The sequence below is a fragment of the Indicator indicator genome, chromosome 13 (assembly GCF_027791375.1).
Source record: "Indicator indicator isolate 239-I01 chromosome 13, UM_Iind_1.1, whole genome shotgun sequence".
NCBI classification, from domain to species: domain Eukaryota; kingdom Metazoa; phylum Chordata; class Aves; order Piciformes; family Indicatoridae; genus Indicator; species Indicator indicator.
In genome coordinates this window covers 1,578,443-1,722,621 of record NC_072022.1, presented here as the reverse complement: position 1 = coordinate 1,722,621, position 144,179 = coordinate 1,578,443, and the positions used below count along the sequence as shown (strand labels likewise).

Here is a 144,179-nt window from a genome sequence, read left to right as displayed (position 1 = left end):
TTTTCCTCTAATAAGTCTACATATTTGTAATCATACCCAGAATTATTCTTTTTATAGTTTTTTTTTTGTTTGGTCTCAATACAAAGTGCTTTTTCTCCAGAGAACCTGCAGTACAAAAGTTCATGGTATCACAGAATAATTTATATTGGAAAGAAGTTCTGAAAGTCATCTGGTCTAGCTTCCTAAGATGAAATATAACAAGGGAAAAATAGGAAGCAGGACTGAAATAATCAATATCAATACAAAACGTGTGCCATTCCCATCCAAGTAGGTCCAGTCACTGCCTAAGCTGGTGGATGCAGTCATCTGTGCATTGACAAGTAGCAGTGAATTTTGACAAGTCCTTTGTGTGACAGCTCGATCAGTAGCTGCACTGATAAATCAATGGCATTGTTGGAGAAGGGGAGGGGGATGCAGACCTGTTTCTACTTTCCACTTTTAAAAAGAACTATTCACCAGGTGATAAAATTAACATTTTGTTGAAAGGTTTCCATGCTTTGTATTAAAAGCAAGATACTACCTGTATGTCCTGGAATGAGATCCCCAGTTCTGTCAAGTAATGACATTTACTGGGAAAAAATAACCATGGTCATGGCTTTGTGTTATTGCAACTACATTTCATATAAATGCAGTACCCTAGACAAAAAATCTCTGTGCAGCCTTACTACAGCCTGTGTATTCATCTTCAAATTTCTGCTGATTCACCTCACAGACAGTCATAGATGGGAGTGTGTTAGTAGCCACCAGTAGGAGACTGGCACTGGACTGGAGGTGGGGGGAGCACATTTCAAAACCAATAATTGTAAAGTAAAGCTTCTTTGTTTGAAAGAATCTTGAATTTGTACAGCTGCCTGTAAGTGGGTGTGAATCCATCCTGGTTGTTTGTCAGCCCAAACTTAATTTCATGAGGATCTCCTTTCTGAAGGATCAAAACCTCTTTTTCCTGATGATGGGAAGACCAAGACTTGGTAACTGAAATGCTGTGAAGCAGCTGGCATGCTCAGTTTGTTTCAGAAGTCTTTTACAACAGAATGAATACTACAAAATGATTACCTGTATGTCTTCAGGACTTTCCATTTAGTCCCAAGCCTACTACTGTGAGCAAAATGTGCATCTTGGGGTTTCTAAGCCATTAGAAAACCTGCATTTCACATCTTCATTTTCTTATTTAATTATTTAGTGCCTTTTAAAATACAAAAAAGCATTTTGATTTTTCTATGGAAGTACAATATTGTGCCATTAAATCCAGATCTGATGTCTTTTTAGTGTGGGTATATCTCATTTTGGGGGGATATTTCAGTTTTCCGTAGAGGTAATATTTTCAGTTTAGCAAACACTCTTTGCTGAAAGGTTCCAGTTAAATTCCAAACAAAATTGCTGTGTCATAGTGAAATCCTCTGTGGTTTATCCTGGCATAACAGCAGCTGTTAACTGGCAAACACTCTCCTCTGTACAGGAGGTCATTTTTCGGTAATGTGCACATGACACAATTTTCAAGTTAATGCAGTTTTCTCCTTGCAGCAATTAAAGGGATGATATTTTGTAGCACTCCTGCAAAGAAATACAACATTGGGAGATTGCTTTTAAATTATTTTTTATTTTTTTAATTCAAATATGTATTTAGACGTTAAACACAACCATAGCTTTATAACATACCTTTGGAAACTGTACCCAGGCACAAGCTTCTAGCTTATCCCTGTCAAACACAAGAGGTTCTATTTTGTGAGTGAAATAAACACAAAGAAATGCCCTAATTCTCACAGGTGTTCAAAGAGGAATTGAAAAGTTTGTGCAGTTTCAGAGCCTTATGTGTATCAGATGCTACACTGTATGTTGTAAAAACGCTATCCTTTAATGTAGAGATAACCATCAGTATCACACAATATGAAAGCTTATTAATCATTCATGAATCTAGTATTGACTGTTTCTGGATGTATCTTATATTACCAAGAAGACACAGGCAGTATAATTCTGAAGGCAGTAATTTATGGTAAGAATTCCTATTTTTGTCTGCTGCAGGTATTAGGAATGCCTTGAGTTCTCCTTGAGTTCTCCTTGCTTCAGAGACAGCTGAATGTCTCTTAAGCAGCATTTTCAGTTCTGTCCTCTCCCCCCACCTTCCCCAGATGATGATGATGATTATTATAATTATTATTGCTTTGTTGTTTTTGGGGGGGAGGGGGGTGCTTTTTTTTTTTTTTTTTAGTGACAAGCAGTAGAGTGGTTGTACATCATCATGTTTCAGTGCAAGGTTAGGTGGATTGGTAGGCAAGTTGCTTATTTGTCTCTCAGGTGGGAAAAGTCCACAGGTCATCTTCCTGGGCCACCAAATGAGAAGGAGCCTCCTGCTCTTGGGCGGGCTGAAGGGCAATATTAGCCCAGACTAAGAAGTGAGGGAAATAATTGCTTGATGAGAGTGGCCGTGCTGCAAGGTGGAGCAAGAGGGAGTTCCAAGTTGTTCTGTCCAAGGTGTTTGGGTGGGAGACCACTTCCTTGGAATGGTTACTAAAAGCTGGGACTGTCAAGTTCAGTTTAACACAGAGTTTCTATTTTAGCTTGCTCTGTTTTACTGTTCAGCTCTACAACAGGATGTGAGTGAGGAATGCTGTCTGTCTGTATGCCAGTTCCCAGTCTGTTCAGGATTTAGCTGTTTGGGGAATATACAGTAGATGATGTTATTTAAATAGAAAGTTTTCCTCTTTTGGTGCCTTGCATTACTTTCATTGTTTTGGAACTGATGGACAATGTTGCTTCCCCGTCTGGAGCTTTCTCTTCAACTTATATTTCTAAAAATGAATTTCACAAACGTGTCAATTTATTATATAAACAATAAAACTGTGCCCTCAGATTATAACTCATACTACTAAAACATGTGGTTTCCTGAGATATGCTTTGTCTGCCTGGCCCTTTTGTTTCACTTGGTAGACAGAAGGTGGTGAGAACAGTCCTTAGGAGAAATCTTTAGATTGGGATTGTCAGATCAGCCTAAGGGAATTCAGGTGTCCAAATGGCTGCCCCAGCCAGAGGCTTTAGAACAGTATTTTATTCCTGCCTATCAGCTCATCAGCAGTGATGGGGCCAGATTAAGTCTTTCCATTCAATCAGGGTTTGTGGGCTAACGTTTAAGTGTTTGACACTGAGCCACTGGGTTTTTTTTTATCTGCAGCACCTGCTGTTACACCCCAGGGGCTTCCCTTTCAACCCAAGTGCTGGTCAAGCCCACCTTGGCTTCACTGTAAGGTCAGGTATGCCCAGCATAGTATGTGATTGTGCGTCTGTAAAATAATAGCATTTGCCAAAAATACTCTCTTTTATTGTAAGACTGATTTCTTTTTCACTATTGATACCTATTGTAATGAGGGATTATAGTACCTAAACAAAACCTGGTAATGGTTAAAATAAACTCATTTTCATCTTGTTTATATTGCTGGTGATTGCACTTATAAGGGCTTTTATTGACTTGCAGCATTGTGGATTCTCATGAAAAACATTCTCTGTTGCAGGCTGGCATCTTTTATTATGTTATAAAACTACAATGCTAGACAATATCTGATTTTTCACCCTACCATGTAAAGCTGTGTAAGGTGTAAAGCTAAACCCTGCTTTCCTTTCAAAAAGTGGATAGGTAGTTTTATATTAGCAAGATGAGTGCTAAACGTTGCCACCCTCAGGGGAAGAGGAACCAAAATTCAGTGAGATAGTTTTGAGGTGAAATTCTTTTTAATTCTGGTCTCTTCCGTCTGATAGGTAATGTAAGACAGGAAGTCTGTAGTTGACCTAAAGAAAACGAGCTGCCTGATTTAAATTTAAATTGCATTGTTCGACAATGTTGTGTAATTAGATGGGAAAGCAGGAAAGTCCTTTTATTGGAGATGTCTTTGTAGACAGTAGCCATGAAAGCCACAGTGGTTGCTGCTAATTACCATATTTTGTTTAAACTTCCATCTAAATGAAAGGATCATTCAATTCAGAAGCTGCAGCCATACAAAAACCACAAGTGCAGTTGAATTGCTGCTGCCAAGCAGATGGGGCTTTGATCAGAATAAGTTATTTGCAGCTTTATTGTCTGGCTGCCAGGGTGGGGCTTGTATTGAACCACCTCCCTCAGAAGAATGGGAAGGGGAGAAACTGCTGATCTAAGTTCATGAGAGAATTTTCCCATTCTTAGCTTATTTTTGCAGATGAAAATCCAGGCTTGAAAAAAAGAGCAGTAGCTACTCTAACGTGTAAAATGGTTTAGGTAGGAATATGTTGCTATATTTACTTTGGTTTTAGAATGGTTTGGTTTTAGCATGAGGAAGAGAGGGAATAGAGACAGTTGAGCACAGCTGACTGCATATTTTTCCAAGGTCATTTATGTATAGAGCAGAAGAGTTAAAACTTGCAGCACTCTGCTTTTTCACTGATGTATTTCATACTGTATGGGACCGACAAAAACTTAGCAGCTTCACACCACTCAGATGTTTTCTGCAGACAGTGTTGGAAACTGGTCGATTTACAAACCCATCAAAAGAGTAGAATTAGGATGAGAAAGACTGCAGGAGAAGGGACAGCAGTGTAGTAAAACTTTGTTTGTTGTGGTTTGTATTTTGGTGGGGTTTGTGTGTTTTTGTTTTGTTTGTTTTGGTTTTTTTCCAGTTACATAGGAGGATCTTTGATTACAGCATCTTACTGGTACAAAACCTAATTTCCAATGCTGAGTGGAGAAGACAGGAAACATAACCTGGCATTGTGTGGATATGATTTGGGAAATCTGTATAGATGGGATATGCTAAAGTGTAAAAGTAGAAATAATCACTGTAGAACAGGACTAGCCTAAGTAAATCACAGCAAATTTGTTTTCTGTTTTTAAATTATTGATTGTCCCCATTCTTGTCTACCAGCAAATCCTAAAAGTGAGAATTAATAATTGCTTCTGTGATCTTGTTAGTCAGAAAGGATAGCTATGAACATGGTCTTATTTTGACCTGCACCATAACTCTCTAGATTCAGGCATTGAAGCTTTCTCAAGCATATAAAGTCTTTCACATGCAAAAACAGAGAGGAGAGGACTTGGGGGTGGGGAAAAAGCCAACCCCAAATCTGATAACTGAACTCCTTCAGTGCTGTACTACAAATGCTGTGGCAGAACAATATCATTTCCAGGCAGCTAAAATTGGGAATATGTGAAGGCCACTTCAGAACTGAGAGTTGGGTTTTTTATGGTTTTATTTTGATTTTTTTGCTTGTTGTTTGTTTGTTTTTTCCAGAGATGGTAATCCTGCCTGTGTGTACCTGCTGGTGCTCAGAGTGGTTGGGATTTGGCCTTCACCATGTGTATGAAGCTTGATAACGGTTTGCCAGTAAATAACAGCACATGGTCGTAAATTTGTCTGGATGTTGGGATCTGTGTGATTAGTAGAGCTAAGTGGATTTGAGATGAAGATGTAGACTTGCTGAGACTGACTTCCATTTTCAGTCAGCTGATACAAAATCAACCCAAAACCCACAGAAACCCCTCCAAACCAAATAATTTTGATATATTTTGCCTTTTTTTTTCCTTAGTCCTTTGTCCTTTTACAATTTCACTTTTTGTCACCTCTCTGAAAACAGATCTTCATGGTACTTTATGCTTAAGAGGAGTTCAAAAGAAAACATTGTAACAATGTAGTCCTTGTGTCAGACTATCTTAAAAGAAACGGTGACAGTCTAAAGTCAAAGGGTAGTTCTTAGCATTTAAAAATTTTAATCACATTTTCTAAGTATAAGCCTTGTTTTAGAAGAGAGCAGCACAGATGTCTCTGTTGTAAGCACACTGGGTGCTCCTCCTTAAAACAAAACAAACAAAAAAAAAAAAACAAACAAAAAGCAACAACAAAACCTGATTTAAGATGATGTGTTAAATCAAGCAGATTCCTAAGCTTCTTTCTGAATTTTCACCCCCACCTTGTCTCTGAAATAAAACCATAGTAGAGAAAAGGTTTTGGTAGCTCATGTGTAGTGAATGCAGAGTTAAAGGAGTATAAAAGGATTTCCTACTATCATTAGTGGTATAACACCAGTTATCATTAGTGGTATGAGACACCCAACAGATCTCCAGCTTTTCTGAAGAGGCAATATGCCCCTATATGTATGAGTAACGCTTGAAGTGTGTATTAATCCAGTTTTTTTGAAATATAGAGGAACGTGGAACCTTCCAGGGCATCGTTTTGGAAAAGTCTGTAGCCAACTGTAGGACAGGCTGTTTGTTTGTTTGTTTGTTTCCCTTTTCTCCTGCCTCCGTGAGAGGTAGTGCAAAACCTCTTTGTCATGTTTTTGGCAGGCATATAACTTTAAAAATAAAAAAAAAAGGTGAGGAGAGAGGGAGAAATCCTTTAAAATTCCCTTTCTATGATTTTTTTTTTCCTCCCAGTACAGAAGGCATCAGTGGTGGAACAGAGACAAGGCACTGGTAGTGGCAGAGACTTTGGGGGTTGGGTTATTTTTTCCTTTGTGATAGGAGAGCTTTGATTTCATCAGCTGTAAAACTTGGTCTAATAAGGTGTGTGTAAAAGGCTCATGTTTTAATCATATACACCTCAATTTCAGTGTGCTGACATCATAATGAAAGAGTCTTGCTCCTGAGAAATGTGTGGTGGAGGATGTGGGTGAGCAGAGTCAGTGTTTTGTGAACACTCATGCTCAGGGTTGGATTGTAAGACACATTAGAATTGCTCCAAGAGATAAACCTGCTGCTTCTCACTCTTACTGTCCCATACCAGTAAATAATTGGTGTAGACTGGGTTATATGCAGACAGTCATGGCTGCTGGCTCTTGAGGATTTCACTGCAATGTCAGAGGGCTTTTCTTGGATTAGTAAAAACTTTTTATCAGTGAAATGTTCAGATCAGGCCTCAAATTGAGTTTTCAGGTTACCTGTTGCTGCATAATTGAAATACTTCTTGCTATGGAAATAATCTTTGATACATTGTAAGGTGCAGTTCTTTTCAAAAGGGAAATATTTTTTTTATGTTGAACTTGTTGTGGTAAAAAATAATGTACTTCACCATATAGTTTATTGTTTAAAGACCTACGCAGATGGTCAGTCTTCCACTGCCAACCTAAGGACAGATGTTGCAAATTGTTCTCCTGACAGTACAATGAGTGTTGCAGCCTAATTTGAATTTTTAAGAATAATGGCAGAGCAATAAGAGGTAATAAAGATTGTAACCTGTGTAAAGCAAGAAGGACCAGGATACACTTGTGTTATTTACTTTGATGCAACTAAGGTATTTGTTCAGCATTGTTCTGGTAGTTCTAATGAGGTGAAGCAAGTGCAGATAGTGTGGAATTATAAATAGGAGTATTTGCCATATATGTACATTTATCACAAAGTTATGGTAGAGATCAATATATCTTTTTTATATCTTTATATTTGGATATTTTTACATTAAAAAAAAATCCAGTTCTGTAGCTTATTTTCATTTTGCACTCTTTTTCAAAACTTCAGGGTATTTAATGAACTGTTTTCATAATGACCTTCTGTTCTTATTAGTGGTTAATTTAAAAAAATACAAGGTCACAGATTTGTGGCTGTTGTAGTGATGGTTTGAAAGTAAGATATGCAGCCTTTTTTTTAACCAGGGAGGGGTAAAGAGCAAACTGAATTTCTGATCATGTGTAAATAATCTAAACCTGGCAGCAATTTGGAGAAGAACTTCCCAAATTAAGTATGGATTACAGCCATTTGGCACATTTTCTTCAGTTGTGCAATGTCATGTAATACAGTAGTCGGATGATTTTACCATATTTTGAGACACTATGCAAGCACTTGAAAGCTTTCATATCGTGACTTCAGTGTCTTCAGGAAATTGTTCTGGTTTTGAGTATTTGAGTTTGATCAGTGTATGTGAAAAGCATTAATGATTACTAAAGCAAACAGCTCTTGGGGTTGTAGATTTCTCTTCCTTAATGTCCACAAAGCTGGTGGGATGTTTTGGGACCTTTTCTGATACATTTGGGGAAATGAGTGTTCCATAGGTTGAGGGTGTAATGACAGTATATTCATGCTGGTGTACAGAGCTTCTACCCTTAGCCTTCTAATTGAGGCTCAGAGGACTCCTATAGAGCTAAAAAGTAAAACATATAACTGTAATTGCTCTCTAGAGGAGTACACACATATCCATATAGGAGACACCCTACACATGTCTTGGTATGGGGTTGTGAGGAGAGGAGACTCCTAACTACGTGAAGTTAAACACCTGAAGCATTGTGGGGATGGCTGCATGGGACTGGGACAAATCAAGTCACACTGCAGATTCGCCCTGCTGCTGAGCATGGGCTGTCGTTCATGGGTGAGCGCTCAGTAGAAGGTCAGGAGCTCTGACTGTCCTGATTTTGAACACAAGTGTCACAGGCTCTAGGCTTTCAACCACGCCATGGCAGTTTGGCTTCTTCAGGCTTTCAGAGCTTTTGATGATCTCATTTATAAACATACCTGTTAACACCTCTGAATCATGACAGTCTGAGAATCTGCTGAGGTAGAAAGGTTGCTCCATACAAGATTTTAATCTCAATGAGGTGCTTTAATGTAAGTTTTGTTTATTCAATGGCTGTTGGTTGCCCCACATCTACTGAGTTATGATTAACTTCTGTTTTCTGGGTACTAGAATTTTCATTACATAATGTTTAGAGAACAAAACTTACATAAGGACATGTGCCTCATATTCATGGTGAATCTACCACTCATTTCAAAATGAGCTTACTTCTGTATGTTAATGTGGTATTTGTATGGCTGTGTGATAGATGTGATAAAATGCATGTTAGTCTGTTTTTTTAGAAAATCTGAGATTAAGGTTTTCCTGCATATTACTAAAATGAGTCTATTTCAGAGTAGACCTCCTAGAACACAAAGTAGTTCTAATAAATGGATCCTTTTTGCTGTGCTATAAGTAAATCTACAGGGTGAGTTGCTTAGAGAACTATAGTTAACTCATATCTTGAGAATTACTTTCTTCTAGAGAAAGCCTAATTGGGCATTTAACTGATTTCAAGACAACTTCCTTATTTAGAGCAGAACTTTGCTTTTGCGGAGGAGGCCTGGAGGGATTGACTGCAAAGGAAATGGGGAGCACTTCCTCCAGGTTGTTTTGTTAAGTTGTTTTTTCCCTTACAAGACTCTCCTCTCCGTTGACTCAAGGTCAGCAGTAACTTTCCTGGCTCACTTGAACACACTTTTGGAAATGTCTTTGTTGTCTGTTGCCCTTGGAACTAATCCTTAAAAAGGGGGTTGTCCTTCAACGTGTGGAGGAGCAACACTCAGCCTTAGCTAAATTACTTTCCATTAGATTCAAAGTTTGCAGGGTGGGAGACTGCATATATTACTTGTGCTGTCTGAAGATTCCTTTCTCTCCAGTCCCCTCCCTTGGTGACCTCGTGGAGGGAGCTGGCTGGAGCTGGAGTTGCAGTGGTGCTGGCTGACACACTAGGATGGAAAAGAGGGAGATCCAAGCTTGAGCTGCACAACTCTTACAACTGCTTTTCAATACTGGCCAGTCCTAAATCCACTGGAGTTTTACACTAACTAATCTTCAAGACAATGTACCCAACTCTTAATTGATCTTGTCATTGTTTCAGTGTTGCTAACTAATACAATTAACAGGTATTAATCCCTGTGCTTTTTAAGAGATGAACTATAAAGGATTTTTTGTGTGAGCTCATTTTTTGCTACCATATTTCCTGAGCTATACCTTTATGGCAAGATAGCACTAAAGGCAGCTATCTGCAGTTCTACTGGTTTGAAAAGTCCACCATTTACTTTGAAATGGCTTAAGGGGCTCTAAAAATAATTTGAGATACAGTCAGCTTCTTAACATATACCAAATACATCCATCCATCCATATATATATATATATGATTTTATTTTAATGTTCACATTCTCAAGGTAGCACTACATATTACTACCTCAGTAGTCAGCAACATGATTTAATGTCAACAATCTTCCTTCCTCTAGATAATAATTTTCTAGAGCCTGCATTCTGCTGTGTTGTGAAGAAAATGAAGTTGATGACCTCTTTGGCTAAATGATACCTGAGGTTTTATTATGTGTATGGTTTGGCTATTTTTCTAATTCTTGTGGTTCATATTGGTTATGACGAGTTCTACATGTCACATTTTTTTAATTATTTCCCATTAACGTTTTAAGCTACAGGTCTCACGGTCTCAGTGTTCTGTAATTAGATCTTAATAAGAGATGGAATCTTAAAATTATTTAATTCCATTAAATCTTCATTTTAGTAATCTCATAAAGATATTATCTTTTACTATCTTACATAAACAAAATGTTTCTATTATTTTCTCGGTAAAAGTCTGTAGATTTGAATTGGGCTTTTTCTTACCTGGAATTTTTGAGGGTGTGATTTTATTTTGTTCTTAAGGTATCTGTTATTTACTTATTTATTTTTTAATGAAGAGAAATTTTTTTTTTTCATTTTTTTTCTGCAGTGAATATCTCTAACTATACACAGCTGAACTAGCATTTCAAAATGTTGGTTGAATTGTATTTAATTTTGTCAGTTATCTGGATCCAGTTTCAGGAAAAAACCTGAAAACATTCTCAGAAGCTCATTATTCAAAGTTGAATGTAACTATCTAGCAGTCTGGAGGGAGAAACCCATTCACATGGAACTGTGTCTCAATAGCAAGATTTCAGATGTTTCAAAAGCAAAGCAGCAATTATTTAAATAATAAAACGACCACCTGCTCCTTAAAAGCCAAAAGCAGAGAAAATCCACCCCCATCCCTGAAAAAAAACTTGAATCTTTGGAAGAAAGTGAGTCATTGCCTTACGAGTTTGCTGACGTGAGAGATGATTCCAAGCTCTCCAGATGAACAATATGCCCATCTTTATAGCATTCAGTTGAAATAAATGTTCTTTGGTGAGTGCCTCTTTTACTGAACGTGCTTTTTGTTGGTTTTAACTTCTCTGTAGCATCCTCATCCTTTCATCTTCTGAATTTTGAGTACATTTTCGACAAGTGTGATTAATTTTTTTTCTTTAAAGAAAACAGCTTTGTGTGTCTTGTAATGTGAGGCTTATCTTTTTAACCTAAGAAAATTGGAAAGGATCACGTCAAAGTTGATTTCTTTGTGTGGAGCTAAAGAACTTCAGTTAAAAGCATTTTGAATTGTGTAGTAACTGCAGCAGCAATTTGTATGAATGGGATAACAGAGCTATGTAATAAATAGTTGAATATGTAGAACTTCTAAAAGCTGCTGTCTTGTCCGTTAAATAACTTCTGTCTGTCTGTCTTTCTGTCTGTTTGTCTTTCTGTCTTTCTTTTTTTCTTTGCCTCTAATGAACCATATGGTAAAGTTGTGCTGCCATTAAGGGAAGTTTCATTTGAACTTGAATCCATTTATTTGCCAACACAAACACAGTTTGCCAACATACTATTATTCAGCTCCATCTCTGAATTGAGCTTTCTGCTTTGTAGTAATATTATTGCAGTCTAATGATAGAGCTGCTGACTTACAATTTAACTAGCATGCAATTAGAGAGCTTCTTGAGCAGCCTGTTCTCATCCCCAGCTCCACTGTTAGAGGTTTCCCTGGATAACTGCCCCAGAGATGGCTGATACTCTGTGGTTATGGTTCATTTCAGCATACCATGGCAAAATATTTGCTGTTAGAGGCTTGCGTTTTTGAATTATTTCTGGAAGGAAGGATTGAATATCCTGCTCTTACTCTGTTTGTATCAGGTTTTAACAGGGAACACTGAAGTTCTAGAACTAAGGGCAACAGTGAAAAATCTTCTTCCTCACCCTCAACTCCTTTTGTCTCCTCTGACCTTATGCTCAAGCTTTGCTGTGATTTCCTCTTGTATGGCTTAGGGACGGGGTATCCATATAAAATCATTCCCTGTCTAGGAACATGTGGGTGGTGAATACAGTTTCATGTTCCTCTGACCTGCCTCAGTAGGCTTTCTTGAAAGCAGGCACCCAATGAGATATTTGTAGTGAGGATGACAGGGCTGATTTGCCTTCTGTCTTCACATTTTCTAGTCCAGTGTAACAGAGGAGCTGCACTGGCTTGCTAAAGCCCACTGGAAATTAGTGTTTCATCAGAAGCAAGTCTCCAGTTGTGCTTGCTGTTGCTGGAGGAACCTGGATACTTCAGGGAGCTCATGTCCAGTCAGTATCAAAAATACTGAGGGTGCGTTGCTAGGACAATCCCTCAAACTGTCTCTGATATCTAACATTATGCTGCTGAATGTGATTAGTTCAAGTCATATTGAAACACAAACTGATCTTGTGATAAAGTACGCATGTACTAGACCTCTGAGCATCATCTGAAATCCGGAAGTCACAGAAATACCCTTACGTATTTTAGAGTTGGACTTACTGCTGTACAATCTGAGGGAACAAAATGCATATAGAAACACAGAATCATAGAATCGTTTGGGTGGGAAGGGACCTCCAGAGGTCACCTAGTCCAACTCCCACGCAGTGAGCAGGGACATACTCCACCAGATCAAGTTGCTCAGAACACTGTTGAGCCTGACCTTTGAATATCTTCAGCAACAGGACCTCAACTACCTCCTTGGACGACTGTTCTAGTGTTCCAGCACCCTCATGTTAAAGAGCTTGTTCCTAACATCCCTCTAATTTAAAACCATTGCCCCTTGTCCTGTCACTACAGGCCAATGTAAACAGTCCCTTTCCAGTCTTCTTGTAGGCCCCCTTCAAGTACTGAAATGCCACTGTTAGGTCTTCCCAGAGCCTTCTCTCCTCCAGGCTGTACAACCCCAGCTCCCTCAGCCTGCCCTCACAGGAGAGGTGTTACAGTCCTCTGATCGTTTTTGTGCCACTCCTCTAAACCCACTCCATCAGCGCCATGTCCTTCCTGTGTTGAAGGCACCAGAGCTGGATGCAGCACACCAGGTGAGGTCTTGCCAGAATAAAGTGGTAGAATCACCTCTTGTCTTCCGGCCACACTACTTTTGATGCAGCCTAGAATGTGACTGGCCTTCTGGGCTGCAAATGTACATTATTGGCTCATGTCCAGCTTCTCATCCATAGCTCCCAAGTCCTTTTCTGCAGGGCTGTTTTCTATCACCTCATCCCCCAACAATCCCACACTGATAATGAGGATTTTTCTGACCCAGGTGCAGGACCCTGCACTTGATCTTGTTCAACCTCATGAGGTTCACTTAGGCCCACATCTCCAGCTTCCAGAGGTTTAAATGCTAAACTTTCATTTCATAACCCACAATTGAAACAGTTATATTTAGTGCTTTCTTCATGTGAAAAATCTATGGCAAAAGCAGTTAGGCATCTGGTCTTCAGTAACATAAGGGATGTGTAATTTTGATCTGGCTCATGCTGATGGTGTTCTATCTACTGTGTGAAAACAAGGAGAGGTGACAAAATGACAATCTTTCCTTTTCTGAAAGAAGGGAACAAAGAGGAGAGGATTTTCTTATGTATTTCATACTAAACATTTTATTTCTTCTGTCTTTTCTCATCAAATGTTCAGTCTTGCTTTTTTTCTACACCTGAAATAAAGTCCATCTTTTAATTTGTAAAGAACACAGCTGTACAGTTGTTGCTAGAAGGCAAAAATGTGTGAGACATTTGACATAAAAGAGGAGAATGCTGTTTTATATGTCTCTCTATATATACTTAGGTATTGTCAATATTGTATGCTTTGAAAGGTCTGATGGTTTGTTTTGCGAGCCTAGGATATGGTGGGAAGCTAATGTGAAAAATGAACATGGGTTTGCCGGCTGAGAGGGCTGTGTCAGGCAGGGCAGAGCCAGGTGAGTCAGTTCTTTCTGTGGCACTGAACTGTAACTCACTCTCTTTAGATCAAAACTCAGCAAACAAATCTCTGGGAGTGTATTAGTAATTTTGGTGTTGAGTTTTTCTCTAAATGCTATGTCATAGGCTTTGAATAAAACAAGAGGGAGCTTGTAAGTAGTATCAGTATCAGTTATTGCCAAATACACTGCAGAAACTTGCTGGTTCAAAGGTGATTCTGATGATTTTGAGTATTCTGCTGAAGCACTTGTAGATAGGAAAGCTGTGCTGCAGACAATGTGTTGATCCAATTAACTGGGGAAAAAAGAAAATGAAAGCAGCAGAGTCTATCAGTTCCTTGTTTCACTTCCGGCACAGAAAATTTTTAATTTTTGACTCTCTCACTCTCCACTGTGTCCTTTCCTCTCAGTGAACTCAAGAAAATTCAATCTGTTAACTAGCTTGTAGGATGATGTTTGTACTGTGCTAGTTTTCGTCAAGCTAAAGGCAGGCTAAAATTTGGGAAGCAGACTCACTTTAGAGACGAAATACACAGCAGTACTAACTCCCAAGAAAAACAAGTTGATGTAATGGAAGTTCTGCATAGATCTGAACTATATCAATATAAGCAGGGCCATTTGATTTCTGACTTCTTGTATTACTCCAAAGGTGGAAAACCAAAGCACATCTCCAACTGCACACCCACTTCATTTTCATTTCTGAGGGCTGAAGCTCTGCTGTGATAAAGATGCAAAAGAAATCAAAGTTTAGGAGCTTTTACACCAAAATTGTAGATGACCAAGGGGAATCTATATTAGACCTGAATAGCTTTCCTTCTTTTCCTAAATAAACTAACTTAGTCTTGTTTGATTTATCTTTGACAACTTTAAACTTGCATCGTGTCTTCTCTGTGCTGATATGGCAGTTACACATTTCTATATTTGCTCACCTTGATCTCATTCAGAATTCACCCACCTCCTGAATATTAGCCCTGCTCACTTTATTCCTCATCCTTATTTTTCTGTGACCTGCTGTACTTGTTGGAGCAGCTGTTACTATGATCCTACCTTTCCCCCCATCTGGAAGGCAGATGGACTAATCCACAGAGTCACTATTTGTTCATGGATCAATTTTCAGATGCTCTGAAGTGAACAACTGACAACCTCCCAAAGATTCTGAACGTGTCCACACCTGTGCAATGTTCCACAAAACGAGAAAACTCTTTTAAGACTTCTATATATATTCCTTTGTATTTATAGGAATGGTAATATTTTTAAAGTTAGGAGATTGCTTTGTGTATCCCCTTATGCAAGTGCCTCTGCATTTTTATTCCATTCTATTTTTCAAGAGAAAAAATGCTGCAAAAGGAATAAAAAAAACAACCTTGTTATTCTCCTCACAGCAACTGTGATAGTTGAAGTATTTTACAAATTTAGCAAGGATTGATACTGACCTGTGATCTCTTAGATTTTTCAGTTTTCCTGCTGGCATTCTGCTCTTGATTTAAATATTTGGACTTTGTTGCCTGGAGGGTCACTATAGCCTTTCTGTTTAAATATGATGTAAAACTATTTATCTTCTGTTTTCAGAAATGTTGGAGAAGTACAAGATAGGCTGGAAGTACACTTAGTCTTTCAGAGTTTAGTTACCTGGGGGATGTGTGCCACAGTATATCTGACATGATGTCAGTTGCACATATACTACCATAAGGAAAAGCTCTGTCAGAGGACAACTTGTTACCTTATGAATCCTATTTTAAAAATAAGTTTTCAAGTTTGTTTGGTTGGGTTTTTTTTGTTTTGGTTTGGGTTTTTTTGTGAGTTAAATGAGGAGGTTGTTTTCTTTGTCTTCTGAGACCTTGAGTTTCTGTTTTAAAAGACAGTCAGTGAGATGTGTTCCCCTTGACAAACAGTTATGCCAGACCAGTATCTCTACTGCAGTCAGGGTTGTTTTCCCTCACAGATCGTATCTCTCCTGTGCATTGTCCCAGGTAAGGCAGGCAATAGTTGAGAGAGAATACGAACAGAGACTCTGTATATACTGTCAGTTGGGGGAAAGTGGCCCTGTCAACATGACAGTCCCATAAAGAAAGTGATACATTTTGCTTCCAATGCAGGATAGCACAAGAGTTGTAACACATTTTAATTGAGAAGTGGAAGGGCTTTCTTGTACTTGCTGGCCCATGCATATTGTGTGCTTTTCACCTTTGCTCACCATCTGTCCTTGCTGGATCCGATGTCTGCCATCTGAGGGCTGCCTCCCTGATGCTTAATTCTCTGATTAGATGCTTATGGCCCCCTCAAAAAAGCCCCCAGAAACCCAAAGACAATCAAGTGTCTTTGTATGCTACACGCTTCCATATCCCCATGGCGCTTTTGTGTGTACACCCTTACGAACAGCCTTTTGTGTGTCCAGACCCCAGATGGTTGCCTGCAGTCACAGCCTTTAGGAGAAGAATCATATTCAAATTGTCTAATAGATAATAAACTGTACTGACTTAGTTTTTTATGTGAATGGATGTTTTCAAGTTGAAGCAACAAAAGATCTCCTGGGGAAAATCGCTGAAGATATGTATCATTGTAAATCTTGGTGGGGCAGGGGAGGGCCAAGCTGAATACTTTGCAACTACTTATGGGGTTTGCTGAGGAAACAAACGCTGCAAACATTTAAGATTATAACCTAGAAAACATGGTAGAATTAGTAGAAATTATCTTAAATCCTGTCATCTGGATTAACACAGATGTTTTTTTCTATGTTCTGAATTCATACACACCATATTTGATATCCCCAATACCCTGCAGTTTAATTTTACTGAAACAAAATGCTTTCAAGAAAAATAATTTTGTCATGATGTAAGTTAGAACAGTGATCTGACTTTTCAGCTCAGTCTCTTCTTAGTGATGGCACTTTCTGAAGTTTATGGCATGTTCTCAAAAACAGTGGCTGCTTCAAGCAGTGATAATGCCGACATTCAGAGTTGTTACCAAGGGTTGGGATACGGACCAAGGTCACTGCTAAATCTTGTGTATCACGTTGGGGTGCAGTAAGCAAAAGGTGGCACCTGTGGAGAGGAGCAGACAGGACAGGTAACCCTAAATTGACCAACAAGGAATTCTATTCCATGACATCATGTTCAATATAAAGCTGAGGGATCACCGAGATCAATCCTTTTCTTCAGTGGCTGCTGTCTGAGGAGGACCCTGTTCTGCCTTTGATCTCAATACATCTGTTCCTGAATCCAGTTCTAGAATCCAGATCCAGAATCCAGTTCCTGTCTGCCCCTGAGTCAAGTCTGGGACTAACATTACAGCATCAGTGGTGACAGTGATATCATTGCCATCAGAGACTTGGGTTTGATATTGGTTTCTATTGGTTTCATTTTATTACATTTTTTTTTGTTAAAGCTGGTTTAGTTTCTTTCCCAACCCTCTCCTTTATTCCTTTTCTCTTCCCTTGGGCAAGGGAGAAGGGTTCATAGTGAGCATCTGTCACTCCTTTAGTGGCTGGCTCAGCTATAACTCTTGACGACTTTACAATTGCTAGAGTATTCCCAGATATTTGCAATGGCAATAACTGAAAACCTTTGACGGTCTCTCCCTTCCTGTCTGTCCTTTAAATCAGGGAAGAGAAAAATGTGACACATCCTGAGAGTTGCAGATGTTTTCAGATGTCTGAGCAAAAAAGAGTCCATACAGATATTATTCAAGTTTAAGTAGTGCTCCTGAGTAAATAGACTGGAAAAAAAAATTCCAAAACCCCCCAACCAAACAGTTGTGGGAGGTTTTGTTTGTTTTGTTTGTTTGTTTTAACACAGGGAAATATGTATTTTTATTTATTTTTTTTATATATATATATATTTTAGCTTTCTGAGTCGTATTGCTATAACATGTTTTTCTAACAACTGAGAGGGGTTTTAAAAGTCTTTTTAGAAGCTGTAATTAGCACTGGATTTTTTTTTTTTTAACATAGAAGGTAAGATTATGAAACAGTAGAACTCTTAGGTAACCTTAATACTCCTGAAAAAAATATGTAAACCCCTGTGAAACGAAGGTTAATGTCTGGAATATACTGGGTAACAGCACTAGTGTATTTTTACAGGGAGGATGTGAATAAATCCATTTTTCATACTGTTTTGGAACATGTAGGATTTTTCTTCCAGGGGCAAGGCAGAACACAGGCTAAATTCTGCCTTTTCAAAGGGAAAGATCTTTTTAGGAGCTACCTCTTCATTTGCCTGGTAGTTATCTTTCAAAATCTCATAGAAATTATCCATTAAGCAGTTTAGGAAAATAGTTTTCAAATGAAAACTATGTTTTTTTAAAAAAAGGAAAAAAAAGGCAGTGTTTATGACAGATACAGTATTATTTATACAGAAATACAAGTAATATTTCCCCCCAAAATACGAGTAAATATTTCCCCCAGAAATACATTGTAGGGAATTCTGGGTGACAGATCTATCCATGCTAGCTCCTTGTAACAGCATCTGAAAGAACAGCTAATGTGCTGTGGTTTTGCACACTCAAGTTGCCTGTGATCCAAGGTATGTGTCTTGTGGTGATTCAAAAGTAATTATTTTGGGATGTCACATTCATATTAAAATAAAAGCTCAGGAGAGGAAGATCATTACAGTCACTTCTTGCTAGCTATGAAGACAAAACTGCCATGGGAGGCCATAAAGACCTGTTCTCTCATTTGACTGACTCAGTGGACAAGTATCAAAATTATCAAAAGCCTCAGGAGCACCAAATCTGAGTTTCCTTCAGATGTAGTAGGTGATGTAACAGAATGAATACACAGTGGTCTAATGATCCAGAGGGGTTGGATCAGTCAATGATTCAGTCTCAATCAAGCTAAGGTGGTATTAATGTATTGAATGGACTTAAGTGAGCTGCACTTGCACCCCAAACTCATTAGTGTCACTGTCCTTTTGCATAGTGAGCACATTATGTACTGCAGTGTCACCTGTCTTGTATACTGACTTGGTATGAACTTGTTCCTTTGCCAGCTGTTGTCCCAAACCCTATATCCATCCTTCTTACAGAAAATTTTGTGTGATTTATCTCCTGAAATAGAGAACAACTTCCTTCCTACAACTGCATTTGACTGCTATAATGTAGCCTGGGACTTGAGAGTTCAAGCTTGTGCAAAATACGATCATGTGCATTATTAGATTTCAAAGAAGAGACCACAATGCCAGAGTCTTGTGATGTGAACTAGCTGCCAGTCAGCTCCTGAAGGGGTTTGTGGCATTATGACTTGAAAGGGTCTAAACATAGTTTCAAAGCAAGTTCTAAAAAACTGGCTCTTTGTACTGGACTGCAGCAGCTGGTGGAGGTACAGCCTCTCTAGGCTTTCCAAACAGGAACTACCTTTCCAGAGATCATTCTCAGACAGAGGTCTCTGTGTTGGAACTTAACCACTGGAATTTGCCCTTTAGGTTGTGCAGAACTCAAAATAAGGAAGTAGAATGAGTTTTGGATTGTAATCAGTACCGTAATCATCAGCATCAAATCATAGAGTGGCTTGGGTTAGAAGTGACCTTTAAAGGTCATCTAGTCCAACCCCCCTGCAGTGAGCAGGGACATCTTCAACTAGTTCAGGTTGCTCAGAGCCCTGGCCAACCTCACCTGGAATGTTTCCAGGGATGGGACATCTTCACCCTCTCTGGGCAACCTGTGCTAGAGTCTCTCCACCCCCATTGTAAAAGATTTCTTCGCTCTATATAGTCTGAATCTTTTAGTCTAAAATTATTACCCCGTTGCCCTGTCACAAACGTTCCTGCTAAAAAGTCTCTCCCCTTTTAAAATAAGCTACTTTTGCAAGGTTAAATATTTCTGAATGTCATCTTTATTTCTCACATGAAGGGCATGAAGGATTCTGTTTAGAATCTTTGAACTAGTGAGACATTTATGCATATGGCAATTTCCTAATCTCTGTGGGTATTCCTCTCTGGGATCATAGGGAAGTTTACTCTAAGAAGGAAAAATCTAACTTCTGCCCAGTGGCTTGTGAAAGAGATCTCAGTCTCAGTAGCAGTTTATCAATTCATTAAGAGATGCATCTGTCTTAGCTTCCTGATTAATAGCTTTAGTAGGCTCCAAGTAGCAACATAGAATCATAGAATGCTTTATGTTGGAAGGGGTATTTAAAGGTCATCTAGTCCAACCCCCCTGCAGTCATCAGGGACATCTTTAACTAATCAGGTTGCTCAGAACCCTGTCCAACATTATCTTGAAGGTTTCCAGAGATGGGGCTTCTACTACCTCTCTGGGCAATCTGGGCCACCAGATGTTTCACTACCATCATTATCTGAATACCCCCTCTTTTAGTTTAAAACCATCACTGATGTTCTGTTGCAACAAGCCCTGCTGAAAAGTCTGTCCCCATCTGACAGTGCTCGGTTAATAGTTGGAGTTGATGATCTTAAAGGTCTTTTCCAGTCTAAACAATTCTATGATTTTAGGATTCTCCCCTTTAAGTACAGAAAACCCACAATAAGGTCTCCAATGAGCAACCTCTTAGCCTGTCCTAACAGCAGAGGGGTTCCAGCCCTTGGATAACTTTCGTGGCTTCCTCCAGTCCTGCTCCAACAGGTTAATGTCCTTCTTGTGACGAGGAGTCCGGAGCTGGACTAAGTATTCCAGTTGAGGTCTTACCAGAGGGGCAGAATCCCCTTCCTCAACCTGCAGTTGTAAAATCTGAAATCACTGTTACAAGTATGTGGCTGGGTCAGAATGAAAACTCTGGTGTAGAGAGAAGCTCTTGTCACCAGATAGTGCTTTGAATGGTTAGAGGAAGGTGGATGCATTGGTGTTTCCCTTTGTTACAAATGTTCAGCACTCGTGGAAGCAGAGCTTTAGCACTGGAGTACATTTTAAGATTTAAACATCTTAGGTGGGAATTTTGTGAACTTGAGACGATTATAGATAAGGTCTTGTGGATATCTGAAATTTGTGAGAATGAATATACTCATAATAATTCTCAGCTCTGGTTCCTGTACGAGAATGGTGACTGTAGTACTGCCATACCCAAGAGGTCTGTTAGAAGTAACATGAGTTGCTGGATCACTTTAAATAGAAAATATGATGCAATGAAATGTTGCTCTTACAATCCATAAATCCCAGTTGTGTATTTGTGCTGCCTGGAGGACTTCAAGTTGGGCTTTGTCCATACTGTCCATTCTGCTGATAGTCTTATTTTGTGGTCTTGCACAACTCTTCCCCTTGTCCTTATTGGGAGCTCGCTCCAAACTCAGACCTACATTCAGGCCTGCATTCTAACAGGAAGAATTCCAGGTATGTAGGCATATCTGTAGGTGTATCTCTACATACAAAGATGTAGAGATATAGAAGCAGTGTCCATATGATCTTATGCTGTGAGCTGCTCCTGCCTGTGCTGTGAGGCAGCTCTGACTGGAAAGTGAGATGGCTGAAGGTCTGATGTCAGCAGAGCAGTTCAGCGTGGTACTAAAACCCAGAGCACATGTTGCCACTTCGAGTATAGCAACACCAGAAACCAGTAAACCAAGTAGGTAAAAATAACAGTTAATTGATTTATTTAGATTTAGGTCAGGGCTCAGTACTTTCTTTGTAGGAAAGGTTTTCTCATTACTTTTGCATGGAGTTGAGAGTGGATAAAGATTCACCGTGTGGTAAGTGTGGAATTTATCTTCAAGATGAGTCATTACAGGAAGAACTGTCCAGCTGGGCAATTCACTCCTCTTGGTCTGTTTGCCAAGATAAGATGACAAGATACAACTTAAAACTAGGAAAACTGTGATACAATTAGAAAGCAAATTGTTGCCTTTTCTCATCTAAATTTTTTTCCCCCTCATCTATTTTTTCTTTACTGCACTTACTCTTTCATGGGCAGCTTTTACCTTCAACTGGTAAGATTCCAGTAGTTGCCCAGTAGTTCCAAGCACATAGGAGAGGCAGAAGATTTCTCACCTGCCCCTCACCATCTGTAGGGGTGTTCCCATATCATGTAGAGAAATGTGTTACTATTATTAAGCTTTCTTTTCTGACTGTGATTTTTATTCAATGAGGTTTAGGTTGGATACTAGCAAAAATTTTTTCTCTGAAAGTGTTATCAAGCACTGGAACAGGCTGCCCAGGGAAGTAGTGGAGTCACCATCCCTGGAAAGATTTAAAAGCTGTGTAGATGTGGTGCTGAAAGACATGGCTTATTGGTGACCTGGAAGTGCTGGGTTAACAGTTGGACTCTATGATATAAAGGTCTCTTCCAGCCAAAATGTTTCTGTGATTCTAATCAAACCAGTGGAAGGCTTGAGGAATCAGTGATGCTCATTGCTTACGTTACAGCCCATGTTCTCCCCTTCATGATGTGCAGCACTAGGAGCTCTACCAAATCACAGGATATTAGGGATTGGAAGAGACCTCTGGAGATCTTTGAGTCCAACCCTCCCTGCCGTGCAGGACCATATAATCTAGCGCAGGTTGCACAGGAACACATCCAGAAGTGTCTTGAAAGCCTCCAGAGAAGGAGACTCCACAACCTGTCTGGGGACCCTGTTCCAGTGCTCCTCGACCCTTGCAGTAAAGAAGTTCTTCCTCATGTTGAGATGGAACTTCATGTGCTGTAGTTTACATCTATTGCCCCTTGTCCTATCACAGGGTGCAAGTGAGGAGAGCCTGTCCCCTCCCTCTTGACACCCAGCCCTGATATATTTATAAATATTTATTAAATCGCCTCCTAGTCTTCTCTCCAGACTAAAAAGCCCCATGGCTCTCAGCCTTTCCTCATAAGGCAGTGCTCCAGTCCCTTAAACATCCTTGTGGCCATCCATTGGACTCTCTCAAGTAGATCCCTGTTCCTCTTGAACTGGGGAGCACAGAACTGGATGCAGTATTTTAGGTGGTGCCTCAGTAGGGCAGAGTAGAGGGAGAAGAGAACCCCCCTCGATCTGCTGGACACACGTCTCAGGATACCATTGGCCTTCTTGGCCACAAGGGCACATTGTTGTCCCATGGATACCTTGTGGTCCACCAGGACTCCCAGGTCCTTCTCCAAGGGGCTGCTTTCTAGCAGATCACCTCCTAACCTGTACTGGTGCAGTGTTATGTTTTCATCTATATACAAATAGCATGTTCTAACCCTCATTAATCAAAACCACACTTTCTGTACCATCAAGTGTTTTCACATTTGCACATGAAGCATCTTCCCAAAACTGTGCTGACTGATCTCTGCATTGTTCAGTTTTCAGACCTAGGTGCCTAAAGTTGGCTGAAAAGACAGAAAAGTTGATTTCTAATGCAATTTCTTTAGTTTTCTTTCATAGAATTAGTATTGCAAGCCATGTAGAGCATCTTTCCAAGTTTGGTATTTGCATCAAGCCTGGCACAGATACGAAGGACAACATCCTTACTGAAAAACAATACCACTTAGTGCCAAAAGAAGCATTAGGAGACACTTCTGCTGTGGGAAAGTGTAAGAGAAACAAGTCTGTTAGACAATGAGGAAAACAAATCAAAATACCCTTGAAAGCACAAGTTTGCCCAACTTACTGTGCTCAAACATTGTCCATTCTCGGGCTCCTCTCTCAAATGAGTGCTGTGGAAGAGATATTAGCAGTTTTCAAATGCATTAACTTCGCTAGTAAGAAGCACAGATGACAACTCATTTCAAGACTTCCATGTGTGTGCATTTAAACCAGGCAAAGTCTGCCGGAGGGAATGGGAAGCAGCCTTTTCTAAGCTTAAAGAACTGTGGAGCATATAGAAAATCCTCAGTCAGTCTGTTTTTTGCCGAGGTCTGGAGGGGAGCTTGAGTTCACTGCTGCTTCCTCAAATATTTTAGGAAGGTTCTGGAGTGTCTGACCCATGGGACACACCTTCAGGTTCCCACAGAAGGGGTGCTGCTGTTATCTTACCCTCTTTTTTTCCCCCATGGCATGTGTGAAACACGTGGCCAGTTTTAATGCAACTTATACTCGGGGTTTCTTAACGGAAGACTTTCAAAGAATTTGCAGAATTTCCTCTCCCTTTTTTTTACGGTCTAAGTGTGGGTATTTCTCTTGTCTGGTGCAGTTCTTTGCTAAAAGCCTGTCTGAAGACTTTAGGAAAAGAAATAACACAGAAATAAATATCACTGTGAAATAGTAGGGGGTGAAATCTTACCTTTCCATCCTCAAGAGTGTAAAGCACAGGAGCACGGGAAGAACGGCAGAATTTGAGGAGAAATACTTACTAATGTATATTCTCACCTTTGTAAGTGTTTTTTTTGTCTCATCCTGCAAGAGACAGTTATTTAACATCACCTTTATGACTGCTTTAAAGCCTCTGAGAGAGGTTAATCTAGTTTTGGAGTGGGAAGCACACAGACAGCTTGAGGAGAAGCAGCACCTGACGTTCTTCTCTGGAGCGCTGAGCCAAGTGCTGTGTGTGTGAGAGGGAAAATGCAGCATCTCTGTAAACCTGTGCTGGTGATTGTGGTGGGATTTGGCACCAGAAACTTAGTAAAGACCCCACTGCTTTCCAGGCTGGTATTAATGAGTAGTGATGGAAGCTCACCCCTTTGTTTTGTAATCTGCACTGGTTTGACGGGACTTGTCTTGAAGACGACTTGAGGCTTACGTGGAAGTGTGGGTTTGGTTTTGGCATCCAAAAGTGTAATTAGAGCTTCACCTCCATGCATGTGGCCTAGAGTGATCAAGTAATGCACGAAAATATAGATGCCTAACTTTAATGGCTAGGTGTCCAGTCCCGGCTCTCCCGTGAAGACCACGAGGTGCCAGCAGGAACCCACGAGCAGGATCTTTGGCATTTTCCTGCTGCTTCCTTCTCAGCGTGGCAAGCTGGTAGCCTTGGCGGTGGCTGATGTCTTCTCCCGGAGGTGCTAGGCAGGCTCCGGGCGGCGGCAGCGGGAGGAGGGCGGGGGGCAGCAGAGCCCCGTGCTGGCCATTCAGAAAAGTTTGTAGGTGATCGAGGGTGAGTTCCCGGCTTGAAGGGCTGCGGGGGGCGACCGGACCCCGCTACGCGGAGCGAGCCGCGGTCCAGGGCGGGCGTGGGTAGGGGGGAAGGGGCGTCGCCATCTGTTGTTAATTCCGCGGTCATTGGATTAGTGACCCGCGATGATGAGATCAGCGGGATCGGCTTTCGGAGGGGGCACGGCGCTGGCTGCGCTCCCCAGCTGCGCCGGCTCTCGCATGAGCCGGCGGTGGCGGCGGGCGGGCGGCCCAGGGGGAGGCGGTGCGCACAAAGCCCGGTAGCCGGGCCACGGGGCCGCCTCCCGCCGCCTCACTGCCGCTCCCGGGCACCGGGCGGGGCTCCCGGGCGGCCCAGCCCAGCTGAGCGGAGCCGAGCAGAGCGGGGCTACACTGCGCCAACCCCGGAGCTGCCCGCAGCCCTCCGGGCGCGGTGCCCGCCTCGGTGCCGGGCCGCGGCGTCTCCCGGCTGCTCACAGGGGCAGCAGCTCGCTGGGCTGGAAGGTAGCGGCTGGGATCGGTCTGTCTGCAGGGGAGAGCACCGTGTGTGGGGGGACGCTCCTGCGAGTCACGGCGGCAGGGGGTTGAGTTTGTTTACTTGTGACCCGCGTCTCTTCCTCCGGATTCTCTTTCTCCTCGCGTAACGGATCGACGGAGGAGCTCGGATGGGGTTTTGCGGTGAGTTTGCCAGGGGTGGGTTCCTCTGTTCGTGGGAATTCCGCGTTTTGCAGCACAGGGGGTAGAGGTTTTTCTTGTTGTTGTTTTTTTAAACTGTGCTGGTTTTCAAGGTGGTATTTAAAGAAACGCACTTGTAAACCTGTTTCTGGTTTATAGTGAAACGTTTTACTGTAGTTATTAGTTATTGCTATAGTTATTAGTTTCCTGAGTTGTAAAAGAGAATTATTTGTAGACGTTAGATAGCGGGAGGTTTGTATGTCTTATAAACTGAGTTTATTTGATTTCGTGCTGGTAAAAGCAAAACTTCTTGTCCGATGATGGCTACAAGCTGATATTTTACAGTGATCACTTGGTGCTTTTTCAAGATGTAGAAACCAGATCTCAGTTCAACTGTTCCAACATTGACCTGTTCGTTCAGTAAGGGCTAGAGACAAGCTGAAGCTCTGTGCAGCCAGGGCTGGATTTGTAGACGAGCCTTGGGATTCAACAAAGAAAGGTATTGACTGGCTTTGCCCTGTCGCTGCTCCGAATGCCGGGTGGGTTTGCTGGCGCTGGCTGGTCGCTGTGCCCGCAGAAGGACCAGCGTCTGGAGTTGAGCTGCCCTCGCAGTTTTGCTTATCCCTGAGGAGACGCTCCGGCGTCAGGGCATACCGGGAGGCTGATGTGGCAGCGTCCATGCTGGCAGCCTACCGGTTTTATTTCTTTGTGTCTAGGACTTAGCTGTTACAGGAAGAAAGCGTCCTGTCTAGGACGCTGTCTAGGGAGGCGGCCAGATGCTACTTAAGTTGCTGGCTTGATGTTGGCTTCAGCCCTTGTGCTTTAAGTCATGCCTGATATTCTCGCAGCGCTCTGTTTGCCTTCGGTGACAGAAGCGATCCTTGATAAGAAATCGCTGCGTTGTGAAAGAGCTTATCCTCCGGGGAAAAAACAGCCCCAAAGAGTTACTCTTGATGCTTGTGGACGAAAGTGTCCTGGCTTGTGCAGCGTCTCCCAATTGATAGTGCATTGTTAATGTTTCTGTAACTGAAGCAGCCTGTAGGGATGTGACTATCGAGTTGCCGTTCGGTTATTTGGTACTGCTGACGGAGCAATGCCAGATACCGCACGTCCTCCTGACAAGGAGCGGAAGTTTTGTAACTGGCCTTGGTAATCGAAGTCTAGCTTTCCTGGGAGCTAATACACCTTAGTGTCTTGCTGCTGACTCTGGATGTCCTTGGACGACCGTCCTATGCCTCAGTGTCCGTGCCAGGGCTGAGGGTACTTCCCTGCGTCACAAGGATGGTAAAACTTCCCAGCTCGGTACCTTGCTGAGGCCCTCATGTGGGTGTTGCTCTGGAAATGCATACTGGAGCTGTTGGGCTGGGAAAGCCCTGTGCTCACACAGGTAACCTGCTCTCTGGATGACTGTTTGGCTTTGCAAATGTCACTTCAGCTTGTTTGAAACCCCAGGCTTCCTGTTCTACAGGCTTTGGGACTTAGGAATAATAAATAAGTGCCACCCTTTTGCAAGGAGCGTTTTAGTGTGAGGAGATGTTTTCTTTTGTATAGAGACATAAAAAAACACCTCCTAGTGAAACACTAGTCGGCTGTGTTGCTTCTTTAAAGAACCAGAACATCTGATTTTTGGCTTAACCAAATTTCTGAATGATGGACCATCTCTCCTGCAACTCCACAAGCAGCAGCTCGTTAATTTGTGAGGTTTCATTGTTGCTGTGTAAATTTCTGTAATGGATTTTCCATGTACCAAGAAAAATCGAGAAAGCTGGTTTTGTCCCATTTTCCTTCACAATTGCTGTTTGTCCCTGTTCTGTGTGTAGGTCACTGTCCTCTTTGGGGGAAGGAAAATAATTTTCACAGTGGCACTCAATGCCATATTGCAGGACTTTGTATGATGGTTGCTCTGGGTTGGTTTCTTTATTTCAGACAGCTGAAGACTATTTGAATATTGTGAGACATAGTGAAGAGCGCAAGGCATAAGTTCCTGAGATACTAAAAATACTTGGTTCAGGTGATTAGCAGCATCACGTTAGGTACTTAGTTTTCCTGTAATTCTCTCTGACCAGGAAGAGGGTAGATATCCTTTATTCTTTTTGTGCTGGGGCAACATCACTTCACTGCAAATTTAAGGCCTTTGAAGTGCTTCCAGGAATGGTAAATCCCAGCTTGAATAACGGTAACATAGAACAGCCTTGATACACTCTTCCATCTCCTCAGTTAGTAAGGATAAATGCACTTATCTTCTTAATAGAATATCTGTGTAAAGCAAATATGGATGCAATTTCTTTTTAGCAGGATCCCTAGGATAGAGGTTTGACATAAATGTTGATGGACTTAACACCAAGGCAAGACTTACTGATGACAGAGAGGAGCACTTCCTGACACGTTCTAGGAAGCAAACCTGGGCTTGTGGCTTGAGTGAAAGGCTCCATGCTGGCAAAACTATGTTTAGATGGATGCAGCAAACTTATTGTAGTCTCAGTGAGCTACACAGCTTGAGGCTAATGGTGATGCAGGCAAAATATGTCATCCTGAAGACTTAAAACATTTATTAAGCCAGTGTAGATTCATTCTCCGTGATGAAGGCAGGGCTTAAGGCTGCCCCTTGAACAGTTAACTAATTACTTGAAGACAAAACTCAACTCTCTACTAATTCTGGAAGTTAAGTGTTGTTTGGCTTATTGTTTGAAAATAAACATGTGCTGTGAGTTGAAACTTGCCAGACCAGATAGCTCCCTCACCCACACATATTTTTCATGGGGCTGTGCACATGGTAGTGAACCTGCGTCACTCTGCAGCACACCTCTCCTTCAGGGAGGGCTTTAAGCTGGCTTTGTAGTGTGTGATTTAGGCAGCTGAGAACTCCTCTGAGCTGATGTAGAGTTGTGTTGTAGGATAGGATGTTAATGCATCATGCACTTCCTGGAAGACTTTATGGCTTTGGACTTTTACTTTACTCAACTTCTCTTCAGGTCATCTGTGGGAGTTGGTTGGTTGTGGCATTTTGCTTATTTGCTTTTTGCTTTTAAAAACAAGGCTGGTAGACCATATCCTGCAAATATGCTAGAATGTGACGCTCCAAAAGGGTCTAATCTGGAGTTTGCTGATAACAAAGATTGGTAGTTGGCCTTTGAGAAAGTTGTTCATTTTGTATTTTGTTATACTGTCCAAGCTATTGTTGCTTTGAAGACAGCCGTGTGCTTGCCTTGTGCTCTTTCCAGGGTAAAAGCATTGGAAATGGTAGGTGCTATTGCTTTAAGGTGATGCCCAGCATGATGTCAGGAAATGCCTTTGCTTTGCCTCAGCTTCTTATACTGCTTTGCAGACCACAGTCACTTAGATTGTGTGGTGATAAAATTTGGTTTGGAGTTTTTCTGTGTGCTTGGAAAGATGTCAGTATGTATAATCAGTAGCATTCACAGCCTATCAAGGAAAAATCCGTGTCCTGAAGAGATTTCATTTTAAAGCAAAGCTTAAAGAAAAGACTATATCCCAGAGCCTTGGTGGCAGTATAGGAGAGTATGAAAACATGAGTTACATTTTAGGAGAGGTGCTTGTGGGATGCCACAACTTTGAGCCAAGAACTGCAGCATCAATTTGACTTGTAATGTTGGATGGGTCTATTTTGATTGTCTCTGCTTTTTTAAAGATTGAGTCTGCCCATCGAAAGTACTGGGTTGAGCTCACTGCTTCCCTTCCTTTGCCTCCTTTTCTGCCAAAAATGGAGTAGTGACAGGTACTAGTTTGTTTGAATTTACCTGTATGTTATTTATATTTTTGGTGGTTAGATGGTTGTCCTCTTTACTTCAGAGGCTAATGCAGCTTGTAACTTTTACAACAACTGAAATGCAGAAATTGAACATTATTTGCTCTGTTTGGCCAAAGCAAAAAACAAAAGAAACCCAAACCAACCAAATAAAAAACCCACCCAACCAACCAAAAAAACCCCAAAACAAACCAAACACCACATGAGGGAGCATTTATACTTTTTTTTTCCCCATTAGGAAGGGGTGCAGTACCTACGCTAAACATGGGTGCTGGGCTGTGACCTAAATCTGTTCATACTGAAATCACTTGAACTTAGACCAGTGCTGAGCAGTATTTTGTATATGTTTTTGCTTTTTCCTACTTAGATTTTGTATCTTTGCATTGAACACTGTGGAGTAATCCTGCTTATGACTGGTGTCGGATAGTAAGTTTTATTGTGCTGCACTGCAGAGTGGGGTGACTTGGCAGCTTTATCTTTGAGGATTTGTCAGAAGCTGAAGTGACAGGCAAGCTTTGGTGTGCAGCACAGAGTGCAGCACTGTATGAAATCCATCTTTGAGCTGACTGGAAACTAATTCTTTGAGTGCCATACGGCAGACTTTAGTTGAGTGTGCTTCCTTGATTTAAATATGTACGTTTCCAAAAGCTTGTTCTGATACTGCCCTGTCATTTTACCCAACTGCTGAAGCCTTGTGTGCTCTTGTCTGCTGTTGTTGGGTTGTCTCTTTCCATGTTAGCAATTCCCAAAGAAGATCATGGAATCACAGAGTGGCTTGGGTTGGAAGGGGCCTTAAAAAGTCATCTAGTACAATGCCCCTAGAGTCAGGAGGGACATTTGCAGTTACAGCAGGTTACTCAGAGCCTCATCCAACCTGTCCTGGAATGTTTCCAAGGATGGGGCATCTACCGCCTCAACCTGTGCCAGCGTTTCACCACTCTGTGTGAAAAATTTGTTCCTTACATTTATAATGTGAATCTTCCCTCTTTTACTTCAAAACCTTAAGCTCTGGTCCTGTCACAACAGGCCCTCCTAAAAAGTCTGTCCCCATTTTTCTTGTCCCCTTTAAATACTGAAAGGCTGCAATAAGGCCTCCCTGGAGCCTTCTCTTCTCCAGGCTGAAAAACCCCAGTAATTTTTCTGCTTTGTACCTGAATATAGCAAAGTTCTATGGGGTAGAAGAGTAAATGGGGCAAATACCTAGACACCATTCAAGCACCTTCTACATCTGGCATCAGTGGCTGCTTTAGGTGACTTTTATTTTAACTTGTTATTGGACCAGTAGTCTGCACAATGCTTGTTCCCAATTGCTTTTAAAATTCATTAGCCTTTGTTATAAATGGTGTATTCTTGAATATTTAAAAATCTGAGCATCTAGAATTGACCTTTCAAGGAGGTGCTAATCATGCAGGCACACTTGCATTGCCTTAGGCAAGGTGTGGGCTTTTTTTTCCCCAAAATGGCTGTGAGGTTTAGGCTCTCCATTTAATTTTAACTGCTGCTCTTCCATCTCTCCTTCAATGAATGCAGAACCAAATTGCGTCCAGTGAAAGACATTTTCTTCATCAGGAATTTGAGCTGATAGTTTTAAAAGCAAGCCTCGTTGCACAAAATATTTCAGTGCTTCATTTCATAGTGAAACTTCGCTGTCCACAGAAATTCCTGAGTAGTTATTGTAGGCATAGTCATGATCCGTGTTCTTGGTTTCTTTGTTTTTCCTTTAGAATATTCTGAGAAACAGTTTTATTAGGAAAGGATGAAAATGGCTTGGAAGACCAGAAGAAAGTTTGTCTTTGTTATTGTCTTTGAACATTAGTTCCTCAAAGTCTTGAGTTTATTTTGTGATTAAAGAAAGTATTTTATGCCAGAAGCCACACAAAATTAAACAATAAATGCACCACACTATCGACAAGGAGAACATGTGAGAAAATGGTATGACAGTCAAGCCTTTGTATAGCCAAGGAAATAGTTGGATTGTTTTAGGTAAAGGGAGTTTTAAACTCAGAACTTTAACTATTTTGTAAGTTACTAGGTAAACAATAAAACATTTCTTGTTTGGAGAATTACTTTCAGGGTAGCCTGGATGTAGGGAATATTCTAGGGCCAGTACTGATACTCTTGAAACTTTGTTTTCCAAGTTAAATATTTTAGACTCTGTTTCCAGAAGAAGTTCTGCTTCATTCCCTGCCAAAGGTTCTCATGAGCTTTTGGCAGAAGAATCGTTGTGTTTTGGAGTAAGTAGTTTCTTTGAAATAAAGTTCAAATATTGTTTTATTCATACTATTCATATATATTCATAGTATTCCTTGCTCAGTGGATGTCATTACATATAACATTGTAATGTGTCCAGTGTTTGACTTCATGTAGGTGAACTGTTGGCTTAGATTAAAACTGGTTCTAAGATTCAGTGTAGCTGATCTGGGGATTTAAGATTTAAAATTAAACCTCAGTCTTTATGGCATTGTTTGTGTTTTATTATTTACTTTTCTGCCTGAGACACTTGAGGTTAAAAAAAAAAAACATTAAAATATAACTGATCCATTTTGTTATCTTAAAAGTTTTTGTTATCTTAAAAGTTTATCCTTATTTAACCTGTAAAAAGAAGTACTTAGATTTGTGTAAGATGTTTGCATGGGGAATTGAATATATGTTCCTCATGGTTTGTCGTCAGTCTAGTTGGGCTTAAGCTGAGGATCTTGGTGTGTGATGCTAGCGTGTGCTGATCTTTTTTCAAGGCCCTGGGAATCTGTTGGGGTTCCAGCTGTTTCCTTTGGGCAGGGGCATTATTTTAACCTTTGCATAGGAAAGAAGCAGCAGCAGTGTGCGCTTCAGGCATGTGTTAAACCTGTTAGCAAATTAAATTCTGAGCATTGATAGAGCACAGCAGCTAGGTTGTATTGTTGTTTGTTTTTTTGTTTTTTCTTTTTTTAATTATGGGGAGGTGACCAAGGTTTAGGTTTAGGGAGTTCAGACGTGTTATTTTGTTGTCTTCATACATTATGATGCAACGTAAAGAAACCAAAATGCTCTATTTCCCTTCTTGTTGATAACTGCTGTCAAGCATGTCAGAGCGTCAGAAATGACAGAAGTTGTTCGAACTACAGATGATGACACATCAAAGTATGTAGAAGATGGCAAGTGTTGCTATCCTGACCTCATTTTGATTGCTTTGTTGCATGTTAGTTACATCAGGTTTGTGCCTGTGACTTGGCAGTGTCCATGCATTTCAGTATTGTCAGTTTCTGATGCTGGTAGCACCTGGGTAATACTGGGATATCCTCACCTCTAATTTAGAGTGTACTTTTACTAAATATTTGTGTAGTCCTTTTGGGTTTGATGTTGCAAGATAAAAAGGCTGTGATTTCTATCATCTTTCATATTCAAAGGCAAATAATGCACTGAGGCTGCTGACTGTACTTTGGTCAGTGCTGATGTAGCTGTTTCCAGTAGTCTAGAAAATCCTATACTTAGTTCATTGATAGCTTGTTTAGACTAAGGTTCAGCATTCTAAGTGCCATAATCATCTACTAAAGATGTGAGAATGTGCTCAGGAAGGATTTGTTACAACATGCATCATATCTCATCCTTTGAGGTTTAAATATAACAAGATGTATTAAACAAGCATGAACATGAGATCTGGAATATGTACTGCTTGTTCTTAACATTCATATTAACGCTATTTGAGGCAAAATGTGTGGGTGGAGAGAAGGAAGAGAGACTTGTCTGTGCAGTAACTCTTAGGGTAGCCCTCTGCTGAAGTGGGGACATAGCAGGAAAGAAGAAGAACGTTCAACAGCAGAAGTTCTTGTCAAACAGACTAAGCCTAGGTTTTCATCAGGATTTAAAACTGAAACAGGGAATGAAAATAGGCAGGGCGCACAAAGGAAATTGTCAGGGCTGCTACAAGATACTTCTGCGATGCTCAGACTCCTATAAGGGGTCACTGCTGATGTGGTAACCCACCTTCCCTCACCTCAGTAAGCTGCAGTGGGATGGGAGAAGTCTGTGAGGCTGCTGCCTTGAACTCATGTCTAAGGATCATAGAATGGTCTGGGTTAGAAAGGACCTCCGAAGGTCATCTAGTCACAGAATCACATCATTATCAGGGTTGGGACTTCAAGGATCATCTAGTTCTAATCCACATGCCATGGGCAGTGAGATCAAGTTGTCCAGAGCCACACACCCTCTGCAGTAATCTGGGGCATCCTCAACTAGATTAGGTTGCCCAGTGGCCTTTCAGGTTACAACTATTCTTTTTTTTCAGTGAGCCACCTCCAGCATTGATAACTGGCTTGCATTTCCTGCTCTTAGACCCCATGACAAGAAGCAACAGTTTATTTTTACTCTCATACACCTTTTTGTAGCAATGTTGAGTGATAGTGCAAGAGAGGAAAAAAATCCGTACATGTCAAGCCATCACAGTTTGACTGCTGGAAGAAGGCACTGAAGGGAAATTCAAGCTGAAATGTGTCAACCCTCTGGGGACATGAGAGTGACTGATGAGCCAGCTGTTACTGCTGTACTCCCTCTTTAGCCTGCTAATAGGGGAGTGTGAAGCAGAAAGTCTCAATGAATACAGAAGCAAATCCACTTGCTTTATTTTTACATTTGATGTTTTCCCTTTGGTGAAATAGTTTGAAACTCAGGGGAGCTATGCCCAAGGTTGGGCAGAAATGTAACTTAGTAGTGAACACTGGCTGGTGTGCAGTTATTTTTTGAGGTGAGAGAACACAGTTTCTCTTTCTCTGTAGTTAGAAGCTGGTGTGATAGCTTGTGTGGTTGTTGGTGTAACATAATTCCAGTGTCTGAAGACCTCACCTCCTGTTTGCTTTGCAAATGGATGAAGAGAGTGAGTTAATGCAGAAGTGTTTTTCTTCTCGTTTTGGGTGTTGGAAGGAGTGGAAAAGAGATTGCCTGAATGTGGTATCTAATTGTAGATGTCTGTATTAGCAATGTGAGAAATACAGTAGTGAGCGTAGCAGTTCCTCTGGAGCACTGCTGGCAGTGTAGACAACTTGGGGACTTAGACACCTAAACTGTGCAGGGCAGGCATCTCCTTACACACTGAAAAAAATGTACAACAAAATATTACAACTTTCATCACAGAATTCCCACTGAAGTGGTCTTCACTAGGGACTTTCTGCTTCTGTTTGTTTTGATCTGGATGTTTGCATGTAGTGGGTTTTGCTTCCACAGCTGTTCAGCCTTTGGTTTCCTAAGGGATGAGAAGTGTGGTGTGCTGAAAACAGAGCTTGGCCTGATAGTCTATTGTATAAATATAATAAGGGAAAATTCAAGCAGTATTACAGCAAAGATGTGGGTTGATGGTCTTGGTAGAATTCGCTTCTTGTGTTTAGGCTTCTTATGGCACAAGGAGAAGTTTTTATTACATGTAATAATTAGCTTTTGAAATAAAGAGGATTATCTTTCATTTTAATCACTTTGCCTTAATAGCAGGGAAGAAAAATTAGTGTTTTGTAAGAGTCCCAACTCTGTTCTCAGTGTTTTCCAGAATGACATTTTAATTGAATTTTGTATTTGTGGAACTGATACTTAAATCTTGTAATTCTTATGGGTTCTTACTAATTCCTTCATTGTATATTAATCAGTTGTATTTTTAGAGAGTACAAACTTCTGTCCTGCTCATCTTACCAAAGAAAAAATAATTAAACAATTTTTTGTGAAGAGAATTATTATTTCAATTGGTCATTTTTAATACACCTCTTAATTCAGCTACACTTCTCTTGCTAACACAAAGCATTATATAGTTGTTCATATCTAGTATGTGAACAACTTGTAGATAAATAACAAAAGTAGGTTTAAATTTCATGCCTGTACTTAGTAAAACTAACGGATGGTCATCAGTGTAATGGCTGATGATAGTTTGTGCTCTACCAGCAGGGAACTAGGGCCCAGATGTAACACAAGAACATGAACTGCTCAGGACTGGTTGGTGAACGTGTTCTTCTCCAGATGCTTTCTTAATTCCTTCAATTAACTTGATTAAGCAGCTTAGCTTAAATAAGAATTTGTGACTTGGAAGTTCTCCATGCAGTATTTTCCCATTGCCTTAGGAATTAATTCCTTTAATATTTTGTCTGTGTAAAGGAGGCAGCCTTGATTGCTCCCACATCTTGCACGGACAAGAGATGGTGGATACTTAGCATGAGAGGCACACACAAGAGGTGTTTTTTTTCTCTGTTTGCAATTGGGTCTAGGCAGAAGTCATAAATCATAGTGATTTCTACAGCCTAGCTACCTTATTTTTCATTAGTATTGAAAGTTCCCCTTGCTTAGATCACTGTGAATCTGTTGACAACAGTGAAGAGTGTGTCCTCTTTTCCCTCTGCTTTTCCTTCTGCTTTGGAGCTGTGGTTTGTAGTGCAAGGTTATCTCCAAATACCATCCGCTGATGCTTGAGGCAGGTATCTGGTCTATCTGTGATGGAGCCTGCCCAAAGCGCTGCACCAAATGTTTTTCTTCCTATGCTTACTGGTCAAGTGACTGCTCTTGTATGCTTCTCACTACCATTTTAAGCCAGCAGTTCCTGAGCAATGGAATTTCTCTTAGGGACTGCTTTGGAATATAGTTAAGCATTCTAATTGTGCCACTGATGTCCTTACCAGGTAGCCTGGTGCATTCTCTTTACTACCCAAAGGCTTTATGTTGAACAGGTAAGTTAGATGGCAGGAACAAGGTTCCTGTCCATCTCTCTGCTAGCTTTACTTGTGGACATCTCCCATTCCAGTAGGGACAGTAGTTATTTTACAGTATCCTATCCTTTCAGATCAAAGAATGGCCTCAGATGGGATCAGTTCCTGTGTGAATTAAGATGATGGGGCCTGACTCTTTTCAGTGGAGCCTAGTAATAGGACAAGGGGGAGTGGGCACAAACTACAACGCAGGAAGCTCTACCTAAATGTGAGGAAAAACTTCCCTGTGGTGTTGCTAGAGCACTGGAACAGGCTGCCCAGAGAGGTTGTGTAGTCTCCTTCTCTGGAGAGATTCCAAACCCATCCGGATGTGGTCCTGGGCAACTTGCTTTGTTGCTTTAGCACAGGGGTTGGACTAGGTGATCTCAAGAGATCCTTTCCAACCTCCACCGTTCTGTGGTTCCATATCCTGCAGACCCTGTTTTCAGCTGCTGGCCCAACAAATTGTTGATTTCCAAACTGTAGACCTTTCAGTCTGTTTTTTGCTTTATCTCCAAGCAGCAATATGCCTAGGTTCCACTGGTACATGGCCACAGGTTATTTTGGACAGTTTTCTGAATAAATACAAGCATTTCTTCAGTACTGGGAGTTGCACTGTCTCATATAGGATTGTCATTAAATCCATGCAGTAGCGTCAGAAACTGGAATCTGTGTTTAAATGCGGTTTTTCCTCACAAGACTTTCAGAGAGAACTGTGATGCTACTTCTGCCTTTTCTCTTCCCCTTGATTATACTGTATTAATAAAAAATAATGACATGTTTTGGTAATTATTGGTTAGTCTAGATTGGGATTGAAGTATATATCTGCTACTTAATGAAAGGTGGCAGCTGAATGAACTTCCATGATCTTTTGCTTTCCAGCAGTGCCAGATGAGCTGTGCTATCCTTAAGAGCCTGTGCTGTGGAGCTGGAGGTAAATGCCTTAAAAGGATACTAAAAAATGGGAAAAATATTAGAGCGGTTTTGGTAGTCTTTGAACATGGCTTTGGTTTCTTCCCATTTGTGTTGATTACAAAGAAGACATCAGATGGGTTAGTGTGTTGATTCTGGCAGTGTACATAATTAATTCTTTTCTCTTCTTTCTCTTCCAATTCTGAACAAGATTCACTTTTATGTCCATTGCAGAAACAGGCATTTACTGGTATTAATTTTATCCCAGTGATGAGTTCATGTGCATTATAGAATCGAAGTTTAGTCAGGCAAATCCTACCTGTAGAGTCGGGTTAATATTTGCAGCTGATTTTTATAATATGGAAACAGTGATCTTTTGGGAATCCAAGTGGGCCAGTGCCTGCGGAGAAAGTGTGAGCAGCATCCAGCAGTGATAAGTTGTGATGCTGGGGCCCCTGGAGTGAAGTCAAGAAGACTCATATGAAGAAGAGTTGTGAAGGTGAGGGAGAGTATGAGCCTTAATTCTTCAGAAGGGAAAACTCAACAGGGACACACAACTTAAGTCTTTCCTTTAAAGAGAAGCAAATTTAGATGATGTCTTGAAAATTCTTTGCAGTAATACTAAATGAATCGTGTCTTGATGACTAGTGAAAGCTGGTTAACTTTTATAAACCAATCTTGCCAAACTGTAGTTACCTTAGGGATGTTTCCGTTTTTTTTGTGAGTAAATGACTCCTAATATGAGAGCAGATTGAAGCCCATCAGGAAGGCTGCAGCATTAAGTGAGCCACATGTAGTTTACCAGTGCTGAAGAAACTGACAGTGGGGTATGTATGGAAGAGAAGAGGGAGCCTGGAAATACTGGGATTGTAACTGAAAGCCCCTTGCCATAAATCCCTGATGAAGATGATATGCAGGGCAACTGAAAATAGCTCTTTTTCATTTCTTCATTTACTGTGGAGGAATATCTGTGTCCATGAGAGAGAATCTTCTGGTAGTTATAAGCATTAATAAACTTCTGGATATTAACATTGGATTTAACTTTTACATACTGTGTAAATGATCTTCTTCAGACTTGATTCTACTTTTGATCTGTCTTTACTCTAAATTGTAACAGAGTTAATAATAATAAAATATAAAAATCAAGAGCAGTTGTTCTTGATCCCATGATTCTAGCAGCAATTTTCATGTCTGCACAATGCTTCTAGGAAGAGTATATGCTAGCTTGTCTTCTGAAAGAATGGTTGGAACTTGAGATTTCTTATATCTTTAAATGCTTTCTGTTTTTAAACTGTTGGCCAAAGGGCTTGCTTTCCTCTACTGAAATGATTTGTACTTTGTGCAGTATCCAATGTGGTTTCCCATTCAGCAGTGGCACAGTTTGTGACTTCCAAGTCTTTTGCAATAGTAAATCATAGTTTGCTTGATGAATCCAAATTTGCATTTATGCTCAGGTAAATGCCTTGGTTAGATGGCAGATGAGTCTGGAAGGATGTTTGTGTTAATCAAGTCAAGTCCATCCTGCCTGTGCTGTTCTTGAGGATGTGGTAAACAAAAACAAGTCTAGCTCCAATAAAGTTCAAAACAGAACAATTTTCCCAGTCTTTGTTCAGAAATTCAGGCCATATTGAGGGTTTTGTAAATATTTTTGTTTAACCTATAATTTCACCTGTTGATGTAGCTCAGTGTGTATTTACTGATGTGCTTTCTCTTTGTCTGTAGTGAGCTGATCTCAATTTTGTCCTGAAGAAAAATATTCAGTTGAAACAGGAGCCTGAGTTACTAGAGAATTGATTGTCTGGCAAATTTAGATGTCTTCAAGATTCTTTGCAATTACATCAAATATGCTTATTTCATGCAAAGATTAATTGGATCATGCTCATTTTTATATGGCTTTTGCAAGAGTTCCAGAGTGTGATGTTACTTTATTTCATTGACAGTATACCTAGAGAGTAAGTACTAATATGTTTTTATTTCCATCAAAACTTGCATTTTCTTCCAAATAATTTTCAGTCTATTTTATTTCCCTTTTCCACAATGCATTACAGAATGAAATATAATTATATTTAATTGTTAAAGATAAAATGCTGCTTGAGAGGAAATTCTCTGTGGAAGACTGCTTAACAGTGGGAACTAGATTGTGGAGTTATTTTGAGAAGTACAGACCTTATGCTGGAGCTTATAGATCAGTCTGTGTTGAGACTACTGTAGGTAGGCACAAAGCTGATTTATTTTTATCCATACCTCTATTAGGAAGTCTAGTGTGGGTTTAAAGTACTTTCCTGTGGTAAAAAATACCTGGAATTGTTGGCTCTTGTAACGCAAAATTCTTCTAGAATGTCTGGTGAGGTCAGCAGTAAAGTGATGTCAGTGCTGCTCAGACCAGCAATTTCTTTCACTGTGTTTCACTATTTGGGGGCTGTCTGATTTTTAACACGGGAAACAGTTGGGGATACTTTTTCTCTGTAGAAAGGTCTGTCCCCCCTTAATCTGGCTCTAGGACAGTGAAAGATCTTTAACACCTCAAAGCCCTGTGGCCTTTCCCAGCCTCTCTTGCATTACCAAGTGCCCTATTTCCTAAATTAATAGTAAACACAAATGAAAATGCTACTCTGTAAAACAGGAAAAAAAACTGTGTAAGAATCCATTTTGTTGGTTAGTGCTCAGGTGGTTTGTTCCTATGATACTACTTACTTTGTCATCCCCTTTTGTCTGTGCAATTGTTCTCTGCTGACAGATGGGCTTTAGCAGAGGCGTGTGTGTTCAAGACAGATGAAATTCTTCACTGTTGCTTAAAAAAAATCTGTTGATTTTTTTTAAAGAAAACATTCATTTATTGAGCAGGAAGTTGGTTTGTCTTTTTTGTTAGTGCTCAAAAGCTGTATGTAATTTCATTTGTCACCTTGCCTGGGAAATACAAAATCATCTGAACAGTCTGAATTTGTGATAATGCTTCCTTAGCATATGTAAAGTGTGTTTACTTCTGTTCTTTAAAAGAAGTCACTTTAGAAACTACAGGGCTGGTTGAAGCATTGCTTTCTGGGTTTTGTCCTGTGGCTGTCTGGATGTGAAATCTTTAGGACGCTTTGCCTGTAGTTACAGCTTTGAAGTGAGCTTGTTCTCTTTTGAGTTCCTTGGCAAGATGTCAACTTGCAGCCTAGCCAGTTTTTCCATGTGGTCACTTCCAAGCTGTGTCCTTTCCCTGGCTGACTCTCCTGTAGGAGTATAGTTATCTTCAGGCCTTCTACTGTTCTATCAGAGTTGTCTGCTGACTATTGCCTGAAAGAGTTAAGGGGGAAGGGTTAGAAGGGGTGCAGATGGTGTGATTGTGTAAGCCTATTTTCTTACTAAACAAAAGAATACGCTTTTGTTCAGGATTGAACTTGTTCTCTGGTATTCATCTCTTACATGTTTGTGCAAGTACAATGGCTGGGTTCCCTCCAGCCCTGCCCTCCCCCTCTCCCAGTGTGATTCTGAGTGCAGGGAATGGGCTTGAGCCCAGTGTGCCTTTGTGGCTTCCCCACAACAGATCACCCACGGTTTGTCCAAGACTGCCTCTTTGGGTATCTCTTCTGCATCAGTCTGTTCAGCTCACTGTGGGGGAAAGAGTAGCTTCCACTCTTGTCTGTTGTGTTTGGCCAGAGCCACAGTGTGCTTTTGTCACTGGAGTCTGGCAGCACTGTTGGAAGTAGTAAAGTCATGCGGGTCAGATTAGGAACTGCCTCTAATGGGCTGAAGCAGCTGGAGCATCTGATGGGTTTGCTTCTGGCTCACCAACAGTGAGAGCATCTGATACATAATGTTTATATGCTGCTGCTTCAGTTCAAATGAGAATTAAAGGCTTAGAAGCTTAAGAAGATGACAAAAGTCCTGACCATTCCAGGAGCACTACCAACTTCAAGCCATTAGTGAATGTAATTTTATAAGTGGTAGAGAGGCTAAGCACTAGAATTACCCAGTGCAAAACATCTAGACAGAGGCTGTTTGAGAGTGGAGCCATTTCCTGGTAGAGTCTGGTGCATCTACAATAGCTGTGTGATGCTGTAGATGCCTGCAGAGCTCGGTGTTCCTCCTTACACCCATCTTCCTCATGACACTGCTTCTAGAAAACCACCTGTGGACCTGGGCTCCTTCATGATTTGCAAAGACTCACCAGATCTGGAAAAAGTTGAGACATTGTACTAAGTCTGAAGCTTAAGCTAAGGGGCTAGATTTTCCCTGAACATGTTATTACAGATTCTTCAGTTGCAGTAAAACTCTGGTGAACAATTGGGAAGATACTCAGCCACATCTGAGGTTATCATTTAATGAATGCTCTGGTTTTGACATAAAATCTGTAGGAATATTGATCCTTTACAAAGCTAGAGGTAAAATGTAAAATAAATTGTCTAAAATAAAAAGTTAATCTAGGCAAAAGTAGAAATGCAATATTAAAGAGAGAAATTGCAATATTAAAACTTAATTATTCCTTGGGCTTTTAATCTTGCACAGTCTGACACCTATCCATTCCTTACTTGGTGAAGCATGGCTCAGTAGGAATGTAAAATGGCAAATGATCCTGTAAAATGCAAAGTGGAGCTGTGAAAACATAATTCTCAATTTAGCGTTAAGCCTTTTTCATGTGTTAATTTGCTCTTCTAATATAACTCTGACACTTGAATATTCAAAATGGCTATGTCAGTCATTTAGTAAAGATGGGAAGGTATTCACTGTAATAGAAGGGTGGCTGAAGGATGAAGAATGCATGATTGTGTGCCAGAAGGGCGAAGATGATGTAAGCAGCAACTCATGGCTCTACTGAATTTGTATGTGAGGCTCAGTTTTTCGCCATGGGGCAGCTTGGAGTGACAGGAAATTCACTCCATGGTCTGGTCTGCTGCCTAGAGGAGATGGTTCTACCTTTTATCTATTTTCTCTCTTCTTTCTTTCTGCCAGAGCAAGTGTTTACATGATTGTCTGATGTGCCAGATCAGAGGGCTTCCACGTGAAAATAACCTAGCAAAATAAAGTATGAGATTTTGCCCACCTCTTTTTAATGAGGCAGACCCATCTAAGGGCTATTTGAATGGAGGTGGCTGCCAGCGAAAAGGGGAGAATGAATAGATAGCAATGGGTAGAAAAAGGAACATTGCAGCTTGAACATCTTTAAGCTTATGGTAATTGTGGAATCACACAGGTATTCCTGTTAAATACAGTGAAAAAAGGAAATGTTTCCTTTCAGTAACTTCAGAACCCAAACTTTGCTGTTTATAAAAAGTACTTGCATGGTGAAAAAAAAGTGGTTTTTTGTCATCTTTCATGTTTCTTCAGAATATAAGTGTTTGCATCTAAAACCAGCTTTCAATACCAAAGAGGCAAATTCCAGAAGCACATGCAGAGACAAGGCATAAAACAAACACAAAACCTGAAATCCATCAGGGTTCCAAAGTACAGTAGATGGAAGTATTAAAACAATATACATTCTGCTGTATTTGGAGCTACTCAAGATTCTTTCTGAATTCTTCATCATATGACTAAACTGCTTCTAACTTGGATGGTACAGATGGTGTGGTATTTCAGATTATTCTAATTCCATAGCAGCTAAATGCATATTCTGTTTTAATAACAAGCTTATCTTGACTTTTGAAACAATTACGTTTTTGTAACATGACAAAAGAAGTTACTCTTGAGGGAGGAATGTCCTTGGGATTTTCAGGACTTGCATTCCTTTCAGGAATTGAAGAAGTCATGACTTACTGCTGCATTGTTCGTCCCACATGTTAAATGTCATATGCTAAGTGTGCATACAACATTTTATCTGTATAGCAGGAGGGTTCAGAGTATCCAAGCATTTTTGGCTGGTTGCATTGTTACTGTATATTCCCAGTTTGACAAAGGAAGCCAACATTGTTCAAAATGGGCAATAAGTCAACAATGTTGGATACCAGGATGTATAGCTGAATCCAAGCTGGCCAATTTTTTTATGGTGCCAAAATGTGCTTAATTCATTGTCCCCCTCAAAACAGTGTTGTCATGGTTATGTAGCTGTTTGCACACTGGGAACATAGTTGACAGACACTTGGCTTCGTGTCTGTACATTTGTCTGGATGGAGGTAAAAAAATCCTCGTTCTCAAACTTATATAAACCCTTCTTTATCAACTTGCCCAGCATTGCAGAGCTGATGCTCTTTTTCCTATTCCTCCTCTGGAGACACGTTAGGACCAGAGCAGTCAAACATTTAAGTTGTTGGCTCTGTTCAGGCATCTGGGGAATGAACAATTTTGGTACCCACAAAGAAGATAACCTTGGTTCAGAGCCTCCTGTTGCAAGTATCTTAGTGTTCAGGAGTCCTTGCTAGCTAGTGACAAAACCCAGGTTGGCAGGGAGGTGATAAGGAGGTTGGGGAGACTGCATGAAGGAAAAAAAACTCAGTGGGAGACAGTAAGAAAAAGAGTGGGAACTGCTGTGTAGAAGTTTGAAATGCCAGTAGATCAGGTCATCATCTTCCATTATTTCCAATAAACAGTTTCACTCTCAGCCCTTGGTTGGGACTCACCTAGCTGCTCTCATTTCTTTGGTGTCAATTTAACAGAATTAATGTAAGACTTAGTGTGTTCTTACTGTAGTTTTAAATTGCATTTATGTGGTGTCATTTCTTCCGTGTGTTTCTCAAGCTTTCTGCACATTAGTTCATAATCCAGGGGGAAGGATAACTGTGAATGCTGAAAGCTGACTTTGCAGAAAGCATGCTTTTTTTATCAGCAGTTATGTTCTACTGATGCCAGCATATTGAACTGTTAAAAAACACACCCTATTTAATTACAGCAAAGCAATGTCCCAGCAAGCCTTTCCCTGGTAAGTATAATTTGTGTTTTTATTGTGGATAATTTCCCTAAATATTTTGGCAGTCTGTATGAGGACACTGTTAAGCGACGTTGACATGCTTTTGCTGTTTGGATTTGGCTTGTTCTTTTTCTTGTACAGTAGGTTTAATCTAATCATCATACACTGACAAAGCAGCGAATTTAGCTTATGAGAACTAAGTCTTCTCAAACAGAGATTTCCAGTTGCTGAAGTAGCGTACTAATGTGGTCTTCTCTTCCCATGAAAGTACTACTTTATTTTCTACAAAACACCTGTTATGACAGGGATAACAGATGAAAAGTACTGTACAGTTGTAGTCAGTGAGTAGGTTTACTGGAGAGGTCATATATTAAGCTAGATGGAAGAATTTTCTTATTTTGTAGCTCTTGTGGTTTGAAAATACTGGAAGAGCAAAACTTTGGGAAAGCCTTCAAAGCAAAATTATACAGTAAAAATGTATGTTCTTAAATTGTAGAAAATATTTGTGTCTAGTGAGAAGATACAGGTAAGGAAATCCAGTTTTCAATAAGCAGTACAAGAGTACACGAACTCACAGCAGTTGAATGACGGTGCTGAGCTTTAGCAAGTTTTTATTAATTCAGGAGATGATGAACAGCCCAATAGTTCTGTAAATGGATTGAATAGTACATAATCTGCAAGGATTGATATTCTGTCCTTTTGGGTCCACCTGGAGCTTTTACTGATCCTGTGTGGTGTAGCCATCCAGTCCTGCAGACAAGAAGCCACTCTGGGGTACCTTTAACAGATGAGCTGAGAGTTGCTACATTTTGTCTTGGAGCATTTGCTCAGCTTTCCCAACAGCCTCTGGTGTGTGGTGGTTGTGCAGCTCAGTGGAGAGAAGCTGTGTGGAGATCCTGATGGTAGTGGTGGAACTATGACATTTCTGAGGCTTCTTCACTGCAAGAGTGATTTTTTTTTTTTTTTTTTTTTTAACCTGAGGAAGTAGGGAGGCAGGCTGGGCCCTGGTAAACATTCCTCCAAGAGTAGTTTCTGAGGACAGGCTGATGCTTCTGTTGCCCTTCCTTGCCTCGGTGTGGGTCTCTGCCATCTACTTGATGTAAATGGACAAGATGCAGACAAGAAATGGGAATAGATGATCTTGTTTTTGAGACAGATTGCTCCTTCAAGGAATCAACAGGACTGTTGTGAGCTGCCAGGAGGACTTTCAGTGCAAGTACCTCCCTGTGGAGCTTATGTTAATGTTGCATGAGTTGTGAGCAGGAGGCATGCATTGCAACCCCTTACTGCCTCATCAAAATTTTCATGTTGGCTACTACAGATGGAAAATCCCAGGCTCCAGTTTGTGCCCATTGCCTCTTATCCTGTTTCTGGGCACCACCAAAAAGAGTCTGGCCCCAACCTCTTGACATCCACGCTTTAAATATTGATAATCATTGAGAAAATTCCCACTCGGTCATCTGCAGGTTAAACAGCCCTGGGTCTCTCAGCCTTTCTTCATCTTTGTAGCCTTCTGTTGAGCTCTATCCAGTAGTTCCTTGTCTCTATTGCTCTACTGGTATAAGTGATTAGATGTTGTTTCTTTTTTTTTTTTAACTTATTTTATTCCTTTTTTCCTGTTTGCTTGTTCAAGCCTGCTAACACTTGAATGACATTAGTATGGGTATACCTAACCTTCTAGCAGAGGCTAAGAACATCTACCAACTGGGATGCAAGAGAGGGTTGTGTGGTGGGTGGCAGAAAGCACTCGCTTGACAGGTAGGTTTTGAGCTGTACCACTGCTTAGGAGCTGCTACATCCTGAATGCATCAGTGGCTAAGTTTTTTATACCACTGTTCAGTTCTGTGTCCATACTTGGCTATTTGGCAAAATGTTGCATTAAACATTAAATTATGTGATAATGTCTGTGTATGAAGAAACACCTAATAATGCTGTAAGCTATGGTTTCAAACATAAGTACTTACTGAACAAATCCTGGAGTAAAGGCACTGTGTGCATGTATCAAGGTACTTCCAATGATGTGTTTTGTTCCTCTGAATTACCAGTATATCTAGTAGAATTACTGTTCTATATGTTAGCAGCCTATTTGTGTTGCGATTCGGACACATAAGGAGGAATGTCTGTGGCTTGCCAAGCAAGTCACTTCAGTGTTTGTGATCTGTGATGTGCCAGGAAAATGTCTGCGACAAGTTTAGTTTCTCATGTGATCAGGAAGTGATACAGGGGGATGCACCAAGGACTTCCCCAGCTTCTCCCATCAGCACCCTGACAGGAATGTGGCAGTTGCCTAGTGCTTTTAAAGAGGAAATTTTCAAAGGCATATAGAGCTAAATCTCAACAGAAAGTACTGAGGTTCCCTTGGACCATCTGACCTTTTCCCTTTTCGAATCCTTCTCTCAAGCTCAAATAGTCAAGCACTTTCTTGAAAGGAACTGTGCAGTCCCTAAGGACACATCCTCCTAGGGAAGCTTGGTGTTTGCTCCCTCTTGCTTCTTTGTGTGTATATTAGCATTACATTTAATTTTCTCCTAGGATTATTAGTGTGAAGTAAAGCATTGAAATTTCAGTGGGCCAGATTTGCCATTGACCTTTGAAACAACCTGTGAGTGCTTCTGCAAGAATGGAAATTGCATGAAATGAAATGCAATTACTGTTTAAACCTTCAGATTTCTTTTACATGGTCTGGAAAGGAGGAGTAGAGATCATTTAAGCTGATCTTATGTGGGGAGCTCCTTTGTGGTGTTCAGGATCAATCTGCAAGCATGGCACGAGGGCCTTTGGGGGCTTGTGTTTGGTTTTGATTTTTAAAGATTAAAATCAGGTGCAAAGAGGTGGCAGTTTTGTGTTCAGAAGTTCATATGTATACCCATATGGGATTAGCCATCTGAAAAAAATATTTTTGTACACATGGATTTGAACAATCAATTTTTTTTACTTTATTATTTTGGAAAGAAAACTTTCACATAACAGACATTGTTTCGCTTCTGTGTTTAATCATGCAGGAAATGCTTTATACAGTATTTGGCATTGTAAATAATGCAAAGAATTAATTCACTTCTAAAACATGGTCAGGTGGTAAATTTAACAGATGTTCCTTTTCCTAGACTTCAATTTTACTTCCTTCTGTTTTGCCCTCTTTCAGACATGATCTTTGTGAAGAGGGTAGGAGTTCTTTAAAAGGATGAATATGGACTTGTCACCAAGTCAAGTCATGCAGGATGTGTTTTGCAAGACACTGATGCCCCTGTCTTGTACTTCATGAAGACCAGCTGTCACCTAGACTGGTGGTTTTTGCTTCTTCTGAAATGCTTCATCACTCTGTCAGTAAATAAACAGCGTGGGTCTACTCAGCTATATTTGGACGTTCCTGGGCTCGGCACTTACTCTGCTAGAAGACAGAAGTACATCTGCTGGTGCAGATACTTTATTTGATCTTGTGTCAATCAGCTATTTGAGTTTACAAGACTTTGTCTTCATTTTTATTCCTTTAGTACTTTTAAAGGTTCTTGGTTTCCCTTTGCACTCTACCTGAGCTCAAAAATGTGAATGAATGTAACTTATCTAGGCCAGAAAGAATCTTTCCTGGGTGTTTTTTGACTACCAGCTAAATGGCCACATTTGGCCATGGAAGCACAGAATCATAGAATCAAGAAGGTTGGAAGAGACCTCAAAGATCGAGTCCAACCTGTCACCTTAAACCTCATGACTATCTAAACCATGGCACCAAGTGCCACGTCCAGTCCCCTCTTGAACACCTCCAGGGATGGTGACTCCACCACCTCCCTGGGCAGCCCATTCCAATGGCCAACCACAGAAATCATGTATTTCGTAATAGTGTATTCTCCTTCATGTATCTTACTGTGTTCATCCTTCTCATCAGCCTAATACTGAAATATGGAAAATATGGAATAGTGTGCTGCCCGTTAGAAAAGTCTGCCAAAGAACTGAAGGTACCATTTTCCATTTGCCCTTCCATGGCTCCTCTTCCTTCATTCCCCTTTCCCTCTGTTTTTTTTATTATTGTTGTTGTTTTGTTTCATATTGTTTTTCCTCCCAATCTCCTTTATAAAACAGCTAAAGCTTGATGATGTTTCTAAATTATTATTTATTTAATAAAAAAAAAATTAAGGATATAGGGTAAGTAAAATCATTTGGTTTTGGCTTCATTTGCTTTAGTAACACAGAAGCTGAAGCCCTGTGTTGCCAGGGCTCAGGGGAGAGAACAGCTAGAAATAACAGGAGCTTCTAACACTGCTTTTTTCTAAGACTAAGTGAAAGTGAAGCTACCAGTGAACATAAAGTTTATTGCTGTTGCTGGGGAATGGTGTAGGGCTTCTTCAGCGTGACTGTGAACTTGGCCAGACAGAATAGGTGGAAGGGCAGAAGGTGGGGAATGTCTCCATCCCATTATGAATTAGAGGAAATGACTGTCTGCTCTCTGCATGCTGGTGGGCTCTGTATCCTGCTGGCAGGCTGGTCAGTGCTGTAGGACATGGGACAAAAAGTGGTGAACTGTCAACTTTGGTGTGTAAAATAACTACTGGGGATGAGAAGAAGTTCTTTAATAATATGCTGTGGGGTTTCTGTTGGCTTTCTTTAACTGGAAACTTTCTACTTTATTTCAGGAGTGTTTTTTCTCTGAAAACATTGCTGCTAAAAAGTTCCAAACAGGAGAAGTAACTCCAGTCAGCTTGTCAGGTCACTGGCTCAGTGTAAAAGCGCTTTCATGAGGTAACATTGGGCCAAAGTCAACTTTTCCTTCTCCTTTGTAAATCTGCAGCCAAGCAATGGGCCAGAAAATCTCAGGGAGCATAAAGTCTGTGGATGTGAGGGAGCCCCCGTACAGACCTGTTAAACGAGAGCTGAGAGGCCCAGATTTTTGCAAGCCGGCGCGACTGGACATGCTGTTGGATATGCCCCCTGCCAAGCTGGAGGTCCAGTATAAACACGCTTGGAACAATGAGGATCGTTCCTTAAATATATTTGTAAAGGAAGATGATAAACTGACTTTTCATAGACACCCAGTTGCCCAAAGCACGGACTGCATCCGGGGCAAAGTTGGCTACACGAGAGGCCTCCACGTCTGGCAAATCCACTGGCCCACGAGACAACGGGGAACTCACGCGGTGGTGGGTGTCTCCACGGCTGAAGCTCCGCTGCACTCGGTGGGATACACGTCATTGGTTGGTAGCAATAGTGAATCGTGGGGCTGGGATCTGGGACGCAACAAACTCTACCACAACTGTAAAAACCAGCCTGGGATCACGTATCCTGTATTTTTGGAACCGGACGAGTCTTTTGTACTCCCAGACTCCTTACTGGTGGTTTTGGATATGGACGAAGGGACGCTTAGCTTCATGGTAGATGGACAATATCTTGGAGTGGCCTTCAGAGGACTAAAAGGGAAAAAACTTTACCCCATAGTCAGTGCAGTTTGGGGGCACTGTGAAATTACAATGAGATACATCAACGGACTTGACCGTAAGTGTTAACTCTACTTCATTACACTTCCGACTTTGCAGCATGTTTTTCTTTGTAGATTTGCCATGTGATTCTGTGAGTAGTGTGTGCTGAGGGGGAGTGGGCTGTCCACAGTGAATGGATTGCATCCCATAGTTTGTGTCCACAACTGTTGTGTGTCTGGTGGTATGGACTGTATCAAAATATCTTGCCTTTTGTCAATATTGTGACAAGGAATCTGTGGCAAGTAGAGTGGCAAGAAATCTGTATCCATAGAAAGTGAATAGGCTAAGGAAAGATCTTGAGCAACTTCCTGGATTTATTTAACAGTAAATCCGTTGTTTATTGGAGGATGTGTTTTAAATCTATGGTTTTCAAATAGGATTTGTGGATCTTGTAAGATTTCCTGTAGTAATGGGAACTTGTAGATGGTGTGCATAAACATACTTGAATCCAGGCCAGTAGGCTTTCTTTCCATACTTGCCTTTCCAAGACCCTCAGGAGCAGCTGTGGATCCCCAGGAATTTGGGAGCTCGGGTCAAATACTGTTTTCAGCAGTTTCTGTGAATGGGAGCTCTGTTCCTTGTTCACTTCAGAAGGTGCTCTCATAGGGTACTTTCATCTCCAGAAATGTGGGGTTTGGGATAAGCAGTACTATTTTTGAACCAGAGGGGTCAGATCAAATTAAATCATAATATAGTAAGGAGCAGCATATTGCTGCTGTGACCTTGTAGTAGTAGCCCACCAGAAGATGAGTTGCAGAACTGGGTCTTGTCCAGTGTTTGGAAAGATGTGTGCTCTGCCAGGTCCCTAAATGCAGCACGGTGTGCATTTAGTCATTCCTCAACTTAGTCTGGTATAAAGAGAATAATGGCCAGTGTGCAACACGTGCCTTTCAAGTGGTGATTTCTAAAGGAATTTACCATACTTTTTAATTAGGACAGGGTGGTCTAATTTTTTTTCTGTGAAAAATTAATTCTCTGCTCATTAGCCTGATGTCTGACATACAAAGTAGAAACATAATTAAATACTTTGAACCTGTTGAGGATTATCTCCTCATAAACATCTGTAATAAGCACGGGGGGAAAAAAAATCTTTATCCACAGAAGCCTTGTAGGTTATTACAGCCAGATGCTAAATGGCAGCTTCCTGAGTACTTTCATACGGGAGAAATACAGGAGGACTGTTAAGTATTTTGAAATTACTCAGACACTGCAGAGAGTGCTGTGCTGACAGCTTTTTTTGTTTTGTTTTTTTGGAGGGTGGTAGGGGAGAGATCCTTCTACAAAATGAATATTTGTGTGCAAAAGCAGTTTTTATAATACTGGGAATATCTGCCAATCTAAGAAAAGTACGGCTTGGCTTGGTCCACCACATCCACACAAAGAAGTGCTCTGCATTCCTTATGTAGCCTTCACAGGGCTACTCAAGGGAGCTCTGGAAGGATGAAAACACAGGAGGAGGATGTGAATGAGTGTGGTAGAAATTACAAAAGAAAAGGGGCTAAGTAGAGAAGGATAGCTGTGGCCTGTGAGATGGCAGAGAAAAAAATTCCCATCCGGTTTCTCGTGGGATAACTTTTCTGGAAGAGGCAGGATAGGTTCCTAAACTATCCCAGAGAAAGTCATAGTAGTAATTTTTATTTTGAGCACTAAATCAAGACTGAAAGTAAACTTGTAAACTAAACTTCTATGTAGGCCTATGTGTTCATCTGATCATGTGAAGAGGAAGTTTAAAGCCACTTTGCCGTGGGGCAGTTTGACATCCTGGAATCACATCATTTGTTATCACATGTTCACTGATCCATTACTGTCCTGCAACAAAAGCAGCATTCAAGAAACCAAAGTAGCTGGTTTAGCTGGTACTCTGAAGCAAACACACCTTATCTTTTCTGCTCAAAGTGTTTCTGTCCAGCCAGTCTTTGTGCAGCAGTGCAAGTCTGGTCGTGGCAGCCTTCATGTTCAACTCCCGCAGCACTTGATATTTCACAGGGTTTTACAACTGTTCTTTCAATGTGAAAATTGGAGTAGATCTTGAACAGTGAGATGCTTGTGTGCCTTCAAAAATATTTCAACATACTTGTGTGGAGAGGTTTTGTTGTTATTGTTTGCCTGCTTTTTAACCTTACAAATTCTCCTTTGTTGTTGTGGTTCTTCCCTGGAAATGTCTCACACTGCTGATTGCAGCTTTTAGTAAATCTGATAATGGCGACTTTGCTGTTCTGAGAACTGTGCTGTCAAACAGTGACTTGTAAGTTGCTATTTAGTGATTGATGGTTCCTGCTCAGAATGCATACCACAGCTTGAAGTGGTTGTTTGTGTGGTGTCTTACAGCGCAAATGAAGACCCTGACCACAGGGATTTCTAGTGTTTTCAATGCTTGCTGTTTAAAAGGAAGACCTCTGAATACTTTGAAGGCCTATGCATTTCAGTTGCCTGGCAAAGAGTGAAAGGCTTGCAGGAGTGGAAGAGTGAAAGGGTGAAGTGATGGGCTTGTGCAGCTGCAGTGAACTTTAACATATGTCATAGTGGTATAGAGGCCATGCAGGCTTTGTAGTATGTCAATTACTGCGTAGATGGCAGAATCAGAGAATGATAAGGCTGTGGGTCAGCAGAACCTGTGCCCCCTCTGGATAGTGCTCGTACGATAACGCTGTAATTACAATCAATTGTAGTTCTTCTAGCTGCATCTGATGCCCAGAGCTTTGAGCTCTGTAATACTTTGAGGATCACATGATCATGTGCTGTGACTTTCCCAAGACAGTTTTTCACTCGTTTGAGAGACTCAAGAGTTGCAAATACTTGTTAGGGTTTGGGAGGGAAGGCAGGGAACAGGATGAAGAATGCTTATCGGAATCACATTGAGTTCTTTCCAGGACAAAGTTCTTGGGTTAAATGCTATCAGCATTTGCCACACTGATGTTTGCCTAGTGCCTGAGTTTTACAGAATTTTGCACCAGACTTCTGACTCATTGCCTACTGAAACTATTACAGGCACCAAATAATGTAAATGCAGTATATGTTGATTTTCACAGAATGTTTTCAGATGCTCTTTTCATCAGGGTATGTTGCATGCTTAAAAAGAGCTAAGCAATTTGTATGAGTTTTCTGGTGAGGAGTCCTGGAGACTGTTTATAGGCTGGACAGAGAAACAGCAAAACCACTTCTGTATAGATATACATTGCAGATCATGACTGATACGTGAGTCCCTGTGTGTTTAAACAAAGCGGTGCAAGGACAGTATAACAGTGCCATAGTGGAAAACCTGGTCATTGAGTAGGTGAGTTGAACACAGTGATTTATTTTGATCTGACAGAGAACAATCAGAGTACTTCTGGAAGTCAAAACACTTTTAATAAGCATGCAGTATAGGTCCGACTGCCCTATTCTGAACCAATGCGGAAGACCAAAGCAGATGATCTGTATTCTGTATATAATAATCACCTGGAGTCCTGTTTCCAGCCCTGGAGTCCTGAGCACAGGAAACACATGTACCTGTTGGAGTGGGTCAAGAGGAGGTCACAAAAATGATCCAAAGGCTGCAACCCCTCTGCTGTGAGGACAACTTGAGAGAAGAAAAGGCTCCAGGGAGACTTTATTGTGGCCTTTCAGTACTTAAAAAGGAACTGTAAGAAAGATGGAGACGGACTTTTTAGCAGGGCCTGTTGTGACTGGAAAAGGGGTGACAGTTTTAAACTAAGAGGAGATTCAGACTAGATAGAAGGAAGACTTTTTTTTTTTTTTTTTTTTTTATGCTGAGGGTGGTGAAATGCTGGCTTAGGTTGCCCAGAGAGGTGGTAGAAGCTCCATACCTAGAAACATTCGAGGTGAAGTTAGATGGGGCTCTGAGCAGCCTGCTGTAGTTGAAGGTGTCCCTGCTCACTGCAGGAAAGTTGGACCTTTAGAGGTCCCTTCCAGCTCAAGCCATTCTATGATAATACGTGATCCATAGACACAGAATTTCATAGTGCAGGTCATAGGTACAAAATTTAGAAGGCAGGAGGAGATTGCAGAAAGCTTTTATTTATTCCCCCCCTTTTTTTCCTCAGCCATCCTTGTGTGCCATTGATTGAAATGAAGCACTGAGTGCTGGTTAGAGTGTTTGTAGACTTCTGTAGGTCTTAGGGAGCCATCTGGCACCCACACATCAGCACAGAATACTCTAACTAGTGTCATGAAGAAACGTCTGCAGTGTGCATCAGCACTGACATTCTGGCCATCCCTAAAAATGCCTGCTGGTAGTGCTTTCTAAGTTCTACATTCTGTAACATGCATTCTTGCTGAAAGTGCAGTGCTGGCTGCTACAGCTCCTGCTTTGGAGAGAAGCATCTGGGTGGGATACATTTTGGAATACGTCCTAACAGAGACACTGTCTCCATGTGATGGTGACAACTTCAAAGAAAGCTACAACTTAGAAAACTCTTGTTTAAACTCTTAACTGTTGTGCATTTCACAGAATTGCAGAACCGTAGGGGTTGGAAGGGACCTCAAAAGATCGCCTAGTCCAACCCCTCTGCCAGAGCAGGAGCACCTGGCGTGGGTCACACAGGAATGCATCCAGGTGGGTTTTGAATGCCTTTGTAGAAGGAAATTCCACAACCTCTATGGGCAGGCTGTTCCAGTGCTCTGTCACCCTCACAGTGACACAGCTTGGACAGCAGCACTGTGCTCTGGGTTAGGAACTGGCTGGAGGGCCGAGCCCGGAGAGTGGTGGTGAATGGTGCCACATCCAGCTGGCAGCCTGTCACTGGTGGTGTCCCCCAGGGATTAGTGCTGGGCCCCATCCTGTTCAATATCTTTATTGATGATCTGGATGAGGGGATTGAGTCCATCATCAGTAAATTTGCAGATGACACCAAGCTGGGAGCAGGTGTTGATCTGTTAGAAGGTAGAAGGGCTCTGCAGAGGGACCTTGACAGGCTGGACAGATGGGCAGAGTCCAACAGGATGGCATTCAACAAATCCAAGTGCCAGGTGCTGCACTTTGGCCACAACAACCCCATGCAGAGCTACAGGCTGGGGTCAGAGTGGCTGGAGAGCAGCCAGGTGGAAAGGGACCTGGGGGTACTGGTTGACAGTGGCTGAACATGAGCCAGCAGTGTGCCCAGGTGGCCAAGAGAGCCAATGGCATCCTGGCCTGCATCAGGAATAGTGTGGCCAGCAGGAGCAGGGAGGTCATTGTACCCCTGTACACAGCACTGGTTAGGCCACACCTTGAGTACTGTGTCCAGTTCTGGGCCCCTCAGTTTAGGAAAGATGTTGAATTGCTGGAGCATGTCCAGAGAAGGGCAACGAGGCGTGGAGAGGCCTTGAGCACAAGCCCTATGAGGAGAGGCTGAGGGAGCTGGGACTGTTTAGCCTGGAGAAGAGAAGGCTCAGGGGAGACCTCATTGCTGTCTACAACTACCTGAAGGGAGGTTGTAGCCAGGAGGGGTTTGGTCTCTTCTCCCAGGCAACCAGCACCAGAACAAGAGGACACAGTCTCAAGCTGCGCCAGGGGAGGTTTAGACTGGAGGTGAGGAGAAAGTTCTTCACAGAGAGAGTGTACTAGTTCATGTTTTAACCTACAGACCCTTCTTGGAGTGTTTGGTACTTACCAACAAGGGTCTTTGGGCTTTCTGAGATGTAACTGAGCAATGCCCTGAAGCATATAGCCTGTTTTTTAACATTTGTGACTATTTACATCTCCCAGTGAAATAAAAGTATTATTCCAAGTATGTGCTTCAAACTTAGCTACCATGAGTGAATAGGTGGATCAAAGCAAACACCCAAATGGGAGTCCTGGGGTCCTGTTTTTACATGCCAGCAGCCTGTTCACTGTACCTGCAGTGAGCTCATGCAAGCATAAAACTGAGGATGTTTGGAGAATATTGGTTCAGTTCAGGGAGCTGTATCTGCTCCTGCATAGAGGCCTGGGAACAGGAATTCGTGTTTGAATCCTGCACTCCCTTTCCACTTCAAGTTGCCTGTGGGAAGGGTGATCCCTTTGGTTCTTTCTGAGGCTTAGCTTCTGAGGCTGCCTGTGCCACCACAGTTTACTGGGGAGAAGCTTTGTGCCATAGGTGTGGTGGATGGAGGGAGGAAGGAGGGGGCTCAGGGCACATCCCATGCCATTTGCTGATGGAAGTACAGAAGGTTTAGGATGCAAGGCCAGTTTGAAACTTTTGCTCTTGGCCTTAAAGAAGATCACAACTTACCCCTTGATCCCCTTCAGATATTAGGTTGCATGTGTCTGATGTGAAATAAGGATGATGTTTGTAAACTAAAATAAAATCTTTGGAGCTATGGAGCTAAGCACAACCTCTTTCCCCTTTACTACTGTTCCCAGTTTGGTTTTATTCATGTTGATCTTTCTATAACCTATCAGAAATGCTAACTATAAATATGGACTCTTCGCGTCAGAGGCCTTTTTACCATGAATAAATGTAAGTCAAAATTGCAGAATTGGTAACTGCTAGGAGAAATACATTATCTCTCATCAGACTCTCTGGGTTTTCCCCACAAATAGTTTTCAATGAATTTTTTAAAGGAATGTGTTCTTTTATTTATCTAAACCTGTTTAGTTTATATTGCATTTATATCATACATTAGTCTGGGGATCTCAATGAAAATAATATGCTCGAAAACCCAGTATTGCTAAACTTCAGGAAGAATTTTCCTTACAGACATGCAATCAGAGGATGCAGCAGTAGTAATTTAGCAGCTAATGCTGTGAAGAAGCAATCTTAGCTTTTGAGATAATTTAACAGGAAACAGCAGTTTTAGTTCCTATTTCAGGAATGAGATTGGTTTTGGGTTTTTTTTTTTTTGTCTTCTTCCACATGTGCCCCCCTTCCTGGAGTTGAGTGCATTTCTTGTCCTTTAATTTGCTGAAATTTTAATTCTCAACCTTTTCTCCAACACATTATCACTAGAATATGCCACTAGGTTAATTGTTTTGTTTCGTTTTTTTTCCCAGCTACCTTTTGCCCCTTCCTGGTGGTCTCTTCATGAAGTATCTTTCCAAGATACCCTTTTTTTTCCCCAATCCCGGTCCTCCTCCTTCTTTCTCCCTTCTCCAACTGAATTTCTCTTTTATGTTACTACACTCTTATTAAATTCCTACCTGGCTTCTTTCTTTTCTTTTCAGATAGGGCAGTGTTTGTTACTAGGAAGAGTAGAACTTCTAGTTAGGTGAGTGTTGCTCTTCAGAGGAAGGACATTTCAGGTTTTGGAGTATGACTTCAGCTGTAATGATAAATGATCTTTGTCTTTTGGGGTGAATGTCAAATAGTTACATTTTTTCATTTGCATAACATAATTGTAACCATGCAGAGGATCATCTCATTATCTCAGATAAGTAGCAAACAGTTCCTTATGAAAGTATGAAGCCAGAAAGACCTTCTCAAGTTCCTACACTTCTGTATATTTCTGACCTATTAAGACCTCCAGTGGTAGAGATTCCTCAGGCAATCTAAGGCACTCATTCGCCTTACAGATAACAGGGGCTTTCCTCCCTTGCACTCTAGTCTAGTTTGCTTATTTAGCAGGGAATCCAGTTACCATTGACCTAAAAGACAAGAAGGTGCTGGCGTACTTCATTTTCAGTAGCTTTTAATGCTAAGACCAAGCATCAGCAGTCCACAGCTGTGTTACAATTTGTTCTCATCCTGACATACCTGGGCTTTTTCTTCCTGCTTTGATTCATAAAAATGCCGTGGCAAATCGGATAGTTTTAAGGGGGAAGGGGAAAAAAAAAAAAGAAAGCATGTTAGTATGTTCTGATTGTGTTTCCACCGATTCCTCATGTATCCTGTGTGATGGTTTGAAACTGTCTTTTTAAATTTTCCTTGCAAAGTTCAGAACAGAGAAAGTGAAAGAATGTAAATAAGTCACTATTGGGTGTAAGAAAGCAAAATAACGATTGTTCTAAACACTTCCATTGGATAGATAGAAATGTTTAAGAACTATTACCCAAAACAAAGTAGGCACTCTGCACATTCTGCGTTCTGCAGTGGGGGCAGTTGCTGGGCTGTCTGGCTGCTGTTTCTTCTTCTCCTCTGGCTGAAGATAACACGTACTGACCTTGGCAGCTAAGTTAACAACTTTCTGTTTAACTAACTCTGCTTCTCTGTCCAGGGGGGTCTGGGGGGAAGCTCCTGGGAGAGAGAGAGGCCCCTTTGGGAGGGTCCCCTTGGGGGGAAGCAAAGGGAGATCGGTTGTGCTTTTCTGTTGATTGTATATATTTGTGAATGTTGTGAATTTTGCATATTTGTATATATTCATTGCATTTCATCGTAGATTTTAGACTCTGCTTGTAAATACAGCCTTCATTTGCTTCCAGACTGAGCTAGCCTGGTTATTGTTGGTGGGGGGGGAATTTCAGCTCACACCGACATGTTTGCATGTTTGTTCTCAAAATTGAAGTCAAATCTTCTGTAATCTAAAGTTACACTTTGAATATTGTATTTATTACTCTAAAATATCAGTTAGAAATCTGATAGCCTTGCTTAATCCTGTTATGAATATGCTTGAGCTGTGATGCTGGAATTGCTCAACAATGTGAACTAATTGTCACAGGTTTGTTTTAGAAGTGGAACTTTGTAAAGGGAGTTTATTTTCAGATTTGCTTTAGCTGTATTGCTATTAGATATTGTTCAGCTCCAGTATCCAATCTCCAGTGCAAATAGTGATGCTTCTGCAATGCATTATCCAGTGAGATGTTTACGTTATTGCAAAAAAAGTGTATGTTTTGTCCATTTTTATTATGAGTTCATACAAGTTTCCTTCTAAGTTACATTTCTCCTTAAAATACTACTTTATTTGTGTCTCTAGCCATGGAAGTTTCTTACTTTCTCTAAACATGGAATTGTTTTGGTTGGAAGAGATCTATGAGATCATCAAGTCTAACTGTTAGCAAGCTCTTTCTGCAAATGGTCTCTTTTTCTTCTCTTCAAGACAATGTAGCTATCTCAAGACAGAGATAGCAACCTAATTTCTAGTTTGGGCTCAGAGTGAATACCATTTAAAAGAGATAAACATGAGAAGACCCAATCTTCCTGGTGTATGTTTTGGTGAGTGGCAGTTTATGTACCAGTCTTCAGATTACAGCAAACCCCATGTTTTTTATGGGAAATATAGAGGCAAGGTGACCTAAACCAAGCATGGCCAGAAATGTTATCATGTTTTGCAAATGGTTCTGCTGAAATTAGTGATGATGCTGTCTGCCTCCCTGTGTAAACGAAGGGAAGGCTGCCCCAGCAGTGACGCTGTTAAAGTAATGCCGAGGCTGTAAAGTCAAAACTCTTAAGAAGCTGGCAAGTGGCAGAATGAGATTTGCTTATTTGTAGCTGTAATTCCAAGCTTGGCAGCCTTCAGCTGTAGTGTGTTCCATTTTCTCCCAGTTAGTGTTTTGCTCTGTACAAGGCTGTGAGTTCTGCTGCAGATTGTCCTTTTCTGTTGCTTTCCTATCAGCAGTTTTTCATTGAATCTTCTCTCTCCAGTCCTCTGTGTATCTGTGCTGTTGTTTGGTAATTTCCCCTGTATAGCCGGTGGGGAAACCTGACAGAGCATGATAGTCCCTGTGTTCTCGGGTTCAAGTTTGTGTTGCCCTTTGAAGATAACAAGTGAAAAGTTATGCTAGTGAGGATAGGGCTGGATCAAAGTTCCCCCTCATCTCAGCTACATACAGAGAATTCAAATAACCTTAATCTTTCACTTTAAACTGTTATGGAGTGGGACTGATGATCTGATCTGTCTTCAGGCCTGTTATCAAACTGGATTTTTGATGAAAAAGCTCTGACACTAGAAGTGTGAAATGTGACATTTCAGTTTTCAGCACTTAAACTTGGAGATGAGACAGAGGAGGTATTAGAAGTTATTGACACAACTGAACTTTCTATACAAGAACTATGACAATTCTTCTAGTTGTTGAAACACTTAAAAACCTTGGTGGTGAAATACAGAAGATAAAACTAAGACACTCCTAAGAGGATTTCTGTTGGTAATTTGAAACTGACCATTTGGTAGAGTCTTCTGTGTGTGTTGGCCAGGATTTTCTGCCTGACTGTTTTGGAGTTGCATGTCTTCAGCATCAGTCCTAGGAGTGTCTGTTACAGTGGGAAGATTATTCAACAGCAGCATTGGATAAATTGACTTTGGGTAATGCTTGTTCAGAGTGGGCTTTGCAGGCAGTAGTTGTGAAGCAGGTGTCTGGTGTTGCCTCAGATCAGTCAAAGCTATACCTGTATTTTTCCATGGGCATGCCTAAGATAACAAAAGTTCCATAGATGTGTCCCACTCACATCTGTTCTGGTGTCCCAAGCATAAGAGGGACATCAAACTGCTGGAGTGGGTCCAGAGAAGGGCCCCAAAGATGATCAGAGGGCTGGAGCACCTCACCTATGGGGGCAGACAGAGAGTTGGCTGTTTAGCCTGGAGGAAGAAGGCTCCAGGGGGACCTGCTGCTGCCTTTCTCTACTTGAAGGGGCCTACAAGAAAGCCAGGAAGGGACTTTGTACAAAAGCTTGCAATGATAAGATGAGAGGGAATGGATTTAAGCTTGAGGAGGGTAGATTTAGACTAGATACTAGGAAGAAATTCTCTGCAGTGTGAGTGGTGAACACTGGAACAGGTTGCCCACAGGTCATGGATGCCACCTCTGTGGAGGTGTTCAAGACCAGACTGGATGAGGCCTTGAGCAACATGATGTAGTGGAAATGTCCTTGCCCATGGTGGAGGTGAGGGTTTTAACTAGATGATGCTTAAGGTTCCTTCCAACACAAAGCATTCTATGAATCTATGAACATTTCTTTATGGAAGTAATGAACTTTCAGATCTGGCATATCTTTAGATTGGTTTATTTTCAGAAGAGAAAATTACTTACTAGCTCCGTCTCTGTCAATTTCCTATTAGTGGTTGGCCAGACAAATTATCTTCTCTGGAATAAGTCATATTTATGAAACTAAAATGTATTTTGAACATTTTAAAAAGGATAGTTTGCGATTGAGGTTTTCACAATTGCATTTTCTCACAACAGATATTCTTATTTCTACAGCGTGCTGTATCTTCATTGCAAATGAGAATTCATGCCTGTGTGTATTGTTTGGACATGAATTTTAAAGGAGACATGCTTCTGCTTTTCAATAAAAAGTAACTGAATGTTTAATAACATTGTTCTTTTGTATGTCACATGTGTATGGTTGTTAGTATGCCAGAAATCCTTGCTACAGTATCTTGAAGCTAAAAAAAAAAAAAAAAGCTTCCCTTTTATGGTTTCAGCAAGCTTGACAGCTATAGTATATTTAACCAAGACAAAATTATTAGATTAATTTAGATCCTTATCCCCTTCCTCATTTCTTGTACTCCCTACCTTTTATTTTTTTGGCACTCTCATAACCACAGAGCCTGTAACTGTTCTCAAAAACACACTCCTGTCTATCAAAACAAAAGAGTGTGGGCTTATATCCCAAACTGAAATGTTTTATGCTTCTGAAGAGGCCTCTTGATTTTACTAAATAAAATTTTATCAAGTAAAAAATGCATTTTGGAGAGACTCCTTTAAAGATATTTATCATTAAAGGTTTAAGAATTAGTCTTTTTTTTTAAGCACTTAGTGATTTTTTTTTAATCCAGATTTTAATTTTAAAGCTAGCTTAAGCATTATGAAAATACTTTCACCGAACAAAGAACTTCTCCCCCAGTAAGTGTCCTGTAGTGAAATGCATCATCCAGCCACAGGCACCAGCTGGAATCTGGTGTTCAAAGAGAAACAGCCCAGCAACATGCTTGCAGTTCATGTACCTTCACTGACAGCTGCTCTTCCAGCCTTGTTGTAAACTTTTTATATTCTCTGCATTATCACAGAGTCATAGAGTGGTTTGGGCTGGAAGGGACCTTTAAAGGTCATCCAGTCCAACCCCCCTGAGTGAGGGACATCTCTTAATTAGATCAGGTTGCTTAGAGCCCCATCCAACCTGACATGGAATATTTCCAGGGATGGAGACATCTACCACATCTCTGGGCAGCCTCTGCCAGTGTTTCCTTGTAAAAATTCTTCTTTCTGTCTAGCCTGAATCTCCCCTCTCATGGTTTAAAACCATCACCCCTTGTCCTTTCACAACAGACTCTGCTAAAATGACTGTCACCATCTTTCTTGCAGTACTCCTTTAAGACCTGTTAACTGCCACAGTGCTGAATTAGCACTTGCGCTTTAAGAATCTGTAAAATTTTGCCACTGGTGATGTCAAAGAGTGACACTTTTTATGAACCAAGCACTGTGGCAGTGAATGACTTGGATTAGAGCAGCCCAGAATGTGTGTGTTGGCTTCTGAAGAAATGCCAGTTAGTTTCTTGGCTCCTACTGAGTTTCATTGCCCTGGAAGGTCTCCTCATCGCCTGTGTGGACTCACCATATCTTTGTTATTTTAACTAAAGCAATTGCTTTAAGGTGCTGTATATGGCTGTAGCCATGACTACATTACCCTTCCATGCGTGCTTGCCATATGTGTAAACAATTTGCTGGTTTTAGTGGTGTGACCTATTGGCCTCTGCCTGTATAAACAAATGAAGGTCAAAGTTCAGAGAGATCAGAGGGGGAACTTTAAACATCCTGCAAAATCTGCAGTCCATTAAGCGTAGGTTAGTATTTAGTTACAGCCAGTCCTTTTGTACTGCTAAATAATTTGTTCATGACACGTTGGGGAAAGGAGGATAGCTTCACCTGGAGACTTCAGGAAGTGTAACTGCTTTGAGTTTAGGTTAAGAAGCCAGCTTCAGTGGTGATTTCTTGCTGGGGAAGTAATGCTAACACATGCTTTACTTTTATTTTTGATTGGAATTTAAATGTTAAAGTTGTGGAGACTGGCCACTGGAAAAAAGGGCTATAGTGTACAAAGAATCAGTAGTATCATGAGGCACAGATGACCCACAGGCAACCGAATAGAGTGTGTGTTGAGGGAGGAGGTGGAGTGAGCCAGCAAGTCCTGCCAGCAAGATCAAGACATATACTTGAAAGAACAAATGTGAAGAAGGCACTACTTCTTAAAAGGCAGAGAAGCATGGTAAGAGGGTTAAAAAGGGGAAGGTGCTAAGGTTTTGACAGAAGGAAATAAACCTTGATGTAGTAAGCCAAGTAGTGCATGGAAAAGAAAGGTTAGGACCTTTCTTTTAGCTCCTGAAAGACCAAACATCCCTGTTTTAAGTTCTTTACTTTCGTCAGCAGTTTTTCTGGCAGGAGCGTAGGAGCTCAGTTCCCAACCCCCAGCTGTATGGTGGGCAGTGAAAATTCACCTGACTCTTCCTGGTGTTATGTAGAGCTGTGTTGGGCTTCCCTGGCCACTGGCAACTGCTTGTTTTTGTAAGTCAATCTAAGAACCTGTGTAAGTCAAAGAACTTGACTACTCTTTGCTGTATTTTCAGCATTAATTTTTTATGGGAATTACTCTGATGCTTTTGGCATCTCACAGGGTCTTTTGTGACTTCACAACTGAACTTCTCAGTGGGTAGAAATGGGTGAACTAATAATATTTTTGGCTCTGAGAGGCTGAATTAACCCTGCAGTTTTTTCTGACTACAATATTCTGAATTTATTTCTGATGAACTTCTGTGTTTCTGAAATTCTGTTTATCTTAATTTTCTGTAGACTGTTGTTTCTACATAGTAGATCTTGTATTCTTTAAAAAATTACATTCAGTTCCAGGTGTAACTCATCACCAGTAAGAAGTTTTAAAGTATTTTATAATTTCACTGACCAAGAATAAAACAGAAACTAAATCATCTATGATGCAAGCATTTTCAATATCTAGCACATAACTTGATGTACTTGAAATACTAGAGTTGCAGCCTTTTATCATCATCCTGGGCAACACTTCTGAAGTGAAACTGATGAAATGGCAGCATGAATAAAATTAGCATTTGTACGCAAACAGCAGCTTCCTGAGAGTGCATTTTTTTTTTTTTACCTAAACCACTTGCACAAAGCAACTCCTAGGCTTTCTTTGGCCCATTTTTTCCAAACACCTTTAATACATAATGCATAGATAAAGTATAATCTTAAAGTTTGTCTTTTAACCAGAAGAGAAATGGAAGAGAACAGAATGATGATTTGGACTTTGTACCACAAGGGGTTGTGCCTTCAGCTAGTTCTCTGGCTGTGGAGCAGCATCAGTTCTATCCTTCTTACCTACATATTGCTTCTCTGGTACTCTAGATATCCAGCATCTGTTGTGATGTTGAGATACTTGGAATTACAGGCTTGTGGAAATGGCCCATCATTTTGTTTGTCATGTTACTCTAAGAGCACAAAAAAACATTGTGCTGCTGTGACAAATAAGTTTCTCAGCAACCCACTTGAACGAGATGGTCAACAAATCCCTGAGCTCCAGGTAACTTCTCACCAGATTGTTTGTCTGGAACCACTATCTGCTTTCTGTTCCCCAGGTTTCTGTGTGGATAAAAACTTACCTAAAACGCAATTATCAAGAAACAGTTTGTGTATGAAACATGAGTGAGCGTAAATCTAAAATCCACTTTTACCCAGTTCTACCTTACTGTCATTTTGGTTTAACAGAAATTCAGTGTACCTGTTCTGATTTATAGGACCTCTTACTAAGCTGTTGAAGCGAGCATGTTACATCAAATAGGGAAAATATCTGCTTACCTAAGTAGAAAAAAACCCAAACAAACAAAAAAACCAAATCAACAACCCAACTGTATGTGATAAACCTGCAGATGTAAATATTCGAAACTCAATAGAGTTCTGCTATCAAGTGGTACTTACATAAGTGCTTTTTACATTCCTAAATCCTAACCAACCCATGGGTATCATTCTGATTTTAATGCTTTTTGGAAGTGTCACGAACGTGAAGTCCCTTGCAAGTGGAGAAAGATTACTGTAGGAAAATAGAAAAAAGACATGTTAATAATCATTAGGCAGGAGAGAGCTAAATTTAGTATTTTGTACGAGTATTTATTTTTCCATCATGACAATTACTTGCAATAATAAATGTCTTTATTTGCTATTTTTCCCTTGCTTGTATGTTTAATCACCCTTATGAACACGATAAGGTGTAGATACAAACCCCATTACTTTTAACCTCTCCTAGGATACATTCTCTCTTCAGTGCACAGCCCTTTGCAGTGTTAATCTAAACAAGAGCTTTTGGCTAACTCTACCTAGTTAGGATTTGAAGAAATACGTGAGTGTAAGTGTACTGACCTGCTCCTGGAACAGGTGAAAATGACAATCAAATGTTCTCTCTGCTTGGGAAGTTGCTCAGTACTAAGAAGAAAATTGTTTTTTTCAAGATTTTAGGATTGAAATTTTGGGTTTAAAAGGCAGATGGTAAATCTGTTTCCCAGTGCTAATCTGACAACAATGTTCTGATCCTTTGTGGAGTTCAGAAATGTCTGTGTGCGCATCTGAAATCTATGGGCTGCCGTAAATGGTATCTCCTTGTGCAAAAAGTCTTCTCCATTGATTGAGCTGGTGATGGAGGAGTACCTTCTGCTAGAGAACAGGTTTTGGGTAATGCTGCTTCCCTGCAGTGCGTATTAACAAAGTACTGGGTTTTTTCAGGAGGCAGGGAGGGAGATGCTGTGCTGCCCTTTTCTGAGTGGACTTATTCTGGTTTTCTTTCTTTAATCTTCAAACAATACTGTCTCTGTTCCTATGGATTTGAAAAATGAGCTCTGTTCAGCTGATTCTGCTGGTTCTTTCGCAGAACCAGTATTTAGAAAAAGTCTTTTGGTTTAAGAACTGAGAAATTACCTTTGATGCAATTGGGGTAAGCCAAGTGAATGACTCATAACAATGCATTTGTGCAAAGCTGTCTAGATGGGTCTTGAACATTTCTAAATTTGAATGAATCCTCTGAATATTCCCCCCCCCCGCAAAAAAAAAAATTGATTGTCAAGAAGTCCTTAGTTTTGTTTAACATTGAAAACCACAGTAGAATGAATTCATTTGTAGGACACTTTTCTTAACCTGCAGAATAAGAAACCACCCAAGAGATGGATTTTCAGTGGGTAGATAAGGGAAGCATTGACTAAGGGCCCTGCTTGACCTTCTCATAGCCGATGCCTGTTTCGCTTCTGGTTCTGTGTTGATGTTAGTCGCAGTCAGAAAGTTTAAGGGCACTTTGACTTGTTTGACAGCTTGGTTTTTTCCTTTACCTGAAATGCAGTAAACTTGTAAGCAAATGATGCCTTTTTTCCCTAAGGGCTGGTGTTTGATACAACATGACACTTCCAAAGAATTAAATGTTCTGGATTAAGTAGGATTAGATCTACAAATTTTTCTGATCTTAGTCTATCTTTTAGGTAATGATACCCATGTTTTGGCTGCATTATAGATTTAGAAGTAAGAGCCAAAGTATCCATGCCCCATATAGGCCATCCAAGATGAATTAATACATGTATTTCATTCTTACCCATTTTAGGGACTGTCTTGAAATTCTCATCAAACCCCATTCAGCATTTTTTTTGAAAACGTGGAGCCAACGTGATTACACCATGGTGTGGTGCAGACAGCAGTCTCCCAAGATGCTACTACTCTTTTTGCTGGGTAATTGTAGTAGTGAATTCACTGGCCTCTGGGACACTGCTCTTGCCATCAGCATCTGGTTGTTTCCTGCCTCACAAGAAAAACAGCAAACAGTAAATGATTTCTGGTTTTAATTAGGCTGACAAAGACACATGTCCTGAAGTACATTAGAAGGTGTAGTCATTTAGTGTGGTGTCCCTGAAGGCATTGTCTGGATGTCCCTTACAGTTGCCTTTGCCCAGGGATTTAGTGCTCAGCTGGCTGTGAGGGTACGTGTTTATTTCTTAGCTTGTCCCTCCCATTTGCAGTAACCCACAGTCTCCAGAGGTCTGTGTTTCCTGGTGGTGGCTGTCACTCTTGATTGCCAAACCTCCTGGCCTATCGCCATCTGGGTCACTGTTGGTCTCTTCCTCTTCTCCTTGGCTTCCTCCACTTCTCGCTGTTCAGATGCAGCCAGCCAAAACAGAATTCATTGCAACTATAGAAAAGCCATGAGGTGGCTCTAACTGGCTCTGCAGTGTGCCACTTTAATAGCCGCAGTGTCCTGTTGGTCCTGAAAGCAGCATTAGATTGACCTCCTTTCGGCTATTGAGAGACCAGGCATTCATTGTTACTGCCTTGAACAAAATAATTGGCAGCAGTGGTGATCTTGTTGAATGCTTATTTAGACTCTTCATTTATAGAGGGAAATATTTAGGTGTCTTTTCAACCCCTGCAATTTGAGTTCAGTCTCTTTTTAGTCATCACTGTATGAAACTAGGACCTCTACCACTGGAATGGTGACTCTGCAGCACTTCAGCTGATGGTTTTGTGCTCAGACTACAAATTTTCATGTTACTCCCATTCAGACCTTCTGCAGTGTTTTTCAATTTATGTGGGTGTTCCAGTTGAGAAAACAAGTATATTTTCAATTATCTAGTCAACGTGATATACAGTGGGTTCCGTTAGAGAGGGAAGCTCGTAGCTTTTGCTTCTCATGGATCTGTGCTGGAGAGCTAGTTTTCAGATAAAGATTAACTAAAAGTTCAAGCAGAATTTAGGCTTAGAATTATTAGAAACTGTATTAGGAACTGTATTAGAAACTGTATTGAGATACTAGAAACTGTATTAGAAACTGTAATGAGGAATAGAATTATTTGGCAAGTGAATTTATGTGATTATAATTGTGATTGTTCCATGAGAGGTAGTTGGTGTAATGCTTTTCAGAGTTCTCTGAAGGCTGTAACACATGTGGAAGTAAGGGCAGTCCACAAGGTTCTGAAATTTCAGATATTTCTGAGAACCTGGCTAAAACATTCCATCTAAGAAATTTCTACATTGGATAAGTTGGACTGTTCTTTAGGGAACTTTTTTTTTAAAAGACAAGCAACAGAAGACATAAGGAAATGTTCAGATTTTTAAGCTGGGAGGAGATTATTAGTAGGATTTCTGCTAGGATTTACTTTGCTCGGTGCATTAATAATGAACTGGAAAATAAGGTGAAGTAGTAATTTACACAGAATTTTTCAAGGTGGATAAATCTAAATTGAACTCCAATAAGAGAGTCCCCCAGTACTTAGCAACTGGATAATAAAGTGGCAGGTAAAACTGAGAACTGCACATTTGGTGCCGAGTAACATGTAGTGGAGGGGACTGTATGTAGCCAATGTGTGAAGGGTTCCTGTGCACAGTGATCTGTTGTCATCTGGAAAGAGATCCTGGAAGCATTGTGCATAATGTTACAAAAATACCAATAATGAGTGATTTAAAGGGATAATGTGACTAGGACCAGAGCAGGAAACCTGGTTATGTTCTTGTGGCTAGCTTGTATCTTGAATACCATGTACTCTTCTTGTTGTTACCTATCCTCTACCCTTTCTCCCCATCTATAGAAATAAGTAAGTGAATACTAAACTAAATAAATACTAAAACTTATTAGGTTAGATAAGAAGGAAATGTATGGCTTGTGCACAGGGAAAGACTAAATAAACCTTGATCTGACCAATGGTCCACGTAGCTTGGTATCCAGTCTCCAATTGCGACAATTAACAGCTGGTTATGACAGAGCTTCGGGACGGGGTGAGCTTGTACAGGATGATCCATTTTCTTTCCCTGATTCCTGTGAGGCTTATTTCATTTGCGTGGTTTCTTAGCAACTAAACATCTGGATTTGAGTGACTTACTTAGCCAGGTGTGTTAGTAATTGCCCTTGTTTGAGTTAGAACTAACTCTGTTCAGTGATTGTACATCTCAGCTCAGTCTCTTCTCAGTGGCATGAAGTTAACATTGTTTTCAGAGTGCAGTGGCTGCTTCTAGCAGTGATAACATTCATGTTTAGAGTTACTACCAAGGGTTGGGGTGCAGACCAAGGTCACTGCTAAATCTTGTCTACCATGTTGGGGTATGTAAGACGTGACATCTGTGGGGAGGAATGGACAGGACATGTGATCCTAAATTGACCAGCAAGTGACTCAGTCTGTTCTGCCTTTGATCCCAACCCATCTGTTCCTGAATCTACTTCCAAATATACAGCTCCTGAATCTGGTTCTCATCTGCTGCTGAGTCACCCACAGCATCAGTGGTGATGGTGATATCATTGGCATCAGGGAATCGAGTTTGGTATAGGTTTGTGTCTATTTGTATATGTTTCATATTGTTATTTTCATTAAAGCTATTTTAGTTTTCTTTCCCAACCCATCAGTTTCTCTCCTTTATTCCCTTTCTCTTCCCCTTTTGAAAGGGAGGGGGCTTCATAGAGAGTGTCTATGACCCATCTCATGGTCTTCCCAACCCTAACCCTTGACAGTAACCCTTAATAGGTTTCTAAGCTCTCTAGTCTCCTTTGATGGAACTGTGTAAGCTTTTTTGCATTCAGAGCAGATTGTGGCAGCTTACATATGTGTTATGTGACAGACCACCATCTTTGGTTCATTCTGACTTAAAACTCTTCAGCCTGCACCAGAACCATAGAGAATATTTAAAAACCCCAAACCTCTGTATTCATAAATGGCACAGAAAAATAACTGTGGAAGGTTTTGTGCCAAAATCTGACTGAGGTGTTCTAGGGAACTATTAGGTGCTTTATCTTTTTAAGAAATAATAATTCATATATTGGAAAAATCGAATCTATGAATTATGGCAGTGAGATGATGTGGAAATCAAAAGTATAAGTGGGCTTGAAAAAGTATTAAATGTACTCATAAAGGATCTTCTGATACTGGCTATGTCTGGCAGTCCAGTTACATGCTTCAGCCCAGGAAATGTCAGAAAAACGGAAAACAAAGTAGCATTAGATAAACTCTATTAAAATTACCTGCTCATAAAAAAAAGGTTGACATTTCACATGGTGCTTCTGTGTATATTAAAATAAACATGAGAGTTAGCTTTATGTTTACTAAAACTAAAATGCTGGAAGGTAGCAGAAGTGAGTTTGTGGCCCTACATATAATGACCTCTGATAGGAGAGAGAGTGTAACTTGTTTTTTAGTGGAATGCCAAGTAATTCTGAAGAGCACTGAAGATGATATGAGTTGCAGCAGGGATTATAGGATTGGTTGGTCTGGTCATATAAAGTGAGTTTCATTCCTGCTTTGCTTCTGTGAATAAGATAAAGTATGGAAATACTACTGTTAGAATTATTTGATATTCCGTTTCTCACATGTGCTTTCCATTACCAACTAAATGCTTAAAATACTTCCAGGAGACTAAAAACAAGGTTTTGTCAGACACAGTTTATAAAATAATTTCAACAACTGGAAATGGAAACAGCTTAAAACGGATTATTATAGGTAAGCCTAAAAATCACCTTCAATAAAGATTAGGCCATGGCAGAATTCCTGCTGTAGCTTGATAGTGAGTTAATGTCATCTTTTTTTCTTGAGCTGAATATGAGCATCTGTTCACATGTATGTAACCTTTAAACCTAAAAGGAAGCTGTACCTGTTTGCGGGTATACTTATAGCCACTCACCAATTGTTCATTCAGAACAGGTCATCACAAACACATTGTAACTATAAAATGTTCCCTCCTGAGGAAGAGCAGCATGCACTTTGCCTTCTCTTTACATATATATATGTATGTATGTATGCATGCTTGCTTCAGGATAACAAGGGATGCAAATGTTACTTCCTGACTTAATTTTATATCTGCTTGATCAGGCAGAATTTTGTGAGTGATGTTAGTGGGCTGGCACCAGTAAGTAGTTGCTACAGTATCTGAAATACTGAGTTGTATTAGAAAATGGTTTAAAACTGATATTGCTGCACTTTCTGATACATACCCTTGAGATAGCTCACTTGAAAATTCTCTCTGAATTCATGGCAATTTGCTTTTCTTGGCTTGCTTCTATTGTAAAAATACGGATCAATTCCTTTTAAATTTTATGTATTTATACCCTAAACATTTGGTGACTGACACTAGTTCTGGTTTGTTTCTGCTTGTATTTGGAGGTGGATGCTCTTTAATACATCTTTAGATTATTATTGCAGCATGTGACAAAAGCTTCCTCTTGCCTAATGTTATTGCAAGTCTGCTCTCAGTGAGCTGGTTGTGGAATATGATTGTAACTGAAACTGAAGGCTGGGAGTAAAGAATTTTGGCAGTCTGACGTTGGTGTGGGTTTCTTTGTTATAAATCTTCACCTCCTCCAAAACATCACTAACTAGTAAGTCACAGAAACAGCATCCAGTCAAGCTATTAGCAACACTTTCTTGTCTAAAAAAACGATGGATTACAAAAAGAAAAATGTATCCGTTTTTAACTTTTTTCTTTTACCCTGAGAAGCCTATATAAAAAAAACAGAGTTTTGAGAGAAGTTAGTTATGGAACTAGCCTCAGTCTCATAGTAGTTAATTTGCAGATTGATTTACCTGCCAGTGAATTTCATTTATTTGACATGTATTGATTCAGTTCATTAAAGAACGTCACTTTCTCCTTATTCTTTGAATTGAAGCTTAAGATGCAAAACTGTCCAACTTTGTCAAGGTAACCAAGTCTTCATCCAGCCCAGCATGTCACCACCAATACCCCCTGCCTAGTTTCTTCCATGTTTTCTCCTTCAGTGACACTAGATGTCCAGCAAGCTGATGTTTCTAGCAAACTCCTCAGCCTGTTTACTATTGGATGGTTGCATTAGAGAGTGTTGAGGAGGTCAGCAGCTGATCTATTGCAGTCAGTGCACTGGGCCACCACTGTGTTAGGTGAGAACTTGAGCAGCTGTCTGTCCTCTCTGGCCAGTTTGTCTATTTGCTGAGGTCTGAAAAGCATTATGCAGGCCAGTACATCAAGACATACTCTGTTTGGTATCTGGTTCACCCTTCTGGCTTTTCCACTTTTCTGTTAGACTCATAATTTCAGCATTAAGATCTATTTTGGAACTAAGCATTGTGCTCTTCTAAAGGGGTTATCTGAACTCCATAGCTCTTCTATTTTGTTTATATTTTGTCTCTTAAACACTCTTTTCTTCTACGTATTATTTTAAATATGGAGCGTAACTAGACAGTATTGTCTGTGCAATCCTCCCTATACTCTCATTGCTGTTGTTTTAGTGACCTCTACAAAAACTAACAGTGCTTTGATGGTGTTAGGGCTTTGACACACTTCATGTTCTTTGCTGATATTAAGGTCTCATTAAAGTGCTAAAAATACCAAGGAAGGGAACTGATAACCTGTACCTCACACAAAGGACTTGGCCGTGGAAAACATTGCTTTCCTTTTGATATTGATGATTTGGGTCTATTTTCAATTGTCTTAGGAATCCTCTTCAGTTGTCTTGGTTGATACAGCTAGGAGGAGTGCACGCAAAGAAAAAGTGATCTTTTGTCCTCCCGTGTCTTCCACTTGCCTCGTGCACTCTGTGTACTTTGTGGTCAGTTTTGGTGTTCTCGCCATAGTTTATATTTTTCATTCTTTGCAAGCATAGAATTTACTTTCTCTTGGGAAAATGAAAATTTTGAAAGTAAGCAAACTTTGGCTGAAGTCACAAGATAAAAGGAGAGTCATTGGGTCAGTATAGTTCAGTGACATTCAGTACTTGACTAGATTGCTTACAGGGCATGGGAGCTAAGTTTAGGCACTTCTGGGTTGGGTAGACTGAGTTATGCTCTAGAGGGGAGGAAGAGCATCTGAAATTGCACAGCATAATTCTTTGCCTTGTTTATAAAGCTCTTGTTCTGAAGTATCTGGGTAGTGTAATGTATAATCTTTTATACAGAAACTGTAATGAATCCTGGACTGAAAAGAGAGGAGGGTAAGTTGATTGTGTGGCCACTTTGGGGTGTAGGATGATTTTGGAGAAAATCTTATTGAAGGTGATTTTGTTGAGGAAATCTATTTGAGCTTCATATGGATAGGGACTCCCATTCAAATGGACATCAGCATGTTTTAAAGATGAGCTTTGTAAGAAATATGAAAAATAGAAATAAGAGGCTTTTGTATAAGAATCAGTTTTATTAGCTGCTTGTTGGTGTGCATTCATGAGCTTTTATTTTTGAAGCATCTGTTTGTTGCATAAGCCCTTAGTGTAAATTTTTATTTGCTATTAAATTTTATTAGAAAAATCTTTTGACTAGAGTACTACTGTATTAAAAACAGACTATCTTATTTCACTTCCTGCTTGACATTGCTTTATTACAAAGAAACTTTTTGTGGAGAAAATGGTTCTGTCTGTCTTGCTTTAGGTACGTTACTGGAGAGTTAATGTAGTCATGTGCTCCTAGAAAGTTCATAAGGCAAGGGAAAAAGGTTTGCACTTTAGCTAAAAAGCTTGTGTTGGGATGAAGCCAAACCAAATAGTGGTACCTAGCTGGGTTTAGGAGTTGCATCTCTCTCTTCAACTGTTGTAGTCCCTTGGGATCCATAGCATTGCTCAGGGTCTGTCTGCAGACACTATGGGTCCCAGTATCATATAGAAGAAATATATGAAGTATATCTGGGGAGAAATCAAATTCTATCATTTGACTTTTTAAAGGGAAATTTGACTGCATTTCCCTTGACAAACAATTCCTGTAGGTGAGTGATTACTATTTTCTATTACAGTTTAAATGTGTGCCTTCAATGCTTAGATTTTAAAAGTATGAGTAGGCCAAACAGCAAGTCACAAATCCTCATGAAAATTTACTGAAATTATTGAATTACTTTTTTTTTTTTTTTTTGGTCATGCTTGGGCCTTGTTTGGTTTTGTTTAGGAAAGTTCAGAAGCATTTATTACTCAGAAACTCCATATCACTCTTGTGTCAGATTTTTCTCTCTCTCCATACATTTATGTATCTGTATAGGTAGAAAGAAAGAAAGCACAATATTCTTGGAAGAAGCATCTTCTGTCTTTGGCTGTCAGAGACATGGTTGCCCTTACTGCAGCTGTCAGGTGCTTTGCTCCCTTCCCTGCATAGTTCAGTTCACTTTGCTCAATGCTCCTTCAGCCAGAAACTGGACTGTGGTGTAGGAGTTTGCATTCCAGAAGAAAAACAATGAGAAAGCTCTTTGAAGTCACATGTATAGGGCCCAGAAGGATCTGCTGGTTAGGAAGAAAGTATGAACTAGAAGCAAGTTGCATATTTAATAGTGAGGGTAATTTATTGCCCTTTGGAGCACTTTGTCAAGGAATATGCAATAAAGTCCCCTAGTTGTAGGGGGTTTAAAGTTCCAAGTTCAAGTACCCTGATACAGCTATATTCCATTTGTTGGTTCCAATAGTGGGCTGCTCCTGGGAGCAAGTTTAGAGCTGTGACAAGTAGCTTAATGTGGCCATCAGATTCTCCACTTAAAATATCAGCCCAGGCTGGGATTCCTTCAGCTCTTGCGCACTGTGCGGCAGGTGCTGACCTTTCTGTCTGTGAAATCAGGAGGTTAAAGGTTTTCAGGAATACATATTGCAAAGTAACCTTTAATATTGGCTAATATTCATGGTTGCCTGGGTAAGGCATGAAAGATGTGACAATGTTTCATTCTGCAAAGCCTGTGAAACCCTTTGCAGGAATTGGGGCTGACTTGTCAGTGGATGCACCCCCAAGATTGTTACTACTGGATTCCTGTCTTTTTTGTTATTAAATGTCATCACTTACTAATGTTTCTTTCAGACATCAGCTAATGGATTTATGGATATTTTATGTCATCTCTACATCAATAATGCAGTATGGGACACAAAAAGAATTGATTTTTCTGTTTGGGGAGAGAAGCAGAAGGATAATTTAACTCTTGAGTAATTCCAGTTTGATGTAGATTCCAGTTGTGACCTTGAAGTCACATCTAAAAGCAAGAAGGCTAATTAGTAAAATTTTGTAATTACTTTAGATGACTCCCTAAATTATAGCCATGCAATAAAATCAATATTCCCTGGAGCAAAGTAAGTTTGTACTGCAAAGACAGGTTAGTGCTTGGGACTATACCAGTTGTATAGCTTTGTTAAATAGGTTGTAATATTATGTTGTCTGGAAACTGTTGGTTTGTTGTTTTATTTTTTGGCTGGGATTTGGGGGTTGGGTGTGTTGGTGGGTGGGGTTTTTTTGTTGTTTCTTTGGATTTGGTGGGTTGGTTGGGGTTTTTTGTTTGTTTGTTTTTTCCTTTGTGAGGTAGTCCATGAGGTAACAGCATGTGCTCTTTCCATGCCTCTTCTCCTTCAGTCAGTGAAAACCAGTGCTTCTGCTCACAGGTGTCAAGTTTTCTGTGTCCTTTGTCAGGGTCGGTAGAGTCCTCTAGGCTGCCTTCAGACAGGAGGGATAACTTTAGCTTTCCTTTGCCTTTGCAGGTGGCAATGAAATGCTGTGATTTAGCAGGACTGATCCTTGTAAGCAGCATATTCAAAAGGAGGTGGCAATTCCATGGTGTCATAGAGAGTTTTGGGAATGTTTTCCACTTGTAGATAAGCATAGAATAACTTCATGAGCTGCAGATTCGGTTGACAGAACTTCCCCTGCAGGCTGACATTAAGCATTTAATTCAGTATTGAGAATTTCAGAAGACTGGATTTTGCATGCATGAGTTGACATACACCTGCTTGGTTTGGTTTCTCTGGGTGTTGAAAAAGAAGTGTCGCTGTGTTTATTTCTAGAATTTTTTTTTAAAGGTCTTTCCCCCCCCCCTTTGGCACACTGTAAATATATATTCAAACATTTGTAGTAAACATGCATTTGGGAAGATGATTTGCAAGAACTAGAGTTGGTTACATATAACTGCATATTTTTTAAAAGGAAAAAATATTTCAGATGAAGCTTTTACTCACCTCTATGGTACTGGCAGCTTTCTGTTTGAGATGCAGCATTCCTGTGCAGCAAATACTTCAGAAATGTTATTACCATTGCTGTTAACCTGGAGTTTGAATTAAAATAATCTGGATGTTGTTATTCCTAACATAAATTGGATAGTGACTTCTACATAAAGGATGAGGATTTATAAATGTGGTCTTCACATAAGAGTGCTAAAGTGAAGTCCTTTGCACAGATTTTATCTTCACATTACTAATATTGATTTTATTTTTTAAAAGTATTTTTTATTTTTCCTTAGGCTCAAGCTTAACCCTTTTCCCTTGCTGCTTCAATTCCTTGCACTATGAAGGAAAGGAACATGATATGAAATCCTTTACTTTAGCCTTCTGAGCTGACTGAGGCAACAGTCATATATCAAATCTGCACCCATCACATAAGTAGGATACCTGCCACTGATGAAACATGACTGTAGCTTTTATCCAGAAAAACACAGAACGTGAGATGCCTTAATATGTGTTTTGACTCCTGTTTTGTGGATGGCAAGTATGCTTCAGGTAGCATTTACAGATTAAATACCTTGCTTACTTTGTTTTATATGACAAAGTGATAAGTGAGAGTTCTCTTCCATGTTGGTTTTTTTTTCTGGTTTCTGAATAATTCCTTGAACTGGTAAATGAGGTACTAAAAATCGAAAGCCATTTTGGTGCTGAAAATCTCCTTGCATACATCATTCATTTCAAGAGAATTTTTTTTTGGTAGGCTGAACCTTGTGTCTTGATGGAGTAGCTTAGCAACTCCATTTTAACTTCAGACAAGGGCTTAAACCATAAGTACATAAACTTTATAACTGAAGAATGATGCAATCAATATGAATGTGTTGGATGCCTTTTACATAGCAAACAGTAGTGTGGTTTATTTAGTATTAAACATCCTCGTTCCATGTTGTACTACAAACCACAGCAGGGCTTCCTTGTATTGCTCAAGAAGTTCGTACAAAACCTATTTGTACCTTTGCCAAAAACTATTCAGCCAGTGCTGATGGACACCGGTACAGTACAGAAGTCAAACTTCGGTGCCCTCGTGTTCAGTTCAGCAAAGGTGTGTTTGGATAATGAGAAAAGCTGAAGGTGCTCATGCTGTGCCGGTGTGCTGAGCACCACTCCCAGTTTGGGACATCACCTCTGTTTAGTCTTCAAACGTGTGTGCAAATCCATTTGAAGTCAGTGGCAGGCTGGAACATGATTAACTGCACTTGAGAACTTCCTGGTGCCTGGCCCAGATCTGTAGAAGGGACCAACCTGCCAATGACAGACCCTGGTTACCTTGCACATCTTACCTAGCCAGCTGATGCACTTGTGCTGATGGAGCTTACGAGAGCCTCGCTCTTCTGTTGGCACACCATACATTAAGATAATCAGCTGTGATTATAAACTGACTTTTCTGGTTTTGAAAAAAACCTAACCCACAAACAACCAACCCCACAAACTCTTTTCAGTCTTTCATCAAAGATTATTTTACTGCTACTTACAGGAGAGGCAGGCATGCTATGAATACACTTAACCATCCTTTATATTTGCCTGTGATAGTGAAAACTCACATCCCTCCTCATGACACAAAAAGCAGCCATGCTTTCTGCCTGCACAGTTCTTGAGCTGACAGTCTCCAGTGAGTCTCTATCACTCATTTTGTGCCATTGTCTCATCATCTGGCCATATTTTTTTTTTCTGCTGGCAAGTCTTACATCATCTGGATAGCTGATGGAAAAAGTCCAGGTTTTGTTTCTCCTGACACTTCATTTTCCTATGGTATGTTTACTTTTATGATCATTGAATTTTAGTTTCTTGTATTCCGCTTAATGTTCACAACGAGGGGACGTGCACTTATGGCTTTGGGATATTAGTCTGTGCAAGCCACACGTGCGGCAACTTTGGAATAAAACCTTGTTTGTTGGTTTACAGACACTGAAGCCTGAACAATTATGTTTCCTAGGATTATTTTTTGTCAATAAATACACAGGTAAAGACTGATGTTCTAATGTATTTTAACCACAGAGCAAGGTCTCTATAGCTCATCTCTCAGGAGTCTCCTGAGGCAAGAGATGGGAGCAAAGGTAGGTGGGGATGGACCCACTCTCTGAGGTGGGAAGGGATCTTCACTTCCTGCTGCTGTCACTTTCTGCTGGTGAGTTCAGCTGAAGGGGGAAAAAGGATGAGTCATCTATCAGCTTATTGTAAGACAGCTGTAAATTTATCCTGTCTGGAGATCTGATTCCAGTAGTCAGCACAAAATAACCATTGAGATCACATGGGTGACAAGGAGCTTGTCTCACTGGAAGAAAGCTGAGGGAGAAGGGAAGAGATTGATGGTTCTGAAATAATAGTATGAAAGGGTGAGATTCCTTCTGGCGTAGACTGTGTGTGTCTCTGTGATGATTACTTGCCTTCACAAACTACATGGAAACAATTAACTTGCAGGCAGCTGCACTGGGCTGGTATCTTAAAAAATAATGAAAATCTAAACAGCAGGGTAACCTGTGTCTGGGGCTAAACCTGTGGCATAGGGAACAGCTTTCTCATAGTATGTTTCTTAATTGTAGACAACCTTGGTTGAAATCTTGAATTCAGCTTACAGAAATGTTCGAGGATGTGGCCAAAATAGGACGTGTATTTAATTTTTATGACCATATCTTTTCTATTTCTGTGGCTTATGAATTATATGCCTCCATTTGAACTTTGAAATAACTGGAAGTGTGTGAAGTGAACCAGTTTCCCTTGCGTACCTTGTGTTTGTTTATTTGGTATGCTTAAACCTACCAAGGCAATAAAACAACATAGCTGCTTCCAAAGGCAGATTAGAAACATGGCCAAAAGCAGGGAACAGCATGAAGAGTTGACATTATTTTCTGTCTGGCTGCACAACAGCCACACGGGCAGCAAGTATCCACAACAGACTATAGCTTTACTTCAGGAGTGGTATTTTAGCAGTATGAATGTTTATTAAATCTCTTTTTTCTTCCTGAAGCGCCATTATTGTGGTTAGAATGCCTCATGCAAATCATCTCTTTAGCAGAAAGCCCCAGGGAGCTTGTGTATACTTTGGTTTTGTGCCTTTATCAAATGGATCTGTAGGTTGGAAGCTCTCACCGTACAGAACAGAAGCAGCAGGTTACTTGCTTGGCTTTTTGAAATGAGATTTAAGAAATCACAGACAGTGATGTCTAGATTTGCTGCTTTGAAATGGAAACCGGTTGCAAAACAAAGATGTTGCCTTTATGTGGATCTCTGATAGTGCTGCTACAGGAGACAGGAATGAAGTGTAAGGTATTAAAATAAAACCACCCAATCCTCTTTCTTCCTTTTGACCCAGCCATATGTAGTCCATGTTTCAAGAGCTGTTGCTTCTGTCAAAAACTTCTCAAATTAACGTAAAGTCTGTAATTCTGCTAAACAGATGTTTAAATTGTTGGTATCAAATGTACACACAGTGGGATCCATGCAGGCAGGTCTGGAGGTGGGTAGCCAGAAAATCCTGCCTGGTTTGTGACTCCCAAGGCTCCCATTCTGTCACAAGCACCTGAATTCACTGCACAAGAACTGACAGTCCTGGGCCTCAAGTACCGCGGGTGGTTCAAGAACAGCAGGAAATTGAGGTCCTAGGCTGGGGTTTTAAGATGCTTAAGGTCCTGGAAATAATTAGTGTCACTGTGGGAGCATATATGAGTTAATCAGTGCTGTTACTGGACTTTGTCATCTTATTTTCCTCCAAGTTTTTGGAACCTAATATTATAAAATGCCATTTTAGGTATTTTGTTGTGTGCATTCCTTGAAGCAGGAGGAGGTCTGAAACAGCCCTGCAGTACGTGCCGTTGCTGAGGACGAAATACAGGTGACTGCAGCCAACACAATGCTGTTAATAAAGAACAGGACTTGAACTAGCCAGAGCATCTGTCCTCTCTTTTACATAAAGTACAAATAGTGAAAAGTTTCCTCTTCTATTTTTCATGCATTAAAAATTTAAAAATAAGAGGATGGGATTGATTGTGTAAGGTCTGAGGAAAAGATTCACTAGTGTAATATGGAAAGATGTTCTGCTGACTCATCCTCCTGGGGATCCTTTGAACTTAAATGTAGCTGCTCGCTTGTAAACAAACTTTCTGCACAGTATGGCATAAATATGGTATCTTTCTCTAAGGGAGTTCTGTTACTTGCTTTAAGAAAATTATTTAGAAGTTTATAAATAAGCAGTACCTATGGAAATAGCATGTGGAAAATGCCTGTTCTTTCCCAGAGGGAATTCTGGACGAGCACTTTGAAGTTTATTCTTTGTGTAGCTACCTAATTTTTATTCGGATGACTTGAAAGGCTGCCAGCTTCTCTGCTGATTCAGAACAAGCTGATAGTGTTCTCACTCCCTGCTGGAGAGATATCTGTGTCTTTGGTGACTGGTCTGAACGAATTAATGCAATGTCTGTTGGGTAGAGCCCATGAAGCCAGTGCAGAATAATTTTTAGAGAGCAATGGTCTCTCTTTTCATGTAAAATCAAACAAAATAGGAGTACGTTTCATATACCTGTAATCAGGATATTTCAGTAGCATGTGTGATGAGTATAACTGCTCAAAATGTCACAGCGGGTTGGAGATCATTCTTACTTCTTTTTTTGGGGCCGAGATGACTGTTCTACTGAATTGTGGTCAACCGATAGTTCTAAAAACCTGGGTTTGAGTTGCAGTCAGAAGCCCAGCAAAATCCGTGTGGGTTCCATTGCTGGTGGTGTAAAGCAAGAGGTAATGCTGCTGTCATTGGGGTCAGCAGCATTTGACATGAGGGCTGTGGGCTTGCTTGAAAGCTACTTCCCTTAGGTACTTCACCAGCTCTGGGCACTTCCTGTTTCTTGGGGCACTTTGCCCTTTATGTTTCCAACCCCTCAACCTTTTAGTATCAGGTGTTGGGAGCAGTGGGTATATTCCAGCTCTCCAGGTGTGTTGCTATAATGGTGGGTGACTTCCATCCTTCCAATAGCCAAAGACACAAGTTCAGAAACTTGAAGTTGTATCACCCTGCAACTTAAAAAAAAGATAAATTACTGGGTTAGGGTTTACAGGATATTTTTTCTTTGAAACATGTTTCTTTCTGATTTATTTCTTCTTAATTAAAAACCAGTTTATCACCATAAGATTTTTTAATTTTTATTAAAAACTTTGCAATTAAATATTGTAGGGCTTGATATGTGTGATTAGACAATGTTCAGTGTTTAATTTAGTGTCAATGTGCAATGTGTGCATTTAATCTAGGTGGTATGTATTTAGTACTGGATCTGGATTTTTAGTGTTACAAAATACCATTTGCTTCATGAGTAGATCTGTGCTCTGCAAAATGCTTTTGTATGGATATATGATACAGAGTGACCCAGGTTTGGCAACATTTGTGTTCTGCGTTTTTTCTATTAAAATGCAACTCTTAGCTTTGCATTGCCATAGTCTGATAATGATTCAGGATACTCAGGTGCTTTAAGAAGCATGGCCAGCAGGCTGAGAGACGTTCTCCTCTTCTGCTCTGTTCTAGTGTGGCCACATCTGGAGTACTGTGTCAAATTCTGCTTCCCAGCTCGAGAGACAGGGAACTACCGGAGAGTCCTGTGGAGGAGCCACTGGGGACTGGAGCATCTCTCTGAGAAGAGGCTGAAAGATGTGGAGCTGTTTAGCCAGGAGAAGAGTAGACTGAGAGGGGATCTTACCAGTGTTTATCAATACCTGAAGTGGCGTGTCAAGAGGCTAGGGGCACTGTTTTCGGTGGTACCCAGTGATAGGATGAGGGGCAAAGGGCACAAGCTGGTACCCAGAAGGTTCCACCTAAACATGAGGAAAAACATTTTTCCTGTGAGAGTGCTGGAGCACTGGACCAGGCTGCCCAGAGAGGTTGTGAAGTGTTCTCTGGAGAGACTGCAAACCTGCCTGGATGTTGTGATCCTGAGCAACCAGCTGTAGGTGACTGTGCTTTAGCTGGGGGGTAGGAGTAGGTGAACTCCAGAGGTCTCTTCCAAGCCCCACCATGCTGGATTATGTGATACTTCTGCAATTTTGAGGAAAGAAATAAGGTGAATGAAATATAACAGGTGAAGAAGCAGGTGCAGTCTGTGCAAAGAGGCTGTGCTGGTTTACAGGAAGAGTGGTGTTCTTGGAAACTGGGTCCATCCCTGCCTAGTTGTGATCCAAGGTGGTGAAAACCCATTGACATATTGTTGCAGACTACCAAATTTTTTTCCTAAAATCCTAGGAAATGAGAGTATGAGAAGAAGGAATCCAATCCAGACCACATATGTATCTGTGAATAATGGTCCTTAGGAAGACAGTGTCAGAGAATAAATCTGTTTTTTTTTATGAGGAAGCACCTGTTGCTTTTCATGGAAGCGATAATCCTGGAGCAGCTGTGGGTTAAGACCAGTGGTATCAGCTCTTGGGCCCAGCTGTTAGCACAGTGTATTTAAGACCCTGTGTGTGGACTCACTCATCTGCTTTATGATAAACACTGGCAGTACTTGGACAAATGGAGAGTTATAGAAGGCTCCTTGTTGCAGAAGTCTTTGCCCTCTTCAAGAGGCAGTATTAGTCATCTGCAAGTGTTAGATGCCATGGGGACCTGCTGGCTTTTCTCTCCTTCACTGTCCTTGACACTGTCTGCTTCTGTCTGTCCCTTCCAGCCTCTCCAGAGGACAAAAAGGCCCCACAATGTTTTAAAGAGAATAAATGTGTGTATTTGTTTCTCAAATCTGGTTTTAACAATGTCAAAGCATAGAAAATTGCCAAATTGTGAAGGTTTCATGGTGCGGGTTCATGTGCTGCTTCCCTCATGGGCTGAACTGTCATAAAGATGAGCCTTAGGAAGTCCTGATTCATCAAGAGGGGCTTTGAAGCCATTTAAAACCTATTTTTAGACTACAAGTACAGAGGAAAACCCAACTTCTGCAGTCTTTTGGGGTTGATCTTTTCCCATATTTCTCTTTATGCAAGCTCAATGACTGTTTTGTTTGCAGAATGATTTCATAAAATGAGGGGAAAGCCAAAGCTACAATATTTTAACCTTTTATAAAATCCAGTAAAAGCACTGTGTTATTTTTGTGTGGTCATGGGGAGCATGCCGCTTGAACAAGTCATGATTTGTCCTCCCCCTAAAGTGCCTGAAGATGATGTTCTGAAGATGCAGTTATCCTGGTGAAATTTCTTGTTCATATCACTTGGATAAACTCATGTGGCTGCTGTCTTTTGCTTAAGAGGATTTGACTGCTAAGTCTCAGGTTGGATCCTCCAGGCTGAGTACACCTTGGGATCAGCTTCTCATAGTTGCTGCTCCTTAGCAAAATGCGATGGGGGAAAGAGGCAGCAAGTCATAACATCTCCACTGCCATTGTTTGTCTCCTAGGAGCTCATAGTTCACAGTCCTGGTTTAGCTCATGAGGAAGCAGTTCTTAGTAATGGAAGAGGTGTGGCTTTCTCTGTCAACTGAAGATCACAAAGACATGTAAAGTCCCTTTCCTTCTGCTGTTCCCACTATCTTTACTTCTCTTTTTGTGTCTGTTTTGTTGCCTCTGTAACCAATATCTATGTGCAGTTTTCAGGGCTGAGGAAGTTTGAGGTTTTTAGTCAGTCAGTATGTTTCTTTAATGTACTAGAAATCACTTTTTTAAAAGTCCACATCTGTGATAGTGTTCTTTGAAGCTGGGAGGAAGAAAAGATGATCTCTGGAGAGATTTCATACCTGCCTGGACACAATTCTGGGCAACCTGATCTAGGCAAACCTGCTTTAGCAGTGAAGGTGGTCTAGATGATCTTCAGAGGTCCGTTTCAGCCCCTACCATTCTGTGCTTCTGTTAAGAGGAATTGCCTGTTAGATGGCTGCAGCCTATAGCACACAACTAGCTCCTGAAGTGACCTGACATTTGTCCATGCTTCAGCTTCTTTCTGTTTAAAACACAGAAACAGTTTTTAAAATTCTTTCTGTTCTGGTTTTTGTGGTCATTGTAAAGGTGTCCTTTGCCAAGGTCAGGTGAGCATGGTAAATCATTTGGCAGAGGCTTGTGCTGGGCTGCTGTGCACTGCCTGCAGTACCCTGAGCCCTGGACCCAGGCACTTGGCCAGACCTGATAGATCTTGATAATGCAATGGACACGGTGCAACTTTCTGTATTTATCAAGACATTAAAGATGTTTGTGCAGAAAATATAATTCCAGTTTATTTAGACATGCAATGCATGTTACTGATTGCACTAATATTCTTGTTAGGCTTGATTTGCTTGGTTTGGGGTTTGTTTGCTGACTGTCAGAAGAAATCGTGGTAGGCTGCACAGCAGTCTCAGTTGGACTTTCAGGATGCATTTGAAAATTGATGTGTGTCCAAACTCCCTGTATTGCTTTGAAAATGGGGTGAGCAACAATCTGTTCATTGCTTTAGGTAGCAGGCATCTGTCACTGTGAGTATACCTGTGCAAAGGTAAAGGAAACATAACAGCTCCAAAAACAAATACACTCCACTTGTATTTTAAAATGTCAGATTTCTTCTGGCTGTGTTTCATGTGCTTAGAATAATAGAATAGTTTGGTTAGGGAAGGACCTTTAAAGATCATCTATTTCAACCCCCTTGCAGGGTTTCAAGCAGGAAGCAGGTACGTCTTCAACTAGATCAGATTGCTCAGAGCCCCATCCAACCTGACCTGAAATGTTTCCAGGGGTGAACATTTTCCACCTATCTGGGCAACTTGGGCCAGTGTTTCACCACACTCGTGGAAAAAAAAAACCTCTTTCTTATATTCAGTATAGGTCTCCCCTCTTTTAATTTAAAACCATCACCCCTTGTCCTGTTGCACAGAACCTGCTAAATAGTCTGTCCCCGTCTTTCTTAAAGGCCCATTTAAGTACTGAAAGGCTGCAAAAGGGCTCCCTAGAGCCACCTTTTCTTCAGGCTGAACAATCCCAACTTTCTCAGCTTGTCTTCATAGGAGAGGTGCTCCAGCCCACTGATCATTTTTGTGGCCCTCCTTCTGATGTGCAGATACTGTATGGCTCAGAGGACAATAATTTATTGAACCTCAACATTCAGAGAACATTTTAACTATTTCACTACAAAAAGAAGGGTCAGCACTCAAAAAAACCCCACCAAAATCAAACAGACAAAACCACAGAACAGTGTGCGGCTTTCATACAGAGTTCACCGCAGTGTTTTCTTCCAAACTGGTTCACATCAATGACATCAACTCAGAAGGCTCCTCTTTTCATGGAACATGAGCTGAAAGCTGTTGCCTGCCCAGGTTTCTCCCAAAGGATGGGTTGTGTCCTAGTAGAGCCATGTGCCATAGGCTCTGGAATAGTCTCTAGCACTGATAACATCTTGAGGTGAAGAGTGTTTTTCATGGGATTTTCTTACCTCCAAGGTCAGTTATTACTGTAAATAAATTATTTATTACTGTAAATGAACAAAGTGTCTTAAATACTGTTACAACTAAGTACACTACTTGTTTAGTTTCAGTTAGATGGAAATCCTCATGCAGAGGTTTTCCATTATTCCTCCTTTCAGAAGTTCTGGTGAAACGTAGCATTTCTGTAACTTGGGATATAACTTATTTGTTAGAATTTTAAGGTGGAATGTATCACAGTATCATTAGCCCCATGGCTGAAACTGTACACTTTGGAATGTGTGTAGGTGGATACATGTAAGTGATATTCAAATATCATCAGACAAAAGATTTATAGTTCAGAAATGCAGTAGTCATTACAGAATCTTTCAGGAGTGATCTGTATCTCGTACTGCCTGGTCCCAGAATCCTTAACCTTGACAGAGAGGACGTCTTTTGGACACAGCAAGGTAGACTGGTGGATACATCCTCTGCGCCTGAGAAAGATAGACACAACTTCTCAGAGATTCTTTTTCAGGGCATTTTGAAGGTTTGCCTGCAGTGGAACTGTCCGCTGTCATGAAAGGTGGTGGTGTTCTTCCACTGACTTCAGTAGTAGTAGATCAAGCCCTGTTGTGTTCATTACAGTTGAAGCTCCATTTTCTACCTCACTTCCTGGTCTGGCAGCATCTGGTGAGCATTTGCTCACTTTGGACTGGAGCCACAACAATGAGGCTTTTGTTATATTGAGTATTTTGGAAGACTGTGAAATGGCTGTGTGAAAGTTAGTTTTAGGTAGTAGCTCATCACTGTTAGCATGTTTCCCATCACCCTCTGGATGATGATGATGCTGATTCGGTAGTGCATTGCTTGGTAATGAGAGCAGCTTTTTCGCAACAGAAATTAAACTGTGTAGAGGAAATATTTCTCTGGAGTTGTTTGTGGTCTCCTTAATGAGTGGGAGTTGAAATTTGGGCAAACTAAAGAATCCATTGATGAAGTGGAACTCTTCCTGCCTCTCCTTTGGTAGCTTATGATTCAGCTGTTGATTTTGGCATTCAGTTATCTCAATCGGTCTCCTACTGCAGCCAGCCTTAGAGACACATGCTGATTAAATTATTTAGTAGTAATAGGTCTCAATGCATAAATGTATAAGAATAATAAACAAGTCAAATGCTATTCCAGGTGGGAAATAATATCTTGATGATTCATAATAACACAAGCTCTTAAAACTTTCTCAGAATTGAGGGGTGGGAAGGTTATTTAAAAACACTAACTTTACATGTCAGGTTTATTGCTTGTTATTTGCAACATTTATATATTATTGGTAGTAATGTGTCTCATGACTTTGCTTTGCAGCCAAGTTGTCTTTTTTTTCCAGTTAAGCAAGAGAGGTTATCAACTGTAGGTATCAGAAAACAGGGCACAAAGGCGAACCATTGAAGTCTGTGTTATCTCTCAGCCTGTTCCTCGCTACAGAGATGGCTCAAATCTGTGATGGCAGCTGGGGGTGGAGTGGGTGGAGGTTAGGTGGGGGTGGTTTTTTTTTGTTTTGTTTTGTTTTTTCAAATCCTATGGTGGAAATATCGTATGACTGAGAGCAGAGACTCCTGTCACTGGATTGCCAAATGGCCTTTTGCTGGTCACACTGCTGTCCCTCATCCACCCTCAGTGTCTCTGTATGTGATATGGGAGTGGGCACAGTCTGTGCTCCCCTCATCTCCTCGTAGTCCTGTACTTAGGTACAGATTTATTTTTTAACACGTTGAAGCCTAGAGTCATAGAATCATAAAATTATTTGAGATGGAGGGGACCCTGAAGACCACCTAGTTCCAACCCCCCGACACGGGCTACTAGCCCAAGTTGCTCAAAGCCCCATCCAACCTGACTTCAAACCCTTCCAGTAGTGGAGTATAAACTCTCCATTTGAGCTGATGTGGATATTACTGTTCACGTTAGGTTATGCTATGCTGCCTCTCTGCTCCTTTTAACATAGCATCAGTTGAAACTAGGGCAGGCATCCAGGAGAAAAACTTGAGATACAAGCAGGAAGACATAAGGGAGTGGTTGTATTTTTGTAGTCCTTACAGAAAGGATGAGGATATAGTACCTGTGAAGCTGCACAGTACATGGCCATTAAGTTTTATCTGGAGGTAAAGACAACAGCAGTGCACCCATAGTTAATTTTATGCCATTTTTACAATTAGGTTCAGTTGTCAGTCCTGTGGGGCCATGTTAGCACATAGTATTGGTCATGTGACAAAAGCAGAGGTTAAAAAATAACGTTGGTTCTTACAATAGTAGTTGTTTTTGAGAGGAAAGCTCTTTTTTATTTTTTTTTCTTTTTTTTGAGCTTGATCGCCAGTATTTGGGCATTAGGTATGATTCAGACTCTATATGGAACATATTCTTTCCTTAATGATCCCAAGTCTTCAGCTACAAAGGAACAGTCATTTACTTAAACTAGAATGCTACTGGAAAAATCCTGCTTTTGTGTCACAAACTTTAGCAATTTCATGTTTCAGCTTTAGCACTATTATTGCCATAAATAGGATAACAAAGCCAAAGATAAAGAATTACTCCAAGCATTTGATATGTGCAGAGCTGATGAGTGCATGTGATGAAGTAGTTGGCTTCAGCTCTTTGTGGTGAGTATTGCAGCAGATACTGTGAGTTAGGTCACAGAAGATACTGAGAGCAGGGATTTGTGAAAGGGAAGTAGGCTGCATGGAGCAATGAAAAGGGCTGCAGTGGTGCTGTAATATAGCAGTAATTCATCACCAGTAAATTCTTTGCTGGTGGCCAGCAAAATAAGGGTGTGGAAATAGAAGCTCTTGGCTGAAATGGTGTTTGACAGATTATAAGTGCAGTTTTTCTATCCATTCAGAGAACAATGGAGAAATTTTACTTGAAAACTATCCCTTTACTTTTATAGTCTTAGCTAAACTTCCATTATGACAGATCTGCCTGGAACAGCCAAGCACATGGCTCTTCTCTGTTGAGCACAGAGGTGGGGAACTCTCTCCTCTTACACCCTGCCTACGGAAAAACTGTCAACAGTAAAGAGAAGGATTCTGCGGGGGAAAGTACAGCTAAACCTGTTGTAAACAATGAAACTGCAAACACCTCTGTATTTGTCATGAGGTTCTGGAGGTTAAAAGCTGTACCCTACGCTGGAGCTGGTAGCTGGCAGTGTTATGCCTCAGTGTGGCTGTGCTGTGCAGGAGGATGTGTGGGGCTGGAGCTGTAGGGAACACATAACACACTGGCACCCTTCAGAGCAGAAAGAGAAGGGGTAGAAAAAGAAGAAACAAAAAAGTTTGGACTGTCTCAGCATTAAGTATTTTCCTCATGGGAAGCAATTTGGCTTGTACTTTTTGCTTTTTAAGGAATTGGAGAAATGACTTGCAGTTTACTTGCAGAGCACAGTAAATACTACCATTGACTTGCAAAACAAGCAAGAGCTGGGATGAAATTTTCAGCAGTATGTGGGCTTTCTGTGGGGCACCCAGGTTGTGCTAACTCCCTCAGAAAGCACAAAGGGACTTCTTGTGATGAACCGTGCAGAGAGGTAAGGAAGATGGAGTGAACAAGAGGCAGCTCTCCCACTTTCCTTCCCTGGCAGCATCATTTAGAGTGGTATGATGGCTTTCCTGGCTACAGGATCAGGCCTTGTAGAGGGCAAGAAGTGGCAGGTACATCCTCCAGCATCTCCAGTGTGTGATGGACAATTGGCAGTGAGTATGGAGAACCACCTCCTTTGCAAGGCTCTTCCATTGCTGAGCACAGTTCAACATGCAATCCTGTACTTCTAATTGAGAGTTTTGCTGTCAGATACCACAGTGTGGGACAAACCAGCTCAGACACAGAAAGGCTTGGCTGAAATGGAGAATGGTGGGCTTATGTCTTGTCTAAGGCTGTACACAAAAGGAGATTCAGACAGTGAAGGAGGGGCATGCATAGCCAAAGCAGAAAATGGGAGAGGGAGGAAAAAGAAAAATCAATTGTTCATTAGATTTGTAGAGTAGAAGGGGGAGAAAAAGGATCAATAGTTCATCAGCTCTGGAAACTCAGCTTGTAAGATCTGGTTGGCTAACACTAGAATATTTTAGTGGAGTTATCGTTCGTGTTCCATGTTTTTAAATGGTGCATGTCATGTAACAGCCCATATCAGTATATGTGAAAGAATAAAGGAGAAGTAGAATTTAAGGCCAGTCAGGTTGCAAAGCCTTATTTAGAGGAAGGTACTCTCTTAACGAGAGCTTGTTGACAAATACAAAGAACCTTTTGAGGTTCTTCATCTCTCCTCTACCAACACTGTCTTCACTATGAACAGCATTGCTTAACATTCTGCAGGTTTCAATTAGGATTTCAGTGAATGTGAGTTTTGTCTACTAGATCTGGCATCGTGGTTTTAATAGTTTACAGCCCAGGTGAGAAGTAAATACTGTGTTCTAACAGAGAGATTTCAGGCCCGGGTGTGAAATTTTCTACAAAATGAGCTCATTTACTTAACACACATGGGCTAGAAGTAATACACTCGTGCAATTTCCATGATTATACTGTAGAGAAATAATAGCCTCTGGACTATAAAGGTGTATTTTTAGAAAGAGAAGGTAGCAAACATGCAGTATTAATTTGGACTGGCACGGTATTCATAGTGGATGTAAACAGTTTAAGTGAAAATAGTTACTTCTAGTACAAAGCAGCTATTTATTGTGGTTTTGGTAATGTAAAAAATTGTGTATTGGCTGGCATTACGCACTGATGGTCTCATTAGAGCCCATGAAAGCTTTCTGTATAATAGCCACATGCTCTAACATCTACTAAGCCATGAATTCTTTCTTGTGTTAGGGAATATTCCACTGTGTTCTCTTGCTCTTCCTGGAGAACACTCAAGTTCTCATTCTAGCCTGGCAGCAGGGGCTCAAGCAGTGCCTGTCAGAACTAGGAGCAATCCCTCTGCCTACATGTGGCTCTGTAAGAAATGCAGCAGTTAGCTCTCATTTGCTTTCAGCTAAAATAGTGCAGCCAGCTTTTTTTAATGGCTACAAATTATGAGAGCCTCAGATTCAGAATTCCCTGTAGCCCTTGAAGCTGATGAGTGCACTCCTGTCCTCCATGCATGAATAATGGATGACCTTGCTAGCTTTAGTAAGATACAGTTAATTCTCATGGTCTTTCAGAGTGTTTTCTCCCATGTTATTACTTAGCTGTCCTCCTGTTTGAAGGGAATGAATTAACCACAAGTCTACAAACACATTTAGCAGATAGTTACATTATACGGATAAAGCAGCTCCATTTTCAAATTCTTCAGCGGAAGTCTCTTCTAGATGTACTAAACACCTCTCTTGTTCCTTGGACTTTGCAGAGGTACAAATATTCAAATAAGTTGGAGAGTTTTATGAGAGCCTAGTGAAACCCTGAGGGCATTGCGTATAAGAGGGAGGAGAGCACCCTGTGCAGTGGGCAGAGCAGAGCCTGAAAGGTGCATGCTTTGGGGCAGGTGACGTGTTGAGGAACATCTGCAGCTGGTTCCATCTGTGCTCCTGCTCAGGCCTGTCTCTGCCCCAGTTAGCCTAGCACAGAGGTTTGCAGTCCTTTTAGTGTTTGAATTTTGTACATTTGATACCGTTTCTGAAGGTCAGAAGATTCTGTTGAAACGCTGATGCACACTCTTGGATGGCTAAAGAACAGAGAGTTGTCTTTATCTGCATGGAATATCCCTTTGAATGTCTTATTTAAAGTTCAAATCTGTTCTTCTCTACTTTACCCAGCACAGCTGCGGAGAGATTTTTGGTGTGCACTGTTAATTTTATCAGCTTATTTCTCGACATCGAGTAAGTAAGGCAAAACCTGAGCATGGCAGGGATTGACAGTGCACCTGCTAAAACAGACTGTTCTTTCTAATCTGTAATTCCAGTGTTTATTTTAAAAGAAAATACTTTGGTTGGCAGGCCATGAAGTATGTGATGCTAGCTGAGTAATCCCCAGCCTAGCTGGGTAGCAGGAGGTAGTACCAGGTCATGACATCTTGTGCATTTTCTCAAGGCAGTATATCCAACAATTTTTCAGCTAGTTAACTTGATTTGTTGACCCCTGTTAAGAATAACTGAGCCCTGGCAAAATTATTTTTGATTCGTGAAAAGCTGTGGCTGAACTGGAACATTAAAATTCTTTTCTAGTAGCTTGTGACATTTACATACAGACCTAAAATAGTTGAGAAGAGGTGCAATTTATTGGTGTACCATTCTAACAGCTTGATGCTGAATCATTGTATACTAAATTTCCTCAGCTTACGGTTATTACCGTTACTGGCAGGCCAGAATTGAAGGGCTGAATTCTCTGCTGGTGTATAACTGCCCAGCTTTGGCTTGCTACAACAGAAGCATAGTCAGTAAAACTAATGACTTTGTGCTGTGTAGTGAGACTCTTTCTGTTTTATTACTAAGGATTTTTTTCTACCTGCATCACTGTTGCCTTCCCTTCCGCTACTGTATTTCCTTTGCCTCCATTATTAAATCATCTCTCTAGTTGAGATGTATTTGCAGACATTGCTGCATGCAGAAAGACCACGTAACATCAGGAGTGCACACAGGTTTTCATCAAGAGCACTGTAAAGGGAAGAACTGGCATTAAGAATGCTGTGCAGCCTCAACTACCCCTACCTGTGTGGTGCTGGGGGTCTGTGCAAACAGAAAAGCCCTGCAGAAAGCAGATATAACCAGCTGAAATGAGATGGCTCTTTTAGATTCCTTAATTCATTGCTTTTCATGCTGGAAACAGTTATGCTTATTCCAGACTCCTTTAATGTTGAGCTTCAGAAATACTTATTATCCATTTTTCTCTTGGAAGCTGATAATCAGCCAAGCATTTGGTATTTGTCTAAATATACATACATGCATATATAGAGATGTGTATTTCAATTACAGTTACCCAAATCAGTTTCTAAATGTAGTATTGCACTCAGTCACTTTGTAATGTTCATCATTATCATGCTAAAAGCATGTAAATGGCCAGACATTATAGTACCAGCTGATTTAATAGTTCATAGCTGGTTTATTCCTGGATACCTGGCTCACTGTATTAAGCATTGCCATAGACAAAATGAGAGAGAGAGGCCACATATTATTTTATAGCACTGGAGAAAGACATTTGGTGATGGTAGAAGTGGTAATTGAGGCTGTCAAAACTGTGTATTACTTGCTGTGCCTAACTTAATGGTTATCTTCTTCTAGAAGAAAAGTGGCATTGTTAGATAAGATGATAAATCCACATGCCACTTGCTGTATTTATCTGATTTAGATTTTTGCAGGTTCTAACAATTGTTTAATTGTGGTGCATAAATTACTTATATTTCTTGTTCCTCTCCCTGACAGTGTTCCACTGAATTCAGTGGAATTAGTCTTCACTAATTACTGCCATCCCCAGTAGAGCTGCTGCTCTTTTACATCAATAATCATTCACAACTTGCTAGATGCCTGCAGCTACAAATTGGTCATTTAAGCAACCCTGGGAAGTGTTTTGTAATTTATTTTTCACATTATTCAGCCCATCTGGTAATGGAAAAAGCTAATAGTTATAAGCATATTATCAACGTGAAATCAAGCCATTTCTGAGGCACTGTAATTACCAGTTACTTCAGTCACTGAGTTGACTCTGAGCATGCACACGTGGGCTGCTCTGTGCGTGTAGAGGACCAGGGCTTTTCCCTCTTTCTTTCTTGCCCTGCATGAAAGACTTTTAGAAGGACAAAAAGCCACCTAATAGTGGCTTTCACACACATTTTGTAGCTGCAGCCTCCCATACTGCTGGTGGTGCTCCATGGTGGGGTTTGGCCATGGTCTGTACTCCCTAGAGCAGGCAGGGGCTGCCAGATGAGCTGGTGCTTGTGTTGGAGGGGCTGTGTTACGTGATGGGCCGTCTCCTAGCACAGCACTCCTGCAGAAAGTAAATGGCAGTTTGAGAGCTGATCTGAAGACAGAGCTCTGAGCAACCTGATCTAGTTGCTGATGTCCCTGCTCACTAAAGGGATGTTGAACTTTAAAGGTCACTTCCAACCTAAATCCTTCTGTGTTTCTGTGAATATGTACAAAATGTAAACCAAAGGTGTGAAGCCACAGCTTGATTTAACCAACCAGGCAATTTTAGTAGTACTTGAAAGGTTCCCAAGGAAAAACAGTTCATACCTTGAGACCTGCCTTCCTTCACATGGCCTTTGTCTCTGGATCCAGGTTAGTGGCAAGCTTTGATTTGGGACATGGTCACTTTTGAATGAGCTTAAGAACCAGGGAAGGGGTCATGGAGCCAATTTCAGGAGCAGGAGTCTTGGATCTGCTGAGAAGAGGAGCCATCTCTCTCTGTTCTGCCCTGGTCGTAGCTCTCTTACCTATACTGTGAACCAATACGGCATGGAACAGGTTTGAGAGGCACATTTTGCATTGGTCCATGGTAATAGTGGGTGCATTTTACAGCAGGAGTAAATTTAAAAGAAAATTAATTAATTTAAATGTGTGTTTTGTTATATTCTACCATTCAGTGATGTTTTCAAGAACAAGTTAAATGGAGTTTAAACAGAAATTTGTGGCAGGGTAACTTTTCTGTAGTTCAGATAATGTTTCTTTTTTAGATTGTAGCTGTATATTTGGTGTTCTATTTTCTGGTGCATGCTTGAATAACAAAAGAGCATAGAAAAGAAAACTTTTTGCGTATTAACCAATCAAATCAAAGGTGGTGCTGAGAGATGTGGTATAGTGATGGACTTGGCAATGTTGCGTTGACAGTTGGACTCAGATTATATTGAAGGTCTTTTCCATCCTGAATGATTCTGTGTTAGAGCTTGACCCTTTGCTACTCTAATGCTTGTTATAAAGGAATGAAGCTTAGACTGCTCTAAGATAAAGCTCAATCAGTTAATGAAATAGTCTATATTGCATTATTTATAGTAGCAATTCAATGAGCCATGGTGTGTTTTGGTTTGTCTTTTTTTAATGGCATCTCTTCATCTGCCAGAAGACATAATTGTTCTGGGCCAAACAGTTCTAGTGTCTTTTCCCCCCCTATCCTGACCTTTCCTATTCTACAAGTATCCAATGATGAAACTCCCATTCTCTGATTCCACAGATTATTGCACAGCTTGTTTCTGGTGCTCCTTTTAGACCCCTTTTGTATCCAAAGTTGTGTGATTTCCTAAGCAATTGCTCTTCCTGCTGAGAGCTGTGACACTTGATTTCTTTTTTTTTTTTTTTTTTTAATCTGTCTCATCATCTCCTGATCACTGATTCCATTTTAACAAGTACTGTGGTGAGTTCTGTAATCTCTCCTTTTGAACTAAATTTAGTCAATCTTAAATCAGTCTTAAATGTTGAATTACAGATGTTAGAACATTAGAAGTGTACTAATGTAATCCATTCATACACCATATACTACAGTTTAATGGTTGTGCCCTAGGAAATTGGATTAGGGATTTCATTTTATACCAAATCTGAGAAATTGAAAGCTGTTTTTTCTTCTGGTTACAAACTCAAAGGAGCCAGGAGTATGGCTGAGCTTTGCCTTTGACTCACACTCCATAATTCACTGCTGAAAGACACTTTCAGTGTCCATCCCCTGACATGTTTTGCTACTCATTTTCAGAACAAGCCACCTGTTATCCTCTCAGTATGTATCATAGCCACTTTTACTCAAATACGCTGAAGGATGCTGAAGCAAGAGATTTTTTTTTTTCAGACACTTAAGCCTGACTAAGTGGAATGAGTGATGTCTAGCTTTGCTTCTCAACACCGAATGGTTTAGTAACGGAATTAGGCTGGGCATATCCAAACCAGAGCATTCTGCTGCCATTTCTGCCTGCATGAACAGCCACTATGATTCTTTCTAGCTTGTCATGATAAACCAGTCTAAGACGACAGTATTAATAATACTAAAAGTTAATTTGACAGGCATTTCTGCTGCTAAGTTAGCACTAAAACAGTTTTGCCAGCAGTTCTTGCTAGAAGCTCTTGGTGGTAGTCAGTGACCTCAGGATCTCTGGGATTCTTTGCAGGAACTGATAGCACTTGGGAGGGTCCTTTTCTTTTAATCTGCTTCAGAAGAATGCTCCAAAAGCAATCTTTTTTTTTTTTTTTTTAATATGTGTGTGTATTTATATAGATAGATATAGACAGATAGAGATACAAAATTTTCATTTTTAAGTTTGGTGGCTGTGCTTCAAAGGTAAGGATGCTAACAGAGCAATAAAGTGCTGTTGGTACATAATTTAGACCCTGGTTGCCACTAGCTTCATCTTTTAGTTTTTCTGAGCAGTGCTTGAGTGTGAGCAAAGCTGAAGGCTTATTGTAGGTTACACTTTCAGTAAGTCACGTGGTGGTTTGTAGTTGCTGTTCCTGGGTTTCCTTCGCCTCTCTGCAGCAGGACACGCAAGCAGGGCAAGTACGTCACTGGAGCAGGGGAACAGGATGATCCCAGGGTTCATACCTCAGGATGTTCCCAAAGCCCTTCCTCCCTCTCTGTAGAATGAGGTGAGGCAACAGTGTCCTCACTGTGAACATTTCCCTTTGGACTGGAGTAGTTTTCCTGGTGCATGTGTTAGGTGAAAGATCTGCTAAACTCATTGTGTGGTTCCATGAGGGTGTTTGTTTCTGGACAAGAGTCAGGACCTATTTCATGTTAGTTTGAGTTCATTGTGATAATGTGCCCTTCCATTCACATGGGGATTTCTCAGCTCTTCAGGCCTGTATAATGCTCATACAATATTTTGAAGTGTTGTCTTCTAATTTTTGCTACATCTTAGCGTTCCAAACATGAACCATGGCAAGACAAACATTGCACCTGGCTCAGCCTCTTGAGCTGGATCTTTGCTGCTTCAGCAGTTGAAACAGAGGGCATAGACAGAAGCCTACATCTAAATGTTGTCTTACAAAACACTTTTAAGTCAGAGCAAAGAGCTGTAGCACTCCTCTAAATTACAATGCAGAAGGTCCTTCAGGGCCGCGTCAGGCCTAAGTGCACAACATGACTATGTCAGTTCAGAGATGGCTTGATGGAGCTGTGCAGTGTGTGTGCAGTACAGCTAATACAAGTGCTTTGGCTAACACTGTGGTGGAAATGTGTTGGAGCTAGGAATAAGTTCTCTGTGACTGCCACGTTTTCAGCTGTGTGTTGGTATGCTATTCACAAAGCTTCTAGATTCCCCAAAAACACTGTGGGTTTTTTTTTTTACAGTGTTGGAAAAGGTGTTGTGTTCTCTAGCTAACCAACCCTGACAAGTGCATTCACCCTAGATACCCACAACCTTAAAGATAACTTCTTTCTGAGATGTTGTTTTTGTTAGTTAGATGTATAAAGTTGGTGACACTGTGTTACGTTCTCCCTACAGATATGAGCAATAACTTCTCAGTGCTATTTCATTGTACATCTAATATCCAGCCTTAGATACCTGAAAATTTGCTGAAGTACCACTAACCGCTGGCCCCGAGTGAATGTGGTGCGCTCTGTCCCATGCCTTTCAAGTTATTTTCCTAATTTCTGTCATCACTTACCAGAAACTAAAATGCCCCTCAGATGTCTAAATCGTCCTTTAGTGTTAAAGATAGCCAGTCTATCAGTTGATGCCAGGTGGAAGCATTTCCCAGTACTTCTGTTTGCTTGGTCTCCAGTTGTTTAGGAACTTAGCTCCCAGACTGACGTCATGTAAGAATGCTCAACTTCTGCAGAAACTTCCGTTGGTGATGCACAGTCTCAGTTGTACTTAAGCTATTCCTTACTTTCTACACCATGTTTTTATAAATACTTTGAAAGCGTTTTAATGTATTATTCTTAACCTGCAGTGACCTTCTTGGAGCAAAAGATTTGATTATGTAATTGTTAACAAAGGAATCATAGAATGGTTGAGGTTAGAAGGGAACTTTAATGGTCATCTGGTCCAACTCCTCTGCAGTGGGCAGAGACATCTGCAGCTAGATCAGGTTGCTCAGAGCCTCCTTTTACACCCTGGTCTGGAATGTTTCCAGGGATGGGGCTTCTATCAGGTCTCTGGGCAACCTGGGCCAGTATCTCAGCATCTTCAGTGTAAGTAATGTCTTCCTGCTGTCTAGTCTGATTCTGCCCTCTTTGAGTTTAAAACCATCACCCCTTGTCCTGTTGCAGCAGGCCCTGATAAAAAGTCTGTTCCCACCTTTCCAACAGGCCCCTTTGAGTACTGAAAGGTCACAGCAAGGTCTCTCTGGAGTCTTTTTTTCTCCAGACTGGACAACCTCAATACTCGCAGGAGGTGCTGGAGGATGTATGCGTAGGAGAAGCTCTTGTGGGTGATAAAGAGCTCATGTACTAGAGCTCTGATGTTCTGAAAGGTACTGCCTGGTGTCTGAACACAGGTCAGATGTTCTTATAGTCAGACTGAAAAGTTATTTTGCTGTTATTTGACAAGTTATTTTGGAGCTAATTGAACTGATCTTTTCACATCATTTTGGTGCATTCCCCAAGTCTTTGTTGTCAACTCTTGTGATATTTGTTGTGGTTCAGATATAACAGATTTCCATAATAAGAGCTATTTTAACTTCCTGTTACTACAGCCGTTAATCTGTGTAACATATAATTAATACAGAAAAAGCAATATATATCTTGCTTCTGCATATAGACCACACTATTTTATTTTAAAGAGTCTACTGAAACTTGATGGTTTACCACTTAGGAACATAAATTAAACATTCAGAGTCCATGGTATTTCCCCAGAGTGATTTATAATACAGCAAGAAATGAAAAGCTTAAGAAAAGGGAGGAGGGTTTGGATGGGAACACTTAAAATTTCTTGGCAGATGCTCACTGCTGGGGAAGCTTAGATTTTTTTCACTTTCCTTCTGGGAATGAGAGATTTGAAGGAGGAAGTAGCTGATGTGGGTTCCTGAGAGTGCTTTCTCAAGGCAGGCTTAGAGAGCAGCCTCATTTACATAACAGACAACATCCCTGTGAAGAATGTAGCCTGTGCTCTTAACCTGCTAGGGCTAGCTGGTCCTTTTGGGAACAGAGCCACGGCTTTGCCAATGGCAACTGGTGCCATGGCCCAACTGGAACTCAAAGGAAATTTTTTTTTGTGAACAACCCATGTTTGAATGGACTAAGGTAAATCATCCATCAAAAGGAAAGATGCACATAAAATTAATTGAGCTTTTCATATTTGAAAGCAAGATTTCAGTCCTACTGTGACTACTGAGCACAGGAGAGGAATAGATTTTGGAGCAGGCAGAATTTTGTGACCTTTTCTATTGCTAGTAATTACTCAGTCTGTACAGATTATCCCAAGCATGAATCTGATGAAATGAGAAGTATTATGCACAAGTGGCTTCTAAAAAATGTGATGCATCTAACAACCAAGTTGATGAGATGCTTCTAATTGGAATGTTTTCCCATCATCCTGGACTGTTATAATCGCAGTGTGCTGAGCCCTGATCCATACTGGAAATCTGAACACATGGTCTGCTCTAGCCTCAGTGTGACTTATCTTCTGTGAGATCTTCAAGCAATGGTACAAGTTGCTCTATGGAGTTAACTACTGGGCTTGAGCAAAAGTTAATTGTTCAGAGCTACATGGGAACAGAAGTTTTGAAAATTTTTCATCTGATTTTGGTATTTTAAAGAGAAGAATGTCCTGGAAGGTCAGTTTTAATTGACACTATCTAACAAGGAAAAGGCAGTGATGAATAATACATAGTCCTGCTTTTGTCTTCAGAAAGTATATCAATACCAACAGCTTGTATGTAAACACAGCCCTTTTTTTTACTAAGATGGAAGTTTTTTACTAAGCTTGGAGACAAATGCATATTTCAATTGAAAAATTCAAGTATTTACTATTAAAAAAATGTAGTTCATATCATGGAATGCATGACATCAACTTACGAATATGTCATTAATAGCAGAGATGATATAAAGTATAGGTTTGTATTGAAAACAGTGCACTAAATAGTCACACACAGAAAGGAAAGAAGCCTTTATTTTTCTTTCCCTTTGTTCATTGACGTTTTTCCACTGATCTTCATGCAGTGCTTGCCACTCCTGAGTTGATTTTGTCTTTGTCAATTAGTAATGTTTTCCTCAATCTCCTGATCTCCCAGTCTCCCCAGGCAGGGCATCAGCAGGAGAGAGCATGCCCTGCCTTCTGCCCTGCCTCCTGCCCTGCCTGAGGTCCTGGGAATCACAGTTATTTAGGTTGGAAACAAACTTTAAGACCATCAAGTCCAACTGTAACCAATCGCTGCTAGGTCACCACTAAACCACGTCCCTCAGCACCCATCTACACAGCTTTTAAATCCTGCCCAGGATGGGGATGACGAGGGGAATCGCAGTGGAACAAGCAGCCGACTCAATGTGAGTGATAAAGCAAGTTCAAAACTTTATCGTTACAACCACAACTTTTATAACCAAACAACAACACGTGCCTACCTGTCCTCATCCAATTGGTCACAGCTCAAAAGGTCACGCTCGCACACTCCTTCCACCTGCAGCTTCCACAACAGCCACACCTCCTCCCATACCCGGGTTCAGTTCTGCCCAAGTTGCCCATCTTAACTTCAAGGACAAGCTGCCCTTGCAAACTTGCTAACATTCAACTCAGGCCCTGACTTAGGCTAAGGGCCTAACTTATGCTAAAGATTATACCATGGCTACCTGGTCACGACCATCTTCAAAGCCTGGGTTGTACAATGCCTCTACTGATCCATGTCCCCTCTCCTTAAGCCATTCTTCAACATGGGGACTCTGCCATTTCGCTGGGCAGCCTATTCCTGGGCTTTACTACCCTTTTGGGGAAGAAATCAATCCTAATATCCAACATAAACCTCCTTTGGCACAATTTGAGGCTATTTCCTCTTGTCCTATTGCTTGTTGCTTGGGTGGAGACCAACACCCAGCTCACTACAATGTCTGCAGGGGAAACCGAAACCAGGCGCTGCAGGTGATGGAGGGCTCCAGATCTCTGCTATATCTCTAGCATTGTGAATGTTCTGACAGAGTAGCACACACAAGACCTGTGCTGTTGAATTCCCGAGGAAGTGCTCTAGGGGGTCATTGCCCCTCTCTCCTTGTCTCTTGAGCTGTGAGGTGCTTGGAAGGATAAACTGAGTCACCTTCTCATTGCTGCAGTGCCCTGGATCTTTGTGTCTGTGCTTTCTGTTTCTCAACTCTGAAGGGAACAATTTTTCTTCATTTATTAATCCTACATTTCAAATATTTTTAATTCCTAATTTTTGAAAGGACAAGAAGGAAATGCAAGACAAGTGTTAGCACTTTGGGAAATTTGGGTCAGGTTACTGTAATCTCTTTGAGTTTTCCTGCCCCTGGTGCTTGACTACAAGCTGCTTTAGGGTTGCGGTTTTGATTCTGTGTATGGCTGAATACAATTTGAACCAAGCACAAGGTCTTGATTTTTCCTCTTGGGCCCAGGACTGAAAGCATAACCTAAGTAAGCAACTAACTAATGTGATGGGATTAGAGGATGGGTTAGATTGAATGCTCCCTAGGAAGTCTGCTCTAAGTTCCCACCACTACAAAGAATGATTTTGGAAAGCTGTGTGCAGCTTTTTACCCTGTCATTGTTTATGTGATTAACTTAAAGAAATACCCAAGACTTCAAAATGGCATGGGCATATATGGGTCATGCCTGAGGGGTCAGAGTCTAAAAAATCCATTTCATTTTACAGGCAGATTGACATCAGAAATGACTTAGCAACAGAAAAAATGAAGTATCTATGGATGGGGGACCCCATTTAACAGTATTTACCCTGGCAAAATTCTCTTTGGCTTTTCTGACAACTCTGGTGAAGTGAAAAAAGGCTGAGTGGACAGGGAGCAAAAGGAGTTTGTTGGGAAGCATTCTTTGTGCTGTGTGTAGTTCTGAATGTGCTTTCAATATTTTGAGGGGAGGTGTACTTGGGATTTTAAGGACTGAGGTAAAGAATTTGGTTTAATAATTTAGCATTTCATTTGTTGCACTAACGTCACATACATTTTGAGTTTAAAAAGTCAAAAGATACTGTGCCTGATATTTGCAGACCCATAGATAAAAAGGCTTTTCATTTTTAAAGCCTATTTCACTGAGTTACACTCTTTGCTTTGAGAGCAGATGATGGCTGATACGAGGAGAGAGTAAGACAAGCTACTACCCAAATCTCTTCAGGAATCTGAAAACACATAGACATTGTTCTTAGGTTTTTAGTACATATTCTATTTCTTTTGTTCTAGTTTTTGTTTCAAATCAGCTGTATTAATGGGTTGATAGAATTCCCATTCCTGCAGAAATTAAGTATGCAAGTACATTAGAGAGGTGAGTGAATTGTTCAGCTTTGCTTTGTTGTTCCCAGATGCAGTTTTGTAATTACGAGTCTTAAAGATTTACTCTGGGATCTGAAAATCTAGTTAAATCTTTAACTGCTTTTCTGTGGGCCAAGTGATGCTTTCCTTCACACCTATGCAACTGCATAAGCCAGCTGACAGCTGAGGCAGAGAGAGCTGGAAAAGGCTATTTATAGACCAAGCATGTTTGATAACGAATCAGTAAGAAGCAATAAACCCAGGTCTGTGGTGGCTTATAGTTCCTTCCAGAGCACAGCCGCACCGCTTGGTGGTTCAGCTGCCTTTGGTTTTCTTCTCGTCTTGCTTGACAACAATGACATCCTGTGCAGATGGTGGCCATAAAACAGGAGTAGATAACACAAAGCACAAGGACAGCAGGACCAACTGTGAAGCTGGGAGGTGTGTGGGGAGGAGAGGGCTGTGGTAAAAGACCTGAGTCACTTCTTGCTGTTATATGCTTTGTGTGAGAATTCATTGGAATAGCAAGGGAGGGGGAAGAATCATCATGATAGTTAGAGAAGTCTAAAGAAAAATGTGTTAGCTGGATCTGATGAGCTGGAGGAGGACAGGGGTGAAGGAAGCCGTGAGTTCCAGCTGCAGTTCTCCAGAAAATACTAAGTGTGGTAAGGAGTAGAATGATGTCTGGATAGAGAATGGCAGCAGGTTCCACTGCCCTTTAGCCATTCTTGCTGGAGAAGACGGTTCAGAGTAGGTTCCTGCTGTCCCTATGTGCAGTAGAACCAAGTGCAGGAAAACTTTGCCCAGCAATGCTGCCCTGGAGGTGAAGAAGTTCATTGTGAGTAAAACTTGTTAGACATCAGAGTCTAGTAATCCCATGTAAAATTCCAGGATTTTTTTCATTTAAGTTTTAATATTTGTTATCATATTGGATCCTTACCATGCACCCATGAGCAGGAAAAGCTGCTTTAGTGATAAACCACTCTCCTTAGCCTACCTACTCTGCACCTTTTCCTTCATCTTTGATGTTGGTACTTCAGGGGCTTGGGGCGTAGTAACATAACATATACAACAGGTGTCAGAATGCATGATACAGAAATAGTTTCCACAGACACTATTTCTTACAAAGTAGCCAGACCATTAGTAAGACAATGTGCCTGGAGTGCCAGTTGTAGGCAGTGCCACAGCAGTGTGAAATTCCAGAGTTTTGCCAAGGTTGAAAGATAGTAACAGAGGCTTGTGATGAGAAGAGCTGAGCAATGGTGAGCAACCCTCTGTGCTCTACCTGTGACACTGGAGAGCACTTGTGTTCAAAATCACTGTGTTAGAAATGTCTTAAGAAATTTGCATCTGTTGTGTTGGCTTACTAGGAGTGATGACGAATCCTAAATTCAGTATGAAAGTAATTCAGATCATCTGCAGAACCCATTTTCTGCTGGTAAAGAGTGTGGTACTTAAAACACAAAAATCACTTTCAAGAAGCTGAAAATATAAACAGTACTAAACCAATGGGATCAAACTCACTATATTGGGCCTAACTGTAACTTCATAGCTCCAGATTTATTCCACTGTAATTCTCTTAATATCAAAACTGGAGTAATAAAGGGATGAGTCAGGTCTGTTGTGTGCACATCTACCTTAGAGATCATTAGCTTGTAAACAACTGCAGTAGAATTTCAGTAATACACTGCTGCGATTTTTTTGCTTGGTTTGAGAAAATGCATATGTTGGAGCTTCTGGGTAATTCAGATTGGAGCAGTTGAGGAATGTCATGTAACAACAATATGAAGAATGTAGTCAAATATTTATTGGCTTAAACAGATCAGCAGAATTTGTATTAATTTTAAGTAGGAGAGTCATCAGTTCTGTTGTCCTGTCAATGTGGTGCAGAAGATTCTTTGAATCAATAATTGCTAACTAGAGTAAGTTAACTTTATTATGTAGTGTAATACTAAACCTCCATATGGGAAACTCTTAACAATAGGTTGCAACTGAGAATAGGGATTGTAAGCAATGGAAGTCGTGAATGAGTCATTTTAGTATGGTAGTGGTTAGAAGTCCTTGTGAGACTCCAGTGTGCTGGGCACAGAACAGGCCATACTTCATCGTGCCTCTCAAGGGGTATGTTGCACAAAGTGCACACAGGTAGATAAAATAGGATTAAGGGAGAAGGGCAGATGGGGCAGTCAAACAACCTGTTACCCACCTGTTTCAATTCATATTCATCTCTTTCTTTCCTTAACACAAAATAGAAATGTGCTCAAGAACAGATAATTAGTTTTGAATTTTAGAATATTTTAATCAGTACAATTAAGTTTCCTCCCAAGAAATCTCACTGTGTGCTGTAAAACTATTAAGTCAGAAATATCCCAATGAATTGAGGGATAGGAAAAAAAATCACCTAAAATCTTTCTGATTCTCACCTTGAATAATAAAGTCCTGTTCAAGGTTGCTATAGGTGTGAATCTCTGTGTGGGTATTTTGTGTGCTCATTTGAGAAACACATTTCATGAAGAGATACAATACATGGAATTCTTTCAGTATATATCTTTCATCATGTTGCATACTGTTTGCCTGATGTGAGCTCCTGTTGCAAGAGTTGTCTGCAGTGGCTCATTCTTGAAACCTGAACTTCATTTCAACTTTCTCTGTTAATGCTTCGCTTGTAAATCTATCCATAACCCCTCAGCAACATTGTTTTGAACTCCAATGCAGCTACTCAGTGAAATCATCATCCAAGCTTTAATCTTCTCTCACCTTGATATATTTTAAATCCCCCCTTTATGGACTGGCACCCAAGCTGAGTTTAATGGTGATAAATATGTTTCTAAGAGTAAAAGTTATGAAGTGTACATTACAGATTAATTTAAGCCAAAGCCTCATTCCCAACATGTTACACTTGGTGAAGTTTGAGCTGGGAGGAGCTGAGGAGCCAGGGGTTGTAGCTGAGGCTCATTGCTAACATCATGTGCTTGATTTTATTTGTTGTTTTTAAAGAGCTTATATTTATATTAGGTGTCTTCCCTACTACAGCCCATTTAGATCATCACTGGAGTAACTGTCTCACTTTACCTTCATACTGCATTCCAGAGCAAAGCAAAAAGTTGTTTAATGGCAGTGTTTGAGGGGGGAGGAGAAGAACAAACAAATCAAGGCCAGAAAGCAAATCTTTGCAGTTCATTCTTTCTATTTGCATTCTCCCCATGCACACAGGGAATGAAATCATACATGTGCTTCCTCTTTCAGAAGGGAAATGGACAACGTTCTTACTCATGCTCTCTGGCAGCATGCAAATCCTTCAAGTTGTAGCAAAATCAGCTTATTACAGGGTTTTGCTCCTTGGAAGAGAGACACTTATTTACTGGTCAGATTCATTAGTAGCTGGCTCTACTTTGTACTGCTGAATTCTGTAGAGCAGTACAATTGGGTAGTTGGTAGACTGAAGAATTAGTGTGGTAAAATGGTTTCAAGAATGAATGATGCCTGTGATTATTTTGTTGTTGTTATTGGAAATTACATTATTATTTTACATATATACATTTAAATGAGCTATTGTAATTCAGAAAATGAAGGTTCTCAGGAAAGTTTCCATGGTGAAGTTGTCATAGATTTGGCCTGGACCAGACTTTGTGTTCCTCCTGTTGTACATACTGAATGGGCTTGATGTGGAGCCCTTTTTATGTGGCTTGTAAACCCACCTAGAGGGCAGCAACTTTAGAGCACCTAGAGCCTCTCAAAAGAGGGTTTCTACAAATATATGTCTATATGACTCCATCCATACAGCCTTCCTTCAGATGCACACAGGCACATTACTTTTCTGGGAATAACACTTTTAGAACCAATATGATTCAGAAAAGTCTTCAGGCATACACTTAAGTCTAATAAATTGAAATCTTGAAGAATAAATGTTAAGCCTGTGTTGAATTTGTTGAAGTACATGCTTTGATGGTCCTGAGTCAAGACCAGTTAAATCTTGTGTTTTCTACATGGGAGATGGCGAACACTGCAATGCCAAAAAGAAATTGCAAAGAGATACATACTTGTGCTCAAATGAGAGGTTCTTTATGAAACCCCTAGCAAGAGACCACTGGCTTTTGGGATTGGTTTTGGTTTGTTTTCATCTTGTTCTGCTTTTCAACTCTTTTCCTCTCAAGCACAGCTGGAGAGCATTAACTGAAAACAAATGATGCTGCAGAATATCTGCTTGTTCGTTGCTGCTTTTTCATCTTGGTTCTGCTAAATGATGTCCGATTGGAGTGTTAAACTCATCTTAACTGCATTTAACACTTAAAAGCTAAAGGTATCTGTAAAACAATCCCCTCCTTGCTGAGGAAGGGGAGGAGGGAAGTTTACTCCTGATTTCTGTTCAAGCTCTGTTCAAGCTTTCTTGACTTCCTTCCTCCCTTTAATTTCAAGCACCAAATTTTTGTGGGATGTGGGTCAACTCAGATACAGGGCCGTGTTTGTGTTATTTTTGTATTTTTACATCCCCACCCTGCTTGCTGAAAGCAGGGTACTGGTGTGGTAGATCAGAAAGCTTTATTTGTCCTAGCAGACAACTGCTGGAGACAGCAGCTTTGTCTGATAACAAGAAATTTCACCATCTGCCACCCGTTTATGCTTTTGAAGAAGTGAGTGTGATAGCTTCCAGCTGTAGAGGACCAAGCTGCAATCGTGGGAGGGCGATGGAGGGACTGAAGGAGGGTGTACATGGGCTCTGCTTGCTGTAATAGCATCAGCTGCTCTGAGGGGGCTGCTCAGATTTTTGCACACACCATGCTTGTGAAGCTAGCACATCTTTGGTACTGGTCTGCCAGAGGAGATCTTGGGTAGATAATCATAGAATCGTTACACAATTTTAGTTGGAAAATATCTTTAAGATAATGGAGTCCAACCATTATATAACTCTACCAAGTCTGGTGTTAAACAATGTCCTTCAGCACCACATCTATGCACTTTTAAACACCTCCAGGGATGGGAATTCAACCACTTCCCTGGAGAGCCTATTCAAATGTTTGAGAACCCTTTCAGTGAATAAGATTCTTTTAATATCCAATTTTAACTTCCCTTTGTGCAACCTGAGGCCATTTCCTCTAGTCTTGTCCCTTACTAGGGAAAAGAAATCAACACCCAACTTGCTCCAGTCTCCCTTCAGGTAATTGTAGAGAGCAAGAAGGTCTCCCCTCAGCTTCCTTTTCTCCAGGAACAGAGAGAGTTACAGACAAACAAGGGAGTTTGAGACTAACAGTGATGCTCTTTGAAAAACTCCAGTGTTGACTTTTGATTTGCAGAGTTCTTCAGGGGTGATTCCTCCAGATCACCTGGGCTGTAAATAAAAGGCAACGCTGGAAGTTGCTTCATTTGTGTGGTTTGCTGGGTTAGGCTGCAGAGCTTAAAGATATCTGTGGGGAAAAATAGATCAGTGACTTCTTTTATCCTGTTATCCTTTGACTGGATTTTCATTGCTGTTAGGTGATTTATTACCCTTTTCTATGGCTGGTCATAGCCTGTGTTCTTTAATAGATTATTTGCAATTTCCTTTCTCTAGATTGTGCCATTTAGGTAACATGAGTCAAATTTTCCATCAGTTGCATTAGGGAAGCCATAAATATGTCATGGGATTTATTTATGTACCATATCATGTGGGGGAAAGAATGTGGCCTGTACTGCATAGAATTAAAACAATAATTAAGCTTTGGCAGAAAGTTTTGAAGGAAAACTCCCAGCTTATATGTATTTGTATGTTCATTGTATGTGGAAATTAAATGGTAGTTACAGATTTCCCTATACTTTAAATCACCCTAGTGGAAACACTTAGACCATCTTTCCCCTTATCAGGTGTTTTAGGACTTGAAGGAAAGGGGGAAATTCAAGAAAAAGGTTTTAAAGAAAGCATGCTGCAGTCTGGAGTGTGGTGGGCAGTCAGGGCCCTGGTGGGGGACAGAGGATTGTCACTCAGTACAGGTAGGTGTCAGGTACCAGAGCTGTGCTGAGCCCTGGAGAGAGCTTTCTCTTCCCACTTGGTTTATGGGAGGCCCACCAGAACAGAGACAGCCTAAGAATGTCTTCTCTTGTTAGTGTGATCCCCAGAGGTCCCTTCCAGTACCTACCATTCTGTGATTTCCCTGATTTCCAACACCTCTCTGTGCACTGTGTATTTACTTTTTTAATAGGCAACTTTCTTTTCAGTTCTTGAGGTCATGCTGCTTCACCTCACTCCTCTGTTTGGTGATGGGCATCCTGGGGCAAGAAAGGTTGTGCCACCGTGGCCTCAGTAATGAGATGGCTTTTCCCTCGGGCACTGTTTTAAGTACAGCAAGGTTAGGACTGGGAAGATGTCATCCATTTATTTAATGGTGTGTGATCGTATCTCTGTCTCATAGCACTGTATTCTGACTTTAAAGCTGCCCTGCAGAAATTGGAAAAAATAACAGGAATCACTGACTAGAAGTGCTTTTTACTAAGGACAAAAATATCAACCAATACGATGATTTGGTGTCTTTGACCCATAAAACAATAATTTAAAAAAATAATTTTTGATGGCAGTGTTTCTTGCAAAAACTTCTTTGTTTTTCAGCCAGCTTTAATTTTGCTTTGTGGTTTGTTTTAGTTTGTTTACCACAGACAACTGATTTTCTAAAACGAGATAAAAATATATTGTTAACAGATTAATGAAAGTCATGAACTTTATGTGCTGCTAGAGCTTTATAAATTTCTTTTAAAAATGAGTATTATCATTAGGTGAATAACTGTTCTGTGCTAAAAGCTGATCTTTTGTGTGTCTTATGTAACGTTTCAGTTAATAATATTTAGTGTTATTGGCTGCTAAATGACTTTAGTATCTCAACTGTAAAATCCTGTTTACAAAGATGAGGCTATCCTGTTGGGGTGCCAGATTGTTAAATAAGGACAGGTTGCCAAAACTAAATGAACTTTTCAGCTGGTAATGATGTGCAAATTGCTATTGCAGAGGCATATTTATTGGAGAAATGCTCAGGAGCAAGTAGTTGTTTTTAGCTGTTTTTAGTTACAGATGTTTCTTTGCTTTTTGTCCTTAAACACTCAGTGATGCCATTAGGACAAATATATCTGCTTGTATCAACACAGCTGTTATGGATTATTAATAGCTAGATAGCTACTTAAATAGCTATTTTTATTTAATTAATAGCTATTTGAGCTATTTTTAAGCTATTAGCTGTTATGTGAAATAGCTGTTTAAGCTATTTTGAAGTCTGCTTGGTGAGAGCAGCTGTGCATGAGAAGAGTGACTGTTGCTGTGCCTTGTCCCCAGCTCCCAGGGGTTCAGGTGTGGATGTGCATAGAATTATGGAATCATTAAAGTTGGAGAAGACCTCCAAGATCATCAAGTCCAACTGTTAACCTAGCACTGCTGAGTCCACTAACGCAGGTCCCTCGACACCACAACTACTCACTTCTTAAGTATTTCCAGGGACAGTGACTCCACCACTTCCCTAGGCAGCATGTTCCAGGGCTTGCCAAGCTTCTCAGTGAAATAATCGTTCCTAATATCCAACCTAAACTTCCCGTGGTGCAACTTGAGGCTGTTTCCTCTCATCCTGTCTCTTGTTACTTGGGAGAAGAGACCAACCCCCAGTTGGCTACAACCACCTTTCAGGTAGTTGCAGAGAGTGAGGTCTCCCCTGAGCCACCATTTCTTCAGACTCGACAACCCCAGTTTGCTCAGCTGCTCCTCATAAGACTTGTGCTTTAGACCCTTCACTAGCTTCAATACCCTTCTTTGGGCACACTCCACCAGCACCTTGATGTCCTTGTACTGAAAAGCCCAAACCTGAACCCAGCACTCCAGGGTGCAGCATCACCAGTGCTGAGTGCGGGGGAACAATAACTTCCCTACTCCTGCTGGCCACGTTATTCCTGATACAGGCCAGGATGTGCTCGGCCTTCACGGTCACCTGAGCACACTGCTGGCTCATGGTTAGCTGGTTAGCACCCCCAGGTCCATTTCCACTGGGCAACTTTCCAACTGCTGTGCCCCAAGCCTGGAGCATTCCTGGGATTGTTGTGACCCAAGTGCAGGATAGGGCACTTGGCCGTGCATGTAATTACAGTGCAGGGAAAGGAAGGTTTGTTATGGAGTACCCTGTGTTGGAGCCAGTGGTGGGCATCTTGCAGATACACTTCTGAGGAGCAGTTGAAATGGAAAGCCTGGTTCTAAACTGTTTTGTTTTCTGACGAGCCTTTTTGTAAACTCATACAGTATTGGGAGGCACTGGAATTAAACTCTGACACACAAACTCAGCAGTATTATTTTTTCACAGTGGTATTTGGTATTGAAAAATGGTTTTCTGTAATGTGATAGTCACGAAGAGCTACCTTTGGTGAAGAGGTTTCATGGTAAACTCTAAATGAGAAGAAGATTCCTTGCAGCACGTTCAGGAAGGTGGCAGGAGCTGCTCGAGGCTCAGTTCATGTGTCACCCAGCTAGCTGTAGCTTCACTCTTCTCTCTGAGCTCTGCTGTAGCCTGAGAGGAAGCACTAGATTTCATGTGCAAAATTTGCTCCCTTGCCCAGGATTGTCTCACTGTGAATTTCTTAGCCTAGCTGGGAATTTAACACAAAGAGCCATTCTTGTGAATCATGTTTTCTTTAGAGTTTTGCATTCCAGCTCAGCAATTCATTCCTCCTTTGCTAATGGCAAGGACATTTCTGGAGTTCACGTAACCTCAGCAAAACAGCCAGTTCCTGTTCTTCTGGGGAGCTCAAACGTTCCAGTTCCCTGGCATTGTGGCTTAGTCTAAAAATCCAGCACATAAAATGCGTATGAGGAATATTAGGTAGTGACATGTTCTGACAATCAGTTTGTATCTCTGAAGTTGAAAGTTTTTCAAAGGTAGATATTTAATGTTGTGAAAGAAAGACTTTTATTAGCTGAACTTGCAGCTAACCATGTAGCTTCAGAATATTCATCTTCCCATCTCTGGTATTATTAGAATATTCTCTTCTCAACATTATTTGTATCATCTCAAATGAAAATAGTGTTTTGGAAATGCTGTTTTGAACATTTGGCTTTGTTGTTGAGTGTTCTGAATACAGCAAGTCTGTGTGTGTTTTAGGCAGGGTGTGTGGCAATCTTTTATGTACTCAGGGTGGCTTTTTCTTTCTGAAAAGTGTGAGTTTTATTTCTGACTTAATTTTTCTGAAAACCTGAATCACTTTTGATATTTGCATGTGTCTGAAAGAGACAGTTCAGGTGTTACAGCAGATGATGACCAACCTCTTTGCAGTGGTCCATGTCCTCACCAGCATGCTGTGCTTAACATCATCCCAGTTCCCTCTCCCTGAGCTCCAGTGCAGGAAATGCCTCACAACCGGTGAATCATTGGAGCTGCAGAGGGGGCACGGCAGAGCCTGGGCTTGGCACCCAGCACCAACACCAGATACTGGCACCTGATGAAAGCAAAAGCATCTCTGAAATTACCACATACTTATGTCTAGTTTGCAGGGTAGTGGTGCTGGGGTATGCCCTTGCTCTGCCAGTTCCCAGGGCAGGAGACCTGCAATATGGCATGCAGTAGTGCTCACCCAGCCCAGGGCCATTTAGGCTGGACATTAGAAATGGTTTCTGCTCTGAAGGGTTGTCAAGGCCCGGAACAGGCTGCCCAGGGAAGTGGCAGGGTCTCCATTCCAGGAGGGATTCAAAAGATGTTTAGATATGATGCTGATGTCCATGGTTTAGTGGTGACCTAGCAGTGCTGGATTAATAGTTGGACATGATGATCTTCAAGATCTTTTTTCAACCAAAACGATTCTATGATTTTCACCTTCAGGGCAGGGTGTTGCTGAGGGATGCACCTAGATGCCAGAGTTGAGAATCACTCCATGTTGCCATCAAGCACAAGTTCAAAAGTCTGCACAATCTTCTTAGGAGCTTTCTTCCATCTCTTCCCCACAGTCATTAGAATGCCCCCCCTGGAACTCTGCTCAATTTTCAGAAGAACTGGTGCTGCTTAAAATTCAAGCTTTTTTCCAATTGGTAAAAATGTGGGGTGCAATGTATGGGAGAAGGAATTGAGGTATGCGTTAAGGTACATACCAACTTTTTAATGGTGCTTCTAGTGGCTTAGGTTGCTTAAAAATTGTCAGTCTTTAAGTTTAAACAGTTTTATGTTTATCCCATAAACTCTTATTTTTTAATCGAATTTAACATTTGATCAATTATAACTATTCACAGTTGCCAGAAGTTGTCACTTAAAATGCTGTTACAATTTTCCCCCAAGTTTTCACAATCAGCACCCCAGAAAACGTAAATGTATTTAATGAGAACAGTTTTATCCTACAATATTTTGTTGTAGGATTGAATTGCTTTTGGGTAGAAAGAATAAAATAAGTATAGTTATTTTCAAGTTGCAAAACCACATTCACTATGTAATTTAGCAGCTGTTGCAAATACTTGGGAGCATTTTCTTTAGCATTTGAAAATTCCCTGTGGAAGTGAGACAAGAGATGTTCATTTAGCATGAAAATTATTTTAACCTTTTCTTAAATTGTGTTTTGAAGTTCAGGATTAACTCTGTGTCTGGCTGCACAGATGGCTACATTTTATGTATTCCTTTGTCTAGGGAAAAAAAAGAGAGACCACATGGTTAGTTAATGGCTTTAAACACTCTTACTCTTCTTTTACATCATCTTAATGGGGCCTCAGAGATTCTGGGAAGATGCTCAGAAAATTGTTGTTTATGGTGTAAGCTGTGTTGTATTTTGTGTGCTGGAATTCATGAGCTATTTTTGCTCCTACTTGTTAATCCTGGTTAATGAATTTTACAGCTTCATCCCTTAAGATGCATAAATCTGGTATGTAAAATAAAACCCTGAATCACTGAGGTATAGAAAATGTTACCTTATTAATGGAATGTGAGGGCTCTGATGCTTTTAATCTTTTAATAGCGAAAATTATAGATGAAGTGGATTTTTAAGGAAAAGTCACTGAAGTGGTTAAAAAAAGCACTTTAGTTAAAAAAGCTTTTTAATTTTTTGGTGTACAAGAGAATGCTTTCTAAGATTTTTTTTTTCCCCTATACACCTTTGGGAAACACCAGAGTGAATTGTGGATTTTACAAATCAAATGTGATGCTGGGATCAACAGTCAAAACCCATTAAGAGACAGTGGTGTGTCACTAGAGCAGATAATGATCACATGCAAAACTAATCCTTAAACTGGATATTTTGTGCTTTGTAATGTTGGTTGCTGGTTTGGTAGATTACCATGGTTTGTGTAGATGTGCATGTGGCACATAAATGAACTCTTGATAAAAACAGAGTTCTGTACAGTGTTGAGCACTTCTAAGTCGTCTCTCAAGTTTATGAAAGGTTATCACTATAATATAGGCACATGACTTTTTTTTCCTCTCTATTTTGAGGAGAAAAGGTTTGAGATGCTGCAGATCACAGTGTTTCAATCTTCAATATTAAGTGCTATCATCTAGGCATTTCTTCCAACAGATATTTAACTTCTATTAAATTAAACTTTGAGCATCTACAAATGGTGTCTCTATATTTTGGTGGTGTTTGGGTATGCATCTCATAAGAACACACCTCCTGCCTTCTAGTCAGCTGAATCCTCCCTCCCTAATTTATTCATGGAGGAAAAGGTTACATTTCCTCTAGACATTTTAAGGGTGTTTTGTTTTGGCTTTTGCCTGCAGTGAAATTCCTAGAAAGAAAGGCTGAGAGAGCGTTGCAGGATAAGAAGTGCTTGCTGAGAAATTTGGTTACCCTTAAGTACCATTTCCGGTTCCTAAGACACAGAAGGAACCTGCTATGTAAATGTCAGAAGTTGCCAGCATAGTTCACATTAACAAGACGTGACAAATGTTGTGTTATAAACAGTCAAAGATCTTCGTTGTGTTAGAAGTCCCTACAGTTTGATTCTGAAGAGTGCTTTTGGTTTAGGATTTTGAGCCTTACAGATAAGGATGTTCAGTCTGAAACTTTGCAGTCCTTTTTGGGGGGTGAAATATGTAGAATTCGGCCTTTTCCTCTATTGATTATCTTAATTGCCTGATGATTGTCAGGTTCCTCCCTCCCCCCGCCCCGAACCGTTACTGCCTTTGTGACTGTTTAATACAATACAGAATCCAAGCTAATAAATAAAATGTTGCGTGTGAATGAAGATGCTGAAAAAATAACTTTTTTCTTTTTTTCTTTTTTCTTTTTTGATTCTTCTCCAGCGGAACCCCTGCCTTTAATGGACTTGTGCCGAAGATCAATTCGTTTTGCTCTTGGCAGAGACCGCCTGCATGACATAGAAATTCTACCTTTGCCTCTGTCTCTGAAAAATTATTTACAGTACCAATAAGACGTCTAGAACTCTGGCCTCACATCGGACTACATCAATGCAAATGGCAGAAAATTGTTTACATCGAAATAGAAATCTTCACAATGGACACTTAAGTGTTATTTAATTTTTAATATATTTTTTTTTTCTGAACCAGTGAAAGCAGATCACTGTCTGGGGGGACTACTAAAGAATGTGAAAACGTTGACTGAATTGTGATTCATGTACTATCTGTTGCCTGTTGTGTTTACAGTCCTGAAAGCCATTATTCTCCTCTCCTACATTGGTTTATCTTTGTTGCCTCTGGCAGATACCAATAGGTAATCTGACCTACAGGATCCAGTGTCATGCAGGATACACCATTCTTCAATAATGTGATTTATTTTGTTTTCTTTCTCTCTCCTGCACCTCAGTCCAACAGATAAATTAGCAAGGGAAAAATCTTGACAGTAACTCTGGAAAAAGTTATTCAACATCATCAGGCCTATAATAGCTAAAAGTGCTAAGATTTTAAAAAGCAGATTGTTAGTTAGAAGAACGTACAATTTAAAAATACAAGAGGAAAAGCTTGCTGTATGGGTCAGAAAATGTCATTTTTCAGATATGGTAACAGTAAGATGCAGTCTGTCGTTTTCAAGACCAAATCTAGTCCCACCAAAGTTCTGCGGTTTATAACAAAGCCTTCACCATCCCAAGAATTTAGGACATTTGTATTTTAGAAAGCTTGTCACTTTTTTATTTGAACAAATTTATAATTTTTATGTGGTATGAACTCTTAAGTACTTGATTTTCTTTTTAATGTATGTGTGATTATGTTTATTTATCTGTTTAGAGTCTGTGGAGTTCTCAGCTGTTTCCTATCTTGGGGTGACTGATTTTGTTGTGTGTTGTTTTTTCTCAACTCCACCTGAAATGTATTAATTTTCCAGGCTCATCCCATTTAAGATGCTGCTTTCTATTTGCATTTCGTACATGTTTCAAGTTATATGCCTGATCAGTTATCTAGTTTTTAAACTGGAACTTGTTGTTATGGCAGAATGTCAAATGTTTAGACTGAGCTGCCTTCAGCATATTTTAATGTGAATTTACTGATGAATGAGGAGAAAATTTCTAATAAAATCTACTGTCCAAAATGAAACTCCTGTCTCCCTTGACAAAGTGTTAAAGAACGTAGCACTGCATACGCAGTTGAAGTTCAGTTCCTCCTGTGGCTTTGCAAATGTTTCTGTTCAGTACTTCCATGGAATTGCTGCTTTGGGTTTGGTGAGAAACATAGCAGGCAGTTTCATGCCCTGCTACTCATTTATGCCACTCACTTGGTATTGCTCTGCTCCTGCTCATAACACAGTTCTGGCCAGATTCCTCTAAACAAAGCTTCAGTTTTGTGCAAAGTTGCACTTTGAGACTCTGCTTTTGAGGTAGGTCTGTCTGCTGTGCAGTGATGATACAGGCAGAACCAGTGACCCACAGATGGTTGCTCTTCTCTTGGTCACACCAAGAAAAAAGTTGCAGTTATGGTTGGAAAAGAGAAAAATGAGATAAACAAGATACAACAATGTGAGCAAGTGTGGAAGCAACAAGGGCAGCAATGTTGTGATGCTGTAGATGGTTGATGCATCCCTTCATGTTGGATTAGGCCCCTGTTTTCAAGGGTTAAAGTCTTTGATACAGTTTTATTGGTCCACAGAAGTCTTGTAAAGAGGATGAAACGTGGAGAATATTGACAATAGTTTAGTGTTACTCCTAACCATTCCTTTGCAAATAGATTCTCTTCCAAGAGAGCTTATAGGGAACCCAGAGAGGCAATCTATATTGCTAAGAATGAATCAAGCAAGTAGGAAGAGTACCTCCTCACAAAATATACTGAAAACAGGCTCCTCTCAGTTGGGTAATTTGTTCCTCACACTGTTTCATTCTTTAACCAATGCATTTAAAACCTCCCAGTCTCTCTATCCTGAATGCAGGAATATACCTATCCAGAAGGCCACTCTAGGGCATATATAACAGAGAGGATGATTGCTTATGACAAAGCTGTACTACCTGGATATTTGCAGTGAGATCTCTCTCACATCTGCGTTTTTTACTGCCAGCCACTTTTGGCTTTCATGACATGAAGAAACACAGACAATGGATGTGATGGTTTTCATCTTTCATGTCCCTGTGAAGGAGGAAAAGTAGTATAGCTTTTCTAGGCACGGGCTGGTAAACAAAGGCTAGTAGAAACTTTTAAAAGCAAAACGTAGTATTTAAAGGGCACATGCCTGGGAGCTGCTGTGGCAGTTTAGGCTGGGTGCCCCCTGCCACTGCTGCATGAGATACACCTCTGGTGTCCCAGGTACCCACCCAATAGGGGTGGACACAGGAAATGACATATTTCTACCCATAAATCCTGCACCCTATAAAGCCATCGGCAGAGTCATCCTCATCCTCTTTCTTCCCTCTCTGCTCCCATGGGAGATGTCCTCTCTTATCGGGTAATGCCGGGGGGGGGTGTATCTCAGGCCTCTTAGGCTTGACTAGGCCTAATGCCAGGAGGAGAATGGAGGGGGGGGAGGGCGGTCTCAGACCTGGCCAGCCTGAGACTTGCCTAGCAGCGGGAAGGGGGGGGGAAGGAAGAGCCCTGAGGGATTGGGTAGACCCTCAGGTGGGAGGAAGGGAGGATTGGGAAGCTTTTGGGAATTCTGTGAGGGGGTTCTGTATGCTTTAGGATGCTCTTTTCCACTATGCTTTGTAGTTTGTAGTTTTTTTCTGTAGCTTCACCAATTTGCTCTTCCATTTAAACTTTTCCATCACTCTCCAATCTGTTTGCGTGTGTCATTCTTTTGTCCCTTTCGGGGCAAGAGATGTTCTGGCTGGCCTCAAACCAGCACAGATTTTTGGTAGCAGAGGATGGTTCCTGCGGGGCTCTGCAGGTTGGTTTGGAGAGGTGCAGGGGTGGAAAAGTTAAAATGGTATCTGGGCGTTGTTGTTTTTTGTTGGCTGGGCTCAAGGCTTTGTGCTGGCGCGTTCGTGTGGGCGTTTTTGTGGGTTCCGAGGGGACGCCCTGGTGCATGGCGGTAGCGTAGAATCCCGTCTGCCCTTCCAAGCGGCAGCGGTGATTTTGTAGCCATTTGCTTCGGGGGAAAAGCTTAAGAATGCGGTGCCTGTCCCTTTCCCTTTTGTTCCCCACGGCGCCAGCGGCGAGCAGAGCGGCGCGGAGCCGAGGAAGGGGGAGGGACAGTCGGAAGCAGACCAGGGTCGGCTTGTCCCGCGGCGGTGGGGGCTGGCCGCAGCGGGAGGTGAGCGATGGCTCCCGTAATCAAGAAGGCGAGCGGTGGCTCCAGTTCAAAGGCTGCTTCCGAGGGCCCAGGGAGCGAGGGTAGCTTTGGCTGGAAAAGCCGCTCGTGTGGCCCGAGGGGTGGCGGCGGTTTGGATCTGTACCGCGGCTGCAGAGGTGACGGCGGCTCTCGCTGCTATCTCTCCCCTGACTTTCGGACGCATTCCGAAAATGGCGCCTAGCACCTGGCTCCGCCTCTCTTCTCGGCTGGCTGCAGTGCAGCCACTCCCTCTCCGGGGGAGGGCTGTGTAGCCGGATGCCTCCATGCCTCGGCATGCGTACGCTCAGGGGGAGCGGTGTGCCTGTGCGCGGTGTGCATCCGTATTAGCCTCGGGCCGCGGCTGGAAGCGGTCAGCACTGGGCTTGGGAAAGGTCCGTGCAGCTTTGGAAAATCTCAGCGTGCTGTTGCCTGCAAGGGGTGGAAGGAGTCGAGTCGAGGAGCCTGATTGTTCTGACTCGATTGCCCCAAGGGGTGGAGACATGCCGCTTGAGCAGATGGAGATTGATATTTGATTGAGAAGTTGTGAGGTTGTTTCCAGGTGGCCAGGATGCCCATCGGACCCATGAAGAGTTCACCGTGCAGAAGAATGAACTCTGCGTCGCTGGGAGGTTCCACAGGATGAGGGAGAAGAGCTGGAATGAACTGTGACCTGAGCCCGAGGGACAGACCTTTCGGAAGGATGCCCAGATGAGGACCTGGACTTTGCCGGACATGTCATTTAAGAACTGTCTCTGATCTGATGATATGTTTTGGGTGCAGGAATTATGGGTATGAAATAAGGGGTGGTATGTGGCAGTTTAGGCTGGGTGCCCCCTGCCACTGCTGCATGAGATACACCTCTGGTGTCCCAGGTACCCACCCAATAGGGGTGGACACAGGAAACGACGTATTTCTACCCATAAATCCTGCGCCCTATAAAGCCATCTGCAGAGTCATCCTCTTCCTCTTTCTTCCCTCTCTGCTCCCATGGGAGATGTCCTCTCTTATCGGGTAATGCTGGGGGGGGAGGTGTATCTCAGGCCTCTTAGGCTTGACTAGGCCTAATGCCAGGAGGAGAATGGAGGGGGGGGGGGGGCGGTCTCAGACCTGGCCAGCCTGAGACTTGCCTAGCAGTGGGAGGGGCAGGGAAAGGAAGAGCCCTGAGGGATTGGGTAGACCCTCAGGTGGGAGGAAGGGAGGATTGGGAAGCTTTTGGGAATTCTGTGAGGGGGTTCTGTATGCTTTAGGATGCTCTTTTCCACTATGTTTTGTAGTTTGTAGTTTTTTCTGTAGCTTCACCAATTTGCTTTTCCATTTAAACTTTTCCATCACTCTCCAATCCGTTTGCGTGTGTCATTCTTTTGTCCCTTTCGGGGCAAGAGATGTTCTGGCTGGCCTCAAACCAGCACAGCTGCGATCGAACTGCAACCTTTGTGCAGTGTTTTTACTAATTAGGGCGTGGCAATAGGAAGTATTTCACCTGTTCTTTGATTTTGGATCTTTAGTACGGACCCTATCTAGAGAGTATGTCAGTGCAGTAATCCCTTCTGTTAAAACTGTGGTTAAGACTGTTGATATATGCTTTATAACTTCTCCTCATTATTTCCTCAGTGTTGCTGTTTATCATCCTTCCACATCTCTTGTCAGGCAAGAGGATAGTGCACATGTCCTACATGGAGCAGCTGAAGGAACTGGGGTTGTTCAGCCTGGAGAAAAGGAGGCTCAGGGGTGACCTCCTCACTCTGTACAACTCCCAGAAAGAAGGCCATAGCAAGGTGAGGGCCAGTCTCCTCTCCCAAACAATAAACAATAGGATAAGAGGAAATGGCTTCAAGTTGCACCAGGAGAGGCTTATGTTGACTATTAAGAAAAATTTCTTCAGAGTGGCTAAGCCCTGGAACAGGCTGCCAAAGGAAATGCTGAAATCTACCATCTATGGTAGTGTTCAAAAAAACACATAGATGGGGTGCTTAGGGGCACAGTTTAGTGAAGGACTTGGCAGTGATGAATTAAAGGCTAAACTCAATCTTGGAGGTGTCTTCCAACCTTAATTATACTGTGATTGTACGATTTATCCACCTAGAGGTGCTGCTTTTGTAGTCATGATTCTCAAGTGACACTGACCCCGTGATACTCTTTAGACTTAGTAAAGCTGTAATTTTATAACACCTAAATGTGGGATCAAATTGGAGAAGATATTGTCCTTTGGTATATCACCTATTTTACACATGTGCCTACTAACATACTCAGGAAATGAAGCTGTGAAGGTTTTATTTCTGCTTCAGATTGGACTAAGGGAAACATTGGAATGTCTGCTTTCTCATCCAGAGGTAATGTAACTTAACTAGAGAACCTATGAAGTTTTATTTTAGACATGTAGTCTTTCTGCTCAAGTTGTCATCCTGACAAAGCGACTCAAACTTTTCTTGTTGAGATAAAATTTCACTGCATGTTGCTCAGTATTCACCTGAAGCTGGAAAAACTATTACAGAAGGAGCTATTTAGGAACCTTTCTGGTGTTTCTGATAGTTCTGTAAGAGCAGCAAGCCAGCAATGCTATGGAGTTCCCTTCTCATCTCCATTACAGTTGATATTGTTAAACTATAACCATATGTTCTCACATCAGTCAGCAGCAATCACTCCACAGCAAGCTTTGTATCAGATCCAGCAGCACTTGTTCAGGTATGGTTCCCACTGACATCAGCAGGAGTTCTGCCTGAGTCAGCACTGCTGCTCTAGATTCCCATGTAAAGATCTCCAAACATTTCCAATATGTTGTATCAAGCAATGCTTTATTACATGTGAGCAATGTCAAGCAGATGGTTTCTGCAGCGGTTTTTCTAATTTGGCAAAACCTGCTGGCAAGTGCAGTTAGGTAAATGTTGTGAGAAAGTTGAATGAAAAAATGTGTCTAGCTGAGGCAGAGAGTGCTAGCCAAAGGGGAAGCTAGACTTTTTGGCTCCTCGATGATGATTTTCAAAAGCTTTTAGTTTATAAACCTTTACAGTCTCGCAGTGGTTTTTATTCTGTCTACTTAAAGGAATGTAGGATCTTTATCCATTCCTGTTTATCTCACAAAAGAATGTCTGGTGATCGTGAAGTGGAAATCCTTTGTTTGCTTGATTCAAAAAGACACCAAAAAAACCTCCTTTCCGCCTTGGGAAATGTCCTCTGAGGATACAGAGCCATAAGAAATGTACAACACATCAACCTGAATGCTCCCCATGCCCTTTTTGTGTTCCTTAAGATTGCAACTGTTCCTTCAGAAAAGAAATCAATGTGTTCTGCAGGCACTGTCCAATATAAATGTGTTTTGGAGCTTCTACTACAAAGCAGATCACCTTACCGAAGCAAATTTGAATGTACTATATGGTGGGGGCAGAGAACAAAGGTCCAGAGCTCTAAAGAATAGCATTTCTCTAAGACTTTACCTTCCTTTCTCTTTATGCCTACTAAGGAGAACAAGTAAATTCAAGGGCCAAGAAAAAAAGTTGTTTGTCGTTCCAACACCACTAGGTGTTTAGTGTTTAAAGGTTAATCAATAGCATCTTTTTTTCCCCACTAAACTCTTGTTGCACAGTTGGAACATCCCAAAGCTCTAGGACTGACTGCTTCAAAAGCCTTTGGAGCACTCTGAGCTCTGCAGTCATATGAAGTAGGACCCTATTCCACACATTGTCCTGTTGACATGTACAAAATTAACTACTAGACGAAGAGCACAGCTGCTCTGTCATTATTGCTGCAACTGCAGTAACACGTGGGGGTACCAAACTAGCCCAAATACTAGCTAAAGAAAAGCCCAGTAACTGGCAGAGCAGAGCTCAGGATGGGGCTCAGTATGCCAAGCAGCATTGAGAGCAGCATTCAGTGTGTCTGAAGAGATTAATGAATGGCCAAGTTGGAAGAGTCTGTGTTTCAATTTGGAGACATCTTATTAATCCTGTTTAAAATGAGTGTTGGGATCAGGTACTTCCAGTTCACTCTGTGTAGCTGTGAAATTGTAAATTTTGTATCTCTGATCTCTCCAGGTGACAGTAGACAACAGAAGTAGAGCTCATGTTTGTAGTAACTTTAGCATATTGGTGGGTACTTAGAGATGAGGCACCTAGGTCTTTGGATTTTAATATAATGTTTCTCTGGCTTTTGAAAGCTAGAGCACCAAAGACAGGTGTCTTCAGACTTCTAAGGAAAAGCAAACAAAATGCACAAATGATGTTTCTGCCATTCCTCATGCACAAATTCTACTGACAGTTTCAATTGTTAGTTATAAACCATCACAATAGAGGTTCTCAGCTGAGGTCAGTATCTGTTCAGAGGTGCCTCCACATCCAGATTCCTCCACATTTATTTATTAAAAAAAAAAAAGGAAATCATAAGGTTATTGAAATTGCAAGCTTCACTTGAATATGCAATCTTTTAGTGATTAAACTGTTCACATTAAACTGAAGAGTTCATTAACAGAGACAGAAGGAACTGCTGCACACATACCTGGGAAACTAGTGCATGTTTTTAATGGCAAAGTGCTTCAGCCCTTTTTTCTCTTCACTTTGAAAAATCAGTTTGGCAAGTGCACTGCTTTTCGTGTAGCACAATGTGAACAGCTCTGCTCTAAGGCAAGGGGCCAGAATTTCAATATACATATTTCAGTATACTTCTCAAGTACCATAAAGATGCCTGTGGCATTATTTCAGGGACTGGAGTTTTACCTTATTTATAGATAAGTTTTCACAGCATATCATGCATGGGAATTAACAGGATATGAATCCTCCTGAGCTAAATATTCTGTTTGCTTTCTGGTTTTGGAATTTACTTGCAGAAATATGAAAATACCCTTCTTTTGTAAGTTTCCTTATTGAACCTGTTTATTTTCATGGTCTTGCTATAATTAAGGATTCCAGAGGGCAAGTGACATATTTTATGAGACTATCTGATTGAAATTCAAAAGAAGAGACACAGAAATTCTTCTCCACTGAAATTTTAGATTTGATAAATGTTGGTTCTGTGCCCTATTGTAATATGCATTCCTGAACCACCAGCAGTTCTTCTGTTGTCTGAGGAACCTGCCTTCCCCCCCCCCCCCCCCTTAGAGGAACTAATGACTTACTGAGTTCCTGCTTTTTAATATTCTTCCCCCTCCATAGTTGCAGGTACAAACTTCTTTGATGATATAATTGATTAACTTGGGTAAGTTAAACTTCAATCACTAGTTTCAAGTTGTATTTTGCTTTGAGGATCAAAGCTTCAGCCTGCATATCCTGAAAGCTGGTCTGATTTTTAGAGTATAGAATCAGTCTCATTAAAGATAGTAACTTTATTTGTAAATTTAGTCCTGTTTATATCCTGCAGTAATCATGCCTACATTCACACCATCACATCAACACAGAAGAAAACTAAAAGGAGCAGATGTCATATATTTAATCAACATATTTCCCTTTCATGTATTTGCTGTTTAAAGAAAACAAAGATAAATGGGTTCTGAGAGTTTAAATTCTCTGCTGTTTTCACATATCTCCCTTTTGAATTTTTTTTTTAGGCCTATCCATACTCTACTCTCATGGAAATACATGGTAGGACCTTGCTATGATTATCTATGATGGAGTAAAAAGAAAAAAAATCAAAAAGTCTCTTTTAAATGAAGTGAAGAGGAAGAAAAATCAGAGGAAGCAAAATTGCTCTTCCTCTGTTTTTACCAGATAGAAGATTAGACTGCAATGATTTTATCTTTTCTTCTGTCAGCCATTCCATCCAAACACTTCACTTTGCTTGTCACGCAGCTCCCTAGCTTGCCCAGTCAGTTAAAGGCACTTTTCTCTACAGCAGTCAGTCTTGGTCCTGCTAAATCAGTGCCTGAAGTCTTGGCTTCCCTTGGCCTCTGTAGGCCAACACCATCAACTTGTGACTGTGTTTCTTGGCTGAAAGCTCTCTGTGTTGGTCTGTAATGGAAATGGGGCCCTTGTGCCTGCAGTTTCTTATGACTAGAGGTAAATTCTAACTCCATGAAGTCTTCAGAACTTGTTCCAGAATGTCATGTCAGAGGTAGTGCTGAATTTATGGTTGTTCATAAGATCATGCATTACTGAACACAGCTTTTCCATCAGATTAGCAAGGTTTATAAAAAGCTACTCCTCACTTCAAGTAGCACAAAACTAGTACAGAGATAGCCAGAACAACTGAAAACTTGGATGAATTTCCAGGCTTCACTTTCTTTCCCATTATCATTTTGAATAGGGGAGGAGTTTATTAGTTAAGGTGAGAATATTTAGGATGCCTTGACATGTGCATATCAAAGTTTTTATTTCAAATTGCAGATTTTTTTTTCACTTTCTTTTATCTAACATCTTAGCTTTTAGTCAGAACCAATGTTTCCTGGCACAGAATTATGCCCTCTGTGTTCCTCTCTTCTGCTCTCAGTTCCTGGAATTTATGTTATTTCACAATTATGTGTTTTCTCTTGTTCGGGAGAAACTCCTTTGCTCTAATCCTTTTCTGCAAGAAAGCAGTATGAAACTCTTGCTTCCAGGCTTGTCTGAAAGTGCTGTTCCCTCTATTAGCAGAAGAGGTGTGGAATGGTAAGGATTTTGCAAATAAACCAGAATTTGTAAATTACAGAGATGGGTTTTTAAATCACAAACTCTTCATCTTGGCAGGCTAAGCTGGATCAAAAGTCCAGTTTCACTCTTAATAGGAACTGCTAAGCAATTCATGGGAAACACAGATCCAGCACATATGTCTCTGAGTTCCTCTGTCAAATTCAAAGCAGATTTTCAGCTGTCACTGGTACCTAACTCAAGAAATTCTAGGCAAGTGAAGTTGCTCTTGGCCACCTGTAGCTTTCCCAGGGTCCCTCTGCCAGATGTTTGCTCTGTCCCAGCAGCACAAGCAGAGCAAGGAGGTCCCAGAACATTGTAATCTGCAATACGCATTAAGCAATGCAAAGAGAATTTCTGTTTCTTTGGCAAGCTGTGCTGCTTTCCCTTGCTGGTAAGGGAGGGAAAATAATGAAGGAAGATTTACTTGAGAGCAGGTTTTTTCCATGGCACCCACATGGGAATAGGCAGGGGAAAGAAATCAGATGTTTTCAGATTTTTAATTCTAGAAGACACCATCAGCTCATTTAATAGTTTCACAAAGAATGTCATAACATCTCAGTTTACCAAGTCAAAACCCTTCTATTGGACTGTCGTAATTAGCTAGAAGACAACAAATGTGTTTCTCATTTGCTATTTTTTATTATAACTTGTTTTTATTGTGCATATTAACAATGCTGAAAATGAAAGTTTTTTTCCCCCCAACCTAAAATTATCAGACTTGAGCTGCTATCTGCTGGTCGTCCGTTTTGTATGACTTAAAGTGGTCAGTGGCTTGAAGTTCAGATGGAGGGCAGTGATAAGTGGTATCCCTCAGGGGTCCATACTGGGACCTGTACTGTTTAATATTTTTATCAATATAGACAGTGGGATCGAATGCACCATCAGCAAGTTTGCAGATGACACCAAGCTTGAGTGGTGCTGTCTGTAAGCCAGAGGGACAGGGTGTCATCCAGAAGGACCTGGAGAGGTGGGCCCAGATGAACCTCCGCAGCAGTTACAAGCAAAGCTTGTCTGTGAAACTTCCTGGATTCTCCCTGTCCTTTCTGTTTTATCAGTCTCATGTTATGCTTTAATTTATTTTCAGTCAGATATAACCACTATTTAAAAATAGACCAGGAAATGCAAAACCAAACAAAAGTCATCATTATCTTTACTTCCTCTTAAAGAGACTGTTCTTCCACTTTTGGGGGATAAGTTTAACAAATTCATCTGCCATTAAGCTTCCGCTTAATTCTTCATTTTGTATTTTGTTTCTTTCACTTGATCATCAAAAAATTATTGAAGTGTGGCAAATCACTAGGTAAAGCTTTCATCTATCTCAGTACCATCCTGTACATTTACAGAGCTCCACCTCTGGGGAATTTTGGGTTCCTGCCTTCATGTCATATAGAACAAAAATTAGAAACTGTGCTTGTTTTAAAACTTACAAACTGCATTCATATTCAGTCTACACTCCCTTTGTCTCTAGACCATGAAGTGACTGTTCTATGTCATTTTCCTATGGTATGGTTGCAGACAGCAAACACATCTCATCCATCCACTGGTTCACTCACAAGCAATGTTCCTCAGGCATCCTGCCTGTGTGAGAGGGTCTGTTCCCCTCGTGGACTTTTTTGGGGTAAAAACAACCACAACTATTGGTGAAGTCTGGATGAAGTCCCATGAGGGCTTAATACAGACCTCTTTTTATGACTATTTTGAGATTGTACTTTCCTTATTCAAAGGTCTGGTATATTGGCAACTCACCATCATAAATGTGAGCTTTTCCTCACGCCCTGTGTATATTTCTAGACTACAAAAGACAGAGTAAAGGAATATTCTCTATCTCTCAGGCAGAGCAACACAGACTGGCCAAGGTTAAAAATGTACAGCAGCCATGTCTTTGTGGGTCTTTCAGCTGAAAATGCCTGCAATGACAAGGAGAATTCATAACTGGAACTTGGGGCCTGTGAGGGCAAACCTCAAATACTTGGTTCAGTACTGGGCCCCTCACTACAAGAAGGGCATTGAGGTGCCGGAGATGTTCCAGAGAAGGACAATGAAGCTGGTGAGCAGTTTGAAGAACAAGTACCCTTAGGAGTAGCTGAGGCAACTGGGCTGGTTTAGCCTGGAAAAAAAGGCTGGGAGGAGACCTTCTTGCTCTCTACAACTTCTCAAAAGGACGCTGTAGCCAGGTGGGTGTTGGTCTCTTCTGCCGGGTAACAAGCAAGAGAATGAGAGGAAATGGCCTCAAGTTGCACTAAGAGAGATTTATGTTGGACATTAGGAGCCATTTCTTCCCTGGAAGGGTTGTCCATCCTGGAACAGGTTCAGGGAAGGGGAGGCTGAGTCCTGTGGATGACTTGTAGATGTGGTGCTGAGGGACATGGTTTAGTGGTGATTTGGCAGTGCTTGGTTAAGGACTGAACTCATTAAGAGATGTTAAAGATCTCTTCCAACCCCAAACAATCCTATGATTTTAAGGTACTGGAGGCATCTAAGTGATGGTGTGGGACAGCGTGGTCTGGAGGAGCTGAACCTGCAGCAGCACTGTCCCCCTGTCTCTGCTATGCTTACCCCCTTCCTGAGGAAAGCCAAGCCTGGGAACATTCTAACAACTCCTCATCTTCAGAGGTGTAAGTGAGAGGGAGGCTTTGTGGTGATAACCAAATTACAACGGCGTTTAACCCTGTGACAAGGGAAAAACAGGCTGTGTTGATTCAGGGTGTAGATACCCATATCCAGGAAAGGGATTTCAAGGGGTCCTCCCTACCTCCGAAGCTCCCCACCTGCCAGCACAGTGCACCTGGACCCTGTGACAAGGGGCACTGGGCGCTTCCCACACGCCTGCAGGGTCAGTCATGGCAGAAGCCTGTCATCCAGAGGGTGAAGGTGCTTGTGGGCCACGGGGCTGCAGGCCAGCACTCAGGTGTGTTTTGTCCTTGCTGTTTTCTCTCCAGGGGAGGAAGGGCAGGTGGGATTTGATGCAGTTGTGTCAGTGTGTGGGCACAGGGGAAGGCAGCTCAGGTAGTGGTGAGAAAGAAGCTGGGCCTGAATCTTGTAAAACACAAATATCTAGTTGTGGGGACACCCCCTGAAGTGCCAATGACCGCAGAGGGACAGTGTGAGCATAATGCATGTGCCAGGAAGGGAAACAGAGCTTTTTAAAGATGAAGAATGCATGTTTTCCCAGGGAGAGCGGCACAGCAGGTGCTCCCAAGTTGGGCATAGGCTGGCCTTCCGCTCAGGGGTGCTAGTGGTGGTGTCGGTGAGGTGAGGGCTTCCTCACAAACTGGAAAGGCTGGTTTGTGGGGGGTTGATGTTTGACCTCCCCAGCTAACTGCATGGTGGGTTTGACTGGTCTGTCCTGAGAGAAGGGAAGGATTTGGCTGAGCAGTGGCTCAAGAAGCATAAACTGATTTTAATTTTAGAGAGTATGTAAATCCAAATCAAAGGAGAAATCAAAAAGTCATTCTCAACCCCTCAGCTCAGGCCTGGCGCAGCTTTCTGTCTTTTTTCCTTTTCTACTCAGGTTCTTTTGGCCTTAGCTGCATTGTAGAGGAGTGGGGAATGGGGTAAATGTTTTATGTACTTAATGTTATTGCTGTATTTTTCTGGCATGTCTGTAGGTACATACATGAAGTCAGGAATCCAGTTTGGATTGTGGGCAGTAGCATCACCTTCAGACTTTTTTTCCAGAATGAAATCATGAACTGCTGTTAAATAATTCAAACCTTATTTAAATTGACCATTTTAGTGTGTAAGAGTTGAAGAGGTCATACAATATGGCATGAGGCCACAAGCTCATCAGTTACTACAGAGGGGAGATAGCCAGTTTTGGTGCACAGAGCCAGCTGTCAGCAATTCTAATAACCCAGCACAACCCACTTGGGCAGACTGACAAATATTTGGGGGGTTCTCTTTTTTATTTCTTATGGTGTCTTTTTCCAATTTCCCTTTAAGAGGCTCTGGTGTGGTAATTGTGTGTTACTAACTTTTGCCTAAATGCATCAATACTCTCTATTTGGCTTCATGTTTTACAACCCCCTATTCATAAATTATTACATTATGATTCATGTTCTGTTATGTCTGTTGCTTAATTAATGCCAAAGAGTGAAATACAACATAATACATTCAGTACTTTTTGCACAGAAAATTTGTGAATGCACTGAGCTGCCTGTCTCAGAAGACTGATGATAGTTGGTTCGTATCATACTTCTAGCTGGCTGTTTCAGTTTTCTCATAATTCGGAGTAATAGGAAAGATAGGAAAATGTGGTTATTCTATGATCTTACTTTCCCAGATTTACTGCCATAAATCACCCTGAGAGCCTTTAGATGCTGCTGAAAAGGGCAATTCCATCTTTTCCTCTCTTCTACAGAAAGGATTGTGCTCTTCTTTCCCCATATCTGTGCTAGCAGTTGTGTGGCTGTGCAGGCAGCAGAAAATGAAGAAAACAAATTAACTTTCAGCTGTATCAGCAAGCTGGTCTGACTTGCCACGTACCAGTGACCGCTGGCGGTGACAGAAAAAGGAGCAGGAGCATACAGACATGAGCGTGGGTTCAGATGGGCTTAAGTTGAGGATAAAACCACATCTTAAGAAGCAGCATAATGGGAGGAGGCATTCATCTTTTGTGCAGATATACTCTATCTTGAAAGAGACTTCTGTGTTGCTTTCATCTTTTTAGCCAAGGGACTGTTGCACCCAGCCATCTTACCACCTTTCTGTATGCAGTGCAATGCAACACCTCTTCCCAATTAACTTGTCACTTTCTTTTCCAAATTATGTATTTGCAAATAAGAAACATTTTCACATTTTTTTTATGTGTACACATTTTGTAGAACTTCCTTTTGTCCTGCTTGTTCCATATTCCTCAAAACAGCAGGGTATTTTCTGAGCAGAGGGAAGTGCACTAGCTGAGGTATCAGGTGAAATCATTTTGGTTACACTAGTATTTCATCTAGTATGTTTCTGTTTTGCCACTGCCTTCTGTTGATCTTACAAGGTAGGTAGACAGCTCTTGCTAGATTCTGAATGGTAGCCCATTAGAGTTTTTTCAGGCTTTCCAAAATCAGTCTTAGTGCAAGTGCTTACTTACCTATTAGCTTGGTTGAAGGTTTGTTTTTTTGTTTGTTTTTGTTTTGGTTTTGGTTTGTTTGTTTTTTTTCACTTGAGGTTTGCTCTTTGTGTCAGATATAGAATTCTCTGTTTCAGAAAGCTTGCTGGCTTTCTCCCCCCCAGTGTTATTGGAAAGCAACTCAAGCTTACTGTTTTAGTCAATTATTCTTACTGGAGCCATGTAGGTCATAATACATTTTGTCAGTTTCCAGACCCTTACTCAGGAAGGTTTTATTTTCATTATTTGCTGAGTATTTACTTGATATTGAACGCAGTGGGTTTGTTGCAGGTTTTTGTTGTTTGGTTGGTTTAGCACTATCTATCTTACTGACAAATTGACTTATAGTACAGCTTTTAGGGCAAAGTCCTATATGATCTAATAGAAAACCACAACCTTTCTCTGAATTTTCTTAAAGAAGCCTAAGGATTTTCTAATCCTCTCTTAAACATGGTACCTATTTGAGATACAGGTGCAGAATCCATACTAAATGCTTCATATATGAAATATATGCAAACAGCAAATGTGGCCAGGACTCAGTATGGTACATCAGCAAGTTTTCTCTGATAAAATATCGCCCAATGGGGATATTTTGTCTGGCTGTTTGGGTAGTTTCTCTGATGATAAGGATTCAGTGAAGGACCACTTTGATTTTCATTTTTGTTGGTTTTATTTTCCTTACACTGCCACTCAGTGGTCAGTGTTGTGTCATGAAGAAATTCTAGCTCCTGAGAGCTGAAAAATCACTATCCCAAATGTCCAGCTTTTTTGGAGGGAGTTCTTATTTCACAGTGGGATGGCAGTAGAGCTAAGTCTCAGTTCAGAGTAAGCCTTTCTACATCACCAGATAAAATCTTGTTGAACCACAGCTTTTTTTAAGTAATGTGATTGAAGTCCCTGCCAAGAACTTGCTGCCCTGCCACAGAGAGAGAAGATTCCACTTCCACTTGGAGAAATAAGCACCTGTAAGTGAAAAAATTTTTGCTTCTTTTTTAAAATGCTGTTCTTATTGATGCTCTATTTGTGTCTTGAAATCTTGTCTGACTTGGCTAATTCATCTCTCTAAGGACCAGTAATGGAAGTACCTAGAGGGCAACTCATCCTAGCCTGAAATCATTCCAGTGAAATGAGAAGGAAAGGTGTTTGGGAGGAGAAATTAAACATTTTTCATGCCTAACATATAGTCATACGATTGAAATAGTGATGTTTTAAACTTAAAAGTATTCTAATTACATTTAGAGAATCGAATGCATTTAAATGCAAAGAGTAGTTTTACAGGTAATCTAATTATTTTTGATTAAGAAAAATGATGAATGGTTTTGTTCAAGTAACCATCTGGAAAATTTTGCTTCTCTCTGTTTTCCAGAACCATTCCGTCTTCCATGTGCGTTTGGTATGTTATGGACTCTCACAGGATGCTGCAAACCAGACACAGCAATTCAGTTTTAAGGAGAAAATTCCAAATGTTAATCCTTTTCTGAGAGTGAGTTAAGAGATTAGCGAGCACTGTCTGGGATCATATTTTGAGCTGAACATAGCTCTGTGTTTTCTAGTACTTCCCTATGATTATTTTTCAACTGTAAGCTTATTGAGTTGGCTGAAGTTTCTCATTAGAATTCCTGTTCTTTGGATATATGCATATCATGAAATAATTTTCTAATCTCTTGATTGCATAATGGCAGCATCTTACAGTGTATAAATCATTAGGTGGATAACTTGGATGTCAAACATATGTTGTTATAAAATGTTCCTGCAGTTAAGGATGCTGGTGAAAATAAGCATTTTTAAGTGCAGGACTCATCAAACTGGCACAAGAGTAGGACATCCAACATGCAGATTCACCTGTGCCAGGACCTAAATTTTGCCATTATTTTTCAAATAAGAAGGCTTATAGATGCTTGGAGATTTAATGTCTTTGTGATAAAGATTCAGGAATGTCTGAACTGTTCTCTCCAGGGATAAAGGTACAGTTTAAATGATTCAGCCTTGTTACATGTCCCTCACTGGCTGTGTTTTGCTGATGGAGTTTGCAGAGTCAGGATGTGACAAGCTCTTATAAACAGATGTGGGATGAAATCAGAAGATAACTTTTTGCCTGTGCCATGACAGCTGGAAGTGTCTGACGCAAGGAACATAGCACACACATGAAAAAAAAGGTAAATTTCTTTTATTTCTGAGACAAGAGAAACATTTGTGAGAGCATAGTGAAACTGATGGACATAGAACCACAGACTTGAAGAATGGCTTGTATTGGAAGGGACCTTAGAGATCATCCAGTTCTGGTGACCACTGACTGACTTGTAAGGAAATACAGCTGGTTATAGAAAAAAAATGATGCCTTGTTTACTAGGTCATCAGTAAAAAGGGGGATAAAAGGAAGAAGAAAAGATGGTGAATGATACTGGCAGAGATGAAGTGTACAGAGCAGAGGCAGCACTTTGCAGTGGTGTGCACTGGTTAGCACTGCTTTGGGATGCTGCCTTGCCCTGCTGGCTGATTCACAACAGGAAGGATATTCTTGGTGAGAGGTTGTGATGTTCAGCAGTTAGGATGAAACCAAGTCCCAGGACATCAAGTTAAAGGAATGCTTAATAGAAATGCTTCTTTTCTTATCTCCTGCTAGACAATATTCTTCAGGGATGAACTGAAGGTTTATGTTTTGGAAGGAAGGGACAAAGCAGGTGGAAGCAGATGGCTTATGGTGGTTATCAGTAGAAATGTAAAAGCTGGAATAAAATAAAAAGCTTGGGCTACAAATTTCTGTGCTGAAAAAAAATGAACTGAATAAGGCTGCAATTCAGCAAAAGCTTTTCAAAACCAGCCATATCGAGCAACAACATAATTTTTCAAAGATGCCAACCTGCAAATGAACAACACTTAGTCTGCTAAATTACTTGAGTGCTCTTGAAAATGTCACAGCATAACATGGAAGTTCTGATTCAGGAAGACAACCCTAGCAGGGAAAGAGTTTAAACAAGGTTTTAGGTCCGTTTCTGAATTAGGACAGTTAATGTTGCTTCCATGACAAATTGATTTTCACAAAGCTTAAGAGCATGTTTAAATTGAAAGACAATTAAATAGTCTCTTAAATTATGGCCTAGTTTAGCAGTGTGATAAATTAATTGAAGACATCTAGAAATTGTTTTTGGAGGGACCTGACTGAAAATCAGGAAGATGGGTTTAAATTAAGCTGAAAAATATTGTGATACTAAGAAAATGTGTTAATTCAATCTTTTTTTTCTTTGCCTCCTCTCATGTCATGAAGATCTATAAAAAAGACCTGGATTTTGCACTTGTGAGGTAGGAAAGGCACAGGTTCTGAGGACAATGGGCAGTGTGAAGCAATCCTTGGAAAATAAGCTTTCTGAGGCAGGAAAAAATAACAGAGATGAGTAACAGAGCAGTGGAAGTGTTCAGTGTCTTATAATGCTAGTGGTGTTCTCATTTAAAACTTTCTTTCCTGTTAATCACCCAAATCAGTACAACCTATCTTCTCTCGCATTTTAGCCTTTCACAGTTCATGAAAATATGAAGTTAGTCAAACCAAATAATTCTGTCACCACTCTGTAACAAATCTTTAAGGTTTATTGAACACATTTGAAAATAGTCCAGGAGAACAGCTGCACAGGATTAATCATTCTTAGGGCAAAAGCTGATTTTTCCAGACCTTTACGTATACTTCACAGTTTCTTTCTCAAATGACAAGCCTGTTTCTATTAAAGAGCTGAAACAAACAAATCAACAATTAATTTTAACATATTTGTTTTCTTGACAAGGCAATCATCTAACAAAAATCTCTGGCAACAAGCAACTAAATGATGACCTTTTTGAATGAGGGCTTTCAGTAAATTCCAGTCCTATCACTGTGCCTTCTAATGGCTGTTCAATCCTCATGTGAAATTAGGTCTTTGTACCACAGTTGACATCTCCAAGCCTTCATGACCAGTTCTTGGTGGTAGCCCTGGGCTTGAAGCATGTGGGGCCTGAAAAGGTCCCTGAAGAGGTCTCTAGCAAAGTTTCATGGGGTTCTGTAAGAAGTATATGCTGTCACTCCCTACCTTATATCAACAGCATGACTTTAACAGATGTCTGCTGTCTGTCTCTTGGGTTATCAATTGAGCGTTTCTATGTTCATACATATGCCAAAAATAACAAGTTCCAATTTATTTTTATTTCATCTGTTTTTTGTTTCTTTAGTAAAGGAAAGCAAATAAAGAGTTTATTTACGACAGAAGAAAATCATCTGTTTGCAAAAATTCCATGCTCCCAATTACCCTCTGGTTTTACCACAGCCACTCCAGGAAGAGAGCTTTCTGTCGACTCTTCTCCTAGCCGTGGCTATATCAACAGGGATGCTGAAGTCTGTGAGGCAGGAGCTGCCATGGAAAGAAGGATCTCTTTAATGGAAGCAGTCTTTCCTCTATGGAAGCATTTTTACAGCAAAGTCAGTGATTTCTCCCTGTATACTAACAACAACAATTGGAATTTCCATTAAAGGTCTGGAAAATTCATTACTTATTCTCCTTGTGAGAATGGAGATCCTCATTCCAATCTTGCACGTGCCTCTGATTTTGTGGCAATGATTCCAGAACTAAGCAGTATAAGATCAGGCTGAGAAATCAGGTTGCTCTTATGCCAAAGTTACCTGGTCTAGAACAGTCTATGTTTTTGCAGATAGCTAATCTCTGAAGATTCACAAAAGGTCACCACTTGGCAGAACTACTTTGCTGAATTTTATATCAGTAAAGATAAGGAGCCTTTTTTCACTTGAGGAACTGTGGCTGGGTGTACTGCATCCCTAAGCAAAAATGACAAAGGTGTATCAAACATCCCTGGCACTTGAGCTTTCCACCTACATGAATTTAGTCTTTATTTCATGGAAGCCTATTCTTTTTAGAATACATTCATAAAGGGTATCTACTGAGGTATGCTGAAATTTCAACAGGTATGAGCTAACAGTTTGCTGATGGACAGAATGAACAAGCCTTCAGTGGGGCAGGTTTTGTTCACGCTTTCTCTTTAGAAAGCTGAGTTCCAAGCATCTGATGAATCCAGAAGCACAGTGGCTCCAATTAAGGACTGCTTGGCTCTTTCTAGACAAACACTTTTTGATGTTTGCTGTAAATAGATAGATGAGGAGATGGAGAGATAAAAGAACAAAACCCCATGATAACTGCCAGTGACATGGCCTGTGATTCTGTGCTGTGACTATTTTAAATATATACAAGCTAAAGACATCTTTGCCATAAGCCTGCAGTTCCTATCTCTGTTTTTAATTGCTGATAATTGTATGTGATGGATTTTTCCAGCTTTGTTCAAGGACCAGGAAAAAGAAAGATGTTTAAGTAAGAAAGATGTGTGTGAACTTGTGCTCAAACAAGCCTGATAGGGTTTTCCAGCTGGAATACAAGAGCAGAAAGAGATGACGTAAGAGTAACTGAATGTCATGTGTGCCACCCCAGTGGCATCCAGTAACCCCAGCACACCTGGCACCAGGCAGTGTCTGCATTTTCAGAGTGTTTCTCTGGATAAGAATGATCCAGCTGTCAAACACTAAGTCTGGAGAACTAAATATTGAGCATGATACAGACATACAAAATTCTCATGTCAGATTATGTTTCTGAAAGAACAAAGTTTGAAGGGCTTAATTTAAAAAAAAAGACCCTCTAATTGTTCAAGACAAAAATAAACAATCATTTTTGGGATAAGTAAGATACTAAATAAGAGATAAGGAAGGAACTGATCTAAAATAGGGTTGCATGGAGCCACACACAAACACATACATCATTAAAATGTGTTACTATTGTTGCTCAGATGCTCAGTAGAATGAGTTAAAACTTGCCTTCAAGTAACTAGGCAGGAATCCTTTAATCCTACTTCTGCTGTTCAGAAGCTGTGCTCAGTGCTTATGGCTTATATGTCTGGAAAATGGATAGAGTGCTTAGTGAGAACTGCCACATGAGATTTACTTCAATGAGAAGTTGTTTGAATCAATGAAAACAAATTATGCCACTGTAATTGTTGTTCTCTTTAAATCATTTATTCTGATGCTTTATGAAGAGTAATATTCTGCTTTCAAACATCAAACCTTTTGTAGTCATTGCAATTTTAAGGATTCCTGTGGTGTCATTCGAGTTAATTGGAGTTTCTTGCCATCTTGTGTAACACTCGAACTAGATCTTTAATGGTCTAAGTCTGAAGTTATGATGCTTTTGCGAATAACCTGAAACACAGTTCTGATGTGTGGGGGCTGTATTTAAATCTGAGACAATATTTTTGATGAATTTAAAGGTAGAGTTTGAACTTTTTTTTTTTCTGTTTAAAACTACTTATATTTACTTTGCTTGTCCCAGTAGTCTCTGATAGGACAAAGCAAGTTTCTAATACAGGTTTTTACCAGGTGTATAGTAGATTATCTTTGCATAAGCTATTCTGTGTAGATCCTTATGAACACAGCCTGGTGGAAGAAAATGATGTACAAAGCCTATTTCTTTTGCACTTGGACTGTTATTTGAATCCTTGGTTTATGGTAGTTTTTATTTTCAGAGAGATGAGTGACTGCTGGAAGGCAAAGCTGGATTCATGGTAACCAGCTTCAATTTCTCGTATTACTAGAGATCTTCATTGCAGCCTTGAGCAAAGTGCATCTTAGGTGTCCAAAGGTACTTTTGAGCACATAAACAAATTAAGATCAGTCACGTTCTACTTCTCTTCCCCATCTTTCCCATTTATTCCAAGCAGGTTCTGAAAATAAAGAAATAAAATAAAGACTTTGTGGTGCTGGGATATTACTGAGGGGAATTACAAGAGTACTTGAGACAGTGAAATTAGAGTTCCTTGACACAGGCAGTCCTTGACACAGTCCTCAACAATCCCCCTCACAATGTCATTGTGTACAGCTAATGAGGCTCCAGTAATGCAGAGCAGTCTGCCTCATTATTTAAAATTCAGGGACACTCTTCAGCTGCTGCAGCATCACAAGCCATGTGAGCTGTTATCAACATAGCAAAATGCTACTTTCCTCACATCCAAACACAGCACGTTGGCTATTAGCAACCATCTGCCCACCTGCCAGTGGATTTAGTGCATAATCTGCACTCACTCACCACATTGCAATGTGATAACACATCACTGCAGTGATGGCATCCAAGGAAATGGTAACCTTTGCCCAAGCTGTCAAGTGGAGGCTGAGTATTTCTTACTGAATAAGAGAGGACGTGCTTATTTTTGTATCACATTCCTGAGTAAATTCTATGAATGAATCGAATGATGGCTCAGATGTTACCTCAAGCAAGTGCTCTCTTCCTGTATCAAAGAATGCTGTAAATCAAACCAGATATAAAAATTCAAGAGCTCTTGAGAGCACTCTACAACTGGTACAAAAGAGTGGCAATAAGCAGGTGCTCTTTACTACAATTTTTTTCCTGGTACCAGAAAATTGATGCTTACTTTGAAGTAAATACTGAAGTGAATTAAGCAATGTGGTTTTGGGTTATATTAATCATTTACATTCGTAAGTGAAAGAGTTAGTAGCCTTGTCCTTTAAAAGGCTGAGCATGGAAACACACACTAAACACAAGTAACTAGTGATCTCTTACAAACCTGGTAATTAATAGAGCGATAGAATAGTTTGGGTTGGAAGGAACCTCAAAGATCATCTGGTTCCAACCCCCTGCCATAAGCAGGGACACCTCCTACTAGATCAGCTTGCTGAATGCTCCATCCAACCTGGTTTTGAACACTTCTAGGCTTGGAGCCTTCACAGCTTCCCTGGCCAACCTATTTCAGTGCCTCACCATCCTCATGGTGAAGAACTTTTTCTCATGTCTAACATAAATTTAGCTTCTTCCAGTTTGAAGCCATTAGCCCTCGTCCTATCACCACATGCTTTTGTAAAATGTCTCTCTCCAGCTATCCTGTAGGCCCCTTTCAAATACTGGAAGGCTGCTATAAGGTTCTCCCCAGAGCCTTCTATCTCCAGGCTGAACAATCCCAAGTGTCTCAGCTTGTCTTCATATGAGAGGTGCTCCAGCCCTCTGAGGCTCTGATGGCCTCCTCTGGACCCACTCTAACAGTTCCATGTCCTTCTTGTGAGATTTCCAGAGCAGGACATGGTACTCCAGGTGGGGTCTCATGAGAGCAGAGTGGCAGAATCCCTTCCCTCCACCTGCTGGCCATGCTGCTTTTGATGCAGCCCAGGATATAGTTGGCTTTCTGGGCTGTGAGTGCATGTTGCCAGCTCTTGTTGAGCTTCTCATCATCCAACAGCCTCAAATCCTTCTCTTCAGGACTGCTCTCTATCCGTTCTCTTCTCAGCTTGTATTTGTGCTATTATACAAAGTATTGTAAGAAAAAAGGGATAAATCAAGAGCTGAAGGAGGTGGAAAATACTGATAATTAAAAAAATGTCTCTTTCCTTCACTTCATTATTTTCATTTTTCTATCGTTACCATTTTAGTCTAATACAGTAACTATTATCTGAGGGTATCTGAGTGTCACACTCATGAGGTTTTGGTCATATGTTAATTTCCATGGTAACGTGCTTAATTTTTCTTTCTATATTGCAGAATTAGATGGCTGGCGTTCTCTGGAGAAAATGCAGAAATGAAAGTTGGAAATGAATCAACTGCATCAGTCATGTTGACACTCTTGCCTGGAGAGTAAAGTGGTTGTGGACTGGGCTCCGGGTTCCGATGCAGTAGGTACTTGTCTTAACACAAGAGATAAATCATCTCAGTGGAATATGGTTTCATGAGACATCAAGTCAAGCACCTTAATCTAAGTGCCTGAGGTCTCTGCTGTATTTGCAGGAAATGTCAAACACATTGGCTGCACTAAGCTTTTGTGCTGCTTTTCCACCTGCACTGGGTAAGTAGCAGCAGAAAATATTTGTCTGTGGAAAATCAGTCGTTGGTACAGCAAGAAAAGTATAGGAAAGAAAGTATGTGCCTGCAAAAAGATTGCTTGTCTGTCAAGGAATATGAACGCGGGCTTGCACCCAATGGATTCAGAGTTGGATTCCTGTTCTGCTCATCTGGAGGCTCAGAAGAGTAACTAATTTTTTGATGTAACAGTTTTAAACAGCTTGGTGACCATATTGCTACTTTTTGACATAATCTTCCACTTAAATGTGACCTTTGCTATTATTTGCATGCTGTGTATGCGGTCCAACTCCTGTATCTCTACCTAGGAAATTCTTACTGACCTTGACTAATAAAAAGATGCTACCGAAAAGTTATGATGCTCCTTTACAGAACCTGTAATGAATCTGGGGCATGGATTTTCTCCCATAAGTAATCAAGCCAAGTAAGTTAGTAAGATTGGAATGTACTCTGGAAGAAGAGCAATAAAAATAGAAACCTGCAGTTGCATGATGGGAGTGTTGAGACTTTAAATTTCAAGGAGCAGTGTGAGTATGTGTGAAGGCAGGGGAGGCATTTCTCCCTTCCTAAAAGTGTACCCAGATTTTTTTGATTGCTAAAATAGGATTGGAAAGAGGCATGAGATTGCATCAAAAGGATTTTTAATGGGGTCTAGCCCAAATTGGAGGGAAAAAAAAAAAAAAAAAGACTGTTCCTTAATTTGAGCTGTTTGTATGATGGCATTTCTAATCTGTTAGTTGTCCCTACTGTCCAAGTCTTGCTGGGACAGAATCCTCAGCCAGCCATGGGGTGCAGGCCCTTAGCAGTTTGGAGTCAGATAGAGCAGCTGACCCAGGTTGTGTCCATGTGTATCCCAGACCATAAACCTCACGTTCGTTATAAAGGAGGAAGCTTGTTGAGGAGGAAGAGGTTCTGCTTGGGCTTTTTCTAATCCTGCTTCTCTTCTTCCTTCTCCTCCTGCTTCTTTCCATCCCTGAAAGGGCTCAGTTACCATTCTGCCTCTGAAGTCTGCCTTCCCATTTATTGTCACTGCCACACCTTCACTGGGCTGAGTGTAACTCTGTATACTTTACACTGCTATTGGTGTTAGTTTTGCTGTTTCATTAAATCTGTTTTAATTTCAGCTTGTGGGTCTTCTCCCCTTTTCCCAGTCCTCCTTTTCTGATGGGGAGAAGTCATCAGGTGATAGAGCAGCTGCTATACTTTAGCCCTGGATATGGGCTAAGCATAGAGACCTGCCAAAGAGAACTTGGTTTTGGTCTGTAAAAGCATTCTAGATATACCTCATTGCTTCCAGGACAATCAAGTTGCCAGCTTTAAACAACACATTAATCTGATCTAAAATGTCCTGTATGCTGCAGAGAAACAATTGTAGTCATGTACCCTGATAGAGTAGTGAGAGGGTTAGCCACAGGTTGGCCAATGGTGATCAACAAATCTCATGCCTGCAATACAAGCAGGTCAGAAAGTCCTCTCCTCTCCCAGTCATTCTAGGCTGTTAGGGAGAGGGGAAACACACTGTTCCCAGCCCCCAGGCTTGGGTGTTGTTTGATAGAAGCGGTGTTGTTTGATAGAGGCTGCCTGCAGGAGCCACAGTCTACTGGACCCAGTATGGCTTTCTCCATTTCAGGGATGAGCTGGTAGTCTCAAGGTAGTGCTTTGGACAAACAGTTGTGCATGCCCTGGGGAGCTGTGGGAAGTATGTCACTGTGCCAGCAATGTTTCTTCTTAGATTGAGCCTTTGTGGTGACCTGCCTTGGCCAAAGTGACAATCCTCTGATGGAACAGCCCTTTTTTCCACATTCATGCTCTCTGGGCTAGTTGTTCAGCTCTGGTTTTTGAAGTTCTTTGTAAGTTGGAGGTTCTTTTGTTGCTGTTTCAATAATTACAGAATGCATATTTTGCAAAGGTTTCCAGCTGCTGTTACCATCTGTCCCCTACCACACCACACCAAACACTGGTTTTAATCAGCACTTGGCCTCCATGGCCATGGTAGCTGATGTGATGCAAATTCAGTACTGCTGGGGATGGGCAGCCCAGAAGTGGGTAGAACAAGGTCTTCTTAATGCTTCCTGTGGGACTAGATTCCGAATGTGGACTATGCCGATTTTAAATTGGGTTCCTTTGTATCACAGATCTGGGATGGGTTATTGGTAATATAGGAACACACATTTATGAGCCTGGGAGATAGACATCATTGTTAGAAATAAATGGTATTTGACATTTCCTGTCAAGATTTCCTACTTAAGCTGTACTTCCTCTTGTTCTAAGGGACCCCATCTGTACACATCATTGCCTTTTACAACTCTAAATTTCATACCATGCTAAAAGTGCCCCTGGAAACAGTTGTCTCTGATGACTCCTTGCCCTGAGTGACCTCTACATCTGTCATTAAATTCTGTTTTCTCTTCAGTACCTTTAATCTGTTGTGGTCAGAGTGAAACAGAAACGAATGCTTCAGAGCATGCAAGAGATAAAAATCTGTTAGATCAAATGGGATAGCCCCTCATGTCTCCATACCCAAGAGACAAGTATGGCATGGACTCTTCAGATCTCTCTTCACTTTGAATTGTAGCTTCTATTCTTTGATCTTTGATGAGAATAGTGCTGCCCTCCACCTACCTCAGGTGCAGACCATACTACCTCATACAGCAGTTTCCTAACAGATGGCTGATTTCTTTCTGTGCCTGAATGCAATTTCTTTTCATTTTTCATCCATATTGTAGTATAAGGGAGATCTCTGCTGAAAGCTGATAAAAGTCTCCTTGACTTCTATTGCTATAATAAACTGGGGGGTCACTTTGTCATGTCTAGTGTTACCCCTTTGGGCTTTCTACTGTCTTAACCAAATGCTCCATCATGAAGCTGTCTTGCAGATATGCTCTTAACTGAAATACTTTGCTCTGAATTAGCTTGTCTAAAAATATTCAGTCATTACAGTGGTCACTATGGCTCATTAGTTCAGTATTCTCATTTAAGTAATTATTCTGTTGCCAGTGATTCCAGAATCAGAAACTCCTGATTTCAAAGGGAAAAAAAAAATCCTTTTGAGAAGATAAATGCTAAATCAAATTATACAGAAGAGATTTGAAAAGTAGTGAGTAAAATGTGCATACTCCTGTTGAATGTTACCCTGATCAACAAAATTTAAACCAGTGAGAAACCTATTATAGTTAGTTGTTCCTTACTAGAACAAAGATTATAACGAATAAAAGTATAATTCTTACATTAGTCTTGAACTCAACTGCTCCATTGCAAAAGTTTGCAGTGAGCTACTGAGAAGGAAGAGCTAGGAGTGTGAACTGCACCTTTAGGTGAACATTATTTAAAACTAATGATGTTTGAAGATAGAAATAATTAAGGAGGGATGGATAAATTGTCTCATTCCTTTAACAATGTGATATAAAGATTTCCACTACAATTCACATTGCCAGGCAGCTGGGCTAAGCATGTGGCTGGGAAGCAGAAGGGATGAAAGGAGAGTGTCCTGGAATCTCACAGGGAGTGCACAAAATCTATCAATTCCATAGGCTGTTGAAAAGGAACTTACTAAATCAATCTATGTTTTAACCCCCCTGCCACCCAACAGAGCCTCCATTTAGAATGTTTCCAAAGTAGCTTTTCAGGTTTATAGGGGGGTAGAAATGATCATGCTGTAAAACCACCAATCACCTTTTAATTGCTCATTGGTAATTCCACCTCTCCTAGAGGAATGCTCAGTCACAAACTATTTCATTAATGTTTTTGCTTCCACCCAGATTTTTAACAGGTGTCTAAATCTGCAGGCACTCTGAAGGTTGAAGGAGACCATGACTCTGTTGGCTGGTTGGGCTTTTTATATATTCCCTGTGGAAGTAAGGCAAAAATTTAAGCAACAGTATTTTAGTGCCATGTCAAGAAGAGCTTAGCTAGCAAGAAGAGCAGGAATGGTCTGTATGAACTCCTTGGAGGTCTGCAGTTCAGTCATCTTCCAAAGCAACAAACTTTTACCCTGAAAGCTCCCAGGAGGTATTTTGCCTCATGAGCGTTAGTCTAATCCAAGATGTAACAGAAAAATAGAATTAACTAATTAATCAGAAAAATGCTCTTTTGAGTCTTGAGAGTGAGATTTCCTTCCCAATACTTCCCAGTTCACTTCTGTTACCCTTTTTTTTAATGTTGTGTCTTGCCATGCAGGCATTCCTGTGAAGGAATAGGGCTGCCTACATCAAAGAGAGTACTCTGCCTCAGCAAGTGTGACAGAATCAGGCCTTCTCTGAGTTCAGCCCAGACATAACCAATTAATCTCTGTTAAATAAATTTGTAACTATGGAGAGAACGAGGAATTCTGTGGTAAGCAAAACTTTCAACAGTGCCTCAGATCCTGCAGGGAGCAGTCTGATGCTGACAGTGGGAAGGTCACCCACTGCATGTCCCCAAACATGTACATGATTGTGAAGATAACACATCTCTAATTGCCAGTGATTGTCCTCCGTGCAGGATTAGCTATGATACAGAGCTCAGCTTGCTCCTCAGTTCAATGTAATTAGTTCATGTTCATTCTGTCCATCAGTCTTGTAATGTGCAGCACCAATTCATTGAAGTTATAACTGATCATCATATTTATTTAACTACTAAGTTATTTCCCATACTGAGTGAATATGCTTAGCCACTATTATGAGAGAATTTGTTAGTTTAATTTAAAAAGACACACATAGGAATCTTATAGACAGTTAAGTAGTAAGCTCTTTTAAAGCCACAACGTCTTCCTGTGGTGTGATCTCCTTTTGGCTAAATAAGAATGTCAAAAAAGAACATATCCATGGATAAGGGTCCACTGGTCCAGGCAAACTACAGTTAGCTTCTTTCTGACATAGATGAAAAAAAGAAAAAAAGAAGATTTTATCTCAGCATTTCCAGTAGGCTGTTTATCCTTGCAGTTTATAAAAACAGCATTTCCTCCTCTTATTTCTCATATAGTATCAGAATTTACTGTCACCTGCCACAAAGAAAGATTATTAGCTTTGTAACACTGGAGTTTCATACAATGAAAAATAAATACTTGGGAAGTTTATTTTATTCTGCAGGTTATGCTTAAATGATTCTGCAATGCCTTTACTTTTCTCAGACATAAAGCAAGTGATGAGAATCTGATGACATGACTCTTCAAAGCCTGTCATAATTGCAAGGTTCGTTTTGTTTTGTTCTAGTGCTGCATTAGGAGAATGTTTTGAAAGGCCTTGGGGTTTTCTCATTCGAAAGCACCACCTAGTGTTAGTTTTTAAAACTTTGGCCAAAACTTTTAAACTTTCCTTACTGCTCATTGTCATGTGGTTAGAACTGCACAAAGGGATATCAGGGCTCTCTTCACTATCCCAATGAGCATTTTATACATGTCCCAACAAAGTATTTCAACCAGAATATAACAGTTCCGGCAGAGACTGCTGAGGAAGACTTGTCATTGTATTTCCTCCTGCCCAGGGGTTAGAGCAGCCTTACAGATGTGGGTGAAAGCTGTTTAATATGTTATCATGTTTTAGTTAGCAAGGAAGGCAGTCAACTTGAGACCCTGGAATGGGTTGTCCAGGGAGGTGGTTGAGGCCCCATCCCTGAGGCCAGGCTGGATGAGGCTCTGGCCAGCCTGATGTAGTGTGAGGTGTCCCTGCTCATGGCAGGGGGGTTGGAACTGGATGATCCCTGTGGTCCCTTCCAACCCTGACTGATTCTATGATTCTATGATTCTAACTTTCTGCTGACAGAACCAGTAATGTGTAAATGATTCTTGAAGTTGCAGAGTACTCAGAGTCTTTTTATCTCAACAGAAACTCTAGATGTAAAATCTCTCTATGAATTTCTAGTATATAAAGTACATACTGGGGCCAGCTGTGAGGAAGATGTCTTAGACATGGTATAATGAATGTGACATACAGTTATCTCCTTTGGGAAAAGGACAGAATTAAATGTGAAGTTTAGCTGGAAGAAGGATGGAGCAGTATTTAGTTTGCCTGATATATTTTGAATTTTAATGTTTAATGTGTAGCAGGATTTTAAATTTCAGTCCCTCAAGACCAAACCCATGCATAACAATAATTACCAGGAATCTGATCTAAAACATACTGGAGTCTAGAACACATTTGCAGTAACTCCACTGAGAATTTTGGATCTGTCTAGAAGTGATCTGATTAAGAAAGTAAAGCATGTTCTGAAGAAATCAAAGGCTTGTAGCTAAGACTAACAGCTAGGGCAGCTTTAGCAGAATTCCTCAGTGAATGAATCTTTTAAAGTTGAACCACTTTTGATATGTGGCAAGATTTTGGCTCTGGAGAAAATGGATGAAACACACCGACTGATATTCTATGGGTCCTTAAAAGAACAAGGCTAGAAAGAAATGAAATACAATGGTCTGAGAACTGGAGTCTGGAGAGATGATGTAGAGATGATCCGCATCATGGCAAAAAAGTCTGTATAGTGACTTAAGTTTGGAAATTAATGGGAGGGAACAGAGAAATTCAAATTTACTGTAGACACTAATAGTAGATCAACTGCTATTGTTACCTTTCCTGTGATAGCTGGTGCTGGTATTTTCACTCTAGACCAAACTTGAATAAATCTTCAGACGGATTAAACATGTAAAAAAAAGTTGAAAAAGCATGTGAAAGCAATTTGTACTGTTTTAGACCAAACAAAAACCCCAAACCATAACATTAAAATGATGTTTGTTTTAGACCAAACTAAAAGCGAACCACAAGATTAGAACAATGTTTCCTTTTTTTTTTTTTTTTTTTTTTTTTTAAGAGAAATATTATCTTTTGGCAAACTTTCTTTTACAAAAGAAAATTTTGTAAATAACAAAACTGAAATCCAAATAAGGACAATTAAAGTACGTGGAGAGGGTATTAGAACACTAAAAGGAGCTGCTTACCAAGGACAGAGAGCTTGGATGCTAGGAAGGGCAAAAGTAGCTGAAATATTCTCAAGTCAGGCTGCATTTGGGAACAAACACAAAGAGAAACTTCACAAATGGAGATGAATTTCTGCTTGGGCAGAATCTTATCATGTGGAAGTCAACAGAGATGTGGCTTACAGATCTCTTGTCCCTTCCATTCCTTCTAAATATAGTGACAAAGGAAAAGGTGAGAGCAAATGATAATACAATAAAATACTCCCTGACTTTTATTCTAGTGTGCTTCCTAAGGGCAATTCCTGATTGCATGCCAGAAAAACAACCTGGTTGAAATTTAGAATGTAACCTAATTCTAAGAGTATGCAAATTTTGGAACATAATCTGCCCTAATCCATAGGGTTTTTTTAAGTTGACAGAATCATTAAATACCTCAAGCTTTGGAACTGTTCCTAAAACATTAACCTTGAGAGATGCAATATGAATGTTTACAAAATTGATGAGTTGATACTAGCTCTCCCAATACAAACCAGCTTCCTTATTGCTCTAGCTTCATTAAAAAAAAAACCAAAAAACAAACTTATATCAGAATCTTTTTTCTTTTTTTTTTTCATTTTCAGGAGAGTATTAAAAGCTTAAAAAATATGGTCTTCATATATTTAGGACTTGGACAATATCTGAAGTACATGCCAAAATATCTCATT

The 144,179-nt window shown here is 40.8% G+C and overlaps 1 protein-coding gene across 1 annotated transcript; it reads left to right on the top strand.

Annotated features, from left to right (window-relative positions):
* Positions 1-48,332: 48,332 nt before the first annotated feature.
* On the top strand, positions 48,333-112,794 carry SPSB4 (splA/ryanodine receptor domain and SOCS box containing 4). The gene is made up of 2 exons (XM_054386143.1): positions 48,333-49,051; positions 112,623-112,794. Exons 1-2 carry the CDS (start codon positions 48,358-48,360, stop codon positions 112,748-112,750), a joined length of 822 nt encoding a protein of 273 aa, XP_054242118.1. The 5' UTR covers positions 48,333-48,357; the 3' UTR covers positions 112,751-112,794.
* The last annotated feature ends 31,385 nt before the right edge of the window (positions 112,795-144,179 follow it).

Excerpts from the sequence above, each read along its gene's own strand:
- SPSB4 (XM_054386143.1), top strand. The coding sequence starts at position 48,358 with ATGGGCCAGAAAATCTCAGGGAGCATAAAGTCTGTGGATGTGAGGGAG. Across the intron at positions 49,052-112,622 it reads ATACATCAACGGACTTGACC|CGGAACCCCTGCCTTTAATG; the intron begins GTAAGTGTTAAC and ends ATTCTTCTCCAG.